At 35.6% G+C, this 144,179-nt stretch overlaps 1 long non-coding RNA gene across 1 annotated transcript; it reads left to right on the top strand.

The window, feature by feature from the left end:
• Nucleotides 1-40,493: 40,493 nt before the first annotated feature.
• On the top strand, nt 40,494-141,244 carry LOC141419661 (uncharacterized). Its single transcript, XR_012444283.1, has 5 exons — nt 40,494-40,668; nt 51,863-52,006; nt 129,798-129,867; nt 137,306-137,512; nt 140,459-141,244. It is a non-coding gene; the product is annotated as an uncharacterized lncRNA (long non-coding RNA).
• The last annotated feature ends 2,935 nt before the right edge of the window (nt 141,245-144,179 follow it).

The raw sequence follows: 144,179 nt of genomic DNA, 5'->3' as shown, positions 1-144,179 counted from the left end.
TTGGTTCTTTGAAAAAATAAACAAGATCGACAGACCCCTGGCAAACCTGACTAAAATGAGGAGAGAAAAAAACCCAAATTAGTAGAATCAGGAATGCAAAAGGGGAGATAACAACAAACACCATGGAAGTCCAGGAAATCATCAGAGACTACTTTGAGAACCTATATTCAAATAAATTTGAAAATCTTAAAGAAATGGACAGTTTTCTAGATACATATGAGCATCCAAAACTGAACCAAGAGGAAATTAATCACCTGAATAGATCTATAACACAAAATGAAATTGAAGCAGCAATCAAGAGTCTTCTCAAAAAGAAAAGTCCAGGACCTGATGGATTCTCTGCTGAATTCTATCAGACCTTTAAACAAGAACTGATACCAACCCTCCTTAAACTGTTCCACGAAATAGAAAGGGAAGGAAAACTGCCAAACACATTTTATGAAGCCAGTATTACACTTATCCCAAAACCAGGCAAAGACACCTCCAAAAAGGAGAACTATAGGCCAATCTCCTTAATGAACATTGATGCAAAAATCCTCAACAAAATAATGGCAAACCAAATTCAATAACATCAAAAAAGATTATTCACCACGACCAGGTAGGCTTCATCCCAGGGATGCAGGGGTGGTTCAACATACGAAAATCAATAAACGTAATAAACCACATTAACAGAAGCAAAGACAAAAACCACTTGATCATCTCAATAGATGCAGAAAAAGCCTTTGATAAGATCCAACACCATTTCATGATAAAAGCTCTAAGAAAACTAGGAATAGAAGGAAAGTACCTCAACATTATAAAAGCTATATATGACAAACCTACAGCCAGCATTATACTTAATGGAGAAAAACTGAAACCATTCCCTCTAAAATCAGGAACCAGACAAGGATGCCCACTATCTCCACTCCTATTCAACATAGTACTGGAATTCCTAGCCAGAGCAATTAGGCAAGAAGAAGGAATAAAAGGAATACAAATAGGTAAAGAAACTGTCAAAATATCCCTATTTGCAGACGACATGATCCTATACCTTAAAGACCCAAAAAACTCTACTTAGAAGCTCCTAGATATCATCAATAGCTACAGCAAGGTAGCAGGATATAAAATCAACATAGAAAAATCATTAGCATTTCTATAAACTAACAATGAGCAAACGGAAAAAGAATGTAAGAAAACAATTCCATTTACAATAGCCTCAAAAAAATCAAATACCTAGGTGTAAACCTAACAAAAGATGTGAATGACCTCTACATGGAAAACTATAAACTTCTGAAAAAAGAGATTGAGGAAGACTATAGAAAGTGGAGAGATCTTCCATGCTCATGGATTGGTAGAATCAACGTAGTAAAAATGTCGATACTCCCAAAAGTAATCTACATGTTTAATGCAATTCCCATCAAAATTCCAATGACATTCATTAAAGAGATTGAAAAATCTACCATTAAATTTATATGGAAACACAAGAGGCCACGAATAGCCAAGGCAATACTCAGTCAAAAGAACAATGCAGGAGGTATCACGATACCAGACTTCAAACAATATTACAAAGAATTAATGATAAAAACAGCATGGTAATGGCACAAAAACAGACATGAAGACCAGAGGAACAAATGGAGGACCCAGATATAAAGCCACACAACTATAACCAACTTGTCTTTGACAAAGGAGCTAAAAATATACGATGGAGAAATAGCAGCCTCTTCAACAAAAACTGCTGGGAAAACTGGTTAGCAGTCTGCAAAAAACTAAAATTAGATCCATGTATATCACCCTATACCAATATTGACTCAAAATGGATCAAGGATCTTAATATCAGACCCCAAACTCTTAAGTTGATACAAGAAAGAGTAGGAAATACTCTGGAGTTAGTAGGTATAGGTAAGAACTTTCTCAATGAAACCCCAGCATCACAGCAACTAAGAGATAGCATAGATAAATGGGACCTCATAAAACTAAAAAGCTTCTGCTCATCAAAAGAAATGGTCTCTAAACTGAAGAGAACACCCACAGAGTGGGAGAAAATATTTGCCAGCTACACATCAGAAAAAGGACTGCAAACCAGAATATATAGGAAACTTAAAAAACTAAATTCTCCCAAAACTAATGAACGAATTAAGAAATGGGCAAGTGAACTAAACTGAACTTTCTCAAAAGAAGAAATTCAAATGGCCAAAAAACACATGAAAAAATGCTCACCATCTCTAGCAATAAAGGAAATGCATATTAAAACCACACTAAGATTCCACCTCACCCCTGTTAAAATAGCCATCATCAGCAACACCACCAACAACAGGTGTTGGCGAGGATGCGGGGAAAAAGGAACCCTCTTACACTGTTGGTGGGAATGTAAACTAGTACAACTACTCTGGAATAAAATTTGGAGGCTACTTAAAAAGCTAAATATTGATCTACCATATGATCCAGCAATACCACTCTTGGGGATATACCCAAAAGACTGTGACACAGGTTACTCCAATGGCACCTGCACACCCATGTTTATTGCGGCACTATTCACCATAGCCAAGTTATGGAAACAGCCAAGATGCCCCACTACTGACGAATGGATCAAGAAAATGTGGTATCTATACACAATGGAATTCTATGCAGCCATGAAGAACGAAATGTTATCATTCTCTGGTAAATGGATGGAATTGGAGGACATCATTCTGAGTGAGGTTAGCCTGGCCCAAAAGACCAAAAATCGTATGTTCTCCCTCATATGCGGACATTAGATCAAGGGCAACACAACAAGGGGATTGGACTTTGGGCTCATGATGGAAGTGAGAGCACACAAGGGAGAGGTGAGGATAGATAAGACACCTAAAGAATTAGCTAGTTTTTGTTGTCCACAGCACAGAGAAACTAAAGCAGATACCTTAAAAGCAACTGAGGCCAATAGGAAAAGGGGACCAGGACCTAGAGAAAGGTTAGATCAAAAAGAATTAACCTAGAAGGCAACACACACGCACAGGAAATCAATGTGAGTCAATGCCCTGTATAGCTATCCTTATCTCAACCAGCAGAAACCTTTGTTCCTTCCTATTATTGCTTATACTCTCTCTTCAACCAAATTAGAGATAAGGGCAAAATAGTTTCTGCCGGGTATTGAGGGGGTGGTGAGGAGAGGGAAGGGGTGGAGTGGGTGGTAAGGGAGGGGGTGGGGGCATGGGGGAGAAATCACCCAAGCATTGTATGCACATACGAATAATAAAACAATTAAAAAAGTTATTTTACCTACATTTATTCCTTCAAAACATACTTATTTATGACCAACTCAAGACCAGGTACTTTTATGGATCACCAAGTGCACATGGATAAATGAAAAAGTAGAAAATTCCTCACAAAAAAGAAAAAAATACACAGCAATCAAATAAGACATAATAGCATATATATAAAGTTACAGTTATACAAGATAATTAAGTTCCAGAGATCTGCCACAGTTAACAATAAGATATTGTATGCTTAAGAATTTCTTGCCTGGCACAGTGGCTCATGCCTGTAATCCTAGCTACTCAGGAGGTTGAGATGGAAAGGATTAAGATTCCAGGACAGCCCAGGCACCCATCTCAAGCAATAAAAAGTTGAACACAGTAGCTCATGCCTATCATCCCAGGTACATGGGACGCATAAATAGGAGGATTGCAGTCCAGGCAGGCCTAGGCATAAATGAGACTCTATTGGAAAAATAACTACAGCAAAAAGGGGTGGAGGGATGGCTCAAATGGTAGAGCACCTGCCTAGCCAGTGCAGGACTTTGAGTTCAAACACAATAAAACACACACACACACAGAATTTCTTAAGCAGGTGGACCTCATCTGTTCTTACCACTCAAAAAAAATTATAAAGGACATAAGGAAACTTTTGGATCCAATTGATCTGTTACATAGATAGTGATGATGGTAACATGAGTGTATATGTATGTCCAAACTCATCAAATTTTATACATTAATTGTGTGCAGGATTTGCATACTAATTATACCTTGATGAAGCTGAGGTGAAAAATAAAATGGCAACATAAAAGCATGATTTCAGAAAATGATAAGTGTATGAAGAAAATAATGTAAGAAAAATGGATAGAGAGCAATTGGGATGACTATTAAACTGGGAAATGAGCAGACTCTTTAAAGGCTAATTTGGCCCTGGATATCAATTGTTTTATAAATTTTAATATTTATTCAAAACTTTTTACTTTAAAATAATTTATGCCTTGCATGAAGTTGCAAAATCATTCATGTTGATCTATGTAAAATTAATAACAACACAGCAAGGGAAATAAATCAACAGAATGAAAAGGCAGCCTACATAACGGGAGAAAGTGTTCATAAACTATGTATCTGATAAGGGGTTAGTTTCCAAATAGCAAGAAAACTAATAACATGATTTCAAAATGGGCTAAATACTTGAATAGATATTTCTTTAAAAGATGAAGTACAAATAGCCAACAGGTATATGAAAAGATGCTCAAAACCACTGTCAGGAAAATGGAAAGCAAACCCACAGTGAGGGATGACTTCACACCTGTCAGGATAGCTACTATCAAAAACCCAGAAAGTGTTGGTAAGAAAGTGTAGAATCCTTGTACATTAGTGAGAAGAACATAAAATAGTGCTGCTACTCTGCCAAATGTTAAGGAGGACCCTCAGAATGTTAAAATTACAATTGGCATGGTGGGACATGTCTGTAATCCCAGCACTTCAGGATGCTGAAGCAGGAAGATCATGAGTTTGAGGCCAGATTGGGCTACATAGAAAAAATCTTTCTGGGGAAAAAAGTCAAAAATAAAGTATTATCTGCCAATCCCACTTCTAGGCATTCATCCAGAAGAGTTCAAACAACTAATGGGAGAGGGAGGGTAAAAGAAGGAAGTTAAGAAGTTGAATATGGTTGGTGTACTTCTTATACAAGAATGAATATAGAATTTTTTATTGTTCATTTATTCACATGTGCATACATTGTTTGGGTCATTTCTCCCCCCTGAGCCCCACCCCAACCCTTTTCCCCCAAACCCCTCACTTTCAGGCAGAACCTGTTCTGCCTTATCTCTAATTTTGTTGAAGAGAAGACATAAGCATAATAAGAAAGACAAAGTGTTTTTGCTAGTTGAGATAAGGATAGCTATACAGAGAGATTCCTAGCATTGCTTTCATGTACAAATGTGTTACAACCCAAGGTGATTCATCTCTAACTGATCTTTACACTCGTTCCTGATCCCCTTCTCGTGTTGACCTCTATCACTTTAAGGTTTCTGTATTAGTTCCTCTGGAGTGAGGACATCAAACACTTTCATGTTTTAGGTTTTCTACTTATCCCCATACCTCCTGTATGTGATATGTGCTCTCCCCTTGTCATGTGACCCAAATCCAACAACATTGCTGTATTTGCCCCGGATCTAAAGTCCGCATATGAGGGAGAACATGTGATGAATACAGAATTTTAAAACCTGTTGAAATCACCATAAGGGGATTAAAGTAGAAAGGAGAAAAACAGAAGGCATGAATCAATACAAATTATAATACATATATGCATGGAAATGTCACAATGAAACACTGTGGATAGCTACCTTATACAAACAAAAATGTCATCTTTTTTTTTTTTACAAAAATAGAGAACAGGAGAGTAGAACAGGTCCTGCCTGAGGGTTTGGTATGAGTGGGAATGGGGAGGATGTGGAGAGAGGGTGTAGGTGGGTGAATATGGACCAATATTGTGTATACCTGTATGTAAATGGAAAAATGAGACCTGTTGAAACTATTCCAGGAATGAGGGGAGGGAGGATAAAGGAAAACGATGGAGGATTGAATTCAACTATGATATATTGTAAAAACTTTTGTAAATGTCACAATATACCCCTAAAATAACAGTAATTAAAAAAAGAATTCAAACAAGATATCCAGGAGGTCTTAACACTCCCACATTCATAGTACACTATTATGCTATTTTCATACGTGAAGATGTGGAATCAACCTAATGTTATTTTGCGGTACTGGGGCTTGAACTCAGGGCCTACACCTTGAGCCACTCCACCAGCCCTTTTTTGTGATTTTTTTTTTGAGATAGGGTCCCACAAACTATTTGCCTGAGCTGGCTTTGCATCATGATCCTCTTGGTCTCTGCCTCCTAAGCATCTAGGATCACAAGTGTGAGCCACTGGCAACCAACCTTAATTTTAATGGTCAAATGAATGGAGGAATAAAATGTAAATTAAGACAAACACAGAAAGACAATGTTTCCATTTACATAAAGTATCTAAAAATAGTCAAACTAATAGAAGTAAAGAATAGAATGGTAGTTGTGGGGGGCGGTGAAGAAAAAATGGGGAGTTGCTAATCAGTAAGTATAAAATTTCAGTTATGCATGACAACTTCTAGATATCTCCTACTTATAATTGTGTCTATAAAGAGTAATGAAGGGAGTAAATTTGATCAAAGTACATGGTGTGCATGTATGGAAATATTATAATGAAACCACTGTACAATATACTCTAATAAAAAGAAAAATATAAATGATCATATTATGATTTTAAAAAGGTTGTGCCTATAACTAACAATACTCTGTTACTCTTTAAAAAAATCTGTCAAGGTAGATAACATAGTGTCCTTACCAATGAAACAAAATGAATTATTCAATTATTTTTTTAAAAAAAAAGGAAGTCGAAAACATAGTGGAACACTCACGATTGCTGCACCTGGATTTCCCCAGTGATAACATGTTATGTAGTCATAGTAAAGTATCAAAACCAGGAAACTGACACAGGTATAATATTATTAAACTACAGGACTTATTTCAATTTCTCAGTTTTTACTTGGACTCACTGGTGATTTTGGTGTGTAATACTATGAAATTTTATCTTGTTTAGATTCAGGTAATAGCCATCACAATCAGGATACAGAAGTGTTCCATCACCAGAAAAACTATGTCATCAAACTCCTCTATAGTCTTATCTCCCCCAACTCAAACTTCTGGCAACTCTGATCTGTTCATCATCACTTTAATTTTGTTACGTTGAAAATATTACATATATGGAATAATAGAGTATGCAACCTTAAGAGATTGATTTTTCTCCATTTACCATAATACCATAGAAATACATCCACATTTTTGTGAGTATCAATAATGAAGTTCTCTTCGTGGCTGAGTAGTACTCCTATTACATGGATGAACACATGTCTTTACACATTCACCCTCTGAAGGACATTTAGGTTGTTTCCAGTTTTGAAATAATACAAATGAAATTGCTATAAACATTTTTGTACTAGATTTTTTGTAGATATTTTTGTTTATTTCAGTAGGGTTAATATCTGGGATTGTGATTCCTAGGTCCTATTGCAAGTCCATGATATAACTTTAAAAGTAACTGTGAAACTATTCTCAGAGGGTTGTACCATTTTACATTTCTGCCAGACATGTATGAGAGAGCAAGGTGTTTCATATTCCACCATCATTTGGTGTTGCTACTATCTTCTATTTTAGATATTCCAGTAGATATCTACTCATTCATGGCTTTAATTTACATTTATCTAATGACTAATAATGTTGAACATAGTGTTATGCATTTATTTGCCTCTGGTAGGTTCTCTTTGATTATGTGTCTGGTCAAATCTTTTTCCCACTTTTGAATGGGGTTGATAGGGCTGGTAGAGAAGCTTAAGTGGTAGAGCACCTGCCTAGCAAGCACAAGGCCCTGAATTTAAACACTAGTACTGCAAAAATGTGATTACATTTTCAGTTATTTTTATATATTAGATACAAAATCTAGGTCAGGCATGTGGCTGGTGAATTTTTCTTATAATTAGTGACTTGTATTGTCATCTTTACAAGAGATTCTCTCACAGAAAAAATTTTTTCTTTTCTTTTTGCAGTGGTGGGGATTGAACCCAGGGCTTCACACATGCTAGGCAAGAGCTCTACCTTTAAGCTATACCCCCAACTCTAAAATAGTTGATAAAGACCAGTTTATCCTTTTTTCTTGTATGGATTGCATTTTGGTATCTGAGAACTCTGCCTAATCCAAACATGAAGGTTTTATCCTGTGTATTCCTGTAAGAGTTTTATTGTTTTACAGTTTATATTTAGCTCTCTAATCAATTTTGAGATAATATTTGCATAACATGTGAGCTTTGTATGGAGGTTTCTTTTTAAGTCCATGGGTATCTATCTAATTGGCCATGTTTTGAAGCATTGAATTGCTTTTTTACCCTTAATGAAAATTAGTTACATGTTCTTATATTGGATCAATTTCTGTTTCATTGATCAATGTGTCTGTTTATTTTTCTATGAGACACTGTCCTGTGTTCATATATTTAATAATTTTATTTCTAAGAATCTATTGATAAGAAAGAAAGAAAGAAAGATAAGAATTCTCCATAAGACAAAGATCTATGTGAAAAATGCACATGTAAGGATATTCACTGCAGCAATTTTAACATATTCAGGATCTAGAAGAAATCTAATGTCTAAAACAATAGGAAATTGGTTAAAGATTTCAGATTCCAGCAAAATAGTTCACTTAGCTATTGAGGAAACTCCTTCCCTATAAAATGTAGTGATATTGGATAAACATAATACATTCAATATACAGATTGCCTCAAACCCTGTGAACTCTCTGGGAAATAGACTTAAAGAATTTCCTGAGATGTTGATTTTTCTGTAGATCCAGATATGTTAATAGCCCAAAGAGTCTTGATTCAAATTCATACGAAGGAATAGGTGACAATAGCTTTACACACTCATGGTTGGACACAGAAGTTGAGATGTGAGAATAAAGCTAAGATCTTTGACTGTGATCTCAGTAAATGGGAAATAAAAAATTTTCCATGTGCCTACTCAGTGACATGACAATAAATCTTCACAGAGAAATTAAATTCCTGCAACTGGGACCCACAGAGACAGAGTCTACTTATTCTAAACTCGGAATCTAGAATCTAGCAAGCCAACAAATAAACATAAATATTTTTACTAGGCCTTTGACATTCTGAACTGCCTAGGGAGCCTAAGAGGAACAAATGCAAGCTCTCTAGAGAAATAACTCGGGCCACAAGGGATTCCTCAAAATATAAATAAATAAATAAATAAATAAATAAATAAATAAATAAAGCTATCCTTAAGATGACCTAACAAAAGCTAAAAAAAAATAGAGGAAACCATCAACCATGAAAAAAAAATCAGCAGACACTACAAATGAAAATTAGCAGTCCAGTAATTTGGGAGAAAGCCTACAGACTTTTCTGTTATGAATCTATAACCACAATGTACAATATAAACATAATGCAGGCTATAAGTATGAATCATCTATGTCAACTGAATTTCCACATTAAAACATAAAAGAAACAGGTAAAACTCTTTTAAACAACATACTTTAACATTGCTTTATTCTTTTTATTTTAACTTTTACATCATATTTTTTCAAACTCAGGCTTTGAAATCCAGTACATATCTTATGCTTATAGCACACCTTCATTTGGACTAGCCATATTTCAAGTGCTCAATAGCCATGTGTGGCTAATGGCTACCACATTGTATAGTGCAAGTCATGAAATAAGCACGCATACTATGAGTCATATGACTCATTTATTCAACCATGATATTCACTGAGCACTTGCAATGTAACAGACACTAGAAAAACTACAGTACACTCAATGACAAAGCCACTGCTTTCATGGGACTTAAGTAACTATGCATTTGGAGGAGAAGGAGTGAACATGGACAAACAAATAATTAACTAGAAAAAATACATTATATTTGATGGTGATATGGGAGGCAGAGAAAATAAAGCAGGGCCATATTGATAAAGACTGATATTATATGTGTGTGGTATAAGGGGTGTGGGAGTATTATTTTATATGAGATGATGAATGAATGCCCTACTAATAAGGTAATATTTGAACATGGACTTGTAAAACAAGAACTAAATACTATAGAAGACAGGCCAGCCTTGGCAAAAAGCAAGATTCCATCTCAAAATAGCCAGAACAAAGAGGACTGGAGGTATGGCTCATACAGTAAATCACCTGTGAAGCAAGCACAAAGCCCTGAGTTTTAACCCCAGTAGAGGAAAAAAAAAGAAAAAGAACAACAAAAAGAACCTCAATGTGTGGATTAAACAGGATTAGACATAGGAGAAAGGATTAGGGCTTAATTCAGAAAATAAAGGTTAATAAATATTTGAAAAGCTTTATAGCTATGAAATAATTATATTCTATATAAATGACCAAAAAAAGCTTTCCAAAGTTATGAGCCTATTTTAGAAAATACCTCCATCAGCACTGTCAAATCAAAATATGTGAGTTATTTAGATTATTGTGTTTTCTAATAGCCACATTAAAAGTTAAAAATAAATGAAATTAGTTTAAATAATATTCCTTAGTAGCAACTGAATATTTAACCCAATATTTGCAAAATATTATTGTAGTATGTGTCATTAGCCACTTGTCGCATGATTAGTTACATGTAACTAGTGGTTACTATATTAGATAGTACAGATCTAGATGCTGCAAAAGTTACTACAGACAACCTTTTAAATGCTTACACTAGGCAGATTAAACCAAGAAACTACAAATGAAAGAAGCAACTTATGCTTTGGACATCCTAGGAAATTTTTGCCTTTCCCAAGAAATTCTACTTCTTTGGTTTTTGTAACTATGCAAGTATTGAACAATATGACCTTGGGATAATTCAGTCAATGAGACAATATTTCAATCCTGAAGAAAGACATATGGAAAGGGAGAACTGAATGGGAGACACAGTGAAACACAAAAGAGTAAGAGGGACAGAAAGAGAAAGAATGAGTTTGCTAGTCCTTGTATGTACACATACACACACACACACACACACACACACACACACACACACACACACACACAGAGGAGTAATGGCAAATTGGTTGGGAAAGAAAGAGGGGAAGGAGGGATGGAGAAGAGGAAAGGCTCTTCTTTTCAGTCAAGATGAGAAACTGAACATAGGTCCTCCTTGTACCCCTGGGAGCAGTATGGTCCACCATTTCAACTTGTACCTCCAAAAGCACAATTCAATGTCAGAGAACGTCACTGACTGCAGTGAGAATGGCTTGAAACCATGAACATGAATCTATCCATTTCTCCCTTTAGTCAAAGCTCCACATCTCCAGGGAGATCAGTCTTGAAATTGATGATTCTGGAAAGTAAATGAAGGAACTGAACTAAGAAGCAGCATGGGGTGGTAGCAGAGTTGTACCCTACCAGCAACTTACAGAGGTAGAGTGTGATTAACTGACTTTGCCTGAGAAATCTCTGAAAAAAAGCTAGATCCTAAAACCTGCATATCTCAGTTAAGAAATACATACTACATGTACACTAAAATGATGGACACAAATATCAAGATGATCTGTTTTTTGACTTGGTTACATGTTTGACAACTATTGATTTAATTGACAAGTATATACTCCTCTTCGATAACATTCTAAAATGTGATGTGAGTTTATTTGGTGTTTCTAAGATCCCTGGACTTTAAGTAAGGGCATTGTTTGAAGAGGCAAAGTAACATTAGTTTTTTAAAAGCCTCATTGGAAGTCTTTATCCTGAGTCTGGCTCTATTTTTAAATAGTAACATGGCTCAACAAACTATCCTCTCAGTTTATTACATGTAAAAATGACCAACTGGAAAATAGAGTTTATTCCAGTAATATAAACTATGATTCAACTTCTACAGAAATAAGTTATTTCATTTTACTCTGTACAGAGTCACATGGAATCAGAACAGTTCTATTCAGAAGGCCACTCTAGATCTCTGTAGATCTTTCCACTGTAAAGCAACTAAAGAAGTTCAGAAGCAATGGGTTCTCTAGAAACAAAATGAATTTCAACTGTCCCCCTTCAGTCAATTAATATCCCTTATGAGTATGAGAGTTTGTAATTGCTTTTTGCACAATGTATAAGCATAAAACTTTACAATAATTTACTTTTGAAACACGTGGTCAAGTAAATTCACAAATAATCTTGAGCAAATTAAAATATATTTATGTTCAGAAACAGTTTCTAAACAGTTCTTTCTCAACACCATTGATGGAGCATCAGGCTGGCTATATAAAGGCTCCTATCTACCCAGTGAGATAGGACACTGTAAGAATTGATACAAACTCTAACAGACACGCTTTCAAGTAGAAGACCACCTGCAATGTCTGTGGCACACCCATATTTGGGCGAAGAAAATGAGTAAAAGAATCAACAAAAGGGGCAGTGATGAAGCAACCAGAGATATATGAAAACATGTTTACCAGAGAAACCAAGAGAGAAATGAAAGAATTATTTGGGAGGCATCCACCAAGTGCCAGGCACTTTACCTATGTGTTAATAGTCAATTCCAGCAAAACTCATTTGAGTCATGTGGTTAATTATTTATAGTGTTTTAGACATGGGAACTAAGGTCAAAGAGGAAATTGAAACCCATTCAGCAATATACAAAAACAAAATGACAAATTCAGGATTCCAATTAGTTGCAAGGTTCCAAATGCCATGATATTTTCATTTTGAGGAGGAATAATCACTAGTGATTAAGCACTGCTCCATTATCAAGATGAAATGGCCTAGGATTTGGCAATTGGAAGATTTTGAGACAGTAATGGGGATGGGACTAACATTTCAAGTAGACATGGTTGAGTAGGGGATGAAGAGGTGGAAAACATGTTGGAGACTGGGGAAGAGAAAGAGAAGAGAGATGATACATGCAGAAGAGATCTGATCTGAAGATGCCATATTTCACTGTGTTTTCAATACTGAGTATTCTAATAGTTTTTGTGATTTCATGACTGAATGAGTGTTAAAGAAGGAAGGCTCTTGCCAGTCATCTGACCCCTTAACTGATAGATAAGGAAATAGTTGTGCAGAAGTTAAATCAAAGGCCCAGATGGCAGAGTCTCCTGCAGAAGTGGGTGGACAAACTCAAGTCTCTTGACTCCTGATTTGATGTTTTGGAAGGTATTGTCTATGGCACAGTAGTTCATCCAATCTTCTTGCTAAGTCTAGCTCACACTTGGTTCACATAGATTTTGCCTGAACTGAATGTCCTCTAACCTCTAATCTCCATTTACCATAGTCCACACAGATTTCCTACAAGGAGCAATAGCAGAGAAATGATTTCCAATATATACCTTTGAGAATGCGTAATTCTCAGGATTATATAATTTTCTTTCCTGAGCCTCAGTATTCAAGGAACCCACTATGTTATTTAGCACATAATTTTGATATTATCTATCAATTGTTTTAGTTACCAGCTCTTTTTGCTGTCCTCTAGAACTTAAAATTCCTGGAAGGTAGAGATCATTTTGTTTGTTTTTTTTTTTTAAGCTAACACAGTATAAAGTATATGTTAGACACAGAATGCTTATTTTTGGAAGACTAATATGAATATACAAATGTAAGAACTATTTGGAACAAATTTTCCAAACATATGTTTTTAAGAATTCATGATTCAATTGCCCCATGGAAAATACTGTGTGAAATCCAATTACTTTCACATTTAGGCACCTTCTTCTTAATTGAGGATTCAAATTGCCAATTCTTAATGTAGTAAGACAAAATTAAAGAGGAATTCAGGTAAAATTTTGAATATATTATCTATTTCTTAGTTTAAAACTTTCTAATAGTAAAAAAAAAGTCATTATAGAAAATATGGAGCAATTCAAAACTGAAACGTAGAAGAAAAAGTCACTAATCCAATAGCCAGGATAACTGTAGCTGACATCTTATTTCCTTTTATTTTTTTACCCATAAATTTACACGTATTTTTACACAACATGGGTGAAAATGCATGTGAAGTTTGGATATATTGCTTCATTTAACATTACATAGTAAGTATTCCTCCTTCTATGTTACCAAATATCCATCAAAACCATCATTTTGAAGTATGAATAATAAGTCATAATACAAATTGGGACATTTAAACCATCTTGGCACTGTTGATTATTTAAGTTGTGCAGTTTTCATTAGTACACTTTTGTAAGTACAATCTTTGTATATAAATCTCTTGCTAAAATTTCTAACCATTCTCTTAGACCAGATTCTGAGAAGTTGAATTACAAGGTAACTGAAGTTTAATTCTATTTTTGTTTGTAAAAATACATAAAAATTGAGTTTACATGTTCAAACACTTCATTCACAGATGATGGCTAAAACATAATTATGTCAATATTTTTCTCCAACTGATAATGGCAAACCTGATCATTTATTTGGTACCTAATTTATGGAGTACTATTTTTCAATACATTTTCATTTTAAGTATCTTACAATGATGACAATGGTAATAAAAAATCACTAATCCATTTCCTTTGAGTTATTTTGCTATCATCAATGGGAAGGGTATAAATAAGCAGGTATGTTTGATCTGATTCACTCTTTTCGTGTATGTATTTTAGGACTATGAGGTTAGAGGGCCAAATTGTGGCTATGAAACTGTCTTTCTATGTGATTCATGCCAGATTCCACAAATGTCACCATTCTAGCCTTCTTCTCAGTCATTCTTCATAACTTATTACCATCTACAGTATGTGAAAATGATGTTACCATCAGAAATAGCATTCACTATATACAAAAAAGGTCAATAACCAGCTTGTTTTGATATATATCAGAAGCCTATTTTATCCAGGGACACAGTTTATTTGCCTCCAAAAATCCATTTTCAGGGGAATCCTACAGGCTAAATCAAAATTATTCTAGTTAGGCAAAGAAAATAACTTCAGCTACAATTTGCCATACAGTATTCAAAGCACATACATGTTTGCAACCAAGTCCTCACAAACATTATCCATATTGCTACTCTGTCTGAGGACAAGTGTGAGATGCTCTTATACCTAATTACTAGATTCAGAATGTAACTTGCAATTATACACAAAGAATTAATGGCTTTTCAAGGTTGCAAATGTCAATATTAAAAAAGGTATTTGCCTTAATATTGAACTCAATGATTTTTCTAGTTATAAAAATAACATTTATTGCAGAAGCTTTAGAAAAGCATTAATAAAAAATTAAATTATCTCTAATTCCATAACCTAATGACACTATTGTTATTTTTTGTTATTCTGTGTATTTTATTTTTGTTTCAGCTATTTCCCTTCATTCTATGTATGTGTATTTAATTGGAGCTATACCGTATGTACTCTTTTGCAATTGCTTTTATATTTATTAGTGCATTATGAATTATTCTACATATCACATACATATTCCCTTTAATTATTCATAATCATATTTTCATTTGGTGACATGATATTACATTGTTAAAATACAGTATCTAACCAATACTATATTTTGGAATTAGATTATCTATGTTCTACAATTATAAATAATACTGTTGCCATCAATTTACATATCTGTTTCTTTAAAGTAAATTTCTAGAAACATACTTGTAAGATTAAAAAGGTACAAATTGTTTAAAGGATTTGGATACCTTTTTCTATCTTTCTGTTTAAATAAATATCTCGGTTGCCACTCAAACTATGTAGTGGTCAGCTGCAGCATATAGTGTTGCTACTCTACCCATAACTTCTAGCCTACACCAGACTGTTTCCATGCCTAGTTTCTTACATCTCTTTACAGATCATGCTCCTGCCCCAGAATCCAGCTCAGTCTACTGGTTGGGCAGTCAAGAAGTGTGCAGAGCACAGGGCCCCAAGAATTAGTCTCAACAGCTAAAGTGACAGGAGTTTGTATACAAAGTACCTCTTTATGGGCCAACTCTGAGTTGTATTCCACACAGTCTCTTGATGATCCAGAGTAGGACTGAGCTCCAGTTGACACAAGAAACTGCTCATTGTTTGTCCCTATATTGACTTTATTCTCTTTCTTGTCTCACTTTCACAATGCCTCAGAGTGCTTCCTGGAATTACTTCTCAATAAAATACCTGCATCCAAATCCCTGTTCAAGGGTCTGTTTCTAAGGAAGCTAACTAGAATAACCTCCCACTTTTTCTTACTATTAGTTTCAGGTTTATTTTAAAGCTGGAAAAAGATTAACATAGATTGATAAGCTGCAGAATATATGTAAAGACTTAAATGTACAATTCTAGAGGACTATGTAGTGGTGGGAAAAGGAGAATATCATAAACCAATAAATTGGATAGCTTAAAATAATTTTAATTAGCCTGAAGTTGAGCAAAATTGCCTTTACTCAACACAGAAATTGAACTAAATATTTACATAATTCCCTATATTTTAGAAAATAAAAATATCTGACAACTTGAATAGCCAGACAATATTATGAAAGGTCTTAAGATCCTTTTCCTTGCTTAGGAGTTAAGGGACTCCAATTCAAAGTGTAGGTGTCTTGGTTATATTCAGAAAACATACTTTTTTGTTATGTGAGTAATTCCTAGATGACTAATACCCTAAGAAGTGAAAGGGAGAAGAATTTCAGGGGAGGAAAGTGGTAAGAACTGAAGATGTTCCCTGACCAGATAGACTTCTATGACAAGCTACATAGAAATATAGGGGGTGGTGTTTGTTGCTTGGGAAGAAAGAACACATACACAGAATCAAATTCTAATCATGAGTGTCATCCAAAAGAACTTTCTGTGATGATGGAAATTTTCTATATCTGCATGTCCCAGTGTACTATCACTTGCCACATGTGATTACTGTGCACTTAAAATATGACTAGTGTGATGAGTGCAACTAAGGAAAGAACATTTCAATTTTAATGAATTTAAATTTAAATAGCCACATGTGGCTAGCAATTAGTCTCACACAGCTAGGAAATTGCAGGGCTGGGAATTAAACCAGAGCCCATGCTTTTAATCACTGGACCACACTGGCTCTTAGGATTTCAGAGTTATTAGAAAGGACTATTTCCAGTCATCAAACGTATACTAAAAAAGCAATGCTAAATCATGTGTCTTGTCACAAGAAAAGGTAGACTTCCTGAGTCTTTTCTGCTGAAAAAGAATCTGGGAAACACTGTGTGCCTTGATATTCTAAATAGACCATTTCTACCTAAAAATATACTGTAGCATCAAATGTGAAAGAAATCTTTCTTTCTGATCTCAACTAATATGTTCCAAGATGAATGACATCTATTTTTATTACTCTGGTTTGGAAAAAAAAAAAGGATAACTTAGACAAGAAGTTCTTTTTCTCTGATCTCTACTCTGTTCTTCTATCACACACTTTTTATTTGAACTTTCATTGTAGGAATGCAGAATTAGCAATGGAAATCCACAAAAAGATTTTAAAAAGAGGAACATGTTACATTTTTTGGTGGGGGCAAAAGGATGGTCAGGTGGCAAGGTGACAAGAAAAGTATATCACAATTTAAAAGAAAATGCAATGTCAAAGGTGGAATGCTTGCTGAGTAGAATTGAAATATATTTGTAAACTCTAGACATCCTACTATTGAGGAAATTGTGAATTTTAATGTTGAACCTTGGCAGTACTTGACGAAGCCAGTTCAAGGGGTTGGAAAATCCTTCAACATAAGTATAATAGACTTGTTGGATATAGATGCTTGGGCAATCTTACCAACTAGCTATATTTTCTATTATTTTTATTAGTGTATATTAATTGTACAAAGGGATTTCCATTGTGATATTTCCATACATGCATATAATGTACTTTGATCAAATTAACACCTCTATTACTATTTCTCATCCCCCCTCTTCCTGTTTCAAAACAATTTCAACAGGTTTCATTATTCAATTTTCATACATGCATATGAAGTACTTTGATCATATTCACTCCCCCTTTTAGCTTCTCCTTTCACTCTTTTTCCTTCTGCTGGTTCCCATGCCCAAACAGTCCTCCTATTTTAACCTCATGTCACTCATTTTTTAAGGACTAAATTCCACATATGAAATAGAACATACATTTGTCTTTCTCAGTCTGGCTTATTACACTTAATATGATATCTCTAGCTCTATTCATTTTCCTGCAAATGACACAAATTTCATTCTTTATGAATAAAATGGGCTGAATAATAGTCCATTGTATGCATATGTGCATGTATGTATAATACACACACACAGGTATGAATATATCACATTTTCCTTATCCAATCATCATCTGATAGACACCTAGGCTGGTTCCATAGTTTGGTAATGGGAATAGTGCTATATAAACATGGGTGTGCAGGTATCTCAATTGTATACTGACTTAGATTCCTTTGGATCTATTCCCAGGAGTGGTAGAGTAGGATCATATAGTAGTCCTATTTTTAGGAGTCTCCATGGTGGCTGCACTAATTTACATTCCCACCAATGGTGTAAGGGTTACTTTCTCCCCTCTCCTTGCCAACATTTGTTGTTCATTTTCTTGATGATTGCCATTCTGACTAGAATAAGATGGAATTTCAGTGTTGTTTTGATTTGCATTTCTGTTATGGCTAACAATGTTGAACATTTCCTTATGTATTTATTGGCCATTTGTACTTCTTTGAGAACTGTCTGTTCAATTCATTTGCCCATTTATTAATTGGATTGTTTGGGGGGGGTTTTGGTGTTTAAATTTTTAGGGTTTTTTTTTTTTTACATCATTGGGGTTTGAACTCAGGGCCTCACATTTACTAGGTCAGTGCTCTTGCCACTTGAGCCACTCTGCGAGCCCAAATTTTGAGTTCTTTATATATTCTGGATAGTAATCCTTTATCTGATGAATAGCTGGCAAAGATTTTCTTCCATTATGTAGATTGTCCTTTAATTCTGCTATTTCCTTTGCTGTACAGAATTTTAATTTGATATGATCCCATTTGCCAATTCTTAGTCTTATTTCCTGAGCAATTGGAGTCCTAATCAGAAAGGTGTTACTTTTGCTTGTATCTTCAAGGGTTTTCCTATAGTAATTTCAAAGTTTTAGGTCTCTGAATTTATTTTTGTACAGGGTGAGAGATACATGTCTAGTTTCAATTTTCTATATGTAGACATTCAGTTTTCCCAACACCATTTGTTCAAGAGACTGTCTTTTCTCCAATGTATGTTTTTGATGACTTTGTCAAAAACCAGATGGGTTGAAAGGATCTGCCATTTACTCCCAGCTTCTTCATTTAGGATTATAAAAGGGACTAAAAAAGTTCTTTATAGGGATTAATAGAAGGTAAACTCTGTACTAAATAAAGCGAATTGTAAAAAGTTTCTAGGAACAGTATATGGCTGATCTAAATGGATTCAGAAACTTTCAAAGAAATATCACAATATGCAGACAAGTTAACAAATCATAATATATGTCAGTGAGAAAGTAGGACAAGAGAAAAAGGACCTTAACTAGTCACAGGAGGTGGTCTGCAGGAAGATATTTGGTACAGAGTGAGCAATAAATAGGAGGGAAGAATTTTTAAAAATGTATTATTCAACCTGTAGCCTGTTTTATTTTTGTCAAATTGAGGGCAGGCCATAACCCTTTCCACCTACTACAGCCCAGATGAGAACAGGTAAAGCATTGAAACAGAGCACAAGCAGCAGACAGGAAATATAGAGAGGAACAAGCCCTCTCTGGGATAGCAAATAATAAATGTTCTGCGAAGGACACAAAGGAAGATCCAGCAGTAGATGAAGGATCTGTGGATTAGGAAAGACAGAGCATCAGTACTTAGAGCTATAGAAAGATAGCTGAAGATGTGTATAAAGAGTAAGCTTTAAGAAAAATTAGAAAAGAAAAAGGAAAGAAAAAAAGAAAAATTTGATGCAGATGTTTGCAGATACTACTAAAACCTAATTAAAGGAAATGGCAATCTGATGCAGACAAGGTTAGACACTAGAATGAAAAAGAGCAGAGTATTTGCATAGCACTAGGTCACTGACATTTCTTTTCAACTACTTCATTAAGGATTTCACCAAAACTTAGTGGGAATAATTTAAGGGGAATATCAAAACTAAAATGTATGCTACCTGGGTAATGTATTTTAATATAATTCTATGGCTATTATAACCAACACACACACACACACACACACACACACACACATTATTTAAGTCACTGTTTGACTGTCTCATTCTCATCAATAGCATAGATACTGTCATTTTAAACTAATCCTTTCTGTTGTCTTCATCCTGTCCTAATCCTATGACTAGGGAATGTTAAGAGCAGATATTCCAACTAAAGGCCTCCAATGGCTGTTGCCTTCAAAATTCTGTTGGTCAGAGAGGAAAAATAAGTCAAATAACAAATCTATTGATGTATCTGGAATTTCTGTCATATGGTAGGTTCTCAGGATAAGTTATGAATGATTCAATCTATTAGTAAATGGTACTTTAATAAAACTTACTCTTCATTGATCACACCATGTGAGTTATTTATACATATTTTACTACAACCTACACATAGGGTAAGTCTCAGAAAATATTGTATTCTTCATTTGGACAAAATCAATTATTTTGAATCCTCTCAAAATAAGGAATATGTAGGTATTCAAGTCCTAGAATTCCTATGCACCTGATCACAATGTCAAATCTTAATTTGTGTCATATATTCTCTGACCTGGAAAGTATTCTGCCTATCATGAGGCATCACAGGACCAAGACCCTTGAAATCTCCTTCAGCATGAATTCTTCATCAGGAATGAAGGATCTTCTTGTGGCAATATAATGCAAGTATATGAAATGGATTAAAGATAGTTCAAGTTAGATCAATATACATTGCATGCTAAAAATATGGGAGGCATCATCCTATTCTATATGAATACTATTTGCAATTCTGGATAACATATTTTAAATGAGAAAATGAAAAACGATTTTGTAGAGAAGACACTGTCAGAATATCAAGGGGACTTTACATTTTATGTTATATGGAAAGCTTAAAGGAAGTGATGATTTGACCCTTTCCTCTCAAAAATTTTCCAAATTTTAGTAAGTGACATTGTTATTCACTCAAATGCCAAAAGTATAAGATTCAATCAGTACTTCTTTCTTCACCAATACATTAAATATCAATATTAATATTAATCATATTAATACCAATGTAATTACTGCTAATAGTAGCTCAAAGCTAGCATTTCTTCTGTCAGACTCTGTACTAGGAGCTTTATAATCTCATGCTTAATTTTCATAGCTATAGGTTCCATCTTTCAGTTTATGAATTTGAGACTCAGACATATTAATATAGTTCCACATAATGGTAGAGCTAGGATTTAAACTCAAGTTTGTCAGATTTCACAACCTGAGCCAAGTCCTGTCATTACAGTCTCCAAAGTATCTTATCTCTACCCATTTCTACAATGCTTCCAATCTTACAAAAACCAGCATCAGGGCTTACTTAGACTACTTTGGTTGTCTTTTATTTGAAGTTAAATTGAAGTGTTGAGTGTGTGTGTGTGTGTATACATATATGTATATTTATACATATGTGTATATGTACACACATATGCATATGTGTATATGTGTATATATATTCAACAAATCCTGCCTATAGGTTCATGGTTCATGAGATGAGTATTATATCATTCACATTTGGAGAATTGTAGACAATAGAGGTCACATAGTTGCCCATAGTAACCCAGCTAATAAATATAAGAAGTTTAAAATCCACTATATAATTCTCAATGTCTTATACTCATTTTGAAGAGGTCAACTGGGCAAGTAAAATGAAATGAAACTAAATTACAGGTTATTTCCTCTAACATTTAATAAAATTAATGAAAATAAGAGTAAACACCAGTAAAATGATTAGATCTAGGCAAACAGAAAAGAGCAAGACTTAAAACACTAAACTTCAAAAAATGGTAACAAAGAAAATCAGAGCAGAATCTATCAGAGCAGTACTGAACATTTCCTGAATATAGACCTACCCCTGAGTTAGACTTATAAACTGCTAAAGTCATAGAAACTCTCATAGATACTCATTAGCAGAACTTTGTCATTGCTGCTGTTTTGTTTCTCTTTTCACTGAAGATCAGTGATGAAATGCAGAGTATAAAATAGGGTGAAAAACTGTAGAGAAGTAAAGGTTCCAGGATCAACACCATTGGAAATATGACTTGAAGTTACACTGTATCTCTCCATAGAAACAGAATACAACTCTGACTAGAGAGAATTGACCCAAACCTAAGAAGTTTAAGGAATTCTCAAGAAAAAGAAACAGACCATATGTTCTAAGAAGGGACTGCAAAGAGCCTCACTGGAGTTTTCCTGCTTTTCCAAACACTACACACCCGCAATATCTAGACCTCAAACTGTCACTCAGATGTTATGAAGAGAGTCAGAAATTAGGCAAAGAGAAAATAGAAAACTGCGTCACATGCCTAAATATGTACCAGATGAACTTAAGAAGATAGAAACTCTCCAAGTATGAACATTTTACAAAAATAAGAAAAGATGAAAAATATACAGATAGGTAAAAAGTGAAATTTGAAAAAAAAAGTGACATGACAAACAGAAAATCTCCACAAGTGTTTTACATTATCGAACAACTTACTAGGAACTTGGATTCATGAAGGGAAAAAACCATAAAATTAAGTTCACAAGAAAAAAGTAGAATTATGTAGGAAATGGAGATGTCAGGCCTAAGAAACCGAATTAATAGCCCTAAAATATAATTTCATTTAACATAGAAATTAAAAATATCAAAAATAGAGATGCTAAAGTGCTAATAATAATTACTAAAATTAAAATACTAACATGAAGGGATATGTTGAGACAATTAAGGTAAGAGTTATGGATAGATAATACAATTAAGGAGAAAAATTTAAGCATAGAGATTAAATAGATCTTTTTAAAAATGAATAGGAAAATTAGGAAGAAATCAAGTAGGTGGATAAATAAACCATGGAAATCCAAGTAAAGAAATATTATTCAGCACTAAAAACAAACCAAGTAATTAGGCCATCAAAAGACTTCAAGAAAACTTAAATGGATATTGCTAAGTGAAAGAAACCATATGGCTACATATTTTATGATTCTAATTATACAACATTATAGAAAAGGCAAGAATAGGGAGACAGTAAAAAGGTCATTGTTTCCAGGATTAGAGGAAGGAGGGATGACTGGTTGGATTGCAGGATTTTTACAACAATGAAATTATTTTGTATGGTACTTTAATACATGTCATTATGCATTTGTCTAAACTTATCAAATATACAACACTAAGAATAAGCCCTAATGTCTGTCAACAACATACTTTGAGTGATAATGATGTATTGATGTAGGTTCATCACTTGTAACAACAAATGCCACTTTGGTGTGCAATTTGATTGTGGGAAAAGTGAAAGACTGGCATAGGCATTTGAGAACTCTCTGTACTCTGCTCAATGTTCCTGTGATCATAAAACTGTTGTAGAAAACTTAGTCTAGAACCTGATATGTGGCTCACACCTCTAATCCTAGCTACCTCAGAGATGGAGATAGGAGGATGCAGTTCAGTGCTGGTCTGAACCATGACCATATCTCAAAAAAAATAAGCTGTGCATGATGGCACATGCCTGTAATCCCAGCTACATGCAAAGTGATGGTAGGAGGATCAGAGTCCTAGTCATCCTGAGCAAAAGTGTGAGATTCCATCTGAAAAATACAATAAAACATAAATGGTTGGGATATGGCTAAAGTGATACAGTGCTTGCCTACCAAGCCTGTGGCCCTGATTTCAAATCCCAGTAACACCAAAAAATTAAGCTTATCAAAAATGGGATTAAACTCAAATGGAGTAGATTTGTTTATTTGCTATTTATTAATATAATATTTTTCTGAATTGTAGGAACAATTGAATATATGTATTGAAGGCACAGAAAATGTTCTAGGAAAATATCAAGAGACTTTACCCTACCAAAATTATTGAATTTCAACTACAAATAAAAAATTATTCAAATATCCAGCAAAAGCAAGTCACCTATAAGGAGGAAAACACAGCATTCTCAGATTTCTCCACAATAATCTCTAATGTCAGAAGACAATGAGGTAATATCATATATTTTAGTAAAATAAAGTATGGCCCAAGAACATTATAGTAAATCTACAAGTTTTACACATATGAAGGCAATAAAGAGTAATTCTAATTAAGAAAGATCTAGAGAAAATACTGTTATAAATTCCTTTTGAAAGAACTAGTTGACAACAAAATCATGAGTATTAAATTCAGGTAAATATAGAATACTACTAAGCAGATGCAAAAATAAATGGTATAAAATAAAAATTTTAGAACTCCTAAAATGTAAAAATTAAAATTTAAAATAAATCAGAAATTAGGGGTGGTGTAGAAATATAAGAGAACAAATTATCTCTTTTTGCATGCTGTGAATTCAACTAACCCAATCTAAAGTTTAACTATACAGTTAAATGAAAACTCATAGTAGCATTTAAAATTTATTTTAATTGGGAGAGGGTTTCAATGAGACTATCATAGCATTAAAATGTTTTCAATATATAAAATCATAATTAAGTCAAGTTAAGAATATCTCAAGAAAAGAGTTTTCTGTTTTGAAGAAAATGCAAAATGTTATCAACATCATCCAAACAAACAAATAACCAAGCACTATTTTCTTCATCAGTTTGTTTAATCCTGTCACTAATTCTGCTGATAATCAATCTGCTATTGTGAGACATGTCTGCTTTTGGACTGAAGAGATTCCTGAGATTTCTAACACTCTGCAGTACAGCCTGACAGCAATTACCAGCTCCAAGTCTGACCAACAGTTGATTCCCTAAAGTACCAACTTGTCATACTACATGGTAAAGCCTTCCCAGAAGGCTCTGAGGGCATTTTCTTTACAAATTTTAACATACCAAATAGCAGAGCCTTTGTGCAAGCATCAAGTGGAAGGATAAAACTGTCTGGTAAAATCAATGACTGTAGTTGATTTATCAGCAATAATATGTAGAATTATAGAAGGATAAAAGTCTCTATTGCAGTATAATAACTATTTCCTATGAGTTTGATCATTGATTTCCTTTAATATTATCTGGAGATGTATGATAGTGCTAACAATTCTGTAGGGTCTTTCCATAAAGTATACAACCTCTGAAATATATTAATAAAAATTAACCTACATAAACTTAACCTTGGAAGACTGAGAATCTCTTCTGATTTAGCAATTCCTTCTATGAAACTTTTATAATTATGTTGACCTGATAAGAAATATAGACCTGTCATCCTGTCTGGGGATTGGTACCAGTAAGAAGAGGGGGGAAGATTATAAGGAAAGGGTGTAGGAGGATGAATATGGTGGAAATGTTATGTGCTCATATATGAAAATGGAAAAATGAGACCAGGAATGGGGAGAAGGAAGATAAAGTAGAATGGTGGAGGGAGTATATTCAACTATGATATATTTGATCTATTGTAAGAACTTTTGTAAATGTCACAATGTACCCCCAGCACAACAATAATATAATAAGAAATATAGACCTATCAAAAATCCTAGTTATTTCTGGCATCCCTTTCTGATAATGTGAAATAGCAAATTTTTGTGCTTTCTTCAGGGGTACTCTGGGAAATCTCAAAGATAGTTTTAGATGTCAAATATAAATTTGATCATGGAGGACAAAATTGAAAGAGTTTTTAGAGATTTGGTCACTTTACTAAGACAGAATCATGGATACCTGAAAATGCCTATTAGAAAGGGGCAAAATAAAAACAGAGAAAGATAACATGATTGTAAAAATCACAGTTCTTTCTCAGTGAAAAACCTTTTTCTGGAATTTAAAAAACTGTAACTATTTCTGTTGTCACAAACCACTTCTCTAAGCCCAGCAATCTGCCTTCAATATTCTTACATTTTACCTGGAAGAAGTCAGGTATCATTTGCAAGAAAGAAAGAAAGAATTATTTTCCTTCTTTTCCTTCTTTCCTTCCTTCCTTCCTTCTCTCCTTCCCTCCCCCCTATTTTCCACTCCCCTCTGCCTCCCTGGAGTCTTCTCTTCTCTTTCCCCTTCCCTCTACCACTCCCTCCATCCTTCCCTCTTAGAGGCAATATTATGCCTAAAATAATACTCAAGAATATAACCAGGTCAACAAAAGCACAGATTATTATTCTAGTGAGAAAGGGAAACTCTTTTATGGAAGGAAAAGAATAATATCATACTGCTCCTTCTTAGATGCTCTAAGACAAATTCATCCTTTGTGTTGTTCCATTAATATGACATTTAGTTATTAAAGCCATCAAAACTGAGCCAAGAGTGTCAATTTTCTTTTTCTTTCTTTTTTTTCCTTTGGCAGTACTGGGGTTTGAATTTAGGGACATAAGCTTGCTCAGCAGGTGCTCTAACACTTGAGCCATGCCCCTAAGCTCAAAAGTGTCAAAATTTAAATGTGTTGTTACTTCTTTTCAGACTTATTACCTGAAGCCTTATAGGTAAAAACAGAAATTCCCTTTTTACAGCCTTTCCTAACTTCCTTCGTATATTATAGCTTTGAAGATATGATAAGGCTATCCTCTTTTCTCTCTATGAAAGGAAACCTCATTTCATTTACAACTGCAAATAAGCAGTTACATTTCTTGGCCAGTATTGCTCCTTGTATAGGATGATGCACATATGACCCAAGTTATTAATTTGTATTTTTGCAGAAAAATATGAAAAGGCAGATATTTGAGAATTGTCACACATAAGCATTTCAGATTAGCAAACTCATAAATATGAGTAATCTAACTTTCTATAGCACTCTCATCCCTTTTAAATCTAGTTAAAACAGCAAAAAGGAACATGCTAATTAACATGACTCAAAGATAATGCTACTCTATAGCATATTAGAAGGAAACATCTAACAAAAATAGATTGGTTTGGTATGAAAATATATAATTGGTGTTTCAGTATCTGATCATTCTTAAAAATATCTCAGTATTTAAAAGTATCATAAATTAACTCAAGTTAAGATTAAGCCAAAATTTTAAATTAACTGAGGATATTTAAAATTATGTCTAAGCTGCTAAACTACAAAACATAATTACTGTTAATATAAAAAGTTTTCCAGAATAATGAATCAATTTACTTGAGTACAAATTCATACTTTTCATGTTAAATATTATATAGGAGTAAAATGGGCTTATTTGATTATTAAACCAATATTAGAAGGTTAGAAAGTTCAGAATAACTATTCTCTTCATGAAGAAAAACAAATCAAAACCATATTACAATATAAAATATATACTTATATATTTCATTTGTATAAACTCAAGGAAATGATTCATAAATATTATTCATTTTAATCCCAAATTACTAATTTAATCTAATGTGCTAAACTATTAATCTTTATTATATCAAATTTTAAAACATTTCTAAGTTACTGTTTTCTAAAATATTTCTTCCGAATTTAGGGAGTATTCAATTTATAAACCATTCTGAGTGAGGTTAGCCTGGCCCAAAAGACCAAAAATCATATGTTCTCCCTCATATGCGGACATTAGATCAAGGGCAAACACAACAAGGGGATTGGACTTTGAGCACATGATAAAAGCGAGAGCACACAAGGAAGGGGTGAGGATAGGTAAGACACCTAAAAAACTAGCTAGCATTTGTTGCCCTTAATGCAGAGAAACTAAAGCAGATACCTTAAAAGCAACTGAGGCCAATAGGAAAAGGGGACCAGGAACTAGAGAAAAGGTTAGATCAAGAAGTATTAACTTAGAAGGTAACACACATGCACAGGAAATCAATGTGAGTCAACCCCCTGTATAGCTATCCTTATCTCAACTAGCAAAAACCCTTGTTTCTTCCTGTTATTGCTTATACTCTCTCTTCAACAAAATTAGAGATAAGGAAAAAATAGTTTCTGCCAGGTATTGAGGGGGTGGGGGGGATAAGGGAGGGAGCAGGGGGGGTAAGGGAGGAGGTGGGGAAAGGGAGGAGAAATGACCCAAACATTGTATGCAAATATGAATTTAAAAAAGCAAAAAAAAAATAAAATATTTCTTCTGAATTTAGGGAGTATTCAATTTATAAACCATTTATTTATCTCCAACACCAATCAAAACAGAGCTCCTTTACAATGTAATTTATTAATAGTCTCTGGAGGTAGAAAAATAGTTGACACACAACAAAATGCAAAGGCCTTTCTCAAGAGCAGAGACAGAAACATGAGAAGAACTTATAGCTATAGTTCTGCAGCTTTAGCTACAAGTCAAAAGTAAACCTAGAACACAAATGCTTGCTTATGTAAATCTCAAGGGGCTTATCTCTTTCGAAGATAGCAAGGAATTCTTAACTGACTTGAGCTCACAAGGAGACAAATAGACAAACAATAACACCATCATTTGAGATTTTCTGTTCTTTTACTCAACACAAAATAGATATCGGTCTTTCATACCACAGAGATTGTGAAATGGTCAGATGGAAAAAAATCAAGTTCAAATTATTGCTTTCACCAATGGAGAATAACTTATTGGTCAGGCATAACTAGAAACAAAATTAGGAGGAAAAATACACATACAAACACAAAGATGCAAACAAAGTTAAAGTTCTATCACTGCTTAAGACTTTTTCTGATGGTCAAGAAAAGATCTAACTAGCCTGAAACTATCCCTGAGGTACACATACTTCCTCAACAATGCAGTTTACTTGGCTCCATCAAGTAAGTCCATGTGGGCATCTATACAGATTACCTCTAAAATTATAAAACAATTTTCTGAAAGACCAAACCAAATATATGAAATAAATATGTATTAAATATTTCATATAACTAACTAATTAATCAGGAAACCAGCATGATTATGAAAGCATTCAAAAGAACATTTGAGAAGCTGGGTATTAATAAATAATGTTACAATGAGATTTGTGAGTTAGATGCAAAATGAGTTAATGACCTCCATGGCCATAAACTTTAACTTCTAGAATAGCCAGGCAAGATATAGAACACTCAGTTAAATGTAAATTTCAGATCAACAGTGAATAATTTTTAGTATAATTATGCCCCAAACACTGCATGCGATTTATTTGCTAAATCTGCCAACTCTACGCTGGGATTATCTGTTCCACTGGACAAAAAATATTTGTATTTCCTCTGGACAAAAGTTTACAAATTTACCTCTGCTCCTCCAGAGATGTAAGATAGCACATACAATACAAAGTACAGCTTAGAACTGAACTTTTACATATTCCCAAGTTTTGGATAATATTCCCAAAGAAATAGAAGCAAATAACTTAGAGTGAAAAATACCATTTATTACAAAATAGCACTAGGAATTAAAGTATTAACAGCAACCATATAGATTATTTTCTTAAGTCTCTATATTTAGTTTGAGAAAGCATTAGTTATTTTCCCAGAGTTCTATTTGTATTCAGGAGATATTGTGATAGTTAAGACTTCACATTATAGTCATAAACACCAGTTGGAAAGATTATTTTTAGCCATGTACGTTTTTCAATTGCAGAACAATATTTGGTTCCAGAATAGAAAACATAACAAACCTATCAAATAACATGGCAAAAATTATTCACAAATATTACTTGCACAAGGTCAGTAGCTATATCATCCTATTGTGTCCATCTCCCTGTAAAGTAAACTAAGATATAGCATTTTACATTTCTAAATGTGAGTCTATTCCTCAAGAAATTATCCTAATCAACAGGAAACTATAAGAACCATATAAATGTGACTTTAAGTGAAAAGTTAATGAGTATTAGTTGCAAAACTTCAACAAAGGAGAAGTATACCCAAAAACTACACAGACAAAAATATTCGCATGGTAACTGAATAAAATGACCCCTCCAGTACAACCTGCCTATTGTCATGTATTCATTCATTAAATATTTGTTGAGCTCTACATATGTGTTGGTCTTACATGATAACAACACAAACAACAAAAATGTTGGATCCCTGTATTTGTGAGCTTACTTCTGTTTGGTATTTACACACAGCAAGAATAATTGAATGAAATATGGCTAAGTCAAAACTGTACAAAAAGATTTTAGAACTTAAAAGTTTAAATTTATCTTTTGAAATACTGACAGTTTAATAAAAGACCGATCTTAGCTTGACGAGAGAATTATGATTTTTGCTTGTTGGTTTGTTGATTTAAACTTCTGCAATTCAGGAAGCAATGTCAAAAACAACATCAGACTAAATGCCATTTAGGAAAAGCAAATAATAAAAAACTGACTTTAAACAGACAAATATAATTGCAAAATATTAGAAAGGCAACAGAATTTGCACCTACAAAATAACGACTAGTACTGAATGATCTTATGAAATAACAAAATAATGACTAGTACTGAATAATCTTATAAAAGATAAGATAAGATTAGCTTCTTCTTAAGACACCATTAATCAAGCAATAATCAATTTGGTAAGATGGGGACATACCAGAACTAACTGAGGAAAGCTTTCAAAATATACAGAAACACCCCACCTCCAGTTCCAGACATCTGTAGCTAAAATTGACTTTTTGACCCAAACTAGTTAATGAGATGAATGTTGAAATCTACTGATGAGCATTGAGGAAATTGATGCTTTCTCCAAAAACGAGAGACAAATCTAACTGGCATACTTTTTTGCCATTTGCCACTCTCTTCTTCTTCCTGTATACAATGCAGAATGATCGCTAAAGGCAATAACAGTGTCTTTCCACAGTGAGAAACAAACCCTGTAAGGTTAAAGGATCAGGAAGCAAGAAGGAACAAGAGTGACAATGACTGTCTTGAATTGTCGTACTTTCCCTAGGTTGTCTATCTCTAAACTTCTAAGTGAGAAAAAATAGATAAACTACTATTTAGGCAAGTTATATAATTTGATTTCTCTTATATACAGCTATATTTAATCCTAGAGATGGATAGAAGTGGAGGGAGAAAGAGGAAGTTTTGAGATGCTGCTACTACTCTCTGGACCAAAATGAGTAACAAGGACCTAGGCACCAAAGTGAACAAAATCTCAATTGCCATTATACACAGTGTCCATTCAGTTCAGATGCCTCTACCTAACTCAATCCAAAAGATCCTTCTAATGTAGATGTCTTATCATGGAAAAACATAATGGAATTTAGCCACAACAAAATAATTACAGACAGTATATTAAACAAAACTATGAGTTCTTTCTCTCATTCTCTCTCTTGCTCTCTCTGCATGTACATTACTAAAGTATACTTTATAAAATGAAAAATTTAAATTAGAAATCTTATGTCAAAGGGTTGATTCAAAAACTTAATGAAGGAACCAGTAAAATGTTAAGAGTGACCTGAAAACATTTCATGAAGCTAATGCACCCCCCCCAAACAGGCAGGACTAGTAATACTTATATCAGACAAAGTACACTTCAAACCTAAATTAGTCAGAAGAGACAAAGAAGGTCACTTCATAATAATAAAAGGAGCAATACATCAAAAATAAATAACAATTGTTAACTTATATGTTCCCAATGTCAGTGTACCCAACTTCATTAAACATACACTACTGGACTTAAAAATACAAATAGACTCCAACACAGTGGTGGTGGGATACTTCAATACTTTCCTATCACCAATAGATAGGTTATCCAGACAAAAAAAGAAACATTGGAATTGAATGACACCATAGATTAAATGGACCAGACAGATGTCTACAGAGTATTCCATTCTGCAATAGCACAATATCATTCCTCTCAGTAGCCCATGGACCTTTCTCCAAATTAGACCATATTTTAGGTCACAAAGCAAGTCTTAACGAATATAAGAAAACTGAAATAACCCCCTGAACACTGACTACAATGCAAGAAAACTAGAACTCAACAACAAAACAAACAATAGAAAATACTCAAACACCTGGAGACTGAACAATATGTTGCTCCATAATCAGTGGGTCATCAAAGCAATGAGAGAAGAGATCAAAAAGTTCCTGGAATTTAATGAGAATGAGAGCCAACCTATCAGAACTAGCTAGCATTTGTTGCCCTTAACGCAGAGAAACTAAAGCAGGTACCTTAAAAGCAACTGAGGCCAATAGGAAAAGGGGACCAGGAACTAGAGAAAAGGTTAGATCAAAAAGAATTAACCTAGAAGGTAACACACACGCACAGGAAATCAATGTGAGTCAATGCCCTGTATAGCTATCCTTATCTCAACCAGTAAAAACCCTTGTTCCTTCCTATTATAGCTTATACTCTCTCTACAACAAAATTAGAAATAAGGGCAAAATAGTTTCTGCTGGGTATTGAGGGGTTAGGGGGGAGAGGGAGGGGCGGAGTGGGTGGTAAGGGAGGGGGTGGGGGCAGGGGGGAGAAATGATCCAAGCCTTGTATGCACATATGAATAATAAAAGAAAAAAAAAGAACCTATGGGACACAGCAAAGGCAGTCCTAACAGGAAAGTTTATAGCCATGAGTACATATATTAAAATGACAGAAATATCTCAAATAAACAACCTAATGCTGTACCTCAAACTTCTAGAAAAACAAGAACAAGCTAAACCCAAAACAAGCAGAAGGAGAGAAATAATAAAAATCAACAAAATAGAGACCAAGAAAACCCTACACAAATCAATTAAACAAAAACCTGATTCTTTGAAAAGATAGACAAACCCCTGGCAAATCTGACTAAAATGAGGGGGGAAAAGACCCAAATTAATAAAATTAGAAATGAAAAAAAGGGAGATCATAACAAAAATCAAGGAAATCCAGCAAATAATTAGGGACCACTTTGAAAACCTACATTCAAATAAATTGGAAAATCTAGAAGAAACAGACAAATTTCTAGGCACATATGATCATCCAAAATTGAACCAAGAGGATAGTAGTCACTTAAACAGATCTATAACAAGCAATGAAATTGAAGCAGCAATAAAGAGTCTCCCAAAAAAGAAAACCCTAGGACCTGACAGATTCACTGTTACATTCTACCAGACTTTTAAAGAACTAATAGCATCACTCTTCAAACTTTCAAAGGTAAGGAACACTGCCAAACTCATTCTATAAAGCCAGTATTACACTCATCCCAAAACCAGACAAGACACATGCACAAAAAAAGAATTGCAGGTCAATCTCTTTAATGAACATAGATGCAAAAATCCTCAATAAAATATTGGCAAACTGAATTCAGCAGCATATCAAAAATATCATACACCATGACCAAGTTGGCCTCATCCCAGGGATGCAGGGATGGTTCAACATAGACAAATCATCAAAAGTAATACAGCACATTAACAGAAGCAAAGACAAAAAACACATGATCATCTCAGTAGATGCAGAAAAAGCCTATGACAAAATTCAACATCCCTTCATGTAAAAGCTCTGATGAAACTACAAATAGAAAGAACATACCTCAGCATAATAAAGGCTATATATGACAAGCCTGTAGCCAACATCATGCTAAATGGGGAGAAACTGAAACCATTTCCTCTAAAGTCAGGAATGAGACAAGGGTGTCCATTCTTTCTACTCTTATTCAACATAGTCTTGGGGTTCCTAGCCAGACCAATAAGACAGAAAGAAGAAATAAAAGGACTACAAATTAGAAAGGAAGTAGTAAAACTATCCCTGTTTGCAAATGACATGATCTTATACGTAAAAGACCCAAAAAACTCCACCAAAAAATCCTAGATATCATAAATAGCTTCAGTAAAATTGCAGGATACAAAATCAATTTACAAAAATCAGTAGCCTTTCTATACACAAACAATGAATAAATTGAGAAAAAATATAGTAAAATAATTCCATGTACAATAGCCTCAAAAAATACCTAGGAATAAAGTTAACAAAGGATGTGAAAGACCTCTATAAGGAAAAATACAAACTGTTGAAGAAAGAAATAGAAGAAGACTGCAGAAGACAGAAAGATCTCCCATGCTCATGGACTGGCAGAATCATTATTGTGAAAATGGCTATATTACCAAAAGCAATCTACATGTTCAATGCAATCCTCATCAAAATTCCAATGGCATTCATCAAAGAGATTGAAAAATCAACTGTAAAGTTCATTTGGAGGCACAAAAGACTGCAAATAGCCAAAGCAAAACAGAGCAAAAAGAGCAATGCTGGAGGTATCACAATATCCAACTTCAAACTATACTACAGAGCCATAGCAATAAAAACAGCTTGGTACTGGCACAAAAACAGATATGAAGACCAGTGGAACAGAAGATTCAGATATATATCCACACAGCTACACCCACATGATTTTTTTATCAAGGTGCCAAAAACATACAATGGAGAAAAGACAGTCTCTTCAACAAATGTTGCTAGGAAAACTGGATATCTGCATGCAGAAAACTAAAACTAGATCCATGTCTTTCACCCTGTACCCTTATCAACTCAAAGTAGATGAAAGACCTTAATATAAGACCTAAAACTTCAAAGCTAGTGCAGGAAAGAGCAAGGAATATACTAGAATTACTAGGCATAGGCAATGAAATCCTAAATAGAACTCAAATGGCTCAGCAACTAAGAAAAAGGATTAGCAAATGGGACTACATGAAATTAAAAGACTCCTGTACAACAAAAGATATGGTCAACAAATTGAAGATGCTGCCCACAGAACTGAAGAAAATTTTTACCAGCTATACATCTAACAAGGGATTAATAACCAAAACATACAGGGGGCTCAATAACCTAAACTCCCCAAAAATCAATGACCCAATGAAGAAATGGGCAAATAAACTGAACAGAGATTTTTCAAAGGAAGAAGTCCAAATGGCTAAAACACACATGAAGAAATGCTCAATATCCCTGACCATAAAGGAAATGCAAATCAAAACCAGATTCCACCTCACTCCTATTAGAATTGCTACCATCAAGAACAAAAACAACAAAAAATGTTGGCAAGGATGTGGGGAAAAAGGAACCTCATACACTGCTGGTGGGAATGTAAGCTAGTGCAACCACTATGGAAAACAGTATGGAGGATCCTCAGAAAACTAAAAATAGAACTGCCATATGATCCAGCAATACCACTTCTAGGGATATACCCAAAGGAATGCGACTCAGGTTACTCCAGAGGCACCTGCAAACCCATGTTTATTGCAGCATTATTCACAATAGCTAAGTTATGGAAACAGCAAGATGCCCCACTATTGATGAATGAATCAAGAAAATGGGTATTTATACACAGTGGAATTTTATTCCCCCACAAAGAATGAAAATTTGTCATTTGCAGGTAAATGGATGGAACTGGAGAACATCTTGTTAAGTGAAGTTAGCCAGGTTCAGAAGGCCAAAAGCCACATGTTCTCTCTCATATGTGGAATATAGACCTAATCACACCACTGGGGAAGTCACATATGAGAGGGGGAGGGTAAAAGAAGGAAGTTAAGAAGGTGAATATGGTTGGTGTACTCTATGCAAGAATGAATATAGAATTTTTAAACCTGTTGAAATCACCATAAGAAGGGGACTATGGTAGAAAGAAAAATAGAGGAGATGAATCAATTTGGGCTATAATACACATATACATGGAAACGTCACAAAGAAACTCCCTGTATACCTATCTTAAACAAACAAAAATGTCATTTCATTTTTCTTTTACAAAATCACAGAACAGGAAGGCAGATTAGGTCCTGCTTGAGGGGTTGGTACCAGTGGGAAGGGGAAGTTGTGGAGAAAGGGTGTAGGAGCTGAATATAGCACAAATACTGTGTATACATGTGTGTAAGGGGAAAATGGGACCTGTTGAAACTATTCCAGGAATGGGGGTTGGGGGATAGAGGAGAATGATGCAAGGAGTGAATTCAACTATGATATATTTGATATATTGTAAGCATATTTGTAAATGTCACAATGTACCCCCACCCAGTACAACAATAAAAGAAAAAAATTTGAGAAGCTAATTATTTATTTATAGTCCAATAAAAAGTACAAAAATACTGGTCAGCATCAAGAGAACAATCAACAAAGTTGTAGACTTGGGTTTTTTCTGTTAGAAATTATTTTCACCTCTACTGGATAACATTTTGCAGTTTAACATGGTGGACTTACAATTTCTAGGATCTTTAATAAGACATACTCATATTTGTATATATGGTATATAAATATTACCAAGTATTACTACGATATAAATGCTATTAACTACAGTGTACAGTTATGGTGCAAGAAAATATCAGGTACAGATACCTAGAGGAAATGTTAAGTCCTGCTTTGTGTTCTTGTTTGGGTTCTTTGTTATCCACCTGTCCTTAGCTGTATCACAGCCATCTATCACAATGCTTTGGAAACAAATTTCTTTAGTTGCCTCAGAGGAAAATCTCATTGACATCTTCCTTATAGTGTGAGCAACTACTCTAAATAGAGGCTAAAGAACAGAAACTACATACCTTAACTTTTAAATAACACTATAGTTCAATTGCTAATTTCCATGTAGCAATTATGTAAATATTCTGGTATAATAGATATATCTCTTCCAATGTACACTCTGAAAAACAGGCTACTAAAGTTACATTTTACACATACTTACATTTTACTTTGTCCCCCTCAGCCTTTGGAACTAAACATGAAGAGTCTACCCTAGATTTTGGAAGAAAATAATTTTTTAAGGGCGCACTATCCAACTGGGTTCCCGTGGTTCACCTCTGTGATCCTAGGTACTTGGAAAGCTGAGATCAGAAGGATACCAGTTGAAAGACCAGCCTGGGCAAATAGTTTGTGAGACCTCCATCTCAAAAATAACCAGAGCAAAATTAACTGGAAGTATGGCAGTAGAGCACCTTCCTTGCAAGTGCAAAACCCTGAGTTCAAAACCTAGTCCCACTAAAAAAGAAAAAAAAAAGGAACATTGCTTCAGAACTTTCCCATGCATTATTTAAAACACCACAGCACAAAACTGAATTCTGGATGACTGTGAGGAGGTTAGTAAATCTCCTTCCCAAAAATTGTAGCTATAAAGTTGAACAAAAGTATTTGTAGCTATAAAGTTGAACAAAACTGATAAAACAACCATTTGAGTACTATGGCAATAGAACAAAGGCATACAGCAATGTAACAAGCATTTATGGTTCAAAACCTTCTGAATTTTGAGTAAGAACAATAGAAGTCTGTGGTAGTTTTGTCTGGGGCTACATCCAACACTGCTCCTGCTCCATTGCCATGGTTGTGCAAGGGCAAGGAAAGCCACAAAGAGTGAAAGTTTCACTGGCATGGTAGAAGTAGAGTGAGCCTCTTCTCTGGTCACTAGTACAATATACATTCATTCCAAGTACACATGGAACATTTACAAAGATAGACCATAATTTGGGTCATAAAATAACACTAAAAGAACTCAAATCACACAAGATATATTCTCTGAGCACAATTAAGTTAGAAATTAATAAAAAGATCTCTGCAAAACATCAAATATTTGGAAACTAAATATCATATTTCTAAATAACCTATGGGTCCAAGAAGTAAACCAAAAGTTAATTTAAAAGTCTTTTGAGCTGAATGAAAATGTATACATATTATATATAGATGTATATTATACATATAATATACACATTGCATAACATACATTTTATATACATATATATATATATATATATATATATATATATATATACATATGTATGTAATTGCATTCAAAATGTGTGGGATTCCTCCAAGGAGGCATTAAGTGCAAAATGCCCATATTAGAAAAGAAGAAAGTTCTCAAGTCAATGACTGCAACTTCTATCTTTAGAAACTAAAATAAGAAGAGCAAATTAAACCCTCAGTAAACAGAAGAAATCAAATAACAAATATCAGAGTAGAAATCAGTTTAATAAAAACAATAGGGAAAAGCCAATGAAACTGAAAACTACTTCTCTGAAAATATCAATAAAATTGATAAACTTTTAGCCAATTTAGCCAAAACAATGTACAAATAATGAAAATCAGAAATAAAGGAATATATCACTACAGATTCTAGAAACTTTATTACGAACAATTTGTGCCAATAAATTAAACAACTGTGATAAAAATGGACAAACTGCTTAAAAGTACTAACTACCAGAGCTCACTGAAGAAGAAAAAAATAATCTGAATAACACTCTATACATTAAACAAATTGCAATTGCAATTTAAAACTTTCCACTGAAAGAATTCCAGAATCAGATGACTTTACTGGTAGATTCTATCATCTAAACTATTATGTAACCTTTGAGATGTTTCACAGATAAGATTTTCTATTTATAATTATGGCTGGGACTTAAAATCAAATTGTAGAGGTCACCAAAATAATAAAATAGTGAAAGCTCTTCTTCTTCATATTTTCTGGATCATTCTTCTATATTCACTCATTCACTTTTTTCTACTAAACTATACCAAACAGCTAAGACTTAATTGATTTCATGTTTTACACCCCTCATGGATCTCATCATTCCTCTGTACAATATGCTCAGTAACTGCTTTATATTTTCACCTTAATCATGTTGCTTTGTTGCTTGATATGCAACACTAGCTTCTCAACTATTGCTTCTCATCCTTAAGATAAACAGGAACTTTTTGCAGTGCTCCTCATAGACCTCAGTATTATGCAGAACATAAAGGTGGTTTAAAAATACTGCTTCACTTTGGTGCTTAGAACAAATGTATTATAGTTGACGAATGCCCGATTAGCATGAATTTACTATTGTCTTGAAACTTAGAGCATTCACATTAAAAATGTCTTTGTGAAAATGTCCTTGAAAAACAATGAATTAATACTTCATAATTTCTCAAAGTTATATAAACCCCCAAAACTTATGTCATCTCCAGACAAGGTTATGGAACTTGTCATACCTCAACTAATGATACATCAGTCAACAGAAATAACACTAAAACAACTCTTTGTTGTCTCTTCTGCTCAGCCATCTCTCTTATATTTCTTTTTCCCCTTTTTAAAATTATTGTTGTCCTGGGGGTACATTGTGACATGTACCAAAGTTCTTACAAGGTATCATAGTTGAATTCACCCCTCTCCTCACCTCTCTTATATTTCATCCTCAAACAGAATGAATAAGACAAGAGGAAGAAAAGGATGAAGTATAGCAGTTCATGGAATAACCAGGAAAAGGGAGAACCCACAAATTAAGTGACAATGGGCCTAGTGGTGAGGACAAATGATTCAACATCCTTGAAGTGGGCACAGTCATGGCATGCATTTGTGTGGTGGGACTAAATAAAAGATGCACAAGTGCGGACAAGAGATGGATGAACTATATAGGCAGAAATGGAAGAGAGTTTAAAATGACAACTCAAAGCAGTATGAACAAGCCATGCTGTGGAACTATTTTTAGAATTTGAGAGGAATTTCAACTAAGACAAGGCTGATAGAGACTGAAAACATTGTTGCTAGTCTACCAGGCTAAGCTTCCCTAAAAGTTAGTTGGAAGAACCCATCATTCCTCTGAATTCTTTACTCTGAAACTCAGAGTCTTTATACCAACTAGAGAGGTGGGCATTCTTGGAGGGTTTTTTTCTTTTTGGTGGTTCTGGGGCTTGAACAATTATTCTTCATATATAATGGGACATCATTCTGCTATCACCCCTTTCATCACAGGACCAACAGTATCATGGTAGCCAAAACTGTAAGATTATTTCTTCCAAGACACATGAAAAAAATCTTTACCTCTGCCATTCAAACCTAAACAAACCTGTACAGCATTAAAGGTCATTCAATCATAATGGCATCTTAAACTTATAGGTTTAACTTTTTATATCAGTTATATTGGCACACTACTGTATGACAAACCATGTCAAAATTAATAGGCATATAAAATATTACATTGCATACTTTAAATATATACACTAAAAATAAATAATTCACTGGCTTTAAACAATAGCTATTTATTATTTTGCAGGAGTACCTGGATAAGCAGGATGGTTTTTCTAAGAGAGGGAGAAAGGTGGGGAGTGAGTATGCATGATGTTTTCAAAACATATTTTTAAATGATTTTTGCAAAAATATTCTATCATAGTAATGACTCATACTAGAAAATGATGGCAGTGGAATTAATCATGTGAACACAAATTTACCCAAATTTGCTACAAGGATAAATAACAATAAACAACAAGATTAAGAAAACTTCCTAGAAGTTAAGAGATACAGGAAAAGATACCAGCTAAACATCTTATAAATTCAAAATCTTATTAAAGACATCAAGATGTATAATGGAGAATAGATTATTAGTGTTATGAAGAAAGACGCTGTATTCATGATAAAAGAGGTCAGTGAGTTGGTGTGAGCCAAGTTTTCCACTAAAACCAACTGGACATATGGTAAATGATGACTCATCCCATGGTTCTTAAATAATCACAATTCTATGAGCACCTGGAATGGTTTTCAAATAACTGAAAAATAATCCTATGGTATCAACGTTCTAAAATATTTATCTTTTTAAAGCTGACATGAAAGGGAATAGTACTGCTGGCTTTGCAGACCTCAGCCCAGGGTCAATAATACCATCAGCTCTGTAAAAACTTTGCTGCAAGGTTGAGCTGACAGCCCTGCTGACAGCCTGGTTAGCTGAACTTCCTGTGTAGCTAGAGTTGCAGCAGGAGAAATAGTACAGCACCAGCCCACAAGCTGGCAATAAAAGAGAGCTGGTGGTTTTTCTCAAAAGTCTCTACCTGCAGCAAGAACGCAGTGAGAACGGAGGTGACAAAACCAGCTAAGAAGCAGAATCTCTGAATACGTACTCCAGGGACCAATGAACTTTGGAGGGAGGGGGAATAAAGGGAGAAACCCAAAGAACAGTAAAAGGGGAAACCCAAAGCATTTCAGTGACTACCGGTTTCCGGGTCCCTCTGCTTGACTCTCTGAGCAGCCTTTACTTTCGCTTTGTGCCAGTGAAGACTTCTTGTAATTCCACCAGTGTTCCCTGCTTTAAGTCCTTAAAGTCAGGCGAACAAGAATCCACAGTAGCCGACCTCGAACCTATGCAACAGAAGTCTAGAGGAGAATATTTAAAAGAAATTAGTAAGTAACATATCATCCTGTTATAGTCCTAGGGCCCATTGACTTGCCACTATTAAAGATATTAAAACTAGGATGACTATATGTCTTGGTTTCTTCGAATTGTCAATTTGTACATACTGTAGACCAAATTATAAATTTTCCCTCTTATTCTCAAAAGTGTCCAGCTTGGAAAATAAACTAGGACCCATATTTAAATAACACTAACATTTCTACAAAGGTAACTTACTTTTATACAATTTGCAGAATTTTTAGTTTTGTCAATACATTTTTAGTGTTTTCTACCAGCCAGATTTGGAGTCTTATTTTAGGCCCAAGTTATAGCACAGACCTATCAGTTTATATTTGAAATGTGTGTAGCTTTTCAAAGAGCTTCCATCTAGCACCTAATTTTACCTTTTGTAACTTCGCAAGAATCACATCAGATTGTGATGTAGGCATATGTACAAGGTTTTTGTAGGACTTGCTTTCACTTAATAGGGACAGATCTGTAAAGCAAGGTCTCTATAATTTTGTTATTTCCTTGAAGAAACTAGAAGGCAGAAGTGTTGTCTATGTCATACGTTAACCCATTCAATCCTAGTTAGACTACTGTAATCTAGTTGCTTCCTTCTTCCTTTCTGAGTCATTGAAAAGCTGTTCCCAGGTGGAGAATAGTTCTGTTTAAGTGCAGTTGAGACATCGCACGTGTGGCTATTTAAAAGGAAGATGCTTTATAACACACGTCTTATAATTACTTTCTATAACATGTTTTATGGAGTTTTACACAGAGAAAGAAAGCCCAGCAGCTCTGTTTCTGAGCTCCTGCTAAGGCTCCATTTGAGATCTGTGATTGCAATTTTATTTGTTTACAGGTTTGGGTTTCTTGTAGGCTTTAATTGAAAAAAAAGTTTGAAAACTAGAAATATTGTCCAAACTGCTTATTTCACAGGTAAGAAAACAAGTTCAGTAAGCTCTCCTGCCTTCCAAAGAGCATGTAAATATCGTTTTTCAGTTTTGGGTCTCCAGCAAAATCCAACAGAAAACCAATTCCTCCCAATACTAGTTGAAGTCTCTAGTTAAGCACTTAATTTTTATTATTAACTTGACCTGAATTTTTTTGACAGAACTGTATCAGTCTTTGGTAATAAAATAATATCTGCCATTTATATTGGAATGATTCTTAAAGGGAGATACCACTTTCACCTACCTGGTTAAGTTAATTATGCAAAACAGCATTTCTTTTAAAAACTGTTTATCTTTGGGGGCATAACAGAGTTCAATCAAATGCCACATCTTTTTATTTCTTATTTTCTTATTCCCTTTTACTTGGGAGAAGTCTCAAAGGAAATATGGCCTTGTGTAGCCTCTTTGACTATCTTGACTTCCAGTAGGGAAAAACTGTTATTTGTTACCATGGCAACCTTATTTTCCCAGCGCTCCCTGCTGCACCTCATTTGCACTAAATACGAACGAACAGTCATTATTATTCAATGAAGATTTTGACAAAGCTCTTTTCTTTTTAATAGTTTTCAATATTCCTTGAAGCCTTCCTTTCTACAAAGTGAGATGGCTAAGAGAGACTACATTGAGTTTTCCTGAGACAAAGTCATCTTTGCCACCTATTTACCAAACAAGTATAGGGCAAGAGTATAACCTATAATATCTCTATCTTCTAGGCACTCATCATTTCTACTATGAATAGACCTTTATTTAACCAAAAGTTCAGGTGATATTTCTGATACTTGGGAATTTACCATTTCTTCAAATTCTCTCACATCTCTATATGTACTGAAAGATAACTATTATACCAAGATTCTTTTCATTAAAATGACAAAGAACTTTTTGAAGTGGGTTGCACAATGAAGCTTTTAAATAAACGGTATCAATAACAACAGAGATGGAGTAAATTTCAAATGGGTCTTGATCCAGAATACATTCTATTCCTTTCTTATGCTGTGCCTCTCCTAGTATCTACTTATTTCTAAGGTTAATTTTCCTTATTGACACACACAGACACCCTATGACTTCTAGGAACTCTATGCTTTCTTGTTTGTGTCTGGCACAAAATGAATTTATCTTATGTAGCTTATAAAAAGAATCTGGATTCATATTTTCTTAACTGAATTTGATCCTTTACCCAAATCCTAAATCAAATACTGTGGCAAGAGAGATGGAATATGCTGACTGACTGGAGTCACTCATAGTGGGGGGATGAAATGGGAGATGGGGGAAGGTTCCCATGAAGCACATGGAGGCCAGGCATAAGTATCTGAACACAATCAAGGTGATTTTAACTAACATCAAAGTATTGGTGGTCAATGTGTCTGAACAGCAAATATCCACTAGAACCCCAGAGCAAATATCCTAGAATATATTGTTTTTGAGCTTCTCTCTACAACACACATATGCCATCATTGTACCATGAGTTAAAGTGTTGCCTTGGATTTTTGTATGTGTGGTATTAATAAAAGAAATCTCTGAGGGATGTTTGAGTAATGTCATCAGCAATTATTTGGCAGAGTATATATCACGTTATTCAGCATCCCTCTTGGAACCTTCTATATCCAGGGCCAAAAACTATTACTGTCAAAGATTAGATACCAAATATTTTAGGCTTTGTGGACCAAAAGGTATCTATTCCAAATACAGTGCCACTGGTACAAAAATGTGGTGTTAGACACTAAGTAATCAAATCAGTCTGGCTAGGTTCTAATTAAAATTTATTTATAAGAACAGGACTAGGCTGGTCCGTGGGCTATAGTTTGCTGACCTCTGCTTTATATAATCAACTCTTTCTAAAATGAAGTGAAAAGAAATTTTGATGTCTTTTTAAAAAGGTGTACTTTTCTTTTTATCTGGCAGTGAAAACTTTAGAACTCATCCTGTTTTGCTCCTTGCTGCCAGGAGGCTCAGAGCTAAATTTAGTGCTCCCCTTTAATAAGTACTACTTCTCATTTTCTTTGGCATATAAATCTGTTTCCTACTTTATGGTTTCATAGCTCTTCTTAGGACATAACTTTCTTATTCTGTGTGTATTTTAATATTGTGAAGTCTTCAGATCACTTTTAATATGTATGAAGTACAAATTATATAGACAGGCCCTAATCTCAGTCTCCTTCAAACCCATTATACAAATGAGCAAACTGAAACCCAGATATGAACACAATCATAAAGCAAAGTAGTGCTAGGGCCTTGACTATCACCTTGATCTCTTGTGTAAAGAGAAATACAAATTAATAAATGTCCAGAACTGTCATATAGCAATAATGATATTTGTTCTTAGTTCTACCTTAGGTAACACACCACCAGCACTCAACTACTTCTCTTCTTTCTTCTCTAATCTCTGATGTCTATTTTCCTTCTTCTCCTTCTGTCTCTGAGTTGTCTCACAGCCTGTATTCTTATAGGCTCATTTCAAATCCTGATTTTCACCTATGTGGTCAAAGTCCCTTTGACCTGCTTCTTCTATTTCAGTTCTATAAAGATTCTGTTGCTTTTTATAATTTCTTTCTGCCCCTATAGTTATTGCTTCTATGTCTTATTCCATGAGTCCTCCCTGGCCTGTGCTCCTACTTTTATCTCTGATTTACTGTAATCCTTCAAATGTCATTTTTTTCCTTGCCTTTGATTTTGATCTATGACTATCAGCATAATCTTTTCTGTTCTTTGTTTCAACAGCTCCAGTCCAGGAGCCATATTTTTTAATAGCCTTAGACTAAAGAACTATAAGAAGTAGTCTGAAAAATTGGCCCTTAGTTGCTTTGGAAGACAAAGTGCTAGGGAGAAGAGAGAATAACTAAAGAAAGGAGTAAATCAAACAAACGCATTCATGTTGTTGTGTACTGGGTTTAGTTCATTAGCTTCTCCTCACTACCATGTCAGTTGGAAACTATATAAACCTCTCAAAAAGACAACTGCAAGCCTATAAAACACTAGGCATTAATGTACAGCTAGAAGAGATTTAATAGAAAAACTCATCATATTCTCCCCATACTAGACTCTATGAAATTATCCAAAAAATAATTACAGAGAAAACAAAGCACTTTAATTTATCTTTAGAGATTATTATTGGAATGTTCTTCAATTCTATGACTTGGAGTTTTTCACCAGAAGTCTTTTATTTTGGTTTTAAAAATAACTGGAGTCAGATATTTCTCTTTAATGTTAAAATTTTCCAAAAGACTAAGCATTTTCAAGTACAAATTTCATTAGGGACTGAACAAGAAACTGAGCACATATTTCACTGAAATTTTTTCCTTCCCACTGAGACTAAAGGATAAATTAGGTTAAAAACAAACACTTAGGAAAGCGAGTAGCTTGAAAGATGCACTCTGAAGCTTTACTCAAAAAGTTAAGGCAATTATTTGGTTGAATTTATTAAAATGGAGCAATATTGATGTGGAATCCTACATATACATAATACCAATGACTTATGGCATCAGAAAAACAAGGTACTACAAAAAGATTTCTTTATATTTGAATGAAAGCCTTAGAATAGTTATCATCATCAGAAAAATCAGTTTTCAATTGTTTGTTAGTTTCATTTTGAATCATATATGGACACAGAGGAGTATACTTTTTAGGGATAAGCTCACTAACAATTCTATTTTGACCCTGACTATCTGTGCATATACACACCACATTTGAGCAAAGTAAAACTGATACCTTTAATTTTTGATTCATAAGAATTTAAAATTAAAAGTAATCCAGTTAAAGGAAATCAGATTTCAAAATTTTCTAGTCCAATTACAATATAACTCAAATTAAAAAATAAATGTAGTTCTTGGAAACACTTCTGATACATGAACAAATATTGATATTATAGTTTGGCTTATTAGTAATTTTAGTCCTATCAAGTATTTGAGATCACATTTGCAAATTGCTTACAAGTTTTTCCTAAAAAATAAAGTCATGATATGACTAGGTTTATTACTGACTCTCTTGAGAAGAGAAATATAAATTTGTTTTTCTTACCCTAATTTTTATAATTAACACATGTTAATTGCACAAATTAATGGTATTTACAGTGATATTTCCATATATGCACACATCATGCATTGATTATGTCAAAATGGAAATTTCAAAGAGGTGAGTTGATAAACTCGAATTCAATACACATTGAACTATGACTAAACCAATATTACACAAATATTTCTCAACTCTTCATCCAACTTAAAACCCACTCAAAGATACATTTACAAATACTATTACTGCATAAAATAATGAATTTCTGATATTGGAGGTAAGAGTTTTTGAAAGAAAGAATTTCCTGAGAGATTATGTTAGAAGATATGAAATAAATTCCAAGTAGCTTTATGTTGTATTATCATAACATCAAAAACTCTCTCCTCTAAGGTCAGATGTGGTGGCTCAATTCTGATTGGGAGGGTTGCTGTTAGAGGCCAGTAGAGGACGTGGGAGGATTTTGTGAAGCACCTATTTCAACTAATGGCTAGGCAAGGTGGTATGCGCCTGACATCTCAGCAATGCAGGAAAGCACAAATAGGAGGATTGCAGTCCAGGCCTGCATAGGCATTGAGTCAGACCCTATCTCAAAAATAACTAGCTTGAGTTATGGTAGCTTGAGTGGTAGAGTACCAGCCTAGCAAGTGCAAGTGAATTCAACCCCCAGCACCACTAAAACTAAAACAAAAAGTTTTCTATTTTATATTTGTTAAACTTTCTGTCTTCAAAGTTGTCAGTGATCCAGGGAAAATTACCTGAATTAATTTTTTTTCCTGTTTCATCCATAGTACAAAGTCTGGGAAATTACTAAAAACAATTCTGTTTCCATCTTAAGATAATTACTAGCATCTGATCGTGATTTGTGTGTTTTTCTTATTTTTTTAGCAGTAGTGGGATTTGAACTCAGGGCCTTGTGAAGCAAGTGCTCTACCACTTGATACACACCTCCAAATTGTGACTTGTGCTTTAGAAGAGGGAAAGAAACTCCTAAAATAGACATGTGAACTAATTTTACTTATAAAACTCTGATACCTAATGTGTGGGGTTTTCCATAATAACTGGTTGTCCAATATTCCTGGCACCAATGGGGTACCCTACAATTCAATTCAATTCTGGCGCTACTTGTAGTGGATACAAACACCACAAGTTGAGGGCTCAGTACCATAAGATGGTCTTCATTTCAGATATAGCCAGTCAACCAACTGGCTATAAATTAGGAGTTCCCATGAACTTCTCAAATTCAAAAATTTGCTTAGAATGGCTTACAAAACTTGGGAAGGCACTTTACTTACTATTACTGGCTCATTATAAAGGATACGATTTAGAAACAGCCAAATGGAAAAGACACATAGGACAAGTATAAAGGGAGGCTTGCCCTCCATGCACCTTCATGTGTCCACCCACCAAGAAGCTCTCCAAACCTCATCCCTTAGAATATTTTGTGCAGGTTTCATTACTTAGGCATAATTAAATCATAGGCTGTGGGCAAAGTTCGGGGTAGGAGCTAAAAGTTCCAACCCTGTAATCATACCTTGGTCTTTCTGGCAACCAGACCCCATCGTGAAGCTATCTGGGGATTCACCAAGAGTGGCCTCATTAGAACAAAGGATATTCTTATCATCCAGGAAATTTCAAGGAATTTAGAAGTTCTGTGTCAGAACTAAGAGCAAAGACCAAAATTAGAAAAGAAGATGCTCCTGATAGTCCTAAACTCAGGAAATTCTAAAGCTTCTGAAAGCTCCATGTCAATAACCAAGAATAAAGATTAAATTAATTTTTTTATTATATCACACCATCTGAATACATTTGAAAACAAATTTAAGTGCTTTGTTTCAGTTTTGTAGTTGGATACATAACAAGTCAGAAGTGACATTTTAATGAGTATTTTAGTAATGAACCAAAGACCTAGAAGGATCTTCTTACAAGTTAATGGATCATGGTGTTCAACCTTTCATGTCTATTTGAATAGTAATTGAGATGTTCTTACTTTTCTTGTAGATTTAATAAAACTATAAACAGAGGATGAGATTCTGGGAAAATCATATGAAAAATCCATGGTACCTTCAATCCAATTTTTCTCTCTGACAAAGCACTAAAGTATTTTTATTCTTTTTAAACACTTCAGATATTTACTCATATACTTTCAAGTATCCCCATTTATTTATATATCCTATAATAGAATACAAGTTGTCCAGATAACAGTTACATATTCCAAAGCTGCACTCCACTATTTTTGAAGTCTCATGAAACATTGTTTCCTTTCACAATATTTTTGAAAAATAATAGGGGCAGAAAATGTCACCTTGAAGTTCACTCCCTAGTTTCCTGATGGATGTGCTTTTTCTCCATGTGAAAAATATTCCCCTTCTCTTTCTTCTCTCTTCCTAAAATTTCTCTTCCCACTCCATCTCCCTGTTAATAGGACACTTCTGTAATTGTAAAGAGGAATGACTAAGCCTAGTGAACCAGGAGCTGCCAGCTGTTTCTCAAAGGGTAGGACTGTCAAGGGAAAGAAAAGAGCAACATCCTTCCCTTTCACATTCCCTCTACGATTTAAGTGCTTCCTCTTTTTAATTTCCCTGACCAGATGAAATAGTAGATAGTACTTCTTTTCTGCTTCTGTTGCCTGGTGATTTTACTTCAGTTGAGGCCAAAGAAAAGAATGCCCAGGTTATTAATCTAGTCCAGGGATCAGCAAGTCTTCTTTCTAATGATGATGTATGATAAGTATGAGTTAAAAGGAAATCTTCTCCTTTGTGCTTTATTAACTATGATTCATTTTTTATACTTACCAAAGTTAGACAAACTTAGAAATTTATCAATATTTTTACTTCCTATGATCACCTCTTCCTTTTAACTAACGTGAAATTCATTTAAAAATAATTAACTGTTGGAAATTGGCTACAAATATGTTATGTGCTCTAAGCCTAAATTTCAGTTCAATTATATCTTCAAATGCAAGATTCTTTTTAAAGACACATGCCTCCAGGACATGTCTGAAACGATATTGAACATTATTCTAAAAGTCTACCCGTATACAAATTCCACGAGGAAAGACCATTCACATCTCATTCACTGTTATATTCCCAGTGTCTATCACTGCTCAGGCTCTTGATGTATAACTCTTAAATGAATAAATGTCTTTCTCCATTAAGACATGAAAAATCATTCCAAATAATTAATGTTTGTTTTTGCAATCTCACTTTTCAGAACTTAGCAAAGAACTTACTTAAATACAAGTAACATTCTATATTAAAGTATGGAGAGGACATTCACAAGGGATCCTATGTGATTAAGTTATTATTATAAATGATGTTGTGACAAGAAGATACTACTGTCCCATTGAAATCACAACCTACATCAGGAAATTAGTGCACAATAGTTGCTCAACTGAGTTGTTCTTTGCTTATTTATTACTGGTACCGTATGTTTGGACTATATCTACCTTTTACTTCATTGTAGGGGTAGAGCACTGTTAGTTCTCTGATTTCAATGAATGTTTGGTACTGGGAACATATTCGTAAGGGGCTTACTAGTCAGTCATTGTGAGGGGTAAATCATGTATAATTATTGCCATAAATATTTACTGAGCACCATTTATGTGTGGGATAATGTAGCAGGTCTATTGAATTCACCTAATGATTAGGAAAGAAACAGATTAGTCATCAAAGTAAGCAAAGAGAAATTCAATTTAACCACAGCACAAACCACTCCACCTTCTTCAAAGAATGCATTTTGGAGTATCTATTCAAATGTGTCCTATAATAATTCAAAAACCTATACAAAGGGGAAAAATGGAAAAAAATCTACCAAATTTTGGCTATTATTCAGTTGGAGTATACAAGCATGTTTGTGTAATGTAGTAGCTACCTTTAATTATACATAAGTTTAAAGTAACCATCATTCTTTTATTTTAGCTCTTTTGTTCCTTCCTAAGTCTTTGATGTGACCATATCTTAGAATTACTTCCTGTCTTTTTAGGAAACATACAGCTTCCTGGCTGAGAGATAAGTTACTAGTTCTCATTGCTGGCTCATTTTGATTAGTTTCGTTGCCCTCCTCACGTTTTTACCAGTTTCAGTTCCAGTTGTCCGTTGTCTCAAATTCAAAGGAGCTTCCTTCATACATTATTGCATTATTAGGTCTAGCATGAGATTTGCTCAGTCTCAACTCTAAAAATGGCTTGCCTTTTAAACTTCTGCTGTCCGAATCAGGGACACTTCATAGGAGTGTGGTCACAGCGAATAAAACACACTTGATGAGCCTCATGCTATTGCCATCTTGAAATTCTCAATTTTTATCTTTCAACTTATGTTTTGTAAGTAAAGTCCAATGGAACTAAGGCACATGAATATGAGTAAAAAGGATACATAGGAAAAAGAAAAAAAATAAGCTTTACATTTCAGTACCTTTGGGATACCTTCTGTGAGCTTGTTGAACAAGAGACCCTACACATTCATTTTGAATGGGGCTCCACAAATGATGTAGCCAATCTTTCTCTGAGAAAAAATATCTGCAAATGATATCCAAAGCATAATTTATGAAAAAGAAAATTTCAGAGAACCTAATTTTCAAAACTGCATTTTGAAAATCCTCAAAAGTTCTGCTATAGTGAATCTTTATGATAAATACTGTACCTATCTAGTAGAGCAATTTAATTATTGCAGGCTGTATTAATTACTATAATAAACTCTACTCCAATAAGACTCTAGGTAGACAAGTCTTCCAGCCTCAGGCCTCTCCTCATTAAACTGCAATTAGCATGATAAATAGGGAGTGTGATTTTGCTGAAGCCAGTATTAGCCCTACTTTTTCATGAGGTGACAGGGGAAGCCATCAGAGACAAGAATTGGACATTTAAATAATAAGGAAAATGGTAGGGTTTGCTGTGTCTAACCATTAGGCTGAGACATCTGTGTGCAAGTATACCTTACACATTTCACTATAAATGATAAATAAGCACCAATGTTAATATCAGTGAAAACAACCTGGTTACTAAACACAGTCTGTCCTTATGAGGTCATAGCTAAAGATGACTATAATTTTTTAAAAACACCTTACTAAATAAGATGGCTGCATTCTTACTCAGGTGCTGAGGCATTTCACATGTGCCACTGCTATGGCTCCAAGGGCATTGTGTATTACATGTACTAACATTTACTTAATTTTAAATGCATCCCTTAAGAAGGTGGCTTTGGTATATATGGATTTATTGAAAATTATAACAAAAACAGCTTATAAAATTTGATTTTAATCTGTGAAGACATGCTATACTCCAGCAATCAAATTACAGGAGAATCTTTGTATCCTTGCAGTATACTCATTTTTAACCTGAGTTTCTTTAAATGAGGTTCTCTTCCTCTATATAAAATATTCCCTAAGACAAGATATGCTGAAAATTGCCATTTCAATAGGTGAATTCTCAGGGGAAGGATACTATACACAAAATACCCTATCACATTCTCCTAACAGTTTAGATTCTTTTAAAAGAAGTGTCATCAACTATTTGATTTTACTTTGTCAACTCTATAAAGTTTGCTTACTTTGTCTTCTCTGTTCTTATCCAAATACTCTATCACTACATGTAGAGGGCTGTCGTATGGGCTTAGTTGCACTAATTCACCATTAAAGGTTATTCCAGATATGATAAAAACTAGAAATTACTATATTATTCAGATTGCTGTGCTCTTTAATATAAAAAACTAAAGCTAGAAATTACTATATTATTCAGATTGTTGTGCTCTTTAATATAAAAAACTAAAGCAGAGTGTTATAGACTGAAATCTTCTGAAAATGACCCCAAGTATGCAAGCCAGTCCTGGTATGTATTTCTGAGAGCTATACCCACTTACAAGCTGTCTACCAATGTCTGTATTTGTAAGAGGCATCTAAGTCATTTTTAACCTTTATTATTCCAGTGTTAAAAAGTAAGATTGAGTCTTGAAAAATGATGGCTAAGGTGGGGAATCAGATCTCCTAAGCTCCTGACTTCAGAAACCTTCTGGAAATGCAGGAGCCACACTTGGGTAACTCCAATTGCTTCTGCCAAAACAATAACCACCACCACATTAGATGCAGATAAAATTCAAAAACTGTCCCATAAATCAGCCTTTAATTGCACCTAACAGCCACAAAAATCCTGCCCTGCACTGACAGCAAGGCATGTCCAGCTCCACCCCTGGGAAAAAAGATCCCGGCCACTTCTCTTATCTTTTTTTCCCTTTCTTTTCATTCTTCTCCCAACAAGCAGAAGACAGAGCTTCAATCAGAATCAAATCCTGCTACATTCTGGATCCCTTGCCCATAGAAAGCCTCCCTACGCCAAGCTGAACAAGACCATTTCTCCCCAACAGCTGGCTACAAAGCTGCCTGTGTGAAACTGCAGAAGATACAGGTGAGCATCTCACATCACATGCAGCTCCCCTACCTATCCCTCCATCCCCCCACACTCCCCCCACCCTGGGAAAATAATACAGCAGAAGCCTCTGAGCAGACAGAACTCCCCCCCAAGCAAAACTGAAAGCCATAAATATCAAACTGTAATCTAACACCAACATTGGAGGGGGGTGCAAAGCTGAATTCACCCTGGAGAATGGGGGAGGGCTAAAGAGCCAATCTCTCACTGTTGAACTGCCAGGGGCATGGCAAGGAACTGAGCTCTCAGTGCCAAACTCTCAGTGACACACCATAAAGCAGCAAAGGCTATGAGCGGAGGAAGGCTAACAAGCCAACTGCCTAGAGGAGCCACTGGCACCCAGCAGAGATCAGGAGAGGCATAAAGGCTAAGAGAGGGAAACTAACCTCCCATAGCAGGGCAGGAGGTGGATCCTAGAGCCAATATCTGGGACAGAGGGCAGCACTCAAAACTGAATTGCCCCACCTTGCTGGGGGAGGAGCTCACCAATCAGACCTGCAGCTGAAGAACACCCCAGTTGCCACCTGCTGAAAACAGCTCTGACCACCCTGCATGAGGTGTCAATCTTATCTCACCTCAAAACTCCATCTAACCTTGTGGACAGAAAGTCCATCTACAACTCACAAGCCAGTTAACCTGGTGAGTCCACATCAGAGCTTCCACTTGAACACCAATACCAGGATTGGACACCTAAGAAAAAACTCCAGAACTTTTATTGATAGACTGAACTGAACCAGGTTCCTGAACCTGGTGTTCTTTTTTTTAAATTGTATATCTTTGTTTTTCTTCCTTCTTTTTCTTTTTTATTCCTGTATTATTAACACCATCATCACTATTCTTTTATCCCCATTCACATCCTCTTCACTCTCTCTCCTTCTCCTGTACAATCCATTGTTCTCCCTCCCAACTACTCTTTCTGACCCTTCTCATCCACTCTTTCCCTCCCATTCTCCCCAAACCTGTCACCATACTTCCTACACATTCACTACCTGCTAACTAGCCTACTCTACCAACTGCACACAACCACAGCCCCCTGCAATCGCTGACATAAATACCCTCCACTACAACAAGAGAAATACACCCAAACACACACAAGGGCCACAAAATTCACCAACCCCCATAACTCTCAACCCACCAACCCACTCATTTTCCAAATGCCCATTTTTTAGGGCAATCTTTACCAATTCCCTCTAATCTATAACTAGCCTAATAACCATTACCCCCTCCCAAGTCTGACTGTTATAGATATTATCATCAAGGGGTTTTCTATAGAATACATTAACAACTGGTCCAGCACTGAACCTGTGAACTTGTTAATGCTAAATTACACCCCAGACCAGGGTCAGATAGAGCACATCAACCTAGCTAATAACCAAGTCAGCCACAAAACAAAAATTACATCAGGGAAAGAAATCAGGCAATCAAATCCACCAATTAGCATACCAAAAATAAAGTGGCATAGCACCAAGTGGAGCGATGGGAAGAAGAAGAAGGGATGGAAACCACTCTTCTCAAAAAAATAATTCAACACAGAATCCAGTGGGAAATGAAGAAAATGGATACCCACTCCCTGATCGATAAAACAATGATAAATGTAACTAAGGAACTCAGCTATGCCCACAAAATAACCCTCAAAGCAAAAGTCTGGGAAGAAATCTCTGAGAAATTCATGGAAAAGATATTAGACATGGCCAACCAGAATGTACAAGATGTACTCAATAAATTTCAAGACACCAAAAACAAAGAACATAAGATGACACAGAAACAAATAAGGGAACTTAGAGAGGACCTCAACAAACACCAAAGGGAAACAAAGGACACTATAAAAACAGAGATACATGAATTAAAGAGGACCACACAAATTATAAAAGAAGAGTTGATCACAGATATGGAGAACCTCAGAAGAAAGAATCAAACGGAAATTCTGGAAATTAAAAGTCCCTATAGTCAAACAAAAAGCACAATGGAAGGCCATGCCAGCAGACCAGAACAAGTAGAAGACAGAATCTCAGAGCTCAAAGATAAAACAGAAATTAAAGAAAAAATAGAAGAAATTTTAGTCAAACAATTCAAGAGCTATGAAAGGAATATGCAAGAACTCAGTGACTTCATCAAAAGACCAAACCTGAGAATCATGGGCATTGAAGAAGGAGAAGAGATGTAAACCAAAGAGATATATAACATACTCAAAAAAATAATAACAGAAAATTTCCCAAATTTTGAGGAAGATTTGCTCATTCAGATACAAGAAACCTCCAGGACACCAAACAGACTTAACCAAAATAGAACCTCCCCATGGCATATTATCATCAAAACAACAAGCATAGAGAGCAGAGAAAGAATAGTGAAGGCTGTAAGAGAGAAAAAACAAATAACATATAAAGGTAACCTCATCAAATAACAGCAGATTTCTCAGTGCAAACCTTAAAAGCAAGAAGGGCATGAAGTGAGGTATTTCAGACACTGAATGAAAATAACTTCAACCCTAGGATACTCTACCCAGCAAAACTATCATTCAAAGTTGACAGAGCAATAAAACTCTTTTACAATAAACAGAAACTAATATGAACACCAAGCCATCACTACAGAAGATTCTACAAGGAATTTTACACACAGAAGATGAAAGCAAACAAAACCATGACAGGATGGGAAGCATCAAACCATAGGAGAAGAAGAGACAAGCAATCAGAGAGTAGCATTAATTTGACTGCACACAATCAAATCCTTAAACAACAAAAACAACTAAATGGCAGGAATCACCACATACATAACAATATTATCACTGAATGTTAATGGACTCAACTCCCCTATCAAAAGACACCATTTGGCAAATTGGATTAAAAAGGAAGATCCGATGATCTGTTGTTTATAAGAGAACCATCTTACTGACAGAAATAAACACTGGCTTACAGTGAAAGGTTGGAAGGAGATTTACCAAACCAATGGCCTGTGAAAACAGGCAGGAGTAGCAATACTTTTATCAGACAAAGTAGACTTCAAACTTACATTGGTCAAACAAGATAAAGAAGGACACCTCATACTAATAAAAGGTGCAATACATCAAAAGGAAATGACAATTATCAACCTATATGCACCCAATGTCAGTGCACCCAGTTTCACCAAACATACACTAAAGGACTTAAAAGCACATATAAACTCCAACATGGTGATAGTGGGAGACTTTAGTACCCCTGTATCACCAATAGATAGGTCATCCAAACAAAAAATCAACAAAGAAATCCTAGAACTAAATGACACCATAGCTCAAATGGACCAAATTGATGTCTACTGAATATTTCATCCAACTACAACACAATATACATTCTTCTCAGCAGTCCATGGAACTTTCCCCAAAATAGATCATATCCTAGGACAAAAAGCAAGCCTCAGCAAATATAAGAAAATAGAAATAATTCTCAGCATTATACCTGATCACAATGCATTAAAACTAGAACTCAACAATAAAAAAAACAGCAGAAAATACATGACTAATTGGAGGCTGAATAATACATTGCTCAACTATCAGTGGGTCATAGCAGAAATAAAAGAAGAAATAAAAAGGTTCCTGGAAGCTAATGAAAATCAAAACACAACTACCAGAACCTATGGGACACAGCAAAGACAGTCCTAAGAGGAAAGTTTATAGCCATGAGTGCATATATTAAAAGGACAGAAATGTCTCAAATAAATGACCTGACCTAATGCTACATCTCAAACTCCTAGAAAAGCAAGAGCAAGCAAAACCCAAAACAAGCAGAAGGACAGAAATAATTTTAAAAAGGGCCGAAATTAACAAAACAAAAAGCTGGTTCTTTGAAAAAATAAAAAGATTGAAGCCCCTGGCAAATCTGACTAAAATGAGCAAAATCAGAAATGAAAAAGGGGAGATAATAACAAATACCATGGATATTCAGGGAATCATCAGAGACTACTTTGAGAACCTATATTCTAATAAATTGGAAAACCTTGAAGAAATGGACAAATTTCTACATACTCACAACCATCCAAAACTGAACCAAGAAGATATTAACCACCTAAACAGATATATAACATGTAATGAAATTGAAGCAGCAATTAAGAATCTCCCAGAAAAGAAAAGTCCAGGACCTGAGAGATTCTCAGCTGAATTCTACCAGATCTTCAAAGAAGAACTAATACCAACACTCATTAAATTTTTCCATGAAATAGAAAGGGATGGAACACTGCCCAACTCATTCTATGAAGCAAGTATTACACTCCTCCCAAAAGCAGACAAGGACACATCCAGAAAGGAGAAATACAGGCCAATCTTCTTAATGAACATTGATGCAAAAATCCTCAAAAAAATAATGGCAAACCAAATTCAACAACATATCAGAAAGATCTTTCTGGTAACCACGACCAAGTAGGCTTCATCCCAGGAATTCAGGGAAGGTTCAACATATGCAAATCAATAAATGCAATACAGCACACTAATAGAAGCAAAGACAAAAACCACACAATCATCTAAATATATGCAGAAAAAGCCTTTGATAAGATCCAACACCACTTCATGATAAAAGCTCTAAGAACACTAGGAATAGAAGGAATGTACCTCAACATTATAAAGGCTTTATATGACAAACCTATAGCCAACATCATACCTGGAATTCCTAGCCAGAGCAGTAAGGCAAGAAGAAGAAATAAAAGGAATATAAATAGGTAAAGAAACTCTCAAAATATCCTTATTTGCAGACTGTATGTTCCTATACCTTAAAGACCCAAAAAGCTACCCAAAAACTCTTAGATATCATAAACAGCTATAGCAAGGTGGCAGGAAAAAAAATCAACTTACAAAAATCATTAGCTTTTCTATACACCAACAATGAACAAACTGAAAAGGAATATATGGACAATTCCATTCACAATAGCCTCAAAAAATCAAATACCTAGGAGTAAACTTAACAAAGGATGTGAATGACCTCTACAAGGAGAACTACAAACCCCCAAAGAAAGAGATCGAGGAAGACGACAGAAGGTGGAAAGATCTCCCATGCTCATGGATTGGTAGAATCAACATAGTAAAAATGGCTATACTACCAAAAGCAATCTTCATGTTCAGTGCAATACCCATCAGAATTCCAATGACATTCATTACAGAGGTTGAAAAATCTACCCTAAGGTTCATTTGGAAACACAAAATACCACAAATAGCTAAGGCAATACTGAGCAAATAGAGCAACACTGGAGGTATCACAATACTCGACTTAAAACTATACCACAGAGCCATAACAATAAAAACAGCATGGTACTGGCACAAAAACAGACATGAAGACCAGTGGAACAGAATACAAGACCCAGATATGAAACCACACAGCTATGCCCAGCTCATTTTTGACAAATGCACCAAAAACATATGATGGAGAAAAGACAGCCTCTTCAACAAATGTTTCTGGGAAAAGTGGTTATCTGCCTGCAGAAAACTGAACCTAGATCCATGTTTATCACCCTGTACTAGTATCAACTCAAAATGGATCAACGACCTTAATATCGGACCCAAAACTCCGAAGTTAATACAGGAAAGAGCAGGGAATACTCTGGAAGCAATAAGTATAGGCAAGGACTTCCTCAACAGAACCCCAGCAGCTCAGCAACTAAGAGAAAGGATGGATGAATGGGACTTCATAAAACTAAAAAGCTTCTGCACAACAAAAGAAATGGTCTCTAAACTGAAGAGACCACCCACAGAGTTAGAGAAAATATTTGCCAGCTATACATCAGACAAAGGACTGATAACCAGAATATATAGGGAACTCAAAAAACTAAACTCTCCCCAAATCAATGAACCAATAAAGAAGTGGGGAACTGAATTAAACAGAACTTTTTCTAAGGAAGTAATCTAAATGGCAAAAAAGAACACATTTTTTCACCATCTCTGGCCATAAAGGAAATGTAAATCAAAACCACACTAAGATTCCACCTCACACCTGTTAGAATGGCTATCATCAAAAACACCACGAACAACAAATGCTGGCGAAGATGCAGGGAAAAACAAACCCTCATACACTGCTGGTGGGAATGTAAGCTAGTACAACCATTATGGAAAACATTATTGAGGCTCCTTAATAAACTAAATATAGATCTGTGATATGGTACAGCAATACCACTCCTAGGGATATATCTGAAGGAATGTGACTCAAGTTATAACAAAAGCACCTACACACCCATGTTTATTGCAGCACTATTTACAATATCCAAACTATGGAAACAATCAAGATGCCCCACAACTGACAAATGGATCAAAAAAATGTGGTATTTATACACTATGGAATTTCATTCAGCCACAAAGAATGAAATTTTATCATTCACAAGTAAATGAATGGAACTAGAGAACATCATCTTAAGCAAAGTTAGCCAGGCTCAGAAGGCCAAAAATCGCATGTTCTCCCTCATATGTGGACTATAGACCCCAAACAAATGCAGTAATATTATTGGACATGGGTCACACACTAAGGGGAGAACACACATGGGAGAAATAGGGAAAAGAAAGGAAACCTAAAACTTAAATGTGGTTGATGTGCTCCCTGTTGAGGAGCGAGTAAAGTAAGCTTAAATTGGCAGAGGCCACTATGGGAAGAGGACCAAGAAGTAGTGAAGAGGTCTGGTAGAAACGAACCAATGTGGGTTGTAATACACATGTGCATGGAAGCAATGCCAGGAATCTCTCTGTATAGCTATCTTTATCCCAAACTAGCAAAAATACTGTCTTTTTTATTATCTCTTATGTTTTCTCTTCTGCAAAATGAAAGAAGAAAAGGGTGGAAAAGGTTCAGCCTGGAAATGAGGGATTGGGGGTTGGTGGAAGGATTGAGGGGAGATGACACAAACAATGTATACACATGAAAGTAAATGTAAAAATGATAAAATAAAAGGAGAAAGAGAAAAAAGTAAAATTGATCTTGACTGCCATCTTTCCCAAAACTTGCATCCAATTTTTATTAACAAATCCTGTTAATTTTACCTCTGCAACATCTACCAAATTCTTTTTATTCACTCCCACAGTCATAGTGGGCACTTATCTCTATAGGTTTTGTTTTAGACTTATTAATGTGCTTTTTGAAGAATCAAAAATGGTAAACCCCAGTGCTGTTATTATTTTTGATAATTCTTTCACCACATCATTACTTTGCTCTAGGGGATGTTTAAAAATTTTAATTAGATACAACTTCAAAATTAATGTACATGTTTAACTGTATCAGTACAAATTTTATAAGTTACTATCACTGTAATATTTTAAATTATCAAATTTGTATTAATGTTATCAATTAATATCTTTGAGCCTCAACTCCAAAAATAGCAAAAAAAAAAAAAAAGATAAGAATAAGATGTTGTCTACTATTCTATAACACAGAGTAATTGCTTTATGTCAGGCATTCTAGTAAAGACTTTAAATTTATCGTTCAAATAATCCTTAAAAACACCAACAAAGTAGGCTAGAAATCATGTGCACTCATATTGTCTTGAGATCCAGTCTTGCCTGTGTAGCCCAGGCTGGCCTGGAACTCCTGATTCTCCTGCCTCAGCCTCCTCAGTGCTGGGATTACAGGTTTGTGCCACCACATACAGGTCTCAAGTGCACATTTCAACTATACTTATTCTTCTACACCTGAAGAGAATTGGTGCCTATTTGCTGAGTTGAAGTGTCAGAACATGTGTTGAAAACTTGCAACTTCAGGTGCCAAATATCTCTAATTACATGCATCCTCAAATTTTTCTAGATAGACCTTATTACTTCCTATCTCATTAGCATTAGTAAAGCAACATTCATGGCAAACTGCCTTTTCAGTGTGCCTTTAGTCCATGAATTTTCAACCATGCCTGCCTTCTGGTACCCAGCAACAGGGTTAAAAAATACTAGGGTGGAGGGACAGTGTCAGACACATACTGCATCTCATCCTCCAAGAGTTTTATTCTAAGTGGAAAAATTGGAACTTTGGAAAATTTCCTTCTGCTACTTGTTCCTCTGCAATCTCCATAAGAGTGATGAATCTGCATGCTGTATAGAAGGCTCAAGAGTGGAATTTTCTCCCCCTCCCTCTGGCTTTTCAAGTGATTTTTACTTAGTTTTTGAATATGTCAGAAAACAATTCAAACAGAAAAACACTGAATATACTTACTGATGTTTCAGTTGGGCATCAAGTGTGTCATGCCTATCCATGTTCTACTAACATCTTCAAACTGCTTGTAATTATATTTCATTAGGGGACAACACTCACTATTGGCTCAAGCACAAATGCACTGGCAAAGCAAATGGATGGAAAGCAAGTCTGACCTTAATTGGTTGCTAGCCTCCCTTCTTAACCTTGACTAGATTCTTGGGGGAGCCCCAGCAAGAAGCCATATTCTACATTTAATTATCTCTCATGCTTTTCCCCTCTATAAGAACACTGAACTGCTTGTAGTTTTTCTAATATGCCAAGCTACTTTACATCTTTGCCTATGCACAAACTGTTTCCTTTGTTAAGAGTATTTTTCACACCCTTATCCACCTGGCAGTTAGAGATATTTAAAAACCTAGTATAGATGATTTCCTTGTTAATGTACTCCCTCCTGGAAAGTTAATCACATTCTCAGTGATTAGCTTGTATTTATATACTACTATTACTATATTTATAACACTGGTTATAATGTCCTTTCTTTGTATTTACATTTCTATTTCAGAGTGGAGCCCATTCCTAGCACAATTTTCTGGCACTTAGTGGATTCAAAATTTACAAAAAAAAATTGTGTTTGAATATTTGCTTAAAAGTATTAAATCGCACCAATTTTAGGTCAATTTTCCTATGCTGGACAAATATAACCATTTTCAATGCAGAGGCACTATTTTCCCTTAACTTACTCCACCCACTAGAACTAAAGTACGTACAATGTCCAAGAGGACTGGATGGGTAATTACTCTTGTCAGATGCTTTCAATCAGCATCAAAATTGGGCCCTTTATAACACATATTCATGTAAAGTACAACTCTAGTCAAACCTATCTATCTCTCTAAACATTCCCACCCCTCAAACATTCTTTTCTCTAATGTTATGTCAAAAATCATCATGACTAATAGTCAACATGTCCACTCTACTCAAAGGAACTTTGGAAGAATTTTTTATCATTCTTTTAGAATTCTATAGGATATAAAACATTTCCAAAGAAACTGCCTTGCTTCATTGAAAACTTAGAGGGAAAGGTGTCTATCACATCTATGAAAATTGTCTTTCGTATTTTCATCATTATTTCATAATATATAAAGCACTTTATTAAATTACCTTATTTCAATCAACACAAAATTACTCTTTTCATTTTTAATTCATTCTTCCATTTTCTTTACCTACCTCATAATTTGTGATGACTTATAACAATTGAGAGACAATAACTTGATAATGTGGTATGCCTCCTCCCATTCTCAGGAAGACAGCAACCTTCCACAGACTTTGGTAAAACAGGTTTGTAAGACAAAGAATTTCAATTAATATAGAATCCCCTTTTCCATACTTGATTTAAAATGTTCCCCTTCAAAAGGGAAAATTACCCTTGGAAATTCATATGTCCAGAAGAAGAAACACTTGATAGGCCATATTTAAAATAAAGGATGTTCTTTTTTCTACATATTTCAGTTTCCAATCCGTCCTCCTCCTTTCTTTTCTTTCTCATTACAGGAGGGGAAGTTACTTGCTCATGCCCTAGAAATAAACATTATTCATATAAGAGGTCAGAATGAGCAGGAGTGTGAAAAAATAAATCAGAGAAAAGCAAGCTGATACAGGAGATAGGTGAGAGACGAAAACTATGTTGACTTTTGGTTGTGGTGAACATCAAACCTTGTGACTATGAAGTACATTTTTGTAATTCTGTAAAGTCTCTCTAGATGCAAAATAATCAAGCAAATTTCTCAAGAATGATGTAGAATATCTACTTAAGAGATAAGATTTATCTTTATAAAGTGGGAAGGCTGCCATTATGTCCATGATTAAAAAGTACTTCCTGTTTTAAAAACAGATGTTATTTTAAGAGGAATTAAAATCCTGATTCATCTTTATATCATGAACAAACTATTATTTATAGGAGGAGGAAAGATGGTCCCTCATAATTTCCTAATCAGTTTCACACAGGAATGTTTCTACTATACAAAATTGCATTTTAGAAAGGCAATTTGAATAAAGTTGAAAATCTGTCATGTCATAGCTGCTGTGACTCTCAAATCAGCAACCACCCTTGGAGGAGAGTGCTAAGTGAGAGCCCCCTTCTCTTCTCTTTCCCATCCTCTTCCATTTTTACTTTTCGGAAGCTAACAGATAGCAAATATACACATATCAGAGCAACCACAAATGACAGACTGGAATTAAGATGAGCTTCATTTGCCAAGGAAAATTTTTTAAATCATTCCTCTCTCCTCTTCCCCTCCTCATCCTTCTCCTCCTCCTCCTCTTCCTATGCGGGACTATAGTAGGTAAGTCTAGAAAATAATTTTGTTTTTTGATTTCAGAAATAATTTTATAGTGGCATACTGCCACTTTTCCAAAAATGACACAAATATCCTAAAATAAAGTCATCAATTTTACCTCTTCTATTTGTCTTTCATGATGAATTTTATAATTTAGCTCAATATTCCACTAGAATTATTGTCAACTTCTTAAATTTATAAATCGCCAAGAAGAAGATATACCACTAAATAGCAAAAGTTTAAAAGGTATATCTAAGTATCTAACAAATGCATATAAACTTATTCTGACTCACTAGTTATTACAAATAAGCAAATTAAAAACACAAGAAATTATCATGATATACACAATTATTTTATTTTATTTATTTTTTGGTGATACTGGGGTATGAACTCAGGGACTCACACTTGCTAGGGAGGCACTCAAACCGCTTGAGCCACTGTGCCAGCCCTCCCAATTGTTTTAAAATGGGAGCAATACTAAATATTACAAGGATATGAATCAAGTAAGACTTTCAAATACTTTTGGTAGGATTGTAAATGGATCAAGCTACTTTGTAAACTGACACTTTGTCAGTGTTCAGGCAGGTGGAACACAAGCATATCTGACTATATTTCCAGTTGAAATATGTGCAAAAATTCATGTATAGGAGAGTAAATAGCAGATTTCTTCATAAGAACCCCAAACTAAAATCAACCCAAATGTTCATCTGCTGAGTGCACAAATAATTGTTATAGGAGAGAATAATGAAATATTAAATAGAAATGAAAATTAATAATATAATGCTATACAGGGTCATATATAAGAAATTCACAAAGTCAACTTACAAAAATCATTAGCTTTTCTATACACCAACAAGGAACGAACTGAGAAAGAATATATGGAAACAATTCCATTTACAATAGCCTCAAAGAAAATCAAATACCTAGGAGTAAACTTAACAAAGGATGTGAATGACCTCTACAAGGAGAACTACAAACCCCTGAAGAAAGAGATCTAGGAAGACTACAGAAGGTGGAGAGATCTCCCGTGCTCATGGATTGGTAGAATCAAAATAGTAAAAATGGCTATATTACCAAAAGCATTCTACATGTTTAATGCAATTCCCATCAAAATCCCAATGACATTCATCACAAAGATTGAATAATCTACCTTAAAGTTCATTTGGAAACAGAAGAGACCTCGAATAGCCAAGGCAATACTCAGCAAAAAGAGCAATGCTGGAGGTATTACAAAGCAATAGCAATAAAAACAGCATGGTACTGGCACAAAAACAGACATGAAGACCAGTGGAATAGAACAGAGGACCTGGATATGAGTCCATACAGTTATGCTCAGCTTATTTTTGACAAAGATGCCAAAAATATACTATGGAGAAAAGATAGCCTCTTCAACAAGTGTTGTTGGGAAAAGTGGTTATCTGCCTGCAGAAAACTGAACCTACATCCATGTTTATTACCCTGTACTAGTATCAACTCAAAATGGATCAAGGACTTTAATATCGGACCCAAAACTCCGAAGTTAATACAGGAAAGAGCAGGGAATACTCTGGAAGCAATAAGTATAGGCAAGGACTTCCTCAACAGAACCCCAGCAGCTCAGCTACTAAGAGAAAGGATGGACGAATGGGACTTCATAAAACTAAAAAGCTTCTGCACAACAAAAGAAATGGTCTCTCAACTGAAGAGACCACCCACAGAGTTAGAGAAAATATTTGCCAGCTATACATCAGACAAAGGACTGATAACCAGGGAATATACAGGGAACTCAAAAAACTAAACTCTCCCAAAATCAATGAACCAATAAAGAAATGGACAACTGAACTAAACAGATCTTTTTCAAAAGAAGAAATTCAAATGGACAAAAAAACACTTGAAAAAATGCTCACTATCTCTGGCCATAAAGGAAATACAAATCAAACCACACTAAGATTCCACCTCACCCCTGTTAGAATAACTATCATCAAAAACACCACCACCAACAGGTGTTGGCAAGGATGTGGGGGAAAAGGAACCCTTGCACACTGCTGGTGGGAATGCAAGCTAGTGCCACCAGTCTGGAAAACAATATGGAGGCTACTTAAAAAAACTAAACATAGATCTGCCATATGATCCTGAAATCCCACTCCTAGGGATATACCCAAAGGAATGCAATTCATGTTAGGAATCACAGGTCCAGAGGCACGTGCACACCCACGTTTATTGCAGTGCTATTCACAATAACCAAGTTATGGAAACAACCATGATGCTCCACTACTGATGAATGGATTAAGAAAATGTGTTATTCATATACAATGGAGTTTTACTCAGCCATGAAGAAGAATGAAATCTTATCATTTGCAAGTAAATGGATGGAACTGGAGAACATCATTCTGGGTGAGGTTAGCCAGGCTCAGAAGACCAAAAATTGTATGTTCTCCCTCATATGTGGACTTTAGATCTAGGGCAAATGCAGCAATGTTCTTTTTTTTTTCTTTTATTATTCATATGTGCATACAAGGCTTGGGTCATTTCTCCCCCCGCCCCTATCCCCTCCCTTACCACCCACTCCGCCCCCTCCCTCTCCCCCCACTCAATACCCAGCAGAAACTATTTTGCCCTTATTTCTAATTTTGTTGTAGAGAGAGTATAAGCAATAATAGGAAGGAACAAGGGTTTTTGCTGGTTGAGATAAGGATAGCTATACAGGGCATTGACTCACATTGATTTCCTGTGCGTGGGTGTTACCTTCTAGGTTAATTCTTTTTGATCTAACCTTTTCTCTAGTTCCTGTTCCCCTTTTCCTATTGGCCTCAGTTGCTTTAAGGTATCTGCTTTAGTTTCTCTGCGTTAAGGGCAACAAATGCTAGCTAATTTTTTAGGTGTCTTACCTATCCTCACCCCTCCCTTGTGTGCTCTCGCTTTTATCATGTGCTCATAGTCCAATCCCCTTGTTGTGTTTGCCCTTGATCTGATGTCCACATATGAGGGAGAACATACGATTTTTGGTTTTTTGAGCCAGGCTAACCTCACTCAGAATGATGTTCTCCAATTCCATCCATTTACCAGCAAATGATAACATTTTGTTCTTCTTCATGGCTGCATAAAATTCCATTGTATATAAATACCACATTTTCTTAATCCATTCGTCAGTGCTGGGGCATCTTGGCTGTTTCCATAACTTGGCTATTGTGAATAGTGCCGCAATAAACATGGATGTGCAGGTGCCTCTGGAGTAACAGTCTTTTGGGTATCTCCCCAAGAGTGGTATTGCTGGATCAAATGGTAGATCGATGTCCAGCTTTTTAAGTAGCCTCCAAATTTTTTTCCAGAGTGGTTGTACTAGTTTACATTCCCACCAACAGTGTAAGAGGGTTCCTTTTTCCCCGCATCCTCGCCAACACCTGTTGTTGGTGGTGTGCAGCAATGTTCTTTAACTTGGGTCACACACTAAGGGGAGAGCACATACAGAAGGAATGGGGATAGGTAGGAAACCCAAAACTTGAATTGTTTGATGTCCCCACTGCAGAGGAGCTAATACAGTAACCTTAAAGTGACAGAGGTCAATATGGGAAGGTGACTAGGAAGTAGCGAAGAGGTCAAATAGAGATGAATCAATTCGGGTTGTAATACACTTGTGCATGAAAGCAATGCTAGGAATCTCTCTGTATAGCTATCCTTATCTCAACTAGCAAAAACACTTTGTCTTTCTTATTATTGCTTATGTCTTCTCTTCAACAAAATTGGAGGAAAGGGCAGAACAGGTTCTGCCTGGAAGCGAGGAGGAATGGGGGGGAGAGGGAAGGGACGGGGGCAGGGGGAGAGAAATGGTCCAAACAATGTATGCACATATGAATAATAAAAAAGAAATTCACAACATAGTGTTTCAGGGAAAGCTACACCCAAAAGAATATATACATAATTAGTCCATTTAGATGAGGTTCAAAAAGACAAAACTATTTTGTGATGCTAGAAATAAGAATGGTAGTTACATTGAGGCAGGAAGGGTTGGAGATGATCAGAAGGGGCAACAAAGGGGACTTTGGGGTGCCGTCTATAGTCTGCGTTTTGCTCTGGGTGGTATGGTTACGTAAGTTTATTCACTTTGTAGAGCTCACTGAATTGAACACCATTGTCACTGCTTTCTATGTATGTTATGCTTTGATTTAAAAGTTTATTAAAAAGAAAATGAGATACCATGACAAGTGCTATCGTACATTGAGTGTGCTCAAAGTAGCTTTTACTATAAATTTTCAGATGATTAACTTAAATTCTTTTCCTTTCTCCCCTAACATCCCCAATTCCCCTGTATGTGACTCAGGCTATCTCCTTGCAGTTCAGTCAATGTCTTTGCTTCCAATCTAGTCTCATCACTACTCATCCTCACTCTTACTTTGCTTTGTTAATAGCATATTTGTATTTTAACACATAGTGTGTACATAAAATAGTGTGATACAAATGTAGAATTAAGAGGATATGAAATAGAAAGTCAACAAGACAAACACCCATGTACCTATATCATCCTACTCAAGAAATAGACATTGATTAGAATTCTTTTACTGTCCCTGACAATCCCAACCCCCATCTTCCTGTTAGAGCTATTCAATATCCTAAACTTTGTGCTAATATATCTGACTTTTATTTGTAGCTTTCCAATATAACACAGATGCAAATTAATCACAAACTAAAAATAATGTAAACAATATGTTATTTGGTTTTCCCTGGTATGCAATTTAAATTAATGGAACCATTAATTCACAGTATATTCTGCAGTGAACATTTTTTTCACTTTAGTATAGTGATATGTATAGAGATGAATCTGCATAGATGCCTGCATCGTTCTTTTTCATCATTGCTGAATAATATTCATTGTACTTCATTTGTCTTTCATTATTAATATCTAAGTCAATGTTCAAAGGAGTTTCTCAATGTAGCCCCACTGTGAGTCTACTTTGGTCTGTTCAGCCCCTTCCGTTGCTCTCCTTTACCTCACACCTATTTTTCAGCAGCTTTTAATACATATCCTTATATCCTCTACCTTCACAGATGTTATGTTTTATGATATTACTGATGCTTTGTCATTCTCTTTTCCTTTCCCTCTTTCCACAAGTTCCATAGACTAGCTCCACTATTACAGATACATTCTATATATGAGTTTGTATATGATCGTGCTGTTTTTGTGTATATTTCATCTTTTGGATCTATCTTCCACATATGAGAGAAAACATGTGGCCTTTGTCTTTCTGATCCTGGCTTACTTCATTTAACATGATGTCCTTCAGTTGCATCCATTTACCTTCAAATCACATGCTGTCATTATTCCTTATGACTGAGTAATACTTCATTGTATATATATATACCACATTTTCCTGATTCATTCATCAGTTGTAGGGCATCTGGGTTATTTCCATATTTTGGCTATTGTGAACAGTGCTGCCATGAACATCAGTGTACAGGTGTCTCTAGTCTATCCTGTCTTACATTCCCTTGGGTAGATGCCCAGGAGCAGTTTCACTGGATCATATGCCAGTTCTATCTTTAGCATTTTATCTTTAGCTTTTTTAATTTTTATTTTATAATTTTTACATTTACTTACATATGTATACATTATTTGGGCCACCTCTCCCCCAGCTCACCCCGCATCCAGGAAGAACTGGTTCTGCCCTCTTGTTCTCCAATTTTGTTGAAGACAAAACATAAGACATAATAAGAAAAACATGCCGTTTGTGCTAGTTTGAGATAAAGATAGCTATACAGAGAGATTCCTAGTGTTGTTACCATGCACATGTGTATTACAACCCATATTGGTTCATCTCTACCAGACCTCTTCACGACTTCCTAGTCCCCTTCCCATAGTGGTCTCTGCCAGTTTAAGATTACTATATTTGCTTCTATACAGTGAGCATATCAACCACATTCAAGTTTTAGGTTTCCTTCCCGTTTCTTATTTCTCCCGTGTGCGGTCTTCCCTTAGTATGTGACCCATGTCCAATAATATTACTGCATTCATTTTAGGTCTATAATCTACACATTAGGGAAAACATGTAATTTTTGGTCTTCTGAGCCTGACCAAGTTTACTTAAGATGAAGCCAAAAATCATATGTTCTCCCTCATATATGGACTTCAGATCTAGAATAAATGCAGTAATATTATTTGACATGGGTCACATGTTAGGGGAAACACATACAGGAGGAATAGGGAAAGGTAGGAAACCAAAAACTTGAAAGTGGTTGATGTGCCCACTGCAGAGGAGTTAATATAGTAACCTTAAAATGACAGAGGTCACTATGGAAAGGTGACCTGGAAGTAGTGAAGAGGTCAGGCAGAGATAAATCAATTCGGATTGTAATACACTTGTGCATGGAAGCAATGCTAGGAATCTCTCTGTATAGCTATCCTTATCTCAAACTGGCAAAAATGCTATGTCTTTCTTATTATTGTTTATGTCTTCTCTTCAACAAAATTAGAGAAGAGGGCAGAACAGGTTCTGCCTTCAAGTGAGAGGCAGGGGAGAAGCAGGGGGCAGGAGGCAGGGGGTAAACAATGCATGCACATATGAATAAATGAAAAAAAAGATGATGTACCTGAAGGAATGTGGCTCAGGTTATTACAAAGGCACCTGCATATCCATGTTTATTGCAGCATTATTCACAATGGCCAAGCTATGGAAACAGCCAAGATGCCCCACTACTGACGGATGGATTAAGAAAATGTGGTATTTATACACAATGGAATTTTATTCAGCCATAGAGAAGAATGAAATTTTGTCATTTGCAAGTAAATGGATAGAACTGGAGAATATCTTTAGCTTTTTGAGGAATCTCCATACTTTCCATAATAGTTGTACTAATTTACATTCCCACCAACAATGTATAGGGTTCCTATTTTGCCACATCCTCACCAGCATTTGTTGTTGCTTTTGCCCTTGAATATGGCCATTCTAACTGGGGTGAGATGAAATCTTAATGTCATTTTGATTTCTGTGTCTTTTATAACCAGGGAAGTTGAACGCTTCTTCATGTATCTATTATGGCCTTGAAATCTTAATAGTTGCCTCAAGTCTTTTATTTTTAGTAAAAATCTAACATACAATCATTAAATCTCAAATAGTATGAAATTAGTAAAACATACTTAGCTAAAGTCTAACACATCACACTATACTGTTTTTCAAAAAGATCATCAACTTCTTGAGACCAAGGATCCCATCTTCACCTTTGATTCTCTAAAATCCATCTGGTACAGTGACTTGGATAACACCTGAAAAAGATGTGCAGCTTAGTTAGTAAACATCTATATGCAGTAATGGAAGAACAGATCCTCCCAAGTTCAAAGCAAAAGCCCTTTCCACATGACTTCAATAAACATGAAGTCTCTTCACCTCTTCAGTCCTTGAAATACTCTTTGTACTTTATTCAATTCTTTTTTGGTGAACAATGTCCATTTATTATGGATATATGAATGTAGGTTCTGCTTTGATATTTTTCTGTTTGACTTATTTTTCCAGCATTTTTGAGATGTACATGATAAAAAATAAAAGTGTTTAAGATATTCAACTCAATGCTTATACGCACACAGGGAAATAATTGCCACAATCAAGCTAATTAACATACCCTTTATCTCACATAGTTATCATATTTTGTGCACATGTGTAGTGAGAACACTTAAGATCTCTCTTAGCAAATTTCAAGTGTACAATATTCTATTTTAATTAAGTCACCTCACTATATATTAAATCTCCAGAAGTTATTCATCTTGCATAACTGAAACTTTGTCTGTTCTGACCAACATCAACCTATCTTTTCCTCCTCTCAATGCCTAGAATCCACCATTCTATTCTCCTTTGAATTTCACTTTTTAATTTTTTTCATTGAACTAGGTTTATTTCTTTTTTATCATATTATCATTGTTCTGGGGATACAATGTGACATGTACAAAAGTTCTTATATCATAGCTAAATTCACCCCCTCCATCATTCTCCTTTACCAACCGTCCCCCCATTCCTGGAGTAGTTTCAACAGGTCTCATTGAATTTCACTATTTTCAATTCCACATGCACATGACATTATACAGAAGTTTTCTTTCCTATGTCTGGCCTACTTCAGGTAATATAATATCCCCCAGGTTTGTGTTTTTAAAGATGAGATCATATGTGTGTGTGTGTGTGTGTGTACACACTAGGTAAAATATATTGTTGTACTACATAATGTAATCTCACCATTTCTTCATTCACCCACTAACAGACATTTATATTCTTACCATATTTTGACTATTGTTAATAATGCAATGAACTGAGTTCGGATATCTTTTCTAGATAGTGATTTCATTTCCTCTAAATATACATCCAGAAGTGGAATTGCTGCATCATATGCTAGTTCTGTTTCTGAGGAGTTCACACACATTTTTTCCATAATGGCTATACCAACTTACATTCTCACTAACAGTATACAAAGGTTCCCTTTTTTCCATATCCCCACCAACATTTATCTTTTGTTATTTTAATAGCCATTCTAATAGGCATGAAATGATACCTCATGGGGTTTTAATTTATATGAAATTCTTTTAATCTTATTTTTATTAGACTTGCTAATTATAATTGTATATATTTATTGGGTAAAAAGCAATGCTATCATACATGTATATTGTGTAGAATGAGTGATTCAAGCTAATTGACCATCACTTTGAAGATTTATCGTGTATTCCTCCTGTCTAACTGCAACATTGTACCTTTTGACCAGCATTTTCCTGTTCCCCCAACTTCCAAGCCCCTGGAAACTACCATTCTGCTATCTTTAGGTTCAATTATTTTCACCTTCCACATATAAGAATGCACAATATTTGCCTCTCTGTGCCTGGTTTATTTCACCTAACATATGTCCTTCAGGTACATTCACATTGTCACAAATGACAATTCCCTCTTTTTAAAGGCAGAATAGTTTTCTATGTATATATAAAGCACATTTTCTTTATTCATTCATTGGTTGCTGAATATTTATGCTGACTCCATATCTTGGCTATTGTGAATAGTGCTGCAATGAAGATGGGAGTGAAGATAACTCTTCAACATATGAATTTCAAATTCTTTGCATATATATACAGAACTAGGATTGCTGGATCTTATGGTAACTCTATATAGCTTTTTGAGGAACCTCCATAATGTTTTCCATAATGGCTATACTAATTTACATCCTCCTCAATGGTGTACTGTAGTTCCCTTTTATCTACATCCTCAGCATCACATACTATTCTCAAAATCTTTTTGGTAATAGTCATTTTGAGAAGTATGGGATGATATCTCATTGTACATTTAATTTGCATTTCACTAATGACTAATGATGTTGAACATTTTTCATGTATCTGTTGACCATTTGTGTGTCTTTTAAGAAGTGTCTACTCAAGTCTTTTGCCCATTTTAAAAATCTAGTTGTGTTCTTGTTATTATCTGAAATCCTTATCTATGTTGAACGTTAGCATATATATGGTTTCCAAACATTGTTTATTTCATAGCTTGCCTCTTTACTCTGTTGTTTCTTTTGATGTGCAGAAGCTCTTTAGTTAGATGTAGACCCACTTGTTTATTTTTGTTCTTGTTGCCTATGCTTCAGGTGTCATATCCAAAAACACCCTGCCAAGATCTATGTCAAGAATCTTGCTCCCTGTGCTTTCTTTTGAGACTGATAGAACTTTGGTTCTTACATTTAAGTCTTTAATCCACTTTGAGTAGATTTTTAATGTATGATATAAGACTTCAATTTCATTTTTTGTATGTGGCTATTCAGTATCTCAAATACCATTTATTGAAGAAGCCATCCTTTTGCCATTGACCATTCTTGGCACAATTATCAAACATCAACTTACTGTATATATGTGGGTTTAGTTTTGGACTCTATTCTGTTCTATTGGTCGATACATCTGTTTGTATGCCATTATCATACTATTTGGGTTACAATAGCTCTGAAGTATAATTTGAAGTCAGGAAGCGTGGTGCCTACAGCTTGCTCTTCTTTCTCAAGATTGGGTATTCAAGTTTTATTGTAGTCCTATATGAATTTTGGATTGTTTTTCAATTTCTGTGAAAATGCCATTGGAATTTTGGCAAACTTCATTAAATCTGCAATTGCTTTGAGCACTAGGGATATTGTAGAAATACTGATTCTACTGATCAATGAACATGGGATATCCTTCCACTTACTTTTGTCTTCTTCAATTTCTTTCATCAATATTTTAAAGTTTTCTGTGTATAAACCTTTTACCTCATAGGTTAAATTTACTTGTAAATAATTCATTCTTTTTTTAAATGCTGGAGTTTGAACTCAGGACCTCATTCTTGTTAAACAGGTGCTCTGCCACTTGAACCACTCCACCAGCCCTGTTTTGTGTTGGGTATTTTCGAGATAGGGTCTTGTGAACTATTTGCCCAGTTTGGCTTTGAGCTTTGATCCTCCTGATCTCTGCCTCCCGAGAAGCTAGGATTACTGGCATGAACCACTGGTGCCCAGGTTTTCAATTTTTTCAATACTATTGTACAGGGGATTATTTCCTTAATTTAGTTTGGATAATTTGTTGTGAATGTAGAGAAATGTTACTGATGTTTGTATGTTAATTTTATATTCAGTGACTATAATTAATTTAACATTTTTAAAATTTATTTATCTATTCATATGTGCATACATTTTTGGGGCCATTTCTCCCCCCTGCCCTCTGCCCCCTCCCTCTCTCCCCCACCCCCCTGATTCCCAGGCAGAACCTGTTCTGACCTTTTCTCTAATTCTGTTGAAGAGAAGACATAAGCAGTAATAGGAAAGATGTAGTGTTTTTGCTAGTTGAGATGAGGATAGCTATATAGAGAGATTCCTAACATTGCTTCCATGTACAAGTGTATTACAACCCGAATTGGTTTATATCTACCAGACCTCTTCACTACTTCCAGGTCACCTTCCCATAGTGACTTCTATCAGTTTAAGATTACTATATTAGCTCCTTTACAGTGGGCATGTCAACCACTTTCAAGTTTTGGGTTTCCTACTTTTCCCCATTCCTCCTGTATGTATTCTCCGCTTTGTGTGTGACCCATGTCAAATAATATTACTGCATTTGTGTTAGGTCTAAAGTCTGCATATGAGGGAGAACATACGATTTTTGCCCTTCTGAGCCTGTCTAACTTCATTTAAGATGATGTTCTCCAGTTCCATCAATTTACTTGCAAATGCCAAGATTTCATTCTTCTACATGGCTGAGTAAAATTCCACTGTGTATAAATACCACATTTTCTTAATCCATTCATCAGTAGTGGGACATTTTGGTTGTTTTCATAACTTGACTATTGTGAATAGTGCTGCAATAAACATGGGTGTGCAGGTGCCTATGGAATAACCTGAGTTGCATTCTTTTGGATCTATCCCTAGGAGTGGGATTGCTGGATCATATGGCAGATCTATGTTTAATGTTTTAGTAGCCTCCATATTATTTTCCAGAGTGGTTGTACTAGCTCGCATACCAGAAGTGTATGAGGGCTCCTTTTTCCCCACATCCTTGCCAACACATGTTGTTGTGGTGTTTTTGATGATAGCTATTCTAACAGGGGTGAGGTGGAATCTTAGTGTGGTTTTGATTTGCATTTCCTTTATGGCCAGAGATGGTGAGCATTTCTTCATGTGTTTTTGGCCATTTGCATTTCTTCTTTTGAAAAAATTCTGTTTAGTTCAGTTGCCCATTTCTTTAATTGGTTCATTGATTTTGGGAGAGATCAGTTTTTTGAGTTCCCTATATATTCTGGTTATCAGTCCTCTGTCTGATGTATAGCTGGCAAATATTTTCTCCCACTCTCTGGGTGGTCTCTTCAGTTTAGAGACCATTTCTTTTGTTGTGCAGAAACTTTTAAATTTTATGAAGTCCCATTTGTCCATCCTTCCTCTTAGTTGCTGAGCTGTTGGGGTTCCATTGAGGAAGTCCATGCCTATACCTACTGCTTCCAGAGTATTCCCTGCTCTTTTCTGTACTAGCTTCAGAGTTCTGGGTTTGATATTAAGGTCTTAATCCATTTTGAGTTGATACTAGTACAGGATAATGTACATGGATCTAGTTTCAGTTTTCTGCAGGCAGATAACCACTTTTCCCAAAATTTGTTGAAGAGGCTGCCTTTTCTCCATCATATGTTTTTAGCATCTTTGTCAAAAATAAGGTGGCATAGCTGGGTGAATTCATATCCAGGTCCTCTATTCTGTTCCACAGGTATTCATATCTGTTTTTGTGCCAGTACCATGCTGTTTTTATTGCTACTGTTTTGTAATATAGTTTGAAGTCAGGAATTGTGATACCTCCAACATTGTTCTTTTTCCTGAGTATTGCCTTGGCTATTCGCAGTCTCTTGTGTTTCCAAATAAACTTTAAGGTAGATTTTTTAATCATTAGATTTTGTTGGGAATTGCATTAAATATGTAGATTGCTTTTGGTAGTATAGCCATTGTTACTATGTTGATTCTATCAATCCATGAGCACAGGAGATCTTTCCATCTTTGTATTCTTCCTCAATCTCTTTTTCAGAGGTTTATAGTTCTCCTTGTAGAGGTCATTCACATCCTTTGTTAAGTTTACTCCTAGGTATTTGATTTTCTTTGAGGCTACTGTAAATGGAATTGTTTCCATATATTCTTTCTCAGTTTGTTCCTTCTTGGTGTATAGAAAAGCTAATGATTTTTGTAAGTTGATTTTGTATCCTGCCACCATGCTGTTTATGGTTTCTCGGAGTTTTTGGGTAGAGTTTTTTGGGTCTTTAAGATATAGGATCATGTTATCTGAAAATAGGGATATTTTGACAGTTTCTTTACCTATTTATATTCCTTTTATTTCTTCTTCTTGCCTAATTGCTCTCACTAGGAATTCCAGTGCTTTGTTGAATATAGGTGTGGGGATAGTGGACACCCTTGTATCATTCCTGATTTTAGGGGAAATGGTTTCAGTTTTTCTCCATTAAGTATGATGTTGGCTATAGGTTTGTCATACATAGCCTCTATAACGTTGAGGTACATTCCTTCTATTCCTAGTTTTCTTAGAGCTTATCACAAAGTGGTGTTGGATCTTATCAAAGGCTTTTTCTGCATCTACTGAGATGATCAAGAGGTTTTTGTCTTTGCTTCTATTAATGTGCTGTATTACATTTATAGATTTGCGAATGTTGGACCACACCTGCATCCCTGGGATGAAGCTGACTTGGTCACGGTGAATGATCTTTCTGATATGTTGTTGGATTCGGTTTGCCATTATTTTGTTGAGGACTTTTGCATTGATGCTCATTAAGGAGATCGGCCTATACTTCTCCTTTTTGGAAGTGTCTTTGTCTAGTTTAGGGATGAGTGTAATGCTAGCTTCATAAAATGAGTTAGAAAGTGTTCTTTCCCTTTCTATTTTGTGGAAAAGTTTAAGGAGAGTTGGTATTAGTTCTTCTTTAAAGGTCTGATAGAATTCAGCTGAGAATCAATCAGGTCCTGGACTTTTCTTTTTTGGGAAACTCTGTTGTTGCTTCAATTTCATTTTGTATTATACATCTATTCAGGTGATTAATTTCCTCTTGGTTCAATTTTGGGTGGTCATAAGTATCTAGAAATTTGTCCATTTCTTCAAGATTTTCAAATTTATTGAAATACAGGTTCTCGAAGTAGTGTCTGATGATTTCCTGGATTTCTGTGGTGGTTATTGTTATCTCCCCTTTTGCATTTCTGATTTTACTGATATGGGGTTTTTCTTTCATTTTAGTCAGGCTTGCCAGGGGTCTGTCAATCTTGTTTGCTTTTTTCAAAGAACTAGTTTTTTTTTTCATTGATTCTTTGTATTTTTTTGTTTGTTTGTTTCTATTTCATTAATTTCAGCCCTTATTTTTATTATTTGTCTCCTTCTGCTTGTTTTGGGTTTTGCTTGTTCTTGTTTTTCTAGGAGTTTGAAATGTAGTATTATGTCATTGATTTGAGCTCTTTCTGTCCTTTTAATATATGTACTCAAGGCTATAAACTTTTCTCTTAGGACTGCCTTTGCTGTGTCCCATAGGTTCTGGTACCTTGCGTTTTCAATTTCATTAACTTCCAGGAACCTTTTAATTTTCTCTTTTATTTCATCAATGGCCCACTGATCATTGAGCAATGTGTTATTCAACTTCCAATGGTTTGCATTTTTTCTACTGTTCTTTTTGTTGTTGAGTTCTAGTTTTAATACATTGTGATCAGATACAATGCATTGGCTTATTTGTATTTTCTTATATTTGCTGAGGCTTACTTTGTGCCCTAAGATATGATGAATTTTAGAGAAGGTTCCATGGGCTGCTGAGAAGAATGTATATTGTGCAGAAGTTGGATGAAATATTCTGTAGACGTCAGCTAGGTCTATTTGATCTATGGTGTGACTTAGTTCTAGGATTTCTCTATTTTTTTTTGTTTGAATGACCTATCTATTGGTGATAGGGGGTATTAATGTCTCCCACTACCACTGTGTTGGAGTCTATATATGTTTTTAGGTCCTTCAGAGTTTGTTTGATGAAATTGGGCTCATTGACATTGGGTGCATATAGGTTGATAATTGCTATTTTCTTTTGGTATATTTCCCCTTTTATTAGTATGGAGTGTCCTTCCTTATCTCATTTGATCAGTGTAAGTTGGACTTCTCCTTTGTCTGAGGTAAGTATTGCTACTCCTCTAGCATCCAATCCTGGTGTTGGCATTAAGTAGAAGCTCTGGCATAGTCTTGCCAGGTGGTTGGGTAGTGTTTGTTTCTGTTTTCTTCTGTCTTTCAGAGGCAGCTGCTTGGTCAGCTCCTCCCTCAGTGGGGTGTGGCAGTTTAAGTTTGTATGTTGTCCTCAGGTTCTGGGATCAGCTCTGTAGCCCACCAGCTGTCCTGCTTTGGAGTGGGTTTTCACTGTGCTTGATTACTGGGGCTTGTTTCTTTGCCTCTACTCCTTTCTCTGGGGCAAGGTCAGTGATCCATCAGCTGGCCTCCTGCTGTCAGTGTGTTGTGATTTTTGCTCATTGTCTTTCAATTTTGCAGTGTTGTTTGACTTTGGATGTTGCTCACTGGCTCAGGAGATGAGCTTTGTGGACCAATACCTGCCCTATTTCAGGCAGCAGCTCATCACCCACCTGCTGTCAGCCCTTCTGCCTTTCCAGCCTTTGTTTACTAAAAGTTCATGCAGAGATCAGCTCCTTGCTCCCCCCCCCCCTTCTCCAGTGTGTTTTCAGCAACTCCACCCCTCTGCTGTGTGTTAGTTTTCAGTTCCTTGTTTACTGTTCAGTTTTTTGTGTGTGGGGGGGAACAGTCTGTCCAGGGGGCTATGCTGGTTTATCCTAGGTGTGGCTGGGGGAATACCACGTGATGTTTGGTGCTCACCTGTTGGTCTGCCAAATGTCTCCCAAGCAGGTTTGGAGCCAGCATCTGGTGGCATAGCAGCCCTCCTGTTTTCTTAGTGTAATGTGGTGTGGAGAAGCTTTCCACAAGCTAGGGGTTCAGGGTGTCAAAGTTTTGATTCTCCTTGCTGCTTTATTTCCACCTAGTGTGGCTCCAGCATCTCAGCAAGGTTGTGGAGTCACAGAGCTCATGCTGTCTGCTTCGGCGCCCTAGTCGTCATCTTGGATCAGCCGATGAGGCTATTCTAAATGGAATTCTTTTATATATTCTTTCTCAATTTGTTCATTGTTGGTGTATAGAAAAGCTAATGATTTTTGTAAGTTGATTTTGTATCCTGCCACATTGTTGAAGCTGCTTATGGTGTCTAGGAGTTTTTGGTAGAGTTTTTTGGGTCTTTAAAGTATAGGATCATGTCATTTGCAAATAGGGATATTTTGACAGTTTCTTTACCTATTTGTATTCCTTTTATTTCTTCTTCTTGCCTTATTGTTCTGGCTAGGAATTTCCAGACTATGTTGAATAGGAGTAGGGAGAGTGGGCACTCTCCCTGATTTTAGGGGAAATGTTTTCAGTTTTTCTCCATTAAGTACAATGTTGGCTATAGGTTTGTCATATATAGCCTCTAAAATGTTGAGGTGCATTCCTTCTATTCCAAGTTTTCTTAGAGCTTTTATCATGAAGTGGTGCTTTGTGCCCTAAGATATGATCAATTTTGGAGAAAATTCCATGGGCTGCTGAGAAGAATGTATATTGTGAGAATGTTGGATGAAATATTCTGTAGATATCAGCTAGGTCTCTTTGATTTATGGTGTGATTTAGTTCTAGAATTTCTTTATTGATTTTTTGTTTGGATGACCTATATATTGGTGATGGGGGTTGTTAAAGTCTCCCACGACCACTGTATTGGCGTCTATACATGCTTTTAAGTCCATTAAAGTATGTTTGATGAATTGGGTGAACTGAGATTGGGTGCATATAGGTTGATAATTGTTATTTCCTTTTGGTGTATTTCCCCTTTATTAGTATGGAGTGTCCTTCTTTATCTTGTTTGATCAATGTAAATCTGAAGTCTACTTTGTCTGAGATAAGTATTGCTACTCCTGCCTGTTTTCAGGGGCCATTGGCTTAGTAAATCTTCTTCCAGCCTTTCACACTAAGCCAGTGTTTGTTTCTGTCAATGATGTGGGTCTCCTGTAAACAACAGATTGTTTGATCTTCCTTTTTAATCCAGTTTTCCAAATGGTGTCTTTTGATGGGGGAGTTGAGTCTGTTGACATTCAGTGTTAATATTGATAGGTATGTGCTGATTCCTGTCATTTAGTTGTTTTTGTTGTTTAAGGGTTTGATTGTGTACAGCTGAATCAATGTTACTCTCAGATTCTTTGTTTTTTCATCTCCTGTCATTTGGTATTGCCTGTCTTCTCATGGTTTTGTTTACTTTCATTTTCTGAGTGCAATTTGTAGTGGTGGCTTGGTGGTCATGTATTGTTTTAGTTTCTGTTTATCATGGATGACTTTTACTACTCCATCTATTTTGAAAGATAGATTTTTCTGGGAAGAGTATCCTAGGGTTGAAGTTATTTTCATTCAGTGCCTGTAGTACCTCACACCAAGCCCTTCTTGCTTTTAAGATTTCTGTTGAGAAATCTGCTGTGATTTTGATGGGTTTACCTTTATATGTTATTTGCTTTTTCTCTCTTATAGCCTTCAATATTCTTTTTCTATTCTCTGTGCTTGTTCTTCTAATGATAATATGTTGTGGGGAAGTTCTATTCTGGTCACGTCTGTTTGGTGTCCTGGAGGCTTCCTGTACCTGAATAGGTATAACATTCTCTAGATTTGGGAATTTTTCTGTTATTATTTTATTGAATATATTATGAATCCCTTTTGCCTGGACCTCTTCTCCTTCTTCAATGTACATGATTCTCAGGTTTGGTGTTTTGATGGTTGGGGAATTTTTGCATATTCCTTTTACAGGTGTTGAGTTGTTTGACTAACAGTTCCTCAGTTTTTCCTTTAATTTCTATTTATCTTTGAGTTCTGAGACTCTATCTTCCTCTTCTTCTAGTCTGCTGTAGTGGCCTTCCACTGTGTTTTGGGTTTCTGTTTCATTCTTTTTTCTGAGGTTTTCCATATCACAGGTGACTTCCTCTTTAATATTTTTTATTTTCATCTTTAATTCATTTATCTCTCTATTTATAGTGTCCTCTGTTTCAACTTGGTGTTTATTTAGGGCTCCTATGAGTTCATTTATTTGTTTCTATGTTCTTGTATTCTTTATTTTTGGTGTCTTAAAATTTCTTTAATGCCTCTTGTACATTTTGGTTAACTGTGTCTACTATCATCTCCGTGAAATTCTCAGTGATTGGTTGCAGGATTTCTTCTTTGAGGTTGTTTTTGTTTGCATCGCTGGGTTCTTTGGTGTTGTTTGTCTTTGTTTTGTTGGAGTCCAAAACTGGGTATCCGTTTTCTTCATTTCCCTCTGAATCCTATATTAAATTATATTTTGGGGCAGAGTGGTTTCCATCCCTTTTTCTTCTTCCCATTACTCTACTTGGTACTGTGTAACTATGTTCTTGATAGGTTAGTTGGTGGTTTTAGTCACCTGTTTTATTTCCCTTGATTTAATTTTTGTTTTGTGGCTGTCTCGGGTTCTTATCTAGGTTGGTGTGCTATTTCTGTCACTGGTCTGTGTGTAATTTAGTAATAATTCACAGGTTTAATACCCAACCAGTAGTTCATATGTTATATAGAAGACCCTTTGGTGTTAATATCTATAAGCAGCAGGAGTTGTGGGGTTAATGTTTGTAAGGCTAGCTATAGACTTTTGAGAAGTTAGATAGGTTGGCACTAAAGGGGGAGGTGGGAATTGGGGTGGGTAAATGGGCAAAGCAGTGCGGGCACTGCTGGTTTTTGTGGTCCTTGTGCGTGTTTGAGTGTATTTCTGTTGTTGCAGTAGAGGGTGCTTGTGTTAGGGATTGCAGGGGTTTGGGGTTTGTAAAGTTGGTATAGTAGATTGGTCAGTGGGTGATGAGTGTGTAGGAGGGAGGGGTTGTCTGGTGACAGGTTGAGGGAGAATGGGAGGGGAAGGTGAGGGCTGGGGAAGAGATTGGATGAGAAGGGTTAGAACAAGTTGTTGGGGAAAAGAGCAATGGATTTTAGCACAGGAGAAGAAGGGAGAGTGAAGGGGATGAGAGTAGGGTTGAGAAGATGATAATGGTAAAGTTGATAGTATAGGGAAAAAACATAATAGGAATAGAAATAAAAATAGAGAACCCACAATAGCAAAACAAACAAGCAAACAAGCAAAACCCAAAGAAATCAACAGGAAAAAAATGAACAACAAAAAAAAAAAGAAGAAAGAAAATTACCAGGTTCAGGAACAATGGAATTTCAGTCTTAGTTTAAGTTCTGGAGTTACTCCTCCAGCATTCAGTCCTGGTATTGGCATATAAGCAGAAGCTCTGACGTGGTCTCACTAGGTGATTGGCTTGTGAGCAATGTTTTGTTCATCTGTCTACCAGTTAAATTGAAATTGTGAGGTGAGGCAGCTTTGGCAGATCATGCAGGGTGGTCCAGGATATTGATTTCCTCAGCTGATGGCTGTTACACTACAGCTGCAGCTGCTTGGTCAGCTCCTCCCCCAGTGAGATGTGAAAGTTTACGTTTGAATGCTACTCTCAGGTTCAGGAGATCAGCTCTGTAGTCCACTAGTTGCTCTGCTTTGGAAGTGGCTTTTCACTGTGCTTCTTTACTGGGATTTCCACACTGGGGGCTTATTTCTTTGCCCTGATCCCTTTCTCTGGGGCAGGGTCAGTTTTCTGTCAGCCACCCTGCTGTCAGTGTGCTATGACAATTCGCTGTTTTTTTTTCAGTTTTGCAGGGCAGTTTGACTTTAGGTCCTGCTTACTGGCTCAAATGATGAGCTCTGTGATCAGCTACCTGCCAAGCTTCAGGGAATGGCTTATGGCCTGCCTGCTCTCGGCCTTCCTGCCTTTCAAGCATTTGTTTACTGATAGTTTGCAATGAGATTATCTCCTTGCTCCTCCCCCTTTCTCTGTTGCACTTTCAGCTTTCCACCCCCTCTGCTGTTGTGCTAGATTACAGTTTGCTGTTTGTTACTCAGTTTTTTGGGGGGTGGGGGTCAGTCTGCCCATGGGCTGTGCTGGTTTATCCCAGGGGTGCCTGGGGAAATTCTGCATGATGCATGGCACTTACCTGTTTGGTCAGTTGAATGCCTTGGAGGCAGGTTTGGAGCCCACGGCAGCAGCTGAGGTGGCATTGGCAGTCCTCAAGCTTTCTCACTGTAATGTGTTGTAGGGAAGCCTTCCATGGGCTAGGGGATCAGGGTGTTGAAGGTTTGATTCTGGTTGGTGCTTTATTTCTGCCAAGTGTGGCTCCAACGTCTCAGGGAGGTTTTGGAGTCAGAGAGGTCATGCTATATGCTTCCATACCCTACTCGCCATCTTGGATCCTCCTCTGTTCTAACTTTTTTTAAAAATTATTCATTTTTTTGCATGTGCATACATTCTAACATTTTTTTACAAAAGTCTTTTACATCTTCTACATAGAAGATTACCTCATCTGAAAACTTGCTTTTATGAAGAATTTTAGTGGCATTGGTGCCATAAGAAATACTGCACGAGTACCTAGCTAACAAAGTGTGAAATACAGTAAGTAATAATCATTCTCCACATCTTAGTTCCCAGAGTATTCTCAGGAACATGAAACCTTCTTGCCACCTTGAAGGTTCCACCTTGTGAATCCCAGGTATCAGGGTCTTTGTGGAAGACACTGAAAACAATGGCATTTGATGAGGTACCACCTTCAACCGACTTCATAGACAACCACTAAAATTGAGAAAGAAGTTCACCATGGAAAGCTGAAAGGATTCAAAGACATTCCCAAGTTTATAATTTCTGAGTTGCCCTAGAAGTACTGAGGACTTCTTGGTAAGAAATTGATCCAGTGAGGTGAAGGGAATGTTGTGAGCCTAATGGTCCTACATTATCACTGATGGATGAAACCAGAGGATTAATTACTGTTCACCTGCAGCCATAGACAAGTGGGACTTAGGGAATCTCAGGTCTGAATATATAGGACTAGTTAGGAGAAGAATCTGGAAACAACTAAAGAAAATAAAATTGTTTTTCTTTGCCAACTTTACTTTGGAATGAAGTCCTATGACCTAAAATAATAGAAATGAATACCAATTTTCCAAGAGAATTTCATCATGTTGATCAATGAAAGAAAACTTCAGAAGGGTTACCAAATGAGAACAGATAATTATGTATTAATTGAAACGAGGTAAATTTAACTACATATAATATACTATGAATTTCAAAGTTGTCAAATGCTCCTCAAAAAGGAATTTCAGATAGTAAATTTAAAAAATGGTAATGAATGCCTGATTAAAAAAATGTTTGTGATTATTTGACAATATTTTGCTGCTGGAAATTTATTCATTGTTTTAAAAGCAAAAATGATAACATTTAGGTAAGAAAAGCAAAAACTGATGTCTGGTGAACTTGAATATTAATTAATATGTTTTCAATGAGCAAACACAATAAATCACCTATAAACAATAATTCTGGGTTTGTAATTTGGATATTTGGATTCATCTTCCTAAACTATTAATTACTTAACTTTTGCTATTTCTGAGAAATGTATAATTGTTTTTATATAAGTATCCCAGGCAGTAGAGTCTGTACAATTTGGAAAATACAGTTATTAAAATATATTTATTTTAGTATTTTGTTTTTCCTAGCATTAAAAGAACAAAGTAAATCTCCATTGATGTCTAAGCATTTTTCATCCATGCTTTACATTAAAATGGAAAGTAGACTTGAAGCCAAGAAAAGTAATCATTATTTAAAACTACTTTTAACACTGACTCATTTAAAACTTTAATCAATTAATTGGCAAAACTATTGATTCTCACTGAATCACAACCTCCTCGTCAATTCAGAAAAAATTATCCAAATAAATATCTTGTAGCTATGGCAACACAACTTTATTGAGAAAAATTATGAACAAAAATGCATTTTCAATAGAGAAGGAATTTTCCTCAAAGGATCAGACAGACAGTGATAGATATGCTATGCTAACAGACAGTGTCAACACACCTCTTTAAGATGCAAAAAAGGAATAAAGAGCATTGATTGTCAATGAAAATAATACCTAGTTATGTGACATTTTCATTTGTAATTTTATTTTGAAACCATGTGCTAAAGTTATAATGCCCAATGCTCAATATAAACATAATTTAGTTCCTTTTTATACATCATTTTAAGAAAACCAAAAACTTGCATTCTGGATTACAGGATTGATCAGATTTATAATGAAATAATTATCTGGGCAATAATTTCTAGATGCCCTCCTCCCTTGCCAAATCTAAGATTCCATGAAGGAAGGGACTATTTCTCATATTTTGTTCACAGCACTGTCTGTAGTGACTCAGACATTGTAAGTACACAATTTGAGGAGGTTTATTGTTTCATTTTTCGAGACAGGGTCTTGCTAAGTTGCCCAGGCTCATCTCAAACTTTCAATCCTGTTTTAGCCTCCCAGGAGCTGAGATAATAGGCATGTGTCACCACCACTCCCAGCAGGAAATTGGTTGCTTGAATTCATGAGGTACTATATACTCAATTCAATGCAATTTTAACAATGATTATTATTGCCTTTTATTTATTCAACTATTTACTTATAAATACATTAACTTATACATAAATATTTACAAAAATTTGTATTTCTCCTCTATATTTTTAAAAAATCTACCAAAGACATAAAAAGGTTAATCTATGACAAAGCAGAGTAAGTGCCTACCTGAAAAAAATTCCTGGAACCCTCAAATATCTCCCTTCCTGATGCTCCATATTCCACCATTTAAGATTTCTTTCTATTTTTCTGCACTAGTTTTCTCAATGGTCTTATTTTAGAATGTAAATTCCCTGGGGACTAGATGTTCAGAGTCTAGAATATATTAATGTAAATTAGTTTTGCCATTTCACATTTCTAATAGGTGTTTTTTCTGCCAAAAGAAACTCTACACAGAAATGATTTTGGTGCAATTATTTAGTCTCTTGATTAATACAATATATACAGGATACAGAGAATAGAAGGCTAAAATATACCAGATAGTCATGAAAGGTTCCATGCACTTCCTATGTGGTTCCAACTCTCTAATCATTTATTTAGTAACATATTCAAATACTTATTCTTCACTTATTTATCCTGGAGATGAATAATTGGAGTTGTTTGTAGCTTAACACTTTTGATATATTTTAGAGAACATTTTAATTTTTTTTCTTTTATTATTCATATGTGCATACAAGGCTTGGTTCATTTCTCCCCCCTGCCCCCACCCCTTCCCTTACCACCCACTCCGCCCCCTCCCTCTCCCCCCACCCCTCAATACCCAGCAGAAATTTTGCCCTTATTTCTAATTTTGTTGTAGAGAGAGTATAAGCTATAATAGGAAGGAACAAGGGTTTTTGCTGGTTGAGATAAGGATAGCTATACAGGGCATTGACTCACGTTGATTTCCTATGCATGTGTGTTACCTTCTAGGTTAATTCTTTTTGATCTAACCTTTTCTCTAGTTCCTGGTCCCCTTTTCCTATTGGCCTCAGTTGCTTTTAAGGTATCTGCTTTAGTTTCTCTGTGTTAAGGGCAACAAATGCTAGCTAGTTTTTTAGGTGTCTTACCTATCCTCACCCCTCCCTTGTGTGCTCTCGCTTTTATCATGTGCTCAAAGTCCAATCCCATTGTTGTGTTTGCCCTGGATCTAATGTCCACACATGAGGGAGAACATACGATTTTTGGTCTTTTGGGCCAGGCTAACCTCACTCAGAATGATGTTCTCCAATTCCATCCATTTACCAGAGAATGATAACATTTCGTTCTTCTTCATGGCTGCATAAAATTCCATTGTGTATAGATACCACATTTTCTTAATCCATTCGTCAGTGGTGGGGCATCTTGGCTGTTTCCATAACTTGGCCTTTGTGAATAGTGCCGCAATAAACATGGGTGTGCAGGTGTCTCTGGAGTAACCTGTGTCACAGTCTTTTGGGTATATCCCCAAGAGTGGTATTGCTGGATTAAATGGTAGATCAATGTCTAGCTTTTTAAGTAGCCTCCAAATTTTTTTCCAGAGTGGTTGTACTAGTTTACATTCCCACCAACAGTGTAAGAGGGTTCCTTTTTCCCCGCATCCTCGCCAACACCTGTTGTTGGCGGTGTTGCTGATGATGGCTATTCTAACAGGGGTGAGGTGGAATCTTAGCGTGGTTTTAATTTGCATTTCCTTTATTGCTAGAGATGGTGAGCATTTTTTCATGTGTTTTTTGGCCATTTGAATTTCTTCTTTTGAGAAAGTTCTGTTTAGTTCACTTGCCCATTTCTTTATTGGTTCATTAGTTTTGGGAGAATTTAGTTTTTTAAGTTCCCTATATATTCTGGTTATCAGTCCTTTGTCTGATGTATAGCTGGCAAATATTTTCTCCCACTGTGGGTGTTAGAGAACATTTTTATTACATAGAGCATAAATATAGAAAGGTGTTCAACTCACAAATATACAGCTTATTCAATCTGTGCAAAGTTAAATTATTTGTATGACCAGCACCCCAAACACTAGCAACCCTATAGAAGTTGCTGTTGCATCTTCTCTCAGCCATCCACTTTTTTCATTGAATAGAAGGTCTTTGACATACTTTTAGCTAACAGCTCTTGATTGATTATGTAGGCACTTATCACCTGTTTTTCTCAGCTTTTCAGCACTATTCAAAATTTGGAAAACCTAAATACAATCACATTTGACATATCCATAATTTTCTATTGTTGCGCTGGGTGGGGGTACATTGTAGCATTTACAAATGTTCTTACAATATATGATACTTGAGTTCACCCTCTCCACCATTCTACTTTAGCCCCCCCACCACCCATTCCTGTAATAGTTTCAACTGTCTTAAAATCATTTTGAGATCCACTACAAGGAGAGATAACTCAAATATTAGTTTACATTTAATATTTAATATCCCTTCCTCAAAATCATACCAGGGAATTGATCACATCTATTCTTAAATTTCTTATATAGCCATCATAAACAAATAAAAATATCTTTTTTAAAAAAAGAAGGACAGGAAGGTAAAACAGATCATATCTGGGGGATGCTACCAGTGCAAGGGGCAAAGACATAAGGAAAGGGTGTGAAGGGTGAATGTTGTAGAAATATTAGGTACTCATGTAAGAAAATGGAAAAATGAGACCCATTGAAACTGTTCTAAGGGGAGAGGGGGGATAAAGGAGAAAGATTGAGGAAGTGCATCTAACTAAGATATTGTAAGCACTTTTGTAAATGTTACAATGTACCCCCACCACAACTACAATATGCTAATAAATAAATTTTTAAATTAAAAAATCAAGCATCTTAAAACAATTTTGAGATCCACTACAAGGAGCGATAACTATAATTTTTACATTTGATATTTGATATTCTTTTCTCAAAATCATATCAGGAAATTAATCACATATATTTTTACTGCTTACCTTAAAAACTGGGGAAATAAGGACTGAAAATTTCCCCTGGAGGCAATTGTTTTAAAATAGACAAGTTCAAGTCTATTCCTCACTTTCACAGACATAAAAAAGAAAGATATTCAAATTCTCAACAAACTTATGATTTACAGGATTAGACCTGTAAGACAGCTTACTGAGCATTCTATCCAGCCAACTCAATTTACAAATGAGAAAGTAAAGGCCTTCAGAAAAGTGAAGTGCTTCATCACAATGTTAGGTCAAGCCTGCCTCAGCACCCAAGTCCCCCCAAATCTAGGGTATGACTCTTCCCAAATTAAAGACAGAATTGCTTCTATGGAGTGAGATGGACCATATTTAAGCTTTGGCTCCACCACTGACTAGTTAGGCTGGTTTAGGCAAATTTCTCCTATCTGTAAGTGCTGGTTTACTCATCTCCATAATGAATTATTGTGATAAACCAAAGAAAAAAATAGTTATAATACTTAGAACATAATCAATACTTAAAAATTAGAGTTACTACTACTACTACTACTACTACTTCTATTGTTGACAGAGGGAAAGAAAACCAGATATGACTTTATCATGTACATTCTTATAAATAAATATGAGGCATTAGGTATTTTAAGAAACTCAGGAATGTCATAATGGAGTGCAACACTCATTGTCTGGCATTCTTCTTATGCACCGAAATGTTCCCTAAAACACATGGATAAGACCTTTGGTGGATGGAAAGTAAAATGAAACCAGCAAGTATGTTCCTTTGTAATCAGTCCTTAGCCTGCTTGTAGCATTACTCTAACCCTCCCTTGGAAATGTGGGGAGTTAGAACATTTGCTGACCAATACTTAGATAATTAGCTACAACTGTCAAAAATGGCATCTATGGACATTCAGGAAAAAACTGGTTATAAATGGATTGAATAGAGTATGGCTGATTGCCAGAAAGACTATCTCCCACCTGATACTTTACATAGAGTTGTACTGTTTTCTCCTTCGGTTTGCAGAACAATGGAGCTTATGAAGACTATTTAGCAGACCTATCCCATCACTGGAACATTTTGTTCTGTATTGTTTAGCAAATGTTCCATTGTTAAGTCATATTGCCCATATCTTCTTATTTGCATTTATTCCAGTAAAATTAATCTTAATTAAATATTATTATTGTTATCAAGACTATTCTAAACACCATTTGACATAAAGTGTTAGCTATTTGTCTTAGGGTTTAAACACCTAAGAATTGAACATCACATCTTAAGGCCTTCTCTGAGTATTTTGTATCTAAAAGACTACAAGATAAGGTAATAACAGTGTCCAATGTACAAACCTTCTGTCACACAGTCATTTGGATACCTACAAATCTACTTAAGTGTACAATTATCTAGTTCATTTATTATCCTCTTTTTCATCAAAATTGAGTGACAAAAGTATTGGCTATCCCCTGCAAAAATGACAGGAATAACCCCATGAATTTCTTCAAATTTACGATCACTAAAGTATGAAATAACTGATATTTGCCAATCATGTTAGAGTTTTTCTAAAACTTCCATATTCAATCTCAATCTTTGTTTTGTCAACTTAGTAAAGGAAAAACGCAGTATGCTAAATTATTTCAGGTCTAATTTTTAACGATATTCATATATATAGCCATATATATATTACCATGAATAAGTACAATATTGAAAGTATTATTCATTAGGTTCACATACTAGAAATAATCCACTCTAGCTACCTAAAGAATACTAGATTAATCCATGGAATAGATATCAAGTAAACATCTTAAGATCATACTATACAGTTCTCGAAGTACTTAAATGTCTCACCATCATTCTAATTCAGTAAATAAATGAAATTCCTAGAAATTTAAGAACTTTTCTTCTCACATGGAGGCTTGCTTGTTCAATTGTCTACCTGGGAGTTTCAAGACACCCATCTGCAGCTGTTCTACTTTCTTTTGGGCTTTATAAAGCACATGTTCACAAAGAAAAACCAGTCTTTTCATTCAGGTTCAAAATAATACTGGTACATACTTAAGGAGGGGGAAGAGAAAGTGGCCATTGGAAATGGATATGATTTTCTGGGGGTACTGTGAGAATCATATAACCACCCTTTTCCACCATTATTAAAAGCCATAACTCATACAAATAATACAAATTCATTGTTATATGCTGATGGAGTTGGATGAACTTCAAAAATGTTACCTAAAACCTAAAGGATTTGTTTGCTTACTATATTTTAGTTACACTTAAGTGTACTGGTTATTTATTTCTTTGGTCTCTCAGCTTCAAATATATCCTGATGTATTCTATGATGCTATAGCTGGAGCTCTGAAAATTATACTTCCCATACTCCTTTCACAATTGCATTTCCAATTAGCTTTAACCAAAAGAAGACACCAGAGAGATTGAAAAGCAAGGGGAAAGAAGGGGACTCTGCTTCTGTTCTTGTATCTCAGCATCAGCAGTTCCTTGCAGCTGAAATTGTTTTTGAGATCCCTACTCAAAGTATCAAAAGTAACTAGGCGTTTCTACCTCTTCAGAGTTCTAAGCTCCTGCTATGTAGGCTCCCTCTTCTGAGATCCTAAGGTATCAGAAGTAGCTGGGTAGTAATCTGAGTACCAATTCTGCCAGTTCCTCTTCTAAGCTCCTAAGGTAGGAGTTACTCTTCCCCTTTATATTTTCAAACTTAGAGATGGTATATGCTTTCTGCAATTATTCTTGGGGTACTTGGCATTTCGTTTTTGTTCTTTTAGCCCTTCAATACCTGTATATCTAAACCTTGTATTAAATTGTTTCTGTTGAATTCCTAGTGTGTTTTTTGTTTAACTGTATCCTACCTGATACATTATAAAATGACTTAATTATATCTCTTACAATACCTTTTATAAACATTTTATAAGTATCCCTTCTTGATAACATTAAATATATAAGTATATGTGGAAATATATGTGGAAATGTAAATATATATACACATATACATGGAAAATCACACACACACACACACACACACACACTCACGGAATATACAGGTGAACAGGATAAATTACTACCCAAAGTCACATGGCTCATGTGGAACAAAAACAGGAGTTTAATCCAAAGATAGTTTACTAATTGCATCATACTCCTCCCATTGTTAAAAAACACAATTCCTGGCTGAAACAACTGTACAAATTAATCACACCATAAAAATAATACTTAATATTTTAAATATATATATTTGACTCTTGTAAGAGACATTTAGAATATTCAGGTTACCAAGTTATTGAAATGGTTTTGTGAGTACTAAAAATGAAAACATACCTCCTTGCTCAATAATTACAAACACTTAGCGTTTGAATTTTGTTAAAGAAGACACAAATAAAGTTTGCTCTTGTTTATTACTCAAATATTTTGTCAGTGAACAATATTGGTTGGCCACTCATCATGAATAATGAGCCCTGGCTGACAGTGTGAGTCTATACAAGCATTTAGAAGATAAGACTAATGGAGACTGATGTTTGTTTATTGTCTATATGGCAGTCAAGCACTTTCAATACATGTTTCTCCTTAATTTAGGTTCATTGACTTGTATGAGGTAAATATGATTCCTATATTATAGAAGAGGAATATCCAGGTGAACAGGTAAATTGCTACCCAAAATCACATAGCTTATGTGGAACAAAGACAGCAGTTTAATTCAAAGATATTTTATTACTTCCTCCATTGTTAAAAAGCAATCCCTGACTGCAATAACTGTACAGATAAATCACATAATAAAATATTACTTAATACTTAAAAAGTTAAATGTATATAATTGTAGAGAGCAAAAATTTATCATTTAACTTAATGTAGCTTATTTAACTTAATCGTCAAAGATTGCATATTCTCACATCTAGTTTTACTAAGGAAAATCAAATAGATAAAGGTATGAAGAAATAATTTAACCCATAATTCTGCCATTAGGCATGTCTTTGCCTAATGCCCATGATAAAATTATGTAAACTGAAATGAACTAATTAGTATGGGAGAAGGGAGACATAATACTAAAGAATTTAATTGGATTTTGAAGAAAGAAATGACAGACTAAACAATAAATAGGGAAATGGTACAATCATCTGAATAGAATAGAAATAATAGCTGATTGGGGACACAGACACTAGAATTTCAAATCCCATTTTGCTACTGACTCACTTGGTAACATTTGACAAGTTATAAACTGTCTGATTTTTACTTCTCCCAAAAGAAAACAGAGAGAAGACAAAATGATTGTAATTCTCTATATCATAGGACCATTGTGAGGAATAATGAAAGAAATTATTATAAAGAACTTCAAAAATATCAAATACTGCCTAATAATACAGTTTAATAGACAACAATGTTCAAAATTCCAGGTTAGTATAATGACTACATTTTAAAGTGATCATTTCAAACATAGGACAAAATGCTAAGTATAAAATTACATGAATTAATTTCTACTTTCATTCGGTCATATCAGTAGAAAAGTCTGACTCATATAGATATTAATACATAGGAACTGTGCAAACATTCAGATCTAATTTTTCATTAGCCACAGAGGCAAGCTTCAGTGGAGCCAATATCCTGAATGGCAAGTTTTATACAACTCAGCCACATTGCTACCAATAAACCGAAGAACCATATGGAAAATAAAAAGAATATACTGTCTGTCAAAGTTGTACAGGACAGCTCTAAGATATGTAAACAGGTATATAACATGCTGGGAGAGGGAAAGTACCAAACTGAGGGGAGCAAATTAATTAGCATGCAGGGAAATCTCTGACAAAAATAGTAGCCCAGAAAGAGATGGATAATTATAATATCAACAAAAGTACAAACAAGTCATAAGTGTCAATCTAAAACAAAATACAACGCACAATCTACAATAGTACTCACTGGCTCAGCAGAACCCAGTGTAATTTTCTGCAGATTCTGAAATCAAACCAGTGGTATCATCTGGGAAATGGCATGAAGTTGGATATGATATACTGAGACAGTCTTGGAAAAATCATGATTTTGTCAATAACTAAGTTTAATTACTTGACACTTCCTCTTTGTAAACAGAGGGGAGCTTTTACATAATGCTAGTATTGGATGCTAAAACTGGTATTCAAGTTACAGGAACCCCCCATTAAATGTAGCTTTTTTATTGTTGTGGTGGGTAGGGGTACATTGTGACATTTACAAAAGTTCTTACAATGTGTTAAATATATCATACTTGAACTCACCCAATCCATCATTTTCCTTCATCCCCCCATTCCTGGAATAGTTTCAACAGATCTCATTTTTCCACTTACACACATATGTACACAGTATTTGCACCATATTCACCCTCCCATGCCCTTTCTCTACATCCTCACCCCTCCCACTGTACCAACCCCCGAGACAGACCTATTCTGCCCTCCTGTTCTATTTTGTGGAAGAAAACAGAAAAAATGACATTTTTGCTTGTTTGAGATATATAGCTACACAGGGAGTTTCCTTGTGACATTTCCATATGTGTGTGTGTGTGTGTGTGTGTGTGTGTGTGTGTGTGTGTGTGTGTGTATTATCCCAACTGGCTCATCTCCTCTAATTTTCTTCATTCTACCTTAGTCCCTTTTCCATGGTGGTTTCAGCCAGTTTAAGACTTCTATATTCATTCTTATATAGGCAGTATATCAACTATATTCAACTTCTTAGATTCCTATTAGCTTTTACTGGTTTTATTAGAAGCTGTGAAGCACACTTTCATGTCTTATACACATGAAATATCATGAAGGAGTCACTCTCAAATGTACTGTCTCAGAAGGTGAAATGGAAACCATGTTTTACCCAAGTATCTATACCCACCTGAATAGGGATGAACAATCAATCTTGCAACTACTCAGAGGACTCTAGGTGGCCAAGATTCACATGCCAGCTCAGCAATGACCAGCTATATGTAGGATTGTGTGCCTAACATTCAGAGATTATTGGCATCCTCATTTTTAGATCAAAAGCAGTCTCAGAATGAGGAATTGATTGGCCTGAAGTTAATCAAGTGGTAAAGAACTGAGCTGTAGACTTCAAGCCAGTCTTCTTTGACCCTTAAGCTTGAGTCTCTCCTCACTTCAGTTTAATGTTGGCAAAGCAATGATGTCAAAAAGGAATGAAGAAAAACAATCACAAGAAACTCCTCTCTGAGAAGGCCTTAGCACTGAAGACTAGATGGCAAAAACACTTTTTTTCCCTCATGATTTAGAGAAAGGTTCTATTTAATATCATCTCTGGCAATATTGACAATTTATAACTAGGTGGTTGCAGTTATTCAGTGTAAATAACTCACTGGCATAAGATTTACCCTCTAAACTTCAAAGGCAACAGGGAGAAAATGCTGCCATGAAGCATTTCTAATTTGTGTTTGTATAAGTCAGGATTCCTAGCAGGAAACACAAATCATTGTAGTTATTTTAAGAAAAAAAAAGATTTAAATCCAGGACTTAAGCTTTTATAAAAGCATTGGAAGCCCTGAAGGAGCAGAAATCACAGGTCATTATTGAAACTCCTGGGTTTAAAAACATGCTACAACATCCAGATGTGATCCAAGGATTAGGAAGCTGCCTCTAGATATCTGCAATGTTGGTTACTTCATCCTTAAACCCTGATTTTTATGCTACACTTTTTTCTATACGTTCTCTTGGCTTTATAACTTCTACAGACCAGCAGAAACAGCCTCTGGAATTTGGCCATGGCATGAAGTCTGCCTTCTAAATCTCTCATGAGTGAATCTAATGGAAAGAAGCTAATTCATATTTAAAAACCTTGTTGCAAAGGAGTCTGATAAATGTGGGTTTTAGTTTCCAGACTTTGCAGAATAGGGTAATACAAAGAAAAAAGTAGAAATGAATGGAGTATTCCAATCACCCATATGTAGCAAGGTGGTAGTGGTTTTTAATTTTATACAGGAAAGCACATCCTAAACAAAGTTTTGTAAAAAACCAAAGTGTTACAGTGAAACTCCTTTATTTCACCATTTTATGCAAGACAAAAAGGAAAAGGATAGAGGAGGAATGAAGACAGAAGACACTGCCTAAGTACCATCCTGGGCACATCACTGCTGTGGTCCAGTTATGTACATAGAAGATAACATGGAAAAGAGCCCAAACTAAAGCATGGTCTTTTTTAATTACTCCATTTTTAAATGCTAACACCCCAGCTGAGGCTTTGTTTTAAGCAGTTGTGAGTTAAAACCCTTAAAGTTATTACCAGGACTGGTGGTAGGGAATACGAATGGACTTAAGAGACAGATTTTACCCATATAACAATTTTGCCATAAAGGAAATTAAATGTATGTATAATTGTGACTCAATATTGAATGTCATCTCATCTATTTTGTGACCTTGGAAGTTGCTTAGATACACAATGCTCCAATAATTTTGTATTATAAGGATGATATCAATATTGAGGATGCACATGGACTTCTATATACTTAGTGTATGTAAATATAAAGGTCCTTTCACTTGGAGAATAAGCCTAGGAACAACCCTTTAGAAAGTTCTAGTGGGAATTTGTAACTTACAAAGTAATCCAATCCATTTGTATCATTAGTTTACACAAACAGATCTTCTTTTAAAAAAAATAGTAAGCCTAATTTCAGAAAGAAATCACTTAATCACTGAAAAATTCTATTCTGGAGGAAAACAATACGCCCTTGTTCATATGGATTTTGAAATTTTACCCCTATAAAATCTGTTTATTTTAATCTTGTATCATAAATTCAAGACTATTGAGTTAATTATAATTAAGGGGAAAGTAGAATCAGTGCGATATATTACAGGCACTGCCATAAACTAATACTGAGTATAAGAAAAATTTGCAAGTTAATGATAGTATATAAGCTCATAGAAATAAGGAGAAAAATTGATAAGACTCAACTAGTCAGAATGAAAGGATATCCATCCACCCATTTATCTGAGGTGTATTTATTGAACTATGTCAAAGCCAATGCAAACGTTCAGGATATAAAAATGAGCATCATACCATTCTAAAAAAGTTCATAGTTAAGTAGGGAAAGCAATGAAGGAAAATGAAAATTAAATCTGGCAATAATGGTGGTATTATGGGATTGTTTCTACGGAATGTAGACTCCAAGAAGATTAATTATGTAGGAAGTATTATAGGGGGAAGTCTACAAATCAACACTCTTGGAGGAAGGAAAGGCTTTGAAACTGGGCTAACAGGGCAAGTCTTCATAACCCCTATATCAAGTCACTGTATGCAGAATGCTCCTCAGTAAAGGATCTAAGTTTGGATGAGGTAGCTCTTTGCAGACAAGTGAAGTTATCAAAGAAGGTTGACAGCTGAGAGCAGTGAGTATCAGCATTCTCAGCAGCTGGGGGAATGAGTCCACCAGTTCTGGAGTAAAATCTGAGTGAAAAAACATAACATCCACAAGTGGTATGATCAGAGAATGCTGTTGGAGTTAGCGAAAAGGAGTGAGCTAACTCAGTGAGATATGGGTAGAAAGTACAAGTTGGGTTAAATCTTATTTGAACAGGTGTTTGAACTGAAACTTGAACTATGGTCAAGAACATTCCATATAACAAAGCATGGAATCACTTTTTCAGGCAAAGGGAAAAGCATGTAGAATGTAATGGAGGTGAAAGAGCAAAGCATAATGAGAGAGGAAAAATTTAGTCAAAGTAGAAATTAGAATAAATGTTAGAGAGAGAGAAAATGAGACTGAAGAAAAGTATTGGGAAGGGATTTGAAAAGAGCATGTAAAGGGGACAGAAAATATAGAGTTTTGCCTATAAAGAAATCTAGATCAAACAATAGTTTTAAAGGGAATAAGTAATAAGGTTTTATCTGAAGAAGAGAATTCTGTAGGCACTGAGGATGGGTAATTGGAATAGAAAGAAACCAAGGACAGTACAATGGATTTACAATCACCTGAACACTAAATTATGATAATGAGCAAAAATGGTTTTCAAGGAGAGAGAGAGAGAGAGTCTAACATGAAATAACTGAAACATTCCATCATACTGACAAGAAATAAATTAATCCCCTCCTACCCATATATGCTGCATACAACACTATCCAGGAAGTACAAGGTCCTTTCTATTTTTAGTACCAACATTAAATAAAAACTGTTAGCATTGAGAAATCCACTAGAAACTTTGAACATACAAATGCTTGCCAGTTCAGACCAGAGAAGTGGGTTTGAATGGCAACCAACAATAATCAGTCAACCTTACAAAATATCAGCTGATATATACGTTGATTGTTTCTCATTCAGTGACAGGTAAACCAGGTAACAAAATTCCACAGCATAGGATACAAGATTCTATACTGGAGTATAACACTTGAGAACAGAAAACATATGCTATAAAATGAACTATTTTACAACTTCAATAAAAATCTAAGGAAAATAGTCTTTGAAACAAGATATAAGATATGAGCTAGCACACAGTTTGACAAGAAGATCTGATGGCAAATAGATAGTTATTTATCCATTAAATATATATTTATTGAGGAATCTTTACTCCCACTTCCTGCATGGGGACCAGAAAATGTTTGTCCCTTTCCCCCCATTTCTCCTCACTTCTATCCTGTTATACTAAATTACTTTCCTAATAACTTTTTATTACTTTCAATACAAAAAATATTTATTGAGTAATCTTAGATTGGCAGAACTAAGAGGCAGATTCTAAAACAAGGATTTATTTTCATGTGATTCTTTCTAAGAAAGAACTCCTAGGCTCCCAGAAAACAGTGTTGGTGAGTGGGTGGTAGAAGCAAGCTTCCAAGTTCAGCCGGAAGTGCAAGTTGCACCTCCAGTATTCTCCTATGAGTTGGTATTTGATTAAAGCTCATTCAGAGTAGCTATGTAAGCTTGTACACAGTTCTAGCTCTCTGGTAGTTCCAGTAGTCAAAGGGTAATTCTCTGAAGAGAAGCACAGACACCACGTAGTTGTCAGAATCAAAGTACACACTAGCTCGAGTACAGGCACAGAGAAATGGTGGAAGGGATCCTAAAGGATTTGAGCACCAATTGGGAAACCACCATTGGGGTAGGTACTATGACTATAAGGGTGAACAAGGAAGACAGGGTCTCTTGTGCACCAATAAACCTTCATTCTAGACTGGGAAATGCAGATAATAAAGAGACAAAAATTTAAACATGATAAGGATAGGTTACATAAATATGATAAAAGGAATTAGCATGTAAAAAGAAAGAGAATGATGGGGCATCCTACTTTATGTTATGGAGTTATGAAGGGCCTCTCAAACAAAGGGATATTGTATAAGACACTCTAATTTAAAATCCTGTTGAATGTGTATTCACACACATACACATATATATTATAATCTCTCTATATACATATATATATATATATAAACATAAAAGAAAAATGTCAACTTCACAAAACATGAACTCCAAGTCCAACACAGCAAGTTGATTGGAATAGTGACTTAATGCCTGTATTTAATGGCCACATATATGAGGACAGTAAATAAAGCTTGAGATCCATGAAGAATGGGGGTTCAGATCCCAAAAACAGGTACAATTGCTGAAGGGGTATACCTTCAATGAGTAAATTAGTAAAAAGTTTTAAGGATGCATATCTGTCTTGGCCATGACTTTATACAGAACTGTGATTGACCACCAAGACCCCTTTTTCTTTATTTGAGTGGACTAGGGATCTATGGCCCAAAAAACTCAAGATGAAAAATCACATTATATGATCCTAAAGTGAGAGTGTCCCTGGGTTCCTGAAAGAAGCAAATACAAATTCTCACTAGAATAATGCACTTGAAATACTGGCACAAAACTCTGAAAAAACATTAGCTCACAGAAATCACTAAATACACAAGCAAAATGGGAAAACTGCGAACTAAGAGAAACAATAAAGTACAAAATCAGGCACACAAAGATGGAAGATTTTGATATTATCAGATATATGTATAGGACTGAAAGTATAACAAGAAAAATGAGTTTATAAAAATTACCAGATAGGTATGAATCAGAACCTGTTAAAAGTTCAAGCAATGAAAACTGTGGCAAGGACAATGTTTTATGTTTTTTTTTTACTTCTTTTATTCATACGTGCATACAATGTTTGGGTCACTTCTCGCCCCTTCCCCCGTCCCCTCCCTTTCCCTACACCACCTCCCACTCCCCCCCACCCCTCGCAAAGGCAATGTTTTAAAAGATAATGAATAAAAACATTCCCGTCATTGCTTAAAATAGAACACTAATCCTCAGAGTTTATCCCCTATAGGACCACCACCTTCCAATAGTACCTTAAAATGATAAGCCTCAAGAGAAGTTTAAAAAGGAATAAAGGATTAAAGGCATATTGGTGCATGCCTATAATCCCAGCACTTGGAAAGCAGGGGCAAGAGGATCACAAGTTCCTGGCAAGCCTGGGCTACATAGTGAGATAACCTGTCTAAAAAAAGGTAAACATGTGGGTATACTACATAAACATTGAGTGTATAAAACAATAATAAAAGTAGCATCATTTACTAGGTGGAATTTTAAAAATTCATAATAAAACTGAAATCCTATAACAGCACTTAAAGAGCAAGAGAGATGCTAAGAGTATTTTCTAAAGTCCTGGTAATTTTCAGGTATAGGCAAATTATAAATTAATTTTAAACTTTTATAATTATTACAACCATTGAAAAAGTAAAAGCAGTCCCTGATTACTTTTAGCTCAAAACTGATCTGGCTATAACAGCAAGACCAGGGTTTCTGCTACTGAGCCTGAAGAATCTAACAGAACATCAGGGTCAAACAAAGGCACTCTAGGATCAGGATGGACTGAGACAAAAGCAGAACCAGTTTGTAATCATGTTTCAACACAGGAAAACAATGACCATTGTCCAAACCACAAACATGACCAAATATCTTTCATTCTAGCAAATATAAACAACTGTTGCTTCTTTACATTTTTCCCAGACTCTTTAGTTCTTCTTTCCTTATAAAACATTATTGTTTCTTAGTCATAGAATTTGCCCTCCTTTCTGATAGTATGCCATCCAGAACAAAGACCTGCTTTAATCCACCCCCCAAATCCTCCAAGACAAGCCCAAATCCTAAAACAAACCCCACTTAACAGGAGAGTTAGTCAACTCTCAGTTCCTCAGGGTGCACTGTCTCTTTCACAGCCACAACAAACCCAACTCTGTTTGACTACAGGTATACTGCTGGCAATCTTTGGCTAGAGAGCCCTGACAGCATACTAAGATTAAAAATTTAAAATAGAACTTAATTTCAGCCCACTAGGGGAAAACATTGAATGGTGAGGAAGAAGAGGAATTTGAACATTCCTACTGGTAGAAACAAAGATAAAAGAAATAGAAAAGAAAAGATTAGTAGAAGACATAAAGTAACATTGAAAAACACAACCAAATACAGCAGTGATCTTAATGAACGTGAGTATATAAAATTGTACAAAACATAAGAAAAAGTTGTCATTTTGTATGAGGAAATCTTTAAAGAGCAGAGAAAGCATTAAAATAAAAAACTGATAAAGATGAAGTAAAAATAATTGAAAGAATGCTCACATATCTAAAATAATATTGGATAAAACTGAATACAAGAGAAAAAGAAGTTAACTAAAAGCAAAGTAGAATTTGTAAATGTGGGTGAAATATTCACATGGGACAGATTTTTACTTATCTTCATGTGTGTGCTCTCTACTTCTTCCATTCCAAAAGCAATGGAACCTCAACTTGGCACGTTGTAGCCCCATATCAAGACATTTCACAGCCTCCCTTGCAGCTAAATGTGGATGTAAGCAAAATAATGCAGGTAAATAACAAAGATGGTAATAAAACTCAAAGCCATGAAATTAGAGAATACTTAATGAGGAAGAATCATGGAAAACACCATAACTATCTTTAGCTATGTGAAAGGCCACCTGGAAGAGGGCATAGGTTTGTTATGGCGTCACAAGAGTGTACTTACTCAAAGAATTACAAAGAAAGAGATTTCAGTTTAATGCCATAAATATATCAAATATTTAAAATTTCTAAAGCAGGTTTGTCAATTTAAAGTTAAAATGGACTCCCTCAAGGGTTTCAGACTAGGTCTATAGAGTTTCTCATTAGGAATATTGTAGAAATAAGTCAAACATTAGATGATTGGTTCTCCTAAACCTCTGGGCTCACTTCCAAGCCTAAGATTCTATCACTCTTGCTGTTTAATTTAAAGTCCATTCTTCAGAATGGCATCATGATATAAGAACCAAATCCTGATCATCTCTATATAAATAGAGAACACTATTAAATAGAGAAGCAACTTCTCAGAAAACTCAGTCTCTACTATTTTTTTTCCTATAGAAGAGCACTTCACAGATAAACCAGTTCAATACTCACAGAACTGTGATCCCTTACCTAATGTCATTATGTTCCAAAAACACATTGTGGGATATATTTGGGGGGAATCACTCCAAGGAAATTGGATAACGTGTAGTGAAACACTTCTCTGAAGTGTCAGAATTTTCTATTAAAGAATGATGACTTAGTTAATTAACTGTATTAATGGTTAATGATTCAGAGGGTAGATGGTTCCAACTCTAAATTAGGAATGGCATCAATGCTGACTTTCTTCTCTCATATCTTGATATAATTTCATACACAGTACAGAAATGATAACATCCCTTCTACTCCTTGCCATGAGACTGAGAAGATTTTAAAAAAAGATGAAGCACTAAAAATGAGGAACATTAAAGTTGACAAATTAGAAACAGTATAGTTCTCTTATCATTTTCTCCAGAATACCAATTTTTCTCATCACCCCTCCCCTTCAAAATATGTGAAACTTCTATCCATGTACAAAATTAATTTACATAAATATAAACTATAAGGTAGCTAAACTCACTTTTGACAAAATCCCAACTTGGTTTTCCCATAGGTCTCAATAAAAGTTTGTCAAATGATTTACCATAGTCACACTATTCTTCAGTATGTGGAGAAGTGTGCTTCACTTCAAATAGTTAATGGTGAAATAAACTTGGAAAAACACTGAGTTTAAAAAAGATAAAATAGAGGACCTTAATATTTGCTATTTAAACTTTTACAAACTACTTCACACTAAAAATAATCAAAATGGAGACACAGAATACAGCATTTTTCAAATTCATTTTGGTAATAAAACCCTCTTTTGTTAGAATAGTTAGTTACTATCTCCTATGCCACATTTCTGGTGCTGACCATTTTGAATAATGCAAGTATATTTTGTTACTTCCCAAATACATTTTGGCTGATTTAACAAAAACATTATAAATACACTTATGAACCAGATATTATTTGTTGAGTCAGGGAACCATTCCTTTTTCTAAGTCTTTCGTGTACCACTAGGGCATAAAGTCTGGAAACTACATTTCCCAGACCTCATTGCCTGCAGGGTTTCAGCTAGATCTGCCAACAAGAAGCACCTGCGAGAGGTTTGGGTAGCACTAGACAAGGAGAGCATTATTTTCTCTGGCAACTGCATCTAGGAACTTGGGCATCCAAAGACAGCAAATTTTCTGCAATCCACTCTTCTGACTTTTATTCCCCTATCCATCAACAGTGTGTGAGCCTCTAATTCCCAATATTAAACCTCTTCCTGCTGGAAATACCTAGAGAAGCTGCTGTTTTCTTGACTAAGGCTTAGCCAATGATCTAAGAGGCACAAAGAAAAAAAGTAAGGGTGAATAACAATATCCATAGGCCCTTTTAAAGGGAGTCCTGACAGAGTGATTTATAGTCAGGGCTAAAATTTGACAATTGGATTAAATGCTAAGATTCAGAAACATGGGCTCAGTAATGGAACAGCTGAGCAAACTCTGCTGAACATCTTCCTTGTTGCCAAGATAAAACAGACACAAATAGATTCTGCAATGTAATTAGTGGAATTTTTCAACTTATAAAAATGATTATCATAAATATTCTAAAAACCTGGACAAGATGTCAGACTCCCCCTACACACACCCCCATCAAATTAATGCGATCACAAACAAGATGATAAATTAGGCAAATGTTGAGCTTAACAGTCTAAATCACTGCCAAAAGTTAGGCTTATTCTTATAATGAAAGACTCTGGTGGCTATGTTAACTAATGATTCCTTTGCTATTATTTTATTTCAAGAATTTAATTATTCACAACCTCTCATATTTTAGTACTTGCCAACTATTTTAGATCCTGCAAATGTTGCTAAACATGGGCCCAGAGAGCTTAGAGAATATACTGAAGTTTTCCTTAATATAGTCACAGAAACAAGTCAAATCCATCACAGTCGAGTTGTACAATTTTGCTGCACAAGGAAAAGTAAAACCTTTTAAGATTTTGAGTTTTGAATTGCAAACATATAAATCACTTGTTAATAGAATCACTTTAAAACTTAGGTAGGCTCAAAGCCATCTTTGTAACTTGAGTTTTTGCCCCACATCATAGGAAAATATTAGAATTCACTCATATCTCAGAGTTAATATAAATTTTGCTATATATTTAGGGGATTTTTCAGAATTTTTATTGTAAAATTATTTGTCTTTGCATAATTTATTTACTATTGGACATGACATGTTAGCAATCATGTTGTATACTTGAGAATTCTAGCTTAATGAGTGAATACAACAAGTGTTATTATTTTCAAAGATTGCCAAAAATAACAATTAATAAACTTAACCTTAGACTGCTTTGTAGACATTCAATAAAATGTAGTTTTCGACCCTGCAGTTCTTCTCTTCATATTTTAGAGCCCATAGCCCTTCCTCTTTTTTTGTATCTCACATGTTTCAGAGGCCTTTGAGAAACTGATTGATATGAAACATGAGACCATCAATAAATAATTTGCAGACTAGGCTGATAAAATGAATTCGTGCAGTCATTGAACAATTAGTTTTCTTCTTCCTAATCTGAGCTACTTAGAGGGGAAATGAAGATAAAGAAATTGATTTACAATTCATTTAGAAATCCTCCTAGCCTCTGCTATTGTCATGTAAAAAAAAATCTCTCCACTCATATATCCCATGGGGCAGAGGTGCTATAATTCCCACCTGGCTACCACCTGACACCTTGGCATCTTTTTTTCTTTTAATTTTATTATTCATATGTGCATACAAGGCTTGAGTAATTTCTCCCCCCTGCCCCCACCCCCTCCCTTACCACCCACTCCACCCCCTCCCTCTACCCCCCACCCCCTCAATACCCAGCAGAAACTATTTTGCCCTTATTTCTAATTTTGTTGTAGAGAGAGTATACGCAATAATAGGAAGGAACAAGGGTTTTTGCTGGTTGAGATAAGGATAGCTATACAGGGCATTGACTCACATTGATTTCCTGTGCATGTGTGTTACCTTCTAGGTTAATTCTTTTTGATCTAACCTTTTCTCTAGTTCCTGGTCCCCTTTTCCTATTGGCCTCAGTTGCTTTTAAGACACCTTGGCATCTTCTGGCCACTTCTTTTCAGGCATCATCAGGTCCAGTTTGGCTAATGAGTTAGAGGGCAACAACAAGAGTCTGGGGTTCAGAACATTCTTACTATTTGGCTGGAAGTACCTAGTTAGGCTGAAAGTCCTTCCAGCTGACACCACAGGCCTTTTCTGCTATTCCATTAACCTTCTGTGAGAGCAAGTGTTTTGATCACTGTTTTCTAGGGTAGGACAAATTGGTTTCATCCACTAATAATCATCATTTTTATAAGATGAATGTCTGAGCAGTACTGGTTTTAATGAAAAATGCTATTCCTCTCCATCAATTTATTCATCTTTCTAGCACAATAGAAGTTGACACATGCCTGTCCCCTTAAGAGAGGGAACTTTTATCAAAAAGCTCTTTGGTCCACACACTGTGTAGGATACATCATATACATTCTAATTTAATTATCATAAAAATTCTACTAAGTAGGTACTTATGTTGTTCCTATGTATAATAAAACAGCAATGTTATCAGTTTGCAAGTAGCCATTTTCCAATCCTTTGTTATAGATCCAAACCCTCATACCAAAACCCATTTGTGTCCTACTACATCACCTACTGCCTCTGTTTACAAAGTATTTTCACATCAATTATCTCTTTTTACAACAAATCCAAACCCATCACTTTAAAGGGAATGGGATTTGTAATTAAAGTATTAATTTTTAATTAGCTTTTTTCAATGTTCTTAAATAAAATGTACTGCATAGACTCCACTAGACTGTCCATTAAAAACCTGTAGGCTGACAGAGTACATTCTAGAGTGATTTCCTTCTGAACCTTATTTAGTCAGACATAGAGGAATTTCAATAGTCTGAATCAAGAAAAAAGTTTTGGCATTCAGCAAGTCAAGGTGTTATAATGGACTCATAAACCATTTCAAAAAAAGCACTGTAGTACTGGAGATGTTAAAAGAGACATAAAGAAACAGATTTGATGAAGTCTATTTTTAAATTATTATTAGTTGATGAAATCAATTTGTGCTATCCTGGAAGGCAATTATCAAGAAGGCTGTTCCCTCAGAAAAGCAGTGAAAATTATATAAAAGACCAGGAGGCTATCAGTTTAACAATTTTATATTTATTATTAAAATTATTTTATTATACACATTTATAGTTATGTGTGAAATATGTAAACATATCTTATATGTATATTTAAATGGTTACAGATAATGAAAACTATACCAAGCAATAAAAAACAAAGGAGCAATTTCTCTTAAGTTTAATGGAAAAATATGATTTCCAATGTTACAGTGAATTAAGTTTTGACTTGTGGATAAGGACATTAGAAAAACATTTGCAGGTATAGATGGGCAGACAACATGTACTATTTATGTGCAATTTCTGAAGGAAGCATCTTGATATTTTTCAACTTACTGAATTTAAGTAAGTAAAAGTCTAAGAAGGAAGAGAACATGGAATAAAGCATTGGAAAATTATCAAATCAGTCTTAATATAAAAATGGACAAATAATTGTTTGCAATAGAGCTATCAAACACAACACAAAGGTAAAAACCAACTTTAGATAGGAATACCTTTAGTGTCAAATATATTAAAACAACAATCTAACACTGAAAATACTTTTAACAAGACCAACAAGAAAAAGGGTATGAGTAGGGAAAGTATGTTAAAAGGCTTGTCTCAAACACAAAGGAGAGAAAAGCAAAAAATGTTATTTGACCACAAATGATAAATACAAAAAATAGGTTACGGAATAAGTGTGAAATTAATGTTAACTACTAGAAAAATTAGAATCGAAAATAATTTGCAATTTCATTTTTTTTAAAAAAACAAGATCCAAAGCAAAACAGATAACATAAAAAACAGGTTATAAAGAAAAAAAATTAGTTTATATATAAATGAGCCTTCATGAAATTCTGACCAAGCTCTATATGTGTGTGGATAGGACATATAAACTGTATACCTTTTCTTTATGAGAAATAGAAGTCAATGCCAGTCTTAGGAACCTCCATGAGTTAGTGTTGAATTCTAACTCCTTTTTCCATCAACTATCTTTCATTGTCTCAAAGTAAGTCCTTCCCTCAAAGAATGTACTAGACTCACTTTCCCCTAAATCATATGTGCTACCCAGGTAAATGAAATGGTTCCTTAGCTGTCCTCAATCCTTTGAGTTGTGTGTGTCTGTGTACACTGGGAAGAATATATGAGGCTTCAGTTTTTGTTCAGTTAGCCCCCAGTTTTCATCTCCTTTTCACTTGTACCCTCTATTTTACTGATATGAATGTGAAGGCTTGTGTGATAATCCTCTGAAGTCCTAGGAGAGCAGATTGCAGTCTGTACATATTTCATCTTTAAAACTATTCCCATCTGCTTTCTTATTCCCATGCTTTTGTTCAAACTTCTCATCCATTATTGGATGTCACATCATTACTATTGTCATGAATTTTCAAAAAGGTAGTAGAGTTTCAGGACATAGAGAGGACAAAAGTATGTGCTTACATCATTGTCTTAAACCTGAAGAAATTTAGAACTCTCTTTTAAGATATCTCTATTGTGATGAGTGACGTTTGCCATTATTTTTAAGGTGAGGCTCAGCTTTCAGTCAGTTTGACTGTAGTGTCTCTATCTTTTGTTAAGTTCAGATAAATTAAATTGATTTTCATTTAAAACTATGTGTACATTTAATCTCATTGTAAGTAACTCAGTATTTCCTTTTTCCCTTCCTATTTCTGCCCTTCTGTGTATAACCATCTATCTACCCAATCTACATACACAGAAAGATATTAGCATCAGAAATGAAGCTCACCAATTATAACAATTTCTCTACTGGATATTGGGATATTGTTAATATGTTTCTTTTATTTTCCTCCTTGTAAAATAATTATATATATATTATAAATGAGAAAATTATTAAAATAAAAAAATCTGAAGATATCCTCTCAATTGGCAATTTCACTTAGTGATTTATACAAAAGAATAGCAAATTAACTTCTAAGGATGTATGCGCAAGCACATTTGTAGCAATTGATTTTTCTATTATAATAACTGAAAAAGCACCAGTAGATGATTAATTAAATTATGGTGCAGAAAATCAATGAGCTTGCCCAGTCACTGAAAACAGTGATTTTATACACACACACACACACACACACACATATATGTACATACAAGTGTAAATGTGAAAAGGCCTATTACAATATAGTGCTTTCCGTGTTTGTGAATATATTGAATTCTAGAATCATAAGTAGAAAAATTTTAGCTAAAGTATTGTCAAGGTAATAGCTTGGTTTTCTCTTTCATGCTTTATTATTTTTTAAATAAACATGTACATGTTAGTATACATGTGTTACATACTCAAAGAGTAAACCTGTTCATAGTTAGAGTGGGGAGAACTTGAGAATGTATATGCATGCTGGGATAAAATGACATTTATGACCCTAACCAATAGTATTTTGAAAGATGCTGACACCTTACTATTTGTCTTTACAACGTATTTTGACTACTTAATATATGAACATTTAAAATTATTTTTATAAGGAGGGAGGGGTGGGGGGCAGGGGGGACAGGTGGCCCAAACAATGTATACACATTAGAATAAATGCAAAAACAATTTTTAAAAACTAAATAAAATTATTTTTATAAAAGTACACATCCTACTATTTTTCTTGCCATTGTTTTTCCCTTAGCAGTATGGATATCACTAAACATATTCCACCCTATTTGATGTGGTTAAAAACACATGGAAACCCAAAGTTTTTGTTGTACTAAGTAGTATCTATTGAGTATTTTTGACAACAATACCCTTTCTTGTGGAGATTGTATCTTCTAAAAAGCAAGCACACTGAAATGATCTATAGCAGTCACATTTTTTAGTTAAATTGCAAAAGTGTCACATAATAAGTAGTAGGTTGTTTGCATATTTGTATGTAAAATGCAAATATTAGTCTTAATGGTGGATCACCAAACATGAAAAGGCTTCGTAACTATCTGTTCCTAAATACACACTTTAGTAATGCTATTGCTAGTATCATAGTCTCTAAATAAATGTGTTGATCTATGCTTTCTTATTTCTTCCTTTTACTTGTTATTTATACTACTTATTTTTTATCATATAGAATTACACTCTGTACCTAAAACATCTCATATGAACTGACAGAGGTAACTTTATTTGGATTCAACTGTGGGGCCTATGAACTTGACCCTAATAAAAGGCCTGAAATTGTAAAAACATTCTTATGGAGCACAGTTATATGGCTCCTTTCAAAATGCCTGCTTGTTTGATTAACCTGGGACATGATCAAAATTTTCCTGCCAAGACTTTGAGCCACAAATGTGGAACAATTCTTCGTCCTTTGAAGGAAGGTTGGGGATTAGAGAAGAAAAAGGTTATCTCACTTTTTTTTTTTAGTATACATCTTTCTCCCCAACCAGGCTGAGTTTTATGGCAGGTGCTAACTTATATTTACATTCTTAAGACTTACCATCATTTGTCAGGTGTTAGTTCTTATTAAGTTTTTGATATAAAATAAAGAGAAACCCCAAACACTTTTTTCCACTGTCCACTTCAAAGAGCATTTGTGGAAGATAAAAGTGAGCTAATATTTATTGAGCCCTCACTGTGGGTCAGATTAATTGCTAAATACATTATTAAAGTAATTTTAATCTTTATAAAAATTCTGATTTACTGTCTTCATTTATCATAAGGTAGACTGAAACTTACATAGGTCACATTACTCAAGTTCTCACTGTTAATAATTAAGGAACTCATATACATCCAAATCCAATGTTTATGCTCTTTTTACCATGAATTTGACTATGCTCTCATATTAATTCAGCACTAAACATTTTAATTCATCAACAACTACACTTAAAGATATCATTGAGGTTATTGGCAAGTTGATAATAAAAATAATTGTGGCACTAACTTATTTAAATTTTCATTGACCCTACTTAAAATACTTATGTTTCATCACTGTTGAAAAACACTGAGATGTGTCATAGAATAGGTTAGGAGTGTCTGCTACTTAAAGTAAAAACATATCATTTAAGTGAGACGTAGATGATCTTACATTATGCCAGAAAATATGTGTTGGATTTCAGTGGCTGGAACACAAAAAAATAAAATTACTCTTGGCTTTTTTTTTTGAAATGCAAATCTGTCATGTCATCCTATTATCCCCACCCCCACCTCAGTGACTTTCACATTTCTTAATAGAAGTTCTAACATTTTTAAAGATCTAACTTTTGGTCATGTCTGCATCTCAAGTTTTACCTCAACTACCCTAAAGCCCTTACTCTAGGCTTAACTAATTCCTTCAGTAAGTCCTGGTCTTCTGCTTTGGGACTTTTTCACATGTTGTCCACTTTAGCTGATTGACCCATCCTCATCCTTCAAGTCAGCTCAGACCAGATATCACTAGAAAGCAAGACTTCCAGAAGTCCAAAAGAATGGTTGGGTGCTCAGACATGTAACTCCATGTGTTACCTCCTCCTACCATTGCTTTCATCTTACTCTGTGGTGATTGTTAAATTTTCTTCCTCATTTCTTCCCTGTTTCCCTCCTTCCTTCCTAAATTATCTGTTGATTTGGGGAGGGTAAAGACTATGTTAACATTGCTTATCAGGAATTTTCCAGCATTTTCTAAAATGCCTGGCACAGAATATGCACATACTGCATAACTGTTTAAATAATTTCATGGATAGCTGAATGAAATAAGTAATGTGCTGGCTTCACAAGAAAACGGGCAAATAACTGTGTAATATTAATGTCTGATTATGGATGTTAAAAGTGGTAAAACTGGATCTTAAAATTCTTAATTTTAGATCCACAGGGCTGGAAAAAAGCCTTAGAAATCATTTTTTTTTACAGAGAAGGACACTGAGACTGGAGAAGCACAATAACTGACCCTGAATACATGGCCCTTTAGGGCACCAGCAAGTATGTATTTACTGGACACCTAACAGATACCTGTTAATCACTCTGCTGGCCACTGGTAAATGGGGAAAGAGGAGATGAGACAAGAACAAAATCCACACCCTCACAGAGAATACAGTCTGGTTGGGGAAGCAAAACTTTCATATATAAAACAATTAGAAGACAAGAAACTATGTTATTAACTTCTAAATCAGGCAGAACATATTTGGTAATATAAATTATCAAATGAGCTCAAATTGGTCACTTCCTACCTTGTGACACCTCTTCGGATTCTTCCTGGTGTGCTTATGACTGTCTCCCAAGTTATAGCCAGTTCTTTTGGAAAGTAACATTGTTGCTTGTTTCATATTTCCCTTGCTATTAATAATTATCAATTGAAGAAAACTGACTTATTCTGTCACTTGAGTTTGTGAAAGGAACCTTTCAGAAATCACAATATTCTATTCAATAACTCTAAGATTTTTATCAAATTTAATGAATAAAATATAGTATGTCAAAAGCAACACCAGAGATGATTTTTTCTGTTTCCCTATATACAGTAATACAAACCTGCACACGCACACACATGTGTGCACATACACTTTAGGCCTATGCATCTTAAAAGAACACAGCTTATTTTTTACTTAACTAGTGCATTCCTCTTTAGAACTGTTACCCCAAGTTCTCCTGAAGATTTCTTTTGCCCAGTCCATCAGTTACATCCTCAGTAAGCTTTAGACAGTATCCATGATCATCTAATTCCCCATAAGTCTTGTATGTGTTCCTATCACTTCCAGAAGCTGTGGCAGGTGAGGCAGGACCAGACTACTTACCTGTGTATATGTGATTTCTTGGTAGTCTACGATGTCTCAAAGCCAAACAAAAAAAATAGCTCAATACTCAAAATACTGCCTTTTAAACTTAGTTATTCTTTCCATCCTTTCCTAAACTTTCTAGGCAGAATTAATATCTCCATTCCCTGTAAACTTACAGTACACTATGGAAACTTTTAAGATATTTCACATAGAACTGACGTGTAATGATCTGCAAGCAGTTCTTTATAGTTTACTCTCTACTCCAGCAAACTGCCTGAAACATAGGAGATGTTAAGCATGTTTTACATAAATAAAGCTAGAAGTTACTTAAGCTTAATGTTAATTGAATGCATTTGTTTAATTTTTAAACAACTTTCTTAACAGTAGTCCAAGCTAATTGGCTTTCTGACATGGGTGGTCTAAATTTCAACAAGCTATATTACTTTTCAGAAAAGTATTTTTAAAGGACACTGTAACATGGGTATTTAAACAAAGATAAAATGAGAGTTCTAAAATTATAAGCCTGAGGCCACTGGAGAATACAGTACAAGTTTATAGGGTGAACTGGTTTTATCAACACTTTTCCTTGGAAAATACTGGCTTCCTTTCCTTCTGGAAGTGCTGCTTATTGGCCTGGTATCTTGAACACTGACTTGACCTGTTTTGAGTTGTTACTCTGACCCTGAAATATGACCAATAAAATATTCATAACCTCCTCTAAGTACATAGATTTTTATTAGTTTTATATAGTACATGCACAGCATATAGGAAAAATACAACAGCATGATTCAGATGGATTGGTACCTCATGATGACTAGGACAATAAACTGAGCATGCAGTTTAATATAGACAAATGTAAAATAATAAGTCTAGAGACAATGAACCAAAACGGAGAGTCCATATTAAGCGCTAGCAATGCTATGATTGGGAAAATGATTTAGGGATTCTTGAGTGATAATGCTAGAAGCTAGAAGCTCAGAACTGTTTGCTAGCTAAGCAAAAGGCTTAAGTGATGCATAGAATATAAATCAAACTATGTGGCAGGAATACTGGGAAGATAATGGTGGTAACATAACTAAATCTCTGTATGTGGTTCTATTACTATTTGACCAAAGGGAAATAAGCACAACCAATTTCAAGTTGGTTGGTTACAGAGAGCTGTAGTACATGAATACATGTAAGTAATATATTTGAGTTTCCTGCCCCTGTGGACTGACTTCATTTACATGGAATTTTCTCATTTATAGTGTTTTTAATTCTACAAACCTCCTTTGCTCCTCACAGCACAGCTTGTGGGTGCTCAAGAGAAATAGTACTTCCATTTTACAGAAAGCTAAAGTGAGATTCAATAGCCAAAGATAGTAGTAAAGACAGAGTAGAACCCCAGAGCTTATAAATATCATTCTAGTGCTCTTTCTTTATCACGACATCTTGTCTCTAGGCATTGTCAAGGGAAAATTCAGAGTCCAACTTTTATCAAATTATTGAGAATCATATAGAAAGTTGTATTTCCTCTTTGAAAGAAGACTGATTTCATTTTTAAAGATACCCTCCCACAAGAAGTTCTGAATTCATTTTGCTGAGTTACATGTTCTGAGTTCACAAGAGCAGAAATGTACTAACTATGGAAAACAAGTATAGAAGTCTGTAGGTCCCAAACATGACCATAAAATCTCCCATCACATGGGTTTTATCACAATATCATCTTGATTCTGTTCATATGAGAGATAGGATATCTCTCCTACTCACTTGAATCTGGGTAGCCTTGTTGTTTGTTTGTAACCAATAGAAGTGGGAGTGACACTAAGCAGGGTCACAGAAAGCAATGCAGCTTTTGCCTTGATAGCTGAAACAGTCTCTCTTGAAGAATATAAACCACCATGAGGCTACCATACTATAAACAAGCCCAGACTAGTCATGAATCAAAACCACCTGGAGAAAATAAAGACCACATCAAAAGAATTCTAGAAAGCCTCCAATGTCCTCTAACTCCACCTGACTATAAATACAAAGATATCTGGAGCCAGAACAATTCCCAAGCCCTTCCTAAATATTCCTGACCCATATGAGAAGATATAAAATGATTTGTTACTGTGTTAAGCTAGTAGGTTCAAATAGTGTATATGCACGTATGTAAATGCAAAACCTGATACCTGTTAAAACTGTTCCAGGAATCAGGAGATGGGGGATGAAAAAGGCAGTGGAGCGGGTGAATTCAAGTATGATACATCTGATACATTGTAAGAGCTTTGTAAACCCTACAATGTACCCCTACCCAGCACAATAATAATAAAGAGTAACTTGTATACATCAATAGTAATGGGAACAGAATACAAATGCCACCAAGAGCATTTTAATGGTACTCAATATCCCTCTCCAGTCTTAACAGTTCTGTGATTCCCTTAAAGAACTAGCCACAGTAACTTTTCCCCAGTCAAGGGGAATACTCCCTTCATGGAATTTTATTCTTGAACAGTGTGATAATATTTAAAATCCATTATCTCATTATCCCAGCCTTAAAATGATGGAATCTACTCATTGAGCATCAGAGATGCCCAAACTAAGTGGTGCCAACGATGGGTATTGCTCTACTCCCTGCTTTTAGGGATTTTTAAGGATTATTTAAATTGTCTTTTTTCTTGTTCCATCCAAGGTCTGCCTCTTCAACCTTAATAATTCTATAAATTTCCCTAACCTTTCAATGAATTCCTATTAACTTAGACCACTTTTTGTTATTTACAACTAATGATCGCTGACTAATCTATTTACTCTCATCCAAAAAAGAATATGCTTTTAACAACTTTTGTGAGTTGTAATTAACATAAAATAAACTTTTCATATTTAAAGCATATATTGGACATATCATGGTACAACATACACTCATGAAGCTATCACTACAGAGGGAGATATTGAACATATCATCACTCCCATAAGTTTATTCATGTCCCTTTGCTGTCTTTCCATTCTAGCCTTTTGCAACCCCCATCCCCAAGAACCATTGATCTGTGATTTTTTCCCTACATTAACCTTCATTTTCTAGAATTTTATATAAATGAAGGCATACACAAATTATTCTTTTATTTCCTCTGCTTTCCTTCACTTGGCATATTATGAGATTCATAAAAGTTGTATAATTCCATTGTATGGATAGACCAAAGATTGTTATCCAGTCCACTGTTGATTGACATTTGGATATTTTCTAGTTTGTGATTATTATTCAAATGCTTTTATGAAAATTCACATAAAAGTCTCTTTGCACTATGTACTTTTACACATAGTGCAAATGGCTGGATCATATTATAGGTACTTAATTTTTTAAGATGCCACTAATAGGACTGGGCATGGTGGCTCACACTTGTAATCCCAGCTACTTGGGAGGCAGACATTGGGAGGCTCACCATTCAAGGCCACCTCAAGCCAAAAAGTTACTGAGACCCAATCTCAACAAATAAGCTGGACTTGGTGGTGCATGCATGGACCCCAGCTACACAGGAGGCATAGGTAAGAGGATCACAGTCCCAGGCTGGACAGGCAACAAGCAAAACCTCTCTGAAAAATAACCTATAGCAAAAACAGCTGGAGGCATGGCTCAACTAATAGAACACTCATGAGGCTGAGTTCAAATCCCCATATGGCCAAAAATAGAATGGCAACAGTCTTTTCCAAAGTTGTTATATTGGCATATATTTCTACCTGCATTATATAAAAGTTCCAGTTTACAATAGGTGTGCCATTATATCTCATTGTAGTTTTTAATTTGCATTTCCCTAGTGATTAATGATTTTAAGCATCTTTTTTTTTATTTTTCAGATTCTATAAGGTTTCTCTTAATAATGGTTCTTTTGTCTATGATGCAAACAAACTTCTGGTGAGCCACCTACAAGCACAATACTCTTTTGCTTGACTAGAAGCAATAGGCTCAAACCGTGATTTTTGTTACCTATCTACATCATAAAGCAGCACATAGAAAAAGACCAAAAGAATATAGCCCCCAAATGATAAATCACTATCTGAGTATTAGGATTACAGGAGAATCTTTTCTTCTTTAAAATTTTCTATTTTCAGAATGTTTATAGTAAATATGTATTATCATGTTCTTTGGGAAAATTAATTAGATGTGAAAAAATTTAGTGATACTCCTTGGATGTACAAATATCCCAGCAACAGGTATGTTCTTCTTATTCCTTTTACTGTAAAGAAACCAGAGAATGACCATGTGACAGCAATGCATACTCATTTTGATGGACAGTCACCTATGAGGCCAACAGTGGGCAAAGTAAGCTGTTCTCCCTAAGAATTTGGATCACCTGTACAGAAAGAACAGGGCATAATGAGGAGGAGAAATAGTTAGAAAATGGATGGGTTAGAGAAATGTTCTCACGCTTTGATGTGCCTATTAATCAAATAGTGAATATTGTTAAAACACAGATTGGGATTCAGTTGGACCTATGAGTGGGTCCTGAAATCCTTCTTTTTTAGCAAGAGCCTAGGAGATGCCAATGCTACAGGCCCATGAGAGGCCACCCTTTCTTTGGCAGGGTATAAGAAAAAAATATATGCGATTATGGCCATACTGAAAAGTACTAGGTGAATTCAAGTATGAGATATTTGATATATTGTAAGAACTTTTGTAAATGCCACAATGTACCTCAACCCAGCACAACAATAAAAAAAGAACTGATATTTGCAGGGTGGGATGAGATTGGTGATAGAGATTAAAATTGGGTCACGGGTGGCCCAGAGTATCATGCTAAGGAATATAAAGGTTGTTATAGTAAGTCCTGGGGAAACATTCTAACACTGAGTAGTTTTATCTGACTTATTGATATCTCTGTCATATTATTAATGAAAGTATCTTTAATAATACACATGAGAGATGAACATTCTTCCTCACAAAATCCTTTGGATTTAAGGAGTTCTGAAAAAGAGGTCAAATGAGTAAGGTAGCTTGCTGCAGTGACTGAGTCAAGTGACATAGTTGACTGAGATCAGAGGAATAGATGGACAGAAAAGAGTTGGCAGGGTATAGGGAAAGTGGAATGGAAGAATTAATTCATATCATAAAAGTCCAGTGGTTCTCAACTATAGTGGCACACTGGAATCTACCTCAGTGATTTTAGAAAGTACTGATGGCTTGGCATCATCTACAGAGTTTCTGCTAAAACTGTTATGGGGATGGACTACATATCAAAATACCTTAAAGTTTTCAAATGATTATAATATGCTTCCATGGTTGATAATCGCAATGATAGCTATGAAGCATCCCCTAACTACTGGCCATCATGAAAATGACTATTTTCTCTATAATCTGATATAGGAACCTATCTCTAAGGGGCTCTCACTAATCCAAAATGGAACAAATTGAGGCTTAAAATAATATTAAAATGAATTGAAGCACCTCAATTATATTCTTAAAGAAAATATGCAATCATGAGATTTCTTTTGAAATGATAGAATGTTATAAAATTAGATTGTGATATTACAATGCTGCAAGTATGCTTAAAACCACTGTATTGTACATTGAAAAGAGATTAATTTTATGGAATGCAAATAAGACTTTTAAAACCAATCCTGTCATTTATACAGTAGTTTAAACAAAACCCTGTCATCATCTTTGTAGGTGTTGGTAAGTATACTCATTATTCTGAAACTGGTAGCTGAAAGGAAAGACATTTGCCCTGCACTTTTTTCACAAAACTATACATTGAGGTTACCAAACAATTATAAGAAAAGTGTTCGTTTGCAAAAGAATTCCAGTTAATAAATGAGAGAACAATCAGTTTAAAGGACGAACTATAAAAGGATAAATCAGGCAGATTTGAGCACTAACTGTATATTTCATATTAGAATTGGATGAAAAATGGCATCCTATGTTTTAAAAAATCCTTATATTTAGAAATACACACTGAATATTTTCAGATAAAATAATATTCCTAGGATTTGCTTTAAGATAATGAAATGGAGGTGAGAGAGCTAATATAGGGGGCAGTAGCAAGTCCATAGTTGTCAAAGTATGGTCACTAAATCAGCAGCATCACTATTACCTGAAAACTTGTTGGATATGCAAATTCTTAGGTCCCACCCCAGAACAACTGAATCAAACCATCTGAGGGTAGGGCCCAGAAATCTGAGTTTCAAGGAGGCCTACATGTGATTTTGAGTCATGCTAAATCTTGAGACCACTCATACAGATTAAACAAGAACAACCACAATGTGGTAAATGTTGAAGTTTTGTATGGAGTACAATATTCCTTATATTATTCCGTATATTTTTATATGTTTGAAAATTTCTAAATGAAAAGGTAAAAGGAATAATATGAATAAACAAAAGAAAAAGAAATGAATTGCCTATACTGACTTCCTTCTGAAGAGTACTGTATAGAAAAAAAGAATAGTTGTAAGGCAGAAAATCCTGACAAGCATTACCTCAGCCAGGTAATAAAGGTCAACATTATGAGTGATAGGTCATGTGATAGCCTGTGCTATGGTTTGAATAGGTCCACTTCAAAACTCAGGTGTTGCCAGTGTGATATTATGAGCTGGGTCTTTAAAAGGTGATTAGACTATGCGAGAGGGGTCTTCCCTCATGAATGGGATTAAGGTCCTCATAAAAGATGCTTCATGAAGAACTCACTTGCTCTTAGCATTTCTGCCATGTTAGGACAGACTCCTTTCCCTCAGAAGGATGCAGTCCTAGTTAGACAACCAAACCTGCTGATGTTCTGATCATGAACTTCCCAGCCTCCAAAACTGTAAGAAGTAATTTTTTTCTTTACAAGTTACCCTATCTGTGGTATTTTGTTATGGCAGCACAAAAAGACTAATACAGCATGTGCATATGATATGATGTGATGACAATAACACTTTGCTTCTGTGACCTTTCCCAAAACCCATAGCCAAAATCTAACCTTGAGAAAAATATCAGATAAACTCCAATAGAAAGAAAGTCTACAAAACTTTTGAGTAGGATTCTTCATAGTCATCCAGGTCATCAAAAAGCAAGGAAAGTCTCAGAAAATGTCACAACCAACAAGGACCTAAAGAGATTTGATAACTAAATGGGGGGTAGTACCCTAGAAGGGATCCTGGAACAGAAAAAGGACATTAAGAAAAAAAACTAAGGAGATCTGAAAAAATACAGTCTATAGTTAATAATAATGTATCAATATTGGTTCATTAATTGTAATAAATGTACCATACAAATGAAAGATGTTGATAATGGGATAAATTGGGTGTTATGGGAATGCTTTGTATTATCACATTTTTCTGTAAATTCAAAAGTATCCTAAAATATGAGTTTAAAAATAAAAGAACTATCTGTAGACAGAAGTACTTTTGCATGTCCAAGGATCAAAACCATTCAAATGGCTTGGACTTTGGGCAAACAAAAATCAACAGTCACACAGACTGGATTCCATGTAGCCAGATATGTCCGGACAAGCAGGAAGATTGTAAAGGTCAAGGAAGGTCATAGGCCCAACATTCATAAAAATGCACTAGTGAACACGCCTCATGAGAGAATTATACGACAGGAGCCAGGCCCAGAAGTTATGGCAGGTGAAATAACCTGGCTTCTCCACCTCCCCACACCCCTGCATTCTTCTTCAATCCTCCAGAGTATTCCATATTATCAGTTAGCCACGCTCTTAAAACATTTTCTCAGAGTCTTTGGATAAATTATGAACTTAACCAAAGTTCAACCAAACAGTTCGAATTTGCCATCCCAGTGTCAGACAGAAACTCATTTAACTCCTTCATCTCTACTGGAAAACTCCTTTGAGGTGCTTCCCCAGGGACCTCTTCCCATCAACCATAACTTGCAGACTAGAGTGTCTTGTTTCCCTCTAATCCAGTGGACTTAACCCTAGTTGCATAATAATGTTACCTTGCAGAATGTTAAAAATTCCTGATGCTCTGAGCATGCCTAGATATAGTAATCATAATTTCTGGGAATGGGATTAGGAGATCAATATTTTTAAAACTCCTCATGCAATTCCAAGGTGTAGGTAATACTGAAAGCCACTGAGTGTTCCTCCTTCTTTCCTTCACAAACTTCAAGCTAGAGTGGTCCACACTAATCACTTGCATATCCACATTTCTTAATTCACCCTCCGTCATCACCTCCTATCTTTCCCATTACCACGACTTTGGGAATTACCTCTTAGCTGTTGTATCCAACAGACATTTTGCAGAGGTTCTTTCTGAAAATATTAAATATTCTGAAGTACTTAGTTGTCTACTCCCTTATTCCTAAACAGTTCTCTAGCTTCTTATGATATTCCTCTTCTTTATTTCTTCAGCTTCTGATTGCCCTTCCGTTTTTCAGGACCCTCTCTTCCCAACTACAACCATATGTATCTTTTTCTATAAACTCTGTCCTAAAATTCCCTTCTCATCCCATTTTATGCAATTACATTGGGTCATCTCATCATCTCACCCCCTACCCTGGCTTGAACTACTTGTACACAAAAGATCCACAAATACATGATCCTCATCCCAAGTTCATATCTATGCTTCAGTCCAGTAAACCTCTCTTGTCTCCTGTCAACACTCCATCTCATTGTGTCAAAAGATAAACTCATCTTCTACTCAAATCTGTTAGCTGCCACTATGAGTATGGACTGTGAGCCAGACTGCTTAGGTTTGAAATCCTGGCTCAGCCACATAACGACTTCAGGTGAATGTATTAACCTCTCTGCAATTCTGTTTTCTTACTTGTAAAATAGGTATAAGGTATAGTTTGGATCTGAAACAGTCCCCAAAAGTCCATACGGTAAAGATTAAATTCATCTCCTCTATTCTGTGATTTTACAGCTTTTAGTGGGTTTCATTATGCTATTTTAAAGACCTATATATAATGTACTTCAATTACATTCACCCCCATTCCCCTCTCCTTTTCCCATGACCCTTCCTGCTAGTTTCTTCCACAGACCCTGTTTTACATTCATGTCATATTATTATTACTGTTCTAGGTTCAGATTGTACATATGAGAGAAAATGAGTGATATTTGTCTGAGTTTGGCTTATCACACTCAACACAATGATCTCTGCCACCATCCATTTTCTTGCAAATGCAATTTCATTCTTCTCTTTGGCTAAATAATATTCATTTATGCACATATATCACACTTTCTTTATCCATTCATTGCTTGTTGGTAACCTAGGCTGATTCCATAGCTTAGCTATTGTGGATAATGCTGCTATAAACATGGGCGTGCAGGTGTCTCTATTATATATTGACTTACATTTCTTTGGATAAATGCCCAAGCGTAGCAGGAACATATGGCAGTTCTATTTTTAGTTTTTTGAGGAACCTCTATTCTTATTTCAATCTCATGCCAGTCAGAATGGCTATTGAGAAAACAAAAAGCAAATTCTGAAGAGGATGCAGAGAAAAAAGGAACCCTTATACACTGTTGGTGGAAATGTAAATTAAGTAAGTTAATCTTGTTTAATGTGTATAAAGGGTTTTAAATAGTGCCTGGCACATAGTGAGCATTCTATTTGCTGCTACCACTGCTTTCACTAATATGATCATTATTCTAAATTCCCTATCTCAGTGAAGGGTACAATCACCTAATTAGTTATAGAAGGTAAAAATCTGGATGTCATATTTTTTACCTCATTACATCTTATCCTCTATCAGTTATAATTACACTCAATTTCTTTCAAATACTTTCCCGATTTTTCATACCACTATAGTTAGGCCAGTGGTTTGATAGTATGAGAGCTGATTGTGTACATTTATCTCCTCCCAACTCAGCAATAAATGACATTCCATTAGTAACTAAAAATTGGCAATGTTGGGAGTATTTAACCATGGGAATCAGCAAACCATACAACTCAAGATCATTTTAGAGTTGGTTGTTAAACATTCACCTGCATACCACTACTTCAGGCCCCCATATTTTCTCCTTTAATTAATGCAAAGCACCCTAATTGTCTATTTATACCTATGTTCTTGGGCCATTCTAATCTATTCTTCTTTTCAGGACCAGAAAAAAAGTTTCTAAAATGAAATCTCATCATGTTAACACTTCTCAGATTAAAATGATTCAGTGACTCTTCAGTTCCCTTAAGTTAAAAGCCTAAATCCTTAGGATAGCATACATGACCGATACTAGATTCCGTCAATATCCCATCCTTATGTTCTGGGCACTCAACTTTCTCCTACTCAACAAAAAATGTATTAACACAAGCATATTTAAGTTTCTGCCTGAGGGCTTTTTCCAGCCTCAGGGAAGGCCCAGAGCACCAAAGAGTTAATTCTCGCAGGAGCAGCCATCACCCAAAAATAGAAAGGAGTTGGCTGGATATATATCCCAGCTCTCATCCAACCAATAGGACAACTCAGGAGCACACAATCTCTCCAGAGATACCTAGTGGATTGAGTTCCAATTACCCACAGCTGTAACCTGCTCCCACTTCCCTTCTTCTACCAACACTTCCTAGAATTAACTCCCAAATAAAAGCCTGGCCTTAAAGTCTTTACCTCAAGATCTGTTCCTGGAGGAGCCCAATCTAAGGCATTGCTGTACAATGTCCACCTGTGCTCCACTTCAGCCTTGCCATTCCTCCCTTCTCCATTTAAGCTCCAGCTATACAGAACCAATTCACGTGTAGTTCTCCAAAGGTAACATGGTATCTTATACTTTGATGCTTTGCAGATGCTGCTCCCTTCAATCTGGAATAACCAATCTTAATTCTACCTTTCTTCATCCAGAAAATTCTAACCTGTCTTTCCAAACACAGCTCATTATCCACCTTTCCTTTGATCACTATTGTCCTCTCTCCCCAAGTATATGGCTCTCATTGTTCTTATGTCACCCTGTATGTACAAAGCTGCTCTCCAATAGATGATTAGTTCCTTTAGCCTCATTCTACAGTCATATATCCAACCCCCATCCCTCTCCACCCTCATGATAACAAATACTAGCAAGTCAAAAAAGGTTTGTTGAAGGGGTATATTTTTCATTACCTATTGTCCCTATGCTCTCATCCCTGGAGAAAATGTTCAAGAAGGAATTTACCAATATAGGTTAAAAACTGTTTTCTTACACATCCCAATGATTGTTGTATAATTACAAGCATTATCAGAAAATAAGCTATTTCCATAAATATAGCCAAACACATATTTTGGTTCGGCGCTGTTGATATGTTTTACAAAGATCCTAGCTTTCTAGCCCTGCCATTTTCTTATTATCTCTGCATTTCAATGTTACCTTCCAGGCTCTGCAATTAAGCAACTTCTTAGAATTTTAAGCAAATAAGCTTAAAATTTTAAAGTGCCATTTTAAAGTGGCAAAACACCCAGAGGCACTGCTTAATCCTCTGATTCTCTTGCTTGGAAGGGGTTTCTCAGCTGTGGCTGTCAGTTTGTGACTACAGATCCTCCTTGTCCAGAAGGGCTGGGCTCTCCTGTTATCCACACCACAGTACTTTATATCCTCTGCAGAATGTATTTGCTTGCAGTATTTCAGCAGTGAGACCCTGGGAGGATGATGACTCATCCTTATCCACAGAGTTACCCTTGAGGCCATGCTGAGACACTGTTCTCCTTCGTACTGTATAGACAAGGCAGGCCCTGATCAGAAAGCAAGCGTCTGTTTACAGAAATGTTTCCTACCTAGGCAGGAAATGACAATTCAGAAATGCTGAGTAATAATTACAAGGGGGATATAATGTAATTTATTGGACCCAAATGCAGTACAAGGCAATAAATCTAGTTTAAAACATACTGAGTACTCACTGCATATAACAATCTGTGGGAGGTGCTAGGGAAGACAGAGAAAGCAAAGTCCTTGCACCCAACCCTACCCTGGGGAAATTATTACTTTAACATTTTAAGGATATTTATGTATTTGTAGAGAGAGTTTACATCAGGTGATCAGTTACATCATCCTTGCATATAAAGGATAAATGTGTGAGTACTTGAATCCCTCTCCAGATTCTCTACTTACATTTCAGTCTATTAGTGTGCAAGTCAGAACCCCTCAGCAGCACTTTCGCTGGGAGCTTCCATTCTTATATCTCTTTCCTGGTATCACTATCAGCACCAAGAACATTGAGATAACCAATGAATTACAGAGTACAACATATAATCAGGCTCAGAAGACTAAGATGAGGCTGAAGTATAATCTACTGAGGGTTTAAATACAGGGGATAGAGTGGGACAGGCCTGAGGACTTCAAGAGCCTAGAGCAACAGAGCAGATTAGTGCACCATGCAGGTATCAATGATAAGAGATTAAGAAAGTCCCAGAAGGTATGCTACCTTAAGCAAATAATAAAGTTTAGAGCTGTCAAATGTTCCACAATCAGTCAGCATAAGAAACTAAGAGTAATGAATGCAGTAGGGAGTTATGGAAAGCTTACAGCTGTATGAGCCCCTGGGTATGAGCTGAAATTCTGGAGTCAGATCTCTGGGGTTCATTTCCTTATTCTACTAACTACTAGGTTTGAGTTATTTAATGTCGCTGCTTCAGGTTTCTCATCTGTAAATGAGGGTAAAACATCCCATGTCCACAATTCTAACAACCTCTTGACTCTATGATTTACCGTTACTGTATGTTCCTCAAAGAAAGAGAAAATAATAATCATTAAAATTGTAAGATGCTTTCGATTATAAAATGTGTATCCCTTTGAGATGTTAAAATTAGAGGAAAAGGAGTATAAGAATCGATTAAAAACAGGAGTGTGGGAGTAACAACCTGGCACCAGGTAACTGTTCCCTGCAGCCCATGGATGTAAGGTGGTGGAACAGTTTTATTTATAACACTTTGGCATGTGAAGGTAGGAGTTTTTCCTATTATATTTCACATCTTTGTCTTCTGTGCCCCTTTGCAAACATGAAGGAAACCACACACACCAAATTATAGTGTGCCAGAATGAACCAATTCTGTTGTTACAAAGGTGGTTTCTGATCCCTGGTCAAACTCAGAGCTTAGGTGATAGACAGAGTAATTAGTGTGCTTGTGGTGATTATTTCGCCATGTTTGTGTATATTAAATCAAACTGTACACCTTAATTATTTATATACAATTGTAAGATATGACTCAATTGAGAAATAAAGTTAAAATGGCTATACCATTTTATCTATATCTGAGTTCCTGCCTTTACTAATTTTAATACATTTTCCTTGATGATTTCTTAGTCTTTCTTTGATCTTTGGTATTTCTAGGGTTTTTAAATCAAATCTTATGTAATTTTAATTGACTTAAATGAGAGGCCAGTGCAAATTAGTGAACTCTTTAAACTATTTAAAATATAGATAACACCCAGGATATATGAACTGTTCCAAACAATATAAAAATAGAGAGACCCTGTTCATATTGTGAAGCTAAATAAATCTCATACTTAAACCTGATAAAGACAGCATGAAAAAGAGCCCAGTCCTACTTATGGAAATTACCACAAAAATTCTACATTAAATACTGGCAAAATTTTCTATAACAATTTCCAATGTCATACAATATAACAAGCAGTTTTCACTAGAGTGAACAAGACATAAAATGAATATATCATATCAAATTAGAACTTCATCTTATATTATATATCAAAATAAATTTTAGATATAGTAAAATGTTAAGAATAAAAACCTAAAACAAAAAAAGATTGATTTATTATAAATCTAGAAAGCTTTTAAGCCACAAATCATCACAGTAGTCACAAATAAAAAGAGTGATTAAGGGGACATGCTAATGAAAAGAAGGATATTACCATGGTTAAGAGCATGGGTCCTAGATTCAGACTTCCCAAATCCCAGCCCAGCCACTTACTAGATATGTGACCTTAACAAGGTACTTCTCTATGCCTAACTTTCCTTATTACTAAATTGAGATTCAATAAGTTTTTACTTCATAAATTTGTCAGGAAGATTGAGTTAATTTTTGAAAATATTTAGAAAAATACTTCGCACAGAGCAAGTGCTATAAACATTGTTCAAAATGTATATGAAAATCACAGACATCTCAATGTAACAAAGGCCATGGGAAAAATTAAAAATTAGCCTGAGAAATATGTGAAAACCATATCAGATAAGGGATTAATATTCTTAATTTATAAAGAATTTATGCAAGTCATTTTGATTTTATGAATCAAAATCAAGTCGCTATACAGTACAGCAAATGGTAGCTTACAAAGACAAGGGAGTTGCTTTGGGACTTTAAACCCTCAGAAATGCAGAAAGCTTCTACTTTCCTACTGTTCTGTTGACCTCTCCCAAGGTCACTTTGTGGTGTACAATAGCTTGAGCTGCAGCCTTTGTTTTCATTACAGCTAGCAGCAATGAGGAAAGGGTAAAGAATCTCATGCCCCCTTTCCTTTAAAGGGTGACCTCTAGATTTTATACACACCATATTTTCTTATACCAACTGCTTGGAAAGCTGGGACATCTTTATTCACTGTGTCTATATCCCTAGCTAAAAATCAGAGATTCTATTAACAAAGAAGAATGAAGAACAGCCATCTCACCATTGGTGAGAACTAGTAGTCTCTAGAACAAACTTAATGCTACCTGGCATGAAATCAGATAGTAACCACTCGTAAAATATATATGCAGTAAGACAGCTAGTCTTACAGACTGCTCTTATAACTATTACATGGTCCAAGATTTTTTAAAGGCAATTTTAATGTTTTTTTAAAAGATCAAATATGCTTACATGTAAACCTGGCAATTTTGTTCTAGGGACGTATACTGTGGAAATAATCAGAGCTACAATGAGAAATGAGTATTCATGGATATACAAGGGTATTAAGTATAAGAGTAGTAAAAAATGGGAAGTAATCCTAACTCTGAATAATAAATATATAAATTAATTAAAGGGAATGTTGTGAAAGCATTAAAGATGAGGTAGAAGGGGAGGGAGGGGAAAACACAGAAGGAAAGGTAAGAAAGAGGTGGGGAAGAGGAGACAAAAAAGGGTCAAATTAGTGTGATGCTTTTTTTTTATAAATTTCAATAATATTAAGCTAAACTATTGTATACTTATGGTAAGTAATTTGTAGTACTATTTCATTTAATCTTTACAATGTTCTGTCAGTACATAATGTTATTTGCCTACTTTTGCAGATAAGATAACATGGAGATAGTGACTGCCCAAAGGCATGCAGTTATTAAATAACAAAAAGAGGATATAAGTCCAGACATAGTGGTACACACCTGTAATTCTAGCTACTTTGGAAACAGATCAAGAGAATCATAGTTTGAGGCCAGCCCTGGAAAAAAAGTTAGTGAGACCCAATGCCAGTCAATAGCAGGCATGGTGACCCAGTTATGAGAGAGGGTGTAGGTAGAAGGATACCAGTCCAAGGCTGCCCTAGGCAAAAACAGTAGACCCCCATCTGAAAAATAACTAAAGCAAAGAAGGGTTGAAGGCATGGATCAAGTGGTAGAGCACTTTCCCAGCAAGCACAAGACCTTTAGTTCAAACCCTAGTACCCACTGTCCCCAGAATGATGATGTAATACCAGTAGGTTTAGCTTCAAAGTTTATAGTTTTGTAGTGCCCTGTGTAGGGAGAGAGAAGACAAAGAGAGGGAAATTGCAAGTCATGTCAAGACCAACCAGTAACCTTACTGATAATTTTACTGGTTATTTTCTTCTTTATTCTTCTGAGAATGCTTAAAATTTTTATTTGATGACTATTAGCTTTAATAATGAGGATGATAAAAAAAACTCAAGTGTTATCAGCATGTACTATATCAACTCATGTTGCAGACAGGTTTGATTTGTTTATAAATCTATGCTTATGCAGTTTACTGGATATTATCTAAAGAAATGTTAGCTATTCTCATTTGCCTATGGTAAAGGGGAGAAAATATCTGACTTCATTGTTAACTTATGTTCCTGATTTTCTCGTCAGAATGCCTGACAGATAATAACTGTGGCTATTCATAGATATATGAATTTACTACACTAATATCCAGTGTCCTGAATGTAGGGTGTTTTGTGGTATAAGAGAAATGAGAAGTCAATGAGTTTTTCTTCTGAGAAGCTGGCATCAGGTGCAGTAAACGATTATCATTTCTTACATAGTATAGAACACATAGTAGGCATGTGACACTGTTAGCTAGTTTCTCCTGGCTATGACAAATGCTTCCCATAAAGATTTTAAAAGGAGAGATTTATTTGGCTCATTGTTCAGAAGTCGCAGTCCACCATGGCAAAAGGATGTGGTGGAATAAAGCATCTGACATCATGGAGGCCAGGAAGCAGTAACCTGCACGAATGGGCTCTTCTTTTGCCCCTTTCATTCCATCTAAGCCCCTAGCCCTTAGGATGTTACCAGTCATATCTAGGGCATGTCTTCCTCTGTTAGTTAATCCTCACTGAAAAACACTCTCCTCTCACAGATATACTAAAGGTGTGCTTTACTGATCTCCTAGGCACTTCTCAAACCAATCAGATTGACAATCAAGAGTAACAATTACAGATACTTACATACTGAATAAAAGAAATAATGCTCTCCAGATTTCAACTTAGGAATTGTACCATACTACATAATTTAAAAAGGCAATAATATTTTGTTCCAAAAATATTTTGAAGCATAGGCTCTGTGTACGGTATGATGCCAGGTTAGAGAACACAGTTAGAAAAAGCAGACAAGGTCTCTACCTTTGCAGGGTTTATCAGCAAGCTATGGCACACAGGCCAAATCCAACACACTATCTGCTTTTGTATATCCCATGACTTAAGAAAGGGTTATCTATTGATAAATGGCTAGAGAAAATGCAAAAGAAGAATATTTTGTGAAATATAAAAAATATAAAAAATTCCAGTTCAGGATCTACAACTAAAGTTTCATGCCTTCACACATATATACATATAGATAGATAGAGATATCTCTATATCTCTATCTATCTATCTATCTATATATTTTTTTGTGGGACTGGGGTTTGAACTCAGGGCCTACACCTTGAGCCATTCCACCAGCCCTTTTTTGTGAAGTGTTTTCGAGATAGGGTCTCACAAAGTATTTGCCTGGGCTGGTGTTGAATCGCGATCCTCCTAATCTCTGCTTCCTGAGTCGCTAGGATTACAGACATGAGGCACCAGCACCAGCCCTCACATGTTTACATGATATTTTCATTGAAGGACTTTAAGGACCAAAACTTTGTTTTTGTAATTAAATAGCATACTAGCCCTGCTTCTCAGACTTTGCTAGAAATTAAAATAGAAAAGTCATAAAACATTTTCTATCAAGAACTACAGAATAAATATTTGAGGCTTTGTGGGCCATGTGTCACTGTTGCAACAACTCCCCTGTCTTGGTAGACTGAAAGCAACCATGTACAATGGGTAAGCAAATAGGTTTGATTGTGCTTCAATAAAATTTGACTTATTTATTAACATTCACCTCTCAATTATTTTTGTTCATTGTGCCTTGTAAGCAGAGCCCAGGTAAACCATCTTGCTAATAAGAAAAAGTACATTATAGTTATTGTTACTTTGAGTTATTTGTAAAGTGAGTATTAGTGGAAGGTTAATATATAACATTGCTATCTTTTGAAATAATTTCTTTGCATCTTTGTTAAGACTGGAATATTAATAAACTATCAAGTTTTACATCCTCTGATTAAACATTATTGATAAAAAATGATTAAAGGTTCTCTGAACATTTTGTCCAAAATTTTGAATGTTTGTTTCTTATAAACACTGTGACTCAAAAATAAAAGCAAAACTCTATGTTCTTTATGAAGTGTTGGTAAGAGCATGAGCAATTAGAATTATGTACTACTGGTAGAAGTGTACATTAATTTAAAAAAACACTTTGAAAAGCAGTTTCCCAGTATCTATCAAAGCTTAATATATGCATTCTCTATGACTCAATATTTCTGTTTCTGGTATTATACTCAACAGAAATCCAGACATATTATATAACAAAAGACTTCTACACAAACTTTTGCTGCAGCATTATTCTTTAAAATCTCAAAACTAGAAAAAATCTAAATGTTCATTAATAGTAGAATGAAAAATAAAGACATTACACAGTGAAATACATATAGCAATGAGAATGAAAAGGAAAACCCCACACTTAATAAAATGGTTGAATCTCACAAACATAATATTGACAATAATCAAGACACAAAAAGAACAAACTCTGTAAAGCTGAAAAAGATAAAACTTCTCCATATGGCAAAAGCAGTCACCTGGATGAGGGGTTTAGTCACTGGAGGGGCACAATGGGGGCTCCTGGGTACTGCTAGTGCTAGTTCTTGATGTGGTTGGTCATTATAGATATGTTCAATTTGTGAAAATTCATCTGTATACCTATGATTTGTATACTTGGAACTTGTTCAAAAAGCACTTTGGTAAACTTCAAAAACTAAAATCATACCATAAAATTTAAAAACCCAGAACACAAAGAATGTATATTGCTACTCCTGATGTGGTAGAAGTAGATATGCCTGAAATAGCAAGTCATTCCACTAACCATGATTTACCTACACAGTCAAAGAGCTGTTAGGTAGACACTGCCTGAAACAAGGATGTGAAGGGCCACATAAGGACTCTCCACCACAAATTCTGTGTCATCTTCTGAATGGAAGAGGGGTTGGGTGAGAGGGGCCCTTCTTTTATGTTAACAATCATCGTGGAAAGAGGTGCTCTATTCACAGCACAATTTGAAGATACTTTTAGAAAGGAATTTAGCAATTCCTCTATGCTGTAACTTTTCTGCCTATTTGTTGCCACCAGGAAGTTAGGGTGGCCTCTCTTTAGGCTATCCCAGTTTACACAGGAGTGTAAGAAGCACAGGCCAGGACCTGAGACCATCTGTGACATATTTCTCTGTAGTTACAAATATTTATATAAAGAAATACAAATCACAAATAATGCTTACCTTAAGCATGAAACCACACCCAATGAGATATTATTGAAAATACCTCTAATTCCAATATTTATGAGATTGTATACAAATGTGATAATCACCAAGCTGGAAATTGTTTCCATCCTGTTTACATCCATAATCTCAGTATCTTGTAAAATGCCAGACATATAACAAGAATTGGCTGGGTGAAATGATATCTTGTCATTAGAAAAATTATGTTTTTGAAAACTAATGATTTAGGAAAATGTTCACAACATAAAATTAATTGAAATAAGCCAGGGTACAAAAGTACACACACCCATGCACATATACACACAATGATACCACTGTGTATAAAACCCATAAAAAGCACATGTAAAAATCAAAGGGGAAAACAGGAAAAATATCACAAAAGCATGGAAATTATTGGTGATTTATTTATTCTTGCAATTCCATATTTTCTAAATTTTGAATAATCAATGTATTTCTTTTTATCATAGTAAAATGTTGATGATAGTATAGAAGTTTGAAGGACTCACTGAAATACCAAGACTAGAAAAGAATAATAAGGTAAGATACCAAGGGTTTGACATGTGTGCCAACCTGAAGCTGACCTATGAGCCACCACCATGGTCTCTTCTCTCTGCTGATGTTGACATATGCTTTTCTTTGTTCTTCCTTCTTTAGAACCTGAAGTTAAGCCTCCAACTGAACAGCCCTTTCTTGTTTATTTGAAGGAGGAAGGACAGCTCAGCTAGCATTCTTCTCCTCCCATGTTAGAGGCAGTGGTTTAGTGCTCTGATGAATTCCCAGAGTAGTTACCTGCTTGCCTTACTAGTCTACAGATATTCCTCATCTCCCAGAGCAATAAACTTTTGCTCAGATTTTCTCTGCTTATAGTTGTCTCCTAGAGGCAACTTCTAAAAACCCACTCTTGTCTGGCCCTGTGTCATGCTTACTCTTAAACAATTCATCCAGTCTCTACCAAATAAGGCAGATACACTATTTAGAAATAGCCCCTCATATAGTATCACTGACTAATGAAAAATGATTATATAAAATGCTTCATAGCTTCAGAATGGATATGTTTACTAGGAAAGACAGCTTAACAAGGTCTAGGCCTGGCCTTAGGGAAACAGAAAGATGTATAAAAGAGAGATAAGAGGTGACCAAAGAGAACATTTCCAGTTTTATAGGTTGGGCAGTCCTATATCCAGAGCAGTTAAAGATTGCTAGACCTTAGAAGCAGCTCAAGATCACTGACTCCTGGATTTACTCATAAGGATATGGAGGACTGCAAGGTTTAGTGGATTTCCTCACAAAGATATAGCCAGCACTCCTGGAAATATGCCTATATTTTCTATGGTCTTATGTCTTCCATGGACTTTGAAATTTTTACAGATATACTTCTAAACAGCAAAATTGCTGGTTATGAGGTATGTTACATGGTTGCCAACTTATCACTTTGCTGAATAATTTTGTTTTTTCTAAAAGAGGGGAGAAAAAACAAATTACACCTACTATGATCAGAATTTCATAAAAGACATAATCTCAGAGAAGAGGACATCTACTTAAATATTATGAACATGGGCTGGTATTGGGGATATATTGGCCCTCTTTTTTCTGGACCACGTTGTCAGTTGATATACAGATGGTTCACCTGGAAACTAAGACCTAGGAATATGGGCTTATCTTAATATAGAGTAGGAGCTTATATTTACTATCCATATCTATTTCTACCTGGTATCTTAGTTTGAGTTCTCAGAAAGTGACACTAGTAAGCACTGGGAGGTGAGTGGTAAAGCAGGGAAAGAAAAAAGCAACTACAGTGTACACTATGGCAATTGGGTTCAATGGGGCTGCTGGGGACTTCCAGGCAACATCACATCCATAGAGGACTACTCCTGTCAGCATTAATTCCCTGATACTATTGGCCTGCTGCTATCACTGGTGAAACCTGCTCCTATAATCAGAGAAAATTCTTAAGCAGAGAGATGCAACTATTCATGTGATAGTGAGAGCTGAAGGGAGCTATGGTCAGGCACCAACAGTGTTTGCCACACCCGTGTTTAAGGTTTCTCATGAAAACTCATTAATTAGTTTTAGATTAATATTGAGACTATTTCTTCATGAAATACTAGAATTAGGTGCAGAATTTGTAGTTTCAAAGTAAGAGTGTTTCCTATAATTCCCTGGAGTTTCCAAAGGCATTCTGGACATTTTGTCATCTCTTCTTTAGTAAGGACTTGACACAATCAGGAGAAAATAAGAGTAAGAAATAAGGAGGCCTCAAGAACACAAAAGGTGATGGGACTGACTTATACTAGCTTGTGCCACCTCAAGCAGTTAGATAATGGAAAAAAAATATATAGGACATGTGGAATTTAGGGACTGTCTAAAAGAGTTTGTCACAAAAAAAGTTGAATTTATTTTGTCTTGCTAATGAGCTAAAATTAGTCACCACTGAATAAATCACAAGATTCCTGGAGCCCCTTCTCAGAAGCTTGCCAAGTTATGATGTGTAAGTCTTCATTGTTTGTGTTTCATTTTAACTTGGATTCATATTTGGTTATAACATAGCTTTAACCATGTAGTCTCTGAATCCATATCCACACAACCAGTCATATTAAGATATAAGGAGCTATGGGGTCAAGATTTGTCACACTGGATTCTATGAGATTTGGTCATTCCTTTATCCTAAAGATATTTGCTGAACCTCTATGAGGTCTGGAACTGAGTAAAGACTCAAGATTCAAAGATCAGGAAGATAATTTCCTGCTCTCAAAGAACTCACAGTATAATACTCATAAAACCCCGATACACCATGGAACATGAGAAACTGGAGTATCTATTCTCAAATCAAGCCAAGGGTTTGGGAAAAAGAAATGCAATTCAGTATAGGAAAAAACAAGTCTTGGTGCCCAAAGAAAGAGCTTGGGTAAAGTTAGATAACAGCAACACCAATGAGAGTATAGGAATGAACCTAAAGCTTGATGAGAAATAGGACGTTGCTTTTACCAGTCATTATTAACATTTTTCTTCTGGAAGCAACTCTTCCTAACAAGTCCCAAAGGGATTCCAACTGTGACAAGAACAGGAGTCCCACCATTTAGACCTGAAGTTAGTCTTGTGGAATCCATAGCAGGTATACATAAAGTGAATCTTAGGTACCTGCTATCTTGTCTGCATGCTTGCTATGTTTGTTCATTTTGTAGGATTTTGGTTTTGCCTTAATATCATATTGGTATTGAGTACTTCCATACATCTCAGCCCATTTCACCAGAACTATGGAATTATCTCCATATATCCACCTTCTTTCCAAGATGGATAGATCATTTTACCGGTAACATATCTTCCGCCCCATCCCTCACAACATATTGCAAGGTTCCTAGCTCCTATCCTGATTAATCATCTTGTTTGGACCAAATATTGTTTGTGTCCCTTCTCCTGTGCCAGGACATATCAGGGTATCGGTATTGGCAAGAATAATCATGGAAGGAAATAACATTTATTCACATGCACTAAGTGTTGAGTTCTGGCAATGTTTCATTTAATCCTCACTTAATTAGAGCCTGGTGCTGAGGATCACAATTCAAGGCCAGCCTGGGCATGTAGTTTGCAAGACCCCATCTCCAAAATAACCAGAGCAAAAGGAACTGGAGGTATGAATCAAGCAGTAGAGCACCTGATTTGTAAAAGCAAAGCCCTGAATTCAAATCCCAGTCCAACCAAAAGAGAGACAAAGACTACTCTTATTGCCCCCATTTTCCAGAAGAGTAAATAAAGCTTACAGGACTCAATGCAGCATATCCGGTACAAGGAATAACCAAATCTCAAGCCAAGCCTCATTATGCAGAAGCCCCTATGGTCATGTTCTAAATGACTAATCTCTACTAGGCTGAGCCAATTTAGGCACTGTAAGTAGGGGTGAGGGGGATATGCCTATGAGGAATTGTCAGTTCCCAACCATAGGCCCACAGGGCCCCTGGTTTCTGCTTCTTTCCAGAAGTCTATATATTACTTAAGCCCCAAGAAGTCTCTCACAGAAGAGCTCTGCTGTTGTATGAAATTTGGTTTAATTTCCCAATGATTTCTTTTCAACTAGATACATAGTATTCTCATAATGTTAAAATATGAGGACCTATTAATACATGGAAAATTAAATCAGTAGAATACAGAATGGGTAAAGCAGATAGGTACTGCATGTATATCTCAATAAAGAGATAAATGTCCAAAAGAAAAAAGTAAAAACATTTCCTTATGAACCTGAGTGGAGGGCTGTCATCCATGTATTTGAAATGATAACTGATAAAAGGCATGATTTTCTTCTTTGTGATAGTTCTTAAAATATTAATTTTAACAAAACATCCACTATTGATTCTGGGAATGTTTTTAGTGTAGGCCACAATATCTGTATTGGCAATATAACCCATTAGTAAGAATAAGTACAAATGTTACAATTCATCCTGGAATCATCTCTGCTACTTCCTCCTTGGTCACCTTCCTATTTTTAAAGCTGTATAAAGTTTTGACAGCTCCTGGCATGTTATTATTTTGACAATGATGCCATGTTGTTTTGAAATTTTAGATACTGATGTAAAACACTATCTACCCAAGACAGGTCTCTCTTGATCAGCTGGCTGCATGGCATTGAGCCCTAGTGTAAGGCTTTGGAGGGGTTTGCTACTCACAAGATATCCCACTACTGTACAGTCTCCTCCATCTCAAATTTCCTATCTCCGGGTTTCATCAATGAATCAGATGATGTATAACCAGAAACTTCAACCAAAGATTAAGTGAAGAGTTGGTTACATCCCAGGGACATGAACAGAATCATCACACAAGAATTTGAGTCTTCTCTTCTATTGATCTTCTGTCTTAAACTCTCACAAATTTTTATTTCCTTAATTTTTTTAATTATTAGCATATAATAGTTGTACAGGGGGATTCTCTTGCCATTTTTTAATTTAAAAAATAGCCTGGTATTTACTAAAATCCCTCTTTGATACTCTAAATACAAGAGATTCTTTGAAAGAATTTATATAATTACTACTGATTACTTATTTTAAGGTGATGATGATCTAGTGTATGCAATGATCTATATGATTATATTTTGCTAATACCTCCTATTCCATGTGTCTTCTAGTTCTTCTTAGGAGCATCTAAGTTGATGAAGTCAACTCATCCTTCCTAGGACACTACAGGAAAACAACACCACACAATGTAAATTAAGGGGACCAATATGTAATGAAACCATCATTTCAACATAAGAACACACACACACACACGTGCTCACAAGACACATGTAATCACATCTAACCTTCCTCTCTCTCCCACACAAACTTGAAGGAGCAGCAATTGTCAGAGAAGCAGCAATTTATCTCACATAATCTGTCCTTTCCAAGATTTGATTTCATAGAAGCATCAAAAAGAAAATGTAATTGAAAGTAAAGGAGTTTGGACCTTTCCTTAGGTTTGGACCTAAGGAAATATTACTGTACAAATTGGAAAGACATAGACATAGATTTTAGTTTGGGCCTCCTAAAAACAGAACCTGAGACAAGTATTTGAAAGCGGGTAGTTTAAGAAGAAAATGGAAATAAGTGAGGAAGGGAAGGCAGCCAATAGAATATATAAACCCTGTAGGAAAATTGTGCTTGAGCCAGCCAGGAAAATCTGGGAATCAACATAAAACATGCAACTGAAAATTATCAACACCATCCAGGAGTGAAGGAGGAGGGGATTTACATCCCAACTCCATTCAGTTATTCCATGATACTTTTTATGACCTCCTGCAGGTGGGCAAATGAGACTCTGGAGGCCAAAGAGAGCCCTCAAGACCAATAAATGTGGGTGCTGACAAACTGCACAAAATGGTGAGGGACACAAATGACACTTGCTACAGCAAATGTCTGTCTCTATGTGTACTTTAGTATGTTCTAGTGTATGTGTTTTAGTATAGCTGTGTGAACAAAAATGCTTCTACAAATGTGGCACAAGACACTCTGTACTATAGACAGAAGAGCAGGCCAACAGCGAGATGAAAAAGACTCTCCAAATGGCAAGTAAAAAAAACCTATCAAAAAAGAAAAACAGAGTGACTAAATTGTACATCATGTACACCAGATGTTGGCTTAAAAATGTCACAATGATAAAATCCTTCTGCAGGAGACAAAAATAGCATTAGTTCATTCCAACCATGAAAATTAGGAAGAAAAACACATCACAGAGTCACCTACAAATGACAGTTTTCTGGATAGTAAATAGTTTACATATCTCAAAATTAGCCTACTAAAAGAGGTAGCATTAAATAATATTAGAGCAATTGGGGATGCCTAGAAATCTTATGAAGAGACACAAACTTCCGGAGAACGGTATAAAAAGCTTATACTAGATAATATTCAGATGGACAGAACAGTTCACTGGCTGTTTCAATAAAGAAGAGATCAATCAATTAGAACAAGGAGCTGGTCGATTACAAAAAAATGGTCACAGATTGTCCCTACCTCATTACCACATCCTTGCCATCAAAATGCTTCTGTATGCTGCCCATTAAGGTTCAGAATTTTGGTGTCCATCACTAGAAACTGGGCTGGGTCTCCTGACTTGGCCAATGGGATAAAAACTTATTTAACACAAGCAGAAGCTTTGAGGATGATGAGCAAAACAGAAACCAGTTTCCTTCCCTTTGTCACCCTCCTGCAAACTTCAGGAAAACTTCAAGACACATGACACGTCCCAAGAAAAGTGTTAAGCCTGACTCAAACCAGATGAACTGCTTGGCAGACAGTGGTTGTAATATGACTAATAGTTGGGAGTAGGTTTGTCATACAGCAAATTCTTACTGTCACAAGACACTGATAGGCTATTAGGATCAACATATATTTCATGCTTTACAAATATTTGTTGATTACTTACCACAGCCTATCTGTCCTAGGGATCACATAACTGATTTTAAGAGTCAAAATAACACTCTGATAGTTCATATCTTCAGATATGAAGAAACCTTTAATCTAATAGTAAAATAAACAGAGTGTGCCAGACAGTGATAAGTGTTGAGAAGGAAAGTAAAAGGTCGTGAAGGAGTTAACAAGTGACAAAGGTCAAGAGCCCGGTTTCAGAGATGAGTTGGGAAGTCATCTCTATGTATCTGAAACTTGTGCTAGCCTCCAGCTACCTCTGCACTCCATCTTCTACTTCTCTCCTTGTAGCTCACTTCACTGCAGTCACACTGTCTTCTCTTGTAAACAGCCTGGCCCACTGTTGCTTCAGGGCTTTTACCCTCACTGTTGCCTCCACCTCATGCATAGGGATATCTGCAAGAAAAGCCTCTCAGAGAGGGGTTGCCATTACCAGAGATGGGGGAAGCTACGGGAGGAGTGATACTAAAAATGACGCCCATTTTTCTCTTCTCCAGATTCTAAGCTAAAATGATCTGGCAAGAGGGGCAGAAGGAGGGGGAGCAATCCCCTTCTTAACTTTGAAGAAAAGATGCAGCAGCATCTACCTAGTCACACAAAGAACAAAGATGCCATAAAATGATTGAATTTCCTAATGTGAATACACTGGACACTTTCAAGAGACCCAGCTTCTTCGACTAAGAGAATCTTGAGATAGGAGTGAATCCTATTGACCAAAGGAATCTGATATGTAATATATACTAAAGATTTAATCTCTATTTAAACAATTGGTTGCTGTGATTTTTCCTTCACAAGGCTCCCAATGCCATTGTTTACAACCTTCAGTTACATAATTTGGGAAGAGTTAATATTATTATTCCATTTGTCCAGATGAGAAAACTCAGACTAAAGAAGTTTACACAGCAAATTATCTATGCAAAATTCCAAGTCTAGTTTGTCTCATTCTAATTATATTAATGAGTGATAAATTTCCTCACTAGCCTCCTCAATCAGCCATTTTCTGGCTGAACAATTCAAAATAAGCCCACCTCTACCTCTTTACAATGTGAGGAGGACAGCTCTGATGTCTCACTTTCTTTTTTTTACAGGTTGTCTCCAGTTCTTTCAATACTTCTTCAGGTGACATACCATCTATATGTTCTAATCTCACTCAGTGATGCTTGTCTTAACAATGAAGGACCTGGTCTTAACATACCCAGCTGGAATAAGAAGGGTTGCAAAACTTTACTTAATCTGGTCGCCAGTTTTCCATTTTTGGAATTCAAAATGGGAATAATGTCATTTTCCACATTACGGTAAGTTTCTAATATTAAGTTTATAGTAAAATAAAACCTCAATGTTTTCATCCTAAACTCAATTTCCTACTCTCCCTCTCAGTCTCACGCAATTAATTTTTTTTACTAAATGTGTCATGATTTGGGTTTCTCTAAAAGCAGCCTCTGTGACAATGCAAGTATCAGTGGTTCCTTCAAGAGATGATCCCAGTATCCTTGGTAATGCAATGAGGAAACAAGGCAGGAAAGGGAAAATATCTAGTAAAACATGATCATTCAAGGTGCCACTACAGGCAAAAGAAGCACAGTCCCTTGAGAGAGATCTGGGAAACTGCAGAACACACCTCAGTGTTATGCCAGATGAGCAGTAAAGAATGGAACCATTTGTCCACCAATAATTCACAGTGTGATAAACATATCCTTATACTCTCACCCTTGCTCCTAACAAAAAAATTCTTATATAAGGGCAAGCAAAATGCACCAAGTTACTTTACCAGGTCATGTTAGTTGCATGTGTTGAAATGTAAAATATACATTTAGGTCATCTAGGTCATGTTAGCTGCATGTGTTGAAAATGTAAAATCCCTCAGTAGGTACAAGAGATAGGATCAAGAACCCCCACAGTGGATACCAAAAATCTGTGAATGCTCAAATCCCTCATATAAAATGGCATAGAATCTGCATTTAACCTGCACACATATCCTCCTATATACTTTAAACTACCTCTGGATTACTTATAATATATAATTAATGGAAATGCTATGTAAATGGTTGTTATGCTGTAGTGTTTAGAGAATAATGACAAGGAAAAGTATGTATGCATTCAGTAAAGATGCAAATTTTTCAAATACTTTTGATCCACAGTTAGTTGACTCTGTAAATGAGTCAACTTCTTAATGAATTTGCTATTCATTAAGCAGAATTTAAGTACCACTACTTTAATGGATAGTTAGGGTATCCAAAAATAAGAAAATATCTTATTTTAAAATGCCTTTTTCTTTAAAGTAATTTATACTTCAGAATTATGCATACTGGTTTGAGGTGTGGCTTCAGTGGTAGAGTGCATGCCTAGCCAGCATGAGGCCCTGGGTTCAACCCCCCAAGTTCTGCTTTAAAATAAAAACAATAATTATACATACTATCACTATGCTTCCTTCCAGTAAGTCAGAATTCTTTCTCATTTGCTATAAGTTACAATCTAATCCCCTTCACCAGGAAAATGTCCCCAAGTTCAAGAAAGCACTCCTTTTGGGGCTTGCTTCCTTCTTATATGAAGACTGCAGCTGGAAGTCTTTGCTATCTCATTTCTAAAGGACTTTTGATTTTACAGACACCAATTCCCCAAATTCAGAGTGCCTCCTGATAAATAAATGCAGAGAAGAAAATAAGTATTGTGCCAAATTGTGTTTTCACTAGACTTCTAGTATCCTCCTATTTCCTATGTCGGATGATTTTCTGACACAGAACAGACATTAGAAATGGGATCAATGTCTTTTCTTCAACAAGAAAAAAATTCTCACTTCTTAAAGAAAGACAAAGTTGGATAGTGACCTAATTTCATCAGGATATGCATCCTGATTACTGAAACTCCACTGAGACAACATTGATGAGGTAAGCCTGGGAGGAAGAAGCTCTGCTATCCTTTCTGTACCATGCTCCTCATTTTCATCAATGTATTTGACCATGTTATACAAACCAGAATATCACACAGATTTCACTACATAACATGCTTTTTGGGGTTTTTCCCCAATGAATTGCAGGTCTCAATGAAGATTTGAAAATATCAAATTCCCAGGAGGCATTTTGTAGTCACGTACAAATTTATACTTAGAGCAATGCATTTCTTGGTTCCTTTAAAATATTTTGGTCACTGACGAATGGATTAAGAAAATGTGGTATCTATACACAATGGAATTTTATGCAGCCATGAAGAAGAACGAAATGTTATCATTCGCTGGTAAATGGATGGAATTGGAGAACATCATTCTGAGTGAGGTTAGCCTGGCCCAAAAGACCAAAAATCATATGTTCTCCCTCATATGTGGACATTAGATCAAGGGCAAACACAACAAGGGGATTGGACTTTGAGCACATGATAAAAGCGAGAGCACACAAGGGAGGGGTGAGGATAGGTAAGACACCTAAAAAATTAGCTAGCATTTGTTGTCCTTAACTCAGAGAAACTAAAGCAGATACCTTAAAAGCAACTGAGGCCAATAGGAAAAGGGGACCAGGAACTAGAGAAAAGGTTAGATCAAAAAGAATTAACCTAGAAGGTAACACACATGCACAGGAAATCAATGTGAGTCAATGCCCTGTATAGCTATCCTTATCTCAACCAGCAAAAACCCTTGTCCCTTCCTATTATAGCTTATACTCTCTCTACAACAAAATTAGAAATAAGGGCAAAATAGTTTCTGCTGGGTATTGAGGAGGTGGGGGGGAGAGGGAGGGGGCGGGGTGGGTGGTAAGGGAGGGGGTGGGGGCAGGGGGGAGAAATGACCCAAGCCTTGTATGCACATATGAATAATAAAAGAAAGAAAAAATAAATAAATAAATAAAAATAAATCAAAATATTTTGGTCATTAACTTATTATCTTCTTTGCAAAAAGGTTAAAATTATTGGGCTAAAACAGCACTAAGAAGGCTCATTCAATGACTGGTATATAAATTTTCATGTTCAAAAATATTGATGGTTCATTCATGTTCCATAGTTTCCAGAGAACAGCACAGTAGGGTAGTTGGAAGAAATTAGATTATATTTAATATGATATAACCCTTTAGCAGCCTAGCTTTTATCAAACTGTCCATGTTAGATGATCAGTTAGATAACATCAAGTTAGATGCTTCATTTAGGATGGGGATGAAAAAATGCATGGCACTAGCATACTGCCTCCCCTTATCAACATGTGATAGATACCACAAATCAGAGTCCTAATAATGAATCCTTCTCTATTCACCTTGCAGGAAGCCACAACCAATGGGCCAAAGTGGGAACTGAGATGACATCAGCACATCCATGACTGTGTTTGGCAGTGATACAATATGTAAATATGTTTCCCATCAGGCAACTTATACTCACTTCAAAGTCAAATATGTTCGGTTCATAGAGTCAAAGTGATAGGTACATATGGCTCTCAACTATTTTGTCTGGTTAGGAAAATGTAAACAAATAATTCTAAAGGTTGGGCAATGTACTCAATCTCATGGATTGTCTCATCAAATATAAAATGGAAAAAGTAGCTACACTCCTACAGTTCATAGGGGAAAAGTTAATCTTGGAGAAGGAGCATGACTTTCCTTTAGCACAAATGGAAGTACGAAGTTAACATAAATAATGATTTTCAGTGAATGAGTCATGGAAATGAACAATTCACCTTGAAATTGGTGGACAAAGCATGCTACTCCTCCATAAAACAAATGCATAAGACTTAACTTGTTATACAGCATGGCCAAAAATGTCACAATCTTCTTAATCCTACCTGTGTCCCTCCATAAAGGAAAACTTAATTGTTTTCCCTGTTCCTTGAATGATAATGCACTTGTATTTCCAAGATGGATTAACATCATCTGACAATCCCTTAGCCATCTTCACTGAAGACTTCGAGCAGCCTGTCACTCTCTACTCACCCACCATACTTTAGAAATCCAGTGTGCCTTAATTCCCACTGCTATCTATCAGCTAATATTGTCCAGAGGCCAGCAAATACACAGAGAAAATCATACTCTTCCTGGCATCTTATTCCCCCTATTTCTGTCCAAAGATTTTCTTTGCAACACTGTATCATCAAATAAAAAATGTTTATTGTCTCTGATCTGTATATCCTTATATAGTTTCTGTTTTTCTCCCATGGACATTATCTAAATCAATAATTCCCAACCTTTCAGGCAATCCTAATAGTCCAGCCAACAAACTAATAATGTGTGACCTTTTGTCATTTCACGAATGATTCTTCCCATTGCAGACCAAACTTGCAATGATTACACTGGAGTGTATATTGCTGCTTCCCTTGGAAACTGCATTTTCCATATCTAACATTGGTTGTGCTCTTAACAGTCCCAGTAAGAGTCAACTCAGGTTCTTCTGAAAAAATGGCCCCAAGTTTTCATAAACTGCAGAAACACAAAGTGAATATAAATTCTCTGACACCCAAGGAATTAGAGGCTTTTGTTCCTCCCTACTCCTGTCTGCAACCACAGATACCACAATGTAGTATATGTGATGAATCCATATTAACTATACACAATTCAGATTCTGTTCTATGGGGACAACTATTATTTTGTTTGATCATTCAGGACAATGGAATTGTAATTGCAATTGTCTCTGGTGCTAGAACAAAGGATGGACCTAATCTTCTTTGAGTTTATATTGTGATTACAATGGGATGATTTTAAAATGCCTGATTCTTCCTTTCTGACAGTTAAGGCAGGGATCCATTGGGATGGGTATGTACTCCTTTGCTCTTGTCACAGGTCAGAGGGTACAGAGAGGGCTGCTCTCTGAAAAGGATCAGTCAGGTAATAGAGACAGAAGTGATAAATGAACCTGAGTTGTCAGAAAAAGCATGACTTGGAGCCAATTGGAATGGAGGAGGTGGGTTCATATCAAGAAAGGTTGCAGAGACGATCCAAGATGGTGACTGGGACACAGCCGCAGACCTCCTGAGCTCCATGAACCAGGGACTTGCTGAGAGGCTGAAGACACACTTGGCTGAGTTAAAGCACCAGGGAGAGTGGAAACATCAGCACTCTGAACCCCTAGCTTGTGGAAGGCTTCTCTACGCCACAATATACTAAAAGAATAGCCAGTGCTGCATGCCAAGCCCTGCCCCACAGGCCTGCAGAGCAGCTGCAGGCTGTGGGATCTCTGATCTTTGGGCCCGCTCCTCAGCCCAGCCAGGGCCACAGTATCCCAAACTCCCACCCTTCATACCCACACAATCTCCACCAGACCGAGCCACTAAGGCCTGCCAAGGCGGTGATCCACAGACATTCACGATTTCCGCTTGGCCCCACCCCTTAGGCCTGCACAGGCCTGCACGATCTCTGCTCCATGGGGCCCTACCCTTAAGAACTGCTAAGCCAGCAATCCACACATGCACAATCTCCGTTCTGCTAGGCTGCGCCCCTCAGGCCTGCACAGGCCTGCACGATGTCCACTGGGACCTTGCACCTAAAGCCTGCCAAGCCAGCAATCCACAAACACGCATGATCTCCACTCCGCCAGGACTCTGCCCTTCAGGCACACCAGGCCCATGTTCCAAAGGCCTGCTAGTTTGCCTCAACAAAAGGCCTCCACCTGTAGGCCTGTGGGATCCCACCCACCTGCCACCTGCCACAGGAGGGCTCCAAACCTTCCTAAGAGACACACACAGACAGGTCTGGATGCTAAAGGAGTAACATAAGAACCACTAAAACTGCAATTCTACTGTTCCAGAACTGGTGATTTTTTTTTTCTTTACTTTTCCCTTCTTTAAGGATTTTGCTGCCTGGTTTGCTGTTTGATCACTCACCATCTCTCATTTTTTTCCTCTCTTTTCTCTTCCTTTTATCTTTGATCTCTTTCTCTTTTTTATCCTTCTCTCTTGGTTTTGTTAGTATTAATATTGTAACCCAGCTAATACTGTATTACACATAGCCAAAGGATAGAAATGGTACCTAGTGGAAATATGGGAAGAAGAAAAAGGAATGGAAATTACTCTCCCCCAAAAAATAAAGTACTACAGGATTTAGAGTAAAATGAAGAAAACAGATACCAGATCCATACTCCCACAAAACAAAGATAAAGTATACCAAGGAACGCAATGAAGCCCATAAGAACAACCTGAAAGAAGAAATCCTACAAGTAATTAATGAGAATTTCATAGAGATGTTACTAGACATGGTCAACCAAGATGTACAGGAGGTACTCAAGAAATTCCAAGCAAACAAAAATAAAGAATATGAGAAAACACAGAAACAAATTAAAAAAAAATCATAGAAATCCCAAACAGAGATCACCATAAATAGAGAGCTAAACGAATTAAGGGCAAAAATTAACAATATTAAAGAGGAAGTAACGCAGGACATGGAAAAGCTCAGAAAGAAGAATGAAACAGAAATACAAAACAAAATGGAAGACTATTCCAGCACAATAGAACAAACAGAAGACAGAATCTCAGAACTTGAAGATGAAATGGAAATTAAAGGAAAAACTGAAGAACTATTAGTTAAACAACTCAAGACCTGTGAAAAGAAAATGCAAGAACTCACTGAATCCATCAAAAGACCAAACTTGAGAATCATGGGCATTGAAGAAGAAGAAGAGGTGCAAGCAAAAGGAATGTGTAATATATTCAACAAAATAGTAACAGAAAATTTCCCAAATCTAGAGAAATCTATGCCCATTCAGGTACAGGAAGCCTCCAGAACACCAAACAGACCTTACCAAACTAGAACTACCTCACAACATATTATTATTAAAACAAGTACAGAGACTAGAGAAAGAATATTGAAGGCTGTAAGAGAGAAATAACAATAACATACAAAGGTAAACCCATCAAAATCACAGCAGACTTCTCAACAGCAACGTTAAAAGCAAGAAGAGCATGGAGTGAAGTCTTCCAAGCAATAAAAGAAAATAACTTTAATCCTAAAATACTCTACCCAGCAAAACTATCATTCAAAATAGATGGAACAATAAAAGTCT

This window comes from Castor canadensis, chromosome X (assembly GCF_047511655.1).
Source record: "Castor canadensis chromosome X, mCasCan1.hap1v2, whole genome shotgun sequence".
Lineage (NCBI taxonomy): Eukaryota > Metazoa > Chordata > Mammalia > Rodentia > Castoridae > Castor > Castor canadensis.
This window is presented reverse-complemented; position numbering and strand designations above follow the sequence as displayed.